This window comes from Carettochelys insculpta, chromosome 6 (assembly GCF_033958435.1).
Source record: "Carettochelys insculpta isolate YL-2023 chromosome 6, ASM3395843v1, whole genome shotgun sequence".
NCBI lineage: Eukaryota > Metazoa > Chordata > Testudines > Carettochelyidae > Carettochelys > Carettochelys insculpta.
Window position 1 is genome coordinate 125,383,915 of NC_134142.1, and position 137,681 is coordinate 125,521,595.

The window sequence follows — 137,681 nt, forward strand, 5'->3', positions numbered from 1 at the left end:
GTCGTGATTGGCTTAACAGCCGGCAGGAGGGATCCAGCCGTTAAACCAACTGCATTTAGTTCCGTTGGTGGCTGGGCAGGGACCGCAGAGAGCCCCTTGCATGCCCGTTACCCCTGTCCTCACACCCCACCGGTGGGTGTGGCTCAGCCCAGCTCACCCTGGGGGCAGAACACCTCTGTGCCAGCTCTCCTTCCACCAAGCACATGGGGCTGCTGGTGTAGGCTCCCCAGCCAGCACCACAGATGGGTTAGTCCCAGGGGCCCGTTTGGGGTTGAGGCAGGTTGATCCTGGAGATGGGGGAAACACAACTTCACCCCAACAGTAGTTCTAATCAGCTGCTTTCCCAGGCTGGACCAGCTCCTAGCCTGGGCTTGTTCCTTCCCCTGTTCGGTGTGAGACATTTGTAGCACACATTACACAGTATTTGGATGATACACACACATCTTCTAGAACTGGAAGGGACCTCAGGAGGTCATTTAGTCCAGTCCCCTGCCCTCTTAGCAGGACCAAGCACCACCCCTGACATCTACTTGCCCCAATCCCTAAATGGTCTCCTCAAAGATTGAACTTACAATGCTGGGTTTAGCAGGCCACTGCTCAAACCACTGAGCTATCCCTCCCCACATCCTGGATGGTAGGTTGGGGTGGCCTGACGTCTGGCAGCCACCACATCATTTGGGGTCCCACCTTTGTATAGGTTTTGCCCAAATTGGGAAACCTCTGAGTTCATCTGAAACCTCTTCTCACTTTCCACAGGAAAACAAAAAAGCAGTCAAGTAGCACTTTAAAGACTAATAAAATAATTTATTAGGTGATGAGCTTTTGTGGGACAGACCCACTTCTTCAGCCCAAAGCCAGCCCAGAACAGACTCAATATTTAAGGCACAGAGAACCAAAAACAGTAATCAAGGTTGACAAATCAGAAAAATATTATCAAGGTGAGCAAATCAGAGAGCAGAGGCGCGGGGGGGAGGGCGACGAGGAAGTCAAGAATTAGATTAAGCCAAGTATGCAAAAGAGCCCCTATGGTGTCCCAGAAAATGTGCATCCCGGTTCAAACCACATGTTAACGTGTCGAATTTGAATATGAAAGAGAGTTCAGCAGTCTCTCTTTCCAAAGCAGACTGAAAATTCTTCTTCAATAAGACGCAAACTCTTAAGTCATGAACAGAATTGTCCACTCCATTAAAATGTAGACTAACTGGTTTGTGGATCAGGAATGTTTTGTTGTCTGTTTTGTTCCCATTAACTCTTTGTCTGAGAGAGTTTGAAGTCTGTTCAGTTTTTTTGTTTTGATATTATATAGACTAGCACAGCTCCCTTTCCGTGGAAGAGTACAACATTCAAAATGGCTCCCAGCATCAGGTGACCTGAACACTGGTCTTGTGGGGGGCTTGCTGCCCCTCCTGCTGCATGGTTCATAGCAAACCCAAACCCATTTACACATCATTGCCCTGATCCGTGAGCCACTGAGTGTCTGAAGCCACCGAGTTTCTGAAACAGGTCTAGATTAGTAAAAGAAGTTAATACGTCATCTTTCAAACTTCAAATCCAGGAATGATACATGCACACAAATGCAAAAACCATGTTCAGTAGATTACTGCTTTTCAAATGACACCTTACATGAAATATTTTGCATAAAGCATTTCCAGTTATACATATTCATTAGTCTTTTTCCATAAAGAATATGGATGGCCCCATGACAGCCAGACCTAGAAAGAGGTTCTCTTACAGAAATGTGGCCCGGGAGTTCCTCCCAGACCCCCAAGGCAAATCCAGTGAGAATGCCTTGAAATCTTGTTCACAGTATAAAATGGGCTCCAGTCCCAGTCAGGCACATTCCCCCACAGGTTAAATACTATTTCTGATCTTACCGAAATACTTGCTTACTGCCAGTTCTTGTTAACTAACATTATTAAAAAAGAACTTAAAGTCCCTCTCCCTGCAGGGCTGAATAGCATGTGTAGGTCAGTTTCCTAGTCGAGGTGGAGGCTGTGAAAAGCCCAATGAGTTCATCAGGCGAAAGTCCAGATTCCAACATCTGGGCAATGGAGGATGACATGGAAGATATCGTTTTTACAACTCAGACTTCCCTGGGGAAGATCTGAGAAAATGGCTCCAGGCTCATAAGTTTCTCCTTAACGTTCCTGGGCTGCTTCCTGCAAGTGGGATCCATGGCTGAGCAACAGGCGAGATGTGTGGCGGTGAAGGAGAACTTCCTGTTCCCAGCCACGGCCGCAATTAGCTGCCCCGATTGGCATAAGGTAGTTACCCACCTTCAGCCATTTACAGGGCCTTTATTACACACACCAGTGAGAAATGAGAACGATGGTGTTACGCAGTCACAGCTGGTCTAAGTGGGTCAGAGAATTAGCAGTATGCAGCGACCATCTCTAATAATAGGTATGCAAAGGCACGAAGCAACCATTATCTACTAGTAGGTCTTTAATGGTTGACTCTAAGTCAGTTGCCTGGCTGGATTTACAGCCTCTGCCGTTCTGTGTCCTATCTCTGTCAGAGCCTCCCACGCCTGATAAAGAGCTAAGGCTCACCGAAACAAAAGTTAATGGTTACCCTGGGGTAGGTGAGGATGACCTGACCCATTCCCAGTTTGAATTCACCAGGAAATAATGCCAGAGGGGTCTGACGGGGGCAAGCGGGACGATGCTCGGAAAGTTATAAAAGATTATGGCTCTGAAGCGTAACAACTGCGGGTTGCCTGGGCAACCAAATGGCAGTCGCTCCAGCTTAATTAAAAGCCAGGGGCTTGATTAAGAACTTCCTAGAACTCAGTTGAGGCAGGTGGGTTAATTCAGACACCCGGAGTCTGGCCTGGGACCAGAGAGCTGGAGCATGTGCCCTTTTGTGTGGGGGAGGCCCGGGAGGCCTGGTGCACCTCGGGGGCCGAGGACGCAGCTGACTATCTCCAGCGGAAGGTGGAGATCCAGGCCCGGCTGGGAGTGAGGGTGGCAGCGGGAGCCCAGAGGTGCCAGGAGTGGAGACCCAGGCCCTGAGGTCCCAGACGCCCAGCCCCACCCACCTCGCCTGGAGGCAGCAGTGACTCAAGACCTGCAGCCAGAGGAGGCTGTGGTGGGCCGCCTGCAGCTCCATTTGCAGGACAGGGCCCCCTGGCTGCCCCCTCCCCATGCATCTCTCATGCTCTGGGGCAGGCCCCGCATGCCCTCGTTCCTCCCTCCCCCCAGCGCTGGAGCGCTGCTATTCACAGCTCCCGCTCCAGTCCCCTTCCCAGGCATGGCCACTCAGGCAAGTGACTTATGGCCAGCCAGGCCTGTACCCAGGGCAGGGTCAGCTCATCCCGCCTATGCCTGCTCCCTGGGGGCAGAGCAGTGCCCTCCCCCTGGGGGCCAGAGTCGTCCCCTCCAGCTCTTTCCCCAGGGCTGTGCAGCTCTCTGAGACAATGTTCCCTCTACCGCTTTCCATCCACGTGCAGAACGAAAGCTCAGCGCACAGAGGCCTGTGCAGGCGTGTACCCCCGTAGAAACACACCCCATCCACGCTGAGGAGCTCTGAGCCCAGCCAAGTTCCGGCCAGCCCCCTGCTTCGGCTCTGCCTGTCACTCTCTCCATCTGACTAGAGGTAAGAGCCTTCGCCCCTCCCAGCAGCCAGCTCCGATTCCCCCCCTCCGCCCTGTCATTTCCACGAGACAAAATCCTCCAGTTGCCAGGCCACCAGTGCGAGGAGCCTGTGTCATAAACAAGGGAGACTGGAACTCTGCCATCCCAGATTGCGAGGACTGGAAGGGACCATGACAGGGCAGCAAGTCCAGCCCCTGCCCTCATGGCAGGACCAGGTGTAACCCGCACACTTCTGGGGGTGGGTCACTGGCCCATGGAGCGGCACCTATGTGGCTTGCACAGAGAACGACAGAGTCGCCTCTGCAGGCTTAGCAGCTGGCTTTCAGCTCCCTCTGCAGAGGCTCCTGTGCTAAGTTCTGGAGATCCCAGGTTCAAGCCACTTGTGGGTGGTTATGACAACACCATCTAGTCCTTCCCTGACAAGTGTCTGTCTACAAAATCTCCCCAGGCAGTTCATCCCCGTGCTTTGCCTCCCTGACAAACAGCAAATCTTTCCTGTTCTCCAATGTAACCTCCCTCACTGCAATTTAAGCTCATTGCTCCTTGTCCTATCACCAGAGGTTAAGGAGAACCATTTTTCCTTGTAATGCTCTTTTAAGCATGGGAAGCTGTTATCGTGGTCCTGCTCAGTCTTCTTCTGAGTTCCTGAAGCCGGAAGGGACGCCGTAGTGACATTCAAATCACCCGAAGAAGGATGCCCTGGGCAAAGGGGGAAGGGGCACCGTCATGAAGGCCCTGCTTGATATTTGTGAAGGTACAGACTAACACGGCTGCTCCCTCTTGCCATGGGTGGAAGAAAATTATTTTGGATGTTTATGGAGCGAAGTCCTTTCAAATCAGAGGAGGGAGAAGATATGGCATTGGCTGGTGTCTGCCACCAACTCTCAAACCACTCTAGGGAGCAGGATGCTGGGATCCTTACAGACCAGCCTCCAACGTGTGGGGAAGACAGCGCTGTGGACATGGAAGATTTCAGCCTAGGTAACCTCTGCTATGGACTGCCTGTCACCGGGGCTAAAACACCCTTGGATGGTCTAAATACAAGAGAGGACAGTTTGCTAACTCATGAAGTGTTGTGGAGAGCGCAGGAAATTCTGGGTTAGACCTTGTACTGAGCGATAACGACAAGCCGATCACGGAACTAAAGGCTGATGCTCCATAGAGACGAGTGAGGATGAGCTCACCACATTCCAGAGCACGTTCAGCCAGTTTAACAACGCTCAACAGGAGGCAGAATTTAATCAGAAAAAAGTGACAGTTGGGAATCATTTAAGAACACCTTACAAGGTGCCTAAAAAGCCAGAGCAGAGGCAAAAGGCTGTTATCATCATCAACAGCTGTGGGCTCAGCACCCGTTGGTGTCTGACGCCTCCCTCGCTATTTCCTTCCAGCTTTCCCTGTCCAGTGCAGAATGGCTCAGTTTCTGCAGACTAGCTCCGCACCAATCTACTCTATCATCTACCCGCTCACCGTGGGGTCTGCCTCGCCTCTTTGAACCGTCCATTATGCCGAATACCAGGGTCTTGATTTTTCATTCATTGTTCATTCTGCAAATATTCCTGAATATCTGTAACATCTGTTGTATGACCTTCTGCAGTAGGCTTTCTTTCAGCTGTATCTGCCTGTATAATTCCTTGGTGGTGACCTTCTGCATCCATCCTGTTCTCAGGAGCTTTCTATGACAACTCCTCTTGAAGGCCAATGTTCTTCTCATTGAATCGCTCGTTATCACCCATCTCACATCCGTACAACATGCTGCGGAATACACACTTTTTTTTCCAATATGGAGATACAGCTCTCTCACAGAGCTGGAAGGGGCCTTCAGAAGTCATCAAGTCCAGTCTGCTGCTCTCACAGCAGGATTTATCACCATCCCTGACAGATTTGTTTTAAGATCCATTTGCCCCACACGGTCCTCTCAAGGATGGAGCTTACAACCCTGAGGTTTAGCAGGCCAATGCTCTAACCACTGAGCCAGCCCTCCCGCCGGTCCTAAGGCAGGGTGGGGCTTGAGTCCAGAATCACCCAGCTCCCACCCCATTGCTTTAACCCTAGGCTACACTCTCACCCTCCTCCTTGGGAGGGCTAACACCCAGGGGGGCAGGGCTTGAACCCAGGGCCACCTAACATCCCGCCCCTTGCTTTAGCCACTAGGAACCACACTCACCCTAATCACTCACTTTCATTCCTAAGCTAATGGCTTTGCTTTTCCAGAGCTTATCCATCCGCGTCAGGCTGTGCTGGCTAACAAACCAACCTGGTTTGGAAGAGAAGTACAGGCAGCTGCTGCACAACAAAGCTTATGAAACCAAAAATAACTCTATAGCACCAAGCGAAATCCTTACAACAAAGCTCCTGTTACAAAGCTTAATAGTTACACAGACCGTAATCACGCGTACCTCACGCTGGGCTGGCCAGAGGCTTTGCTTGACACATACCAAACTGTTCCGGCTGGTATTTAGCGGTGGTGCTTTAAGAAAGTTCCCAGCCCTGCAAAAGATCCTGGTGTGAGCTCAACAGCGAGTCGCTCTCACGGCCAGAAGCTGTGCCATAAGAGAAGCGTCCTCCCCAGCTTGTGTCTCTACCTTTTTGGGTGAGATTCCAAACCCGATATGAGAAACGCTGCTGGTGGCATATCTGTAAACTCCCGCCAGATGTGTCTCTTGGTACCAAACCACATTATGATTAAAACACTGGGGGTGTGGGACTCGGCAGCCCATGGGCTGCAGGGTTAGCCCCCGGCAGGGCCACCGGGGTTAACCCTGGCCAACCGTGTCCAGCCCGTGAGGGGCGTGCTGCCCGCCCTGCTCTAGAGTGATCCAAAATTCTCACGGCCCCGGACGCTGGACTGCAAATTGGGTAACTGTGGGGAGCCTGGCGAGGCTCTGTCCGGTGGGATCCCATGGGGAGCTGTTGTTGCCTGACACGATTTAACATTTGCAGCAATGACTGGGACAGAAGTGCAATATCACCCCTGGCTTGCTGAGGCCCAAAGAGCCAACTCCGGCCTGGGAGGCCTGAAAACCAGGGTCCAAAGTAGGAGACGAGACACTGGCTACCTTAATGCTCAGCCCTGGTGCGACCGCCATGGCCATGCGTGGGCAGTGCTGGCGTGTGCCCGTCAGAAGGGCCATGGGCGCAGAGGAAAGCTGGGGAGGGGGATTAGAAAACTGGCTGTATCGGGGTGAGTAAACAGTGTGCCCTTGTCGCCAAGAAGGCTAACGGCATACGAGGGTGCATTTGGAGGAGCATTTCGAGCAGATCTAGAGAAGTAGCTATTCCTCTTTATTCGGCACTGGTGAGGCCACAACTGGAATATTGTGTCCAGTTTTGGGCCCCCCGGTATAAAAAGGATGTGGATTTGCTGGAGCAGGTTCAGGGAAGGGCAACAAAATGATTAAGGGGGTGGAGCACAAGACCTATGAGGAGAGGCTGAGGGATTTGGGCTTGTTTAGTTTACAGAAGAGAAGACTGAGGGGTGATTTAATAGCAGCCTTCAACTTCCTGCAGGGGAGCTCTAAGGAGGAGGGCGAGAAACTGTCCTCAGTGGTGTCAGATGGCAGAACAAGGAGCAATGGTCTGAAGTTGCAGAAGGGGAGGTGCAGGTTGGATATTAGGAAAAACTCCTTCCCCAGGCGGGTGGTGAAGCACTGGAATGTGTTGCCTGGAGAGGTGGTGGATTCTCCATCCCTAGAGGTTTTTAAGTCCCAGCTGGACAAGGTCCTGGCTGGGATGACTTAGTGGGGGTTGATCCTGCTTGAAGCAGGGGGCTGGACTAGATGACCTCTTGAGGTCCCTTCCAGCCCTGGGGTTCTGTGATTCTGAGATAAGTCCAAGGAGCTCAGTCAACATAACTTAAGAAAGAGGTACAGGGCTGGTCTTACCACTATGCAGAATACGCCGCTGCATAGGGCACCCGAAAATTCAGGGCACCGCTGGGTCTTAGTGTCCCACCATCCGCCTCTTCCGGCCCCTGTGCTGGGGCTTCCCTTCCTCTGGGGAGGAGCTAGTTAACTTACTGGTGACAAAGCCGGCCGGAGCTGTTGGCAGAACCTGTGAAAGAGCCACTCAGGTGGTAACGAGGCCACGTAACAGGCATCGGCCCACCCCAGGGACATACTGTTGGCTCCCAAACTTCCTGTGTCAGTCGACAGGACCCGAGTGCAACATTCATTGGTGTGTTTCTGGAGACTGTAAAAATCACATCCCAACGAACTGATCCCCGCAGCCCCGTGGGGTGTGGGAACACCAGCTCAGCGGTGCAGCGTAGGGCCCCGGGGGTGCAAAGGACACCCCAAAGAGACGCTTTAGGGGTGATTTGATTACGGTCGAGAAATACCCAGGGGAACACACGTTGAACGCGCGGCTCTTCGGCCCGGCAGAAGGGCCACCTGCTCCAGCAGCTGGAGGCGGAAGCAAGACTGCTTCCGGATGGGAAGATGGTGTAAATGCTTCACACTGACAGGATTTGGCCCTTGTCGCAGGCCCCCAGGGGCTGGGGGGGAGGGTGGCGGTTCCCCATCCCTGACAGCTCCCAAAGCCAGGCGGGCTGGTTTCCCGACAGCGCTGCTCGAGGAGTGACTGGCGGCAGTTCTCTGCTCCATGTTACACCAGCCGGAGCGATGGCCACCAGCTGGGCCCCGGCGATCGACTGGTCAAACCTGGAGTCTTGGGCAGCCGATTGTGATCTCCAGCCGCCTGCCTGCCTGGGCCCCACGCGGCGCCTGGAAGCGCTGGCTGCTGCCCCGTCTCTGAGCCCCTGGGGGAGCGGGAGGTGGCTCCATGCCCTTACCTGGGCCCAGCACCGTCTGTCCCCCAGCTCCCCTGGGCCTGGACCTGGGGGTGGGGTCGGGCCAGGGCAGGCAGCCTACCTGACCCCTCTGCTGTCCCGTGACACCTTCTCCTGCACCCCAACCTCCTGCCCCGGCCTGGAGACCTGCACCCCAGCCCCTCTCAGAGTCTGCACCCCTCCCTCTCTCCTGCACCCCAACCTCCTGCCGCAGCCTGGAGACCTGCACCCCAACCCCACCCAGAGCTGGCACCCCTCCCTCTCTCCTGCACCCCAACTTCCTGCCCCGGCCTGGAGACCTGCACCCCAACCCCACCCAGAGCCTGCACCCCTCCCCCTCTCCTGCACCCCAACCTCCTGCCCCGGCCTGGAGACCTGCACCCCAACCCCACCCAGAGCCTGCACCCCTCCCTCTCTCCTGCACCCCAACTTCCTGCCCTGGCCTGGAGACCTGCACCCCAGCCCCACCCAGAGCCTGCACCCTTCCCTCTCTCCTGCACCCCAACCTCCTGCCGCAGCCTGGAGACCTGCACCCCAGCCCCACCCAGAGCCTGCACCCCTCCCTCTCTCCTGCACCCCAACCTCCTGCCGCAGCCTGGAGACCTGCACCCCAACCCCACCCAGAGCTGGCACCCCTCCCCCTCTCCTGCACCCCAACTTCCTGCCCCGGCCTGGAGATCTGCACCCCAACCCTTCCCAGAGCCTGCACACCTCCCTCTCTCCTGCACCCCAACCTCCTGCCCCAGCCTGGAGACCTGCACCCCAACCCTTCCCAGACCCTGCACACCTCCCTCTCTCCTGCACCCCAACCTCCTGCCGCAGCCTGGAGACCTGCACCCCAACCCCACCCAGAGCTGGCACCCCTCCCCGTCTCCTGCACCCCAACCTCCTGCCCCGGCCTGGAGACCTGCACCCCAACCCTTCCCAGAGTCTGCACCCCTCCCTCTCTCCTGCACCCCAACTTCCTGCCCTGGCCTGGAGACCTGCACCCCAACCCCACCCAGAGCCTGCACCCCTCCCTCTCTCCTGCACCGCAACCTCCTGCCGCAGCCTGGAGACCTGCACCCCAACCCCACCCAGAGCTGGCACCCCTCCCCGTCTCCTGCACCCCAACCTCCTGCCCCGGCCTGGAGACCTGCACCCCAACCCTTCCCAGAGTCTGCACCCCTCCCTCTCTCCTGCACCCCAACTTCCTGCCCTGGCCTGGAGACCTGCACCCCAACCCCACCCAGAGCCTGCACCCCTCCCTCTCTCCTGTACCCCAACCTCCTGCCCTGGCCTGGAGACCTGCACCCCAACCCCACCCAGAGCCTGCACCCCTCCCTCTCTCCTGCACCCCAGCTTCCTGCCCCGGCCTGGAGACCTGCACCTCAGCTCCCCTGTCTGGGCCAGAGCCCCCTCCTGCACCCCAGCCCCCTGCCTCATCCTAGTACCTCGTCCTCTACCCCAACCCCTCCCAGAGCCTGCACCCCTCCCCCTCTCTTGCACCCCGACGCCCTGGCCCCGACTCAGCCCATGCTCACTCCACAGCTGAGAACATCCCCCCGATGTGCGCCAGTCCCTGAAGGGTTAATCCAGAACCCACGAATGAAGCTCCAACTCATGAACTCTCTGAGGGGGTTTCATGACCATCTGACCTCCCTGCACCCGAACTCCCCCCCCCCCAGCTTGCACCTGCCCCCTGACCCCTGCTCCAGGCCCAGCCCAGAGACCACCCCCCCTGCACCTCAGCCCCTGCCGCAGCCTGGTGAATGTGAGTGAGGGTCGGGGAAGGAGTGGGCAGGGCATGACCATGAGAAGGGGCGTGGCCTCAGGAAGGGGCGTGGCCTTGAGGGGGCGGGGCCTTGGGCAAGGGGCGGCGTAGATGCTGGGTTGATCTTGAATTCAAAAAGGGATCTTGTTTGGAGCCCCCTGGATTCGCCGCCCCCCTTGTGCCTTCTCCCCTCAGACCCCCTGAGCCTCCGGAGACCCTCCCCCGCTGCGGCTGAGCTGGGCCGGGGCGCAGTCCTCGCCACGCTGCTTGTGACTTCCTTGCCTGCTGATGACACGTGGATGGGAAAACCCCGTCAGTGTTGGCCCTTTGCACTCTTGGGGCGATGCCAGGCCGAGCAGCGGGCGGAGGGCCCTGCCCTGCTCAGTGCTGAAGTAAGCACCTTTGTCTCCTGGTGCGCCTCATGGGGCGTGCTCCTGTCTGCTCCCTGCAGCCCCGGGGGGGCAGAGGCAGGAGCCATGCCTATAAAACCTGCCCCAGGGAGCTCGTTCCCCAGCTGCTCTGGGGTTGGAGCGAAGCAGGCCGGGGGTTTGGGTGACACAGCACCAGGAGAGGCAGCGTCATGGGATATCTCTGCGGCCCGCTGGCCGTAGCCCTGCTGGTGGTGAGCCTGGTGCAGGGTGAGTGCGGGGTGCTGGGAGGGGGGAGACTGGCCCCTTCTTGCCGTGGGGCGGGGAATGGGCTGGTGGGGAACCGGACCAGAAGATGACAGGAAGATCCAGGACCTTCACCTTCTGTAGAGATTCCTGCCCAACTAGCATGGACTTCTGGGTTCAGTCCTGAGCCACCTCATGCAGCTCAATGGGACTGTTAACTCTGGACCCTAGTGATGGTGAGCTGAAGGGCGACTCTGCTAAGATGTTTAACAGGTGCTATTGCAGGAGGGGAAGTGGCACCTGGAACCCTGACATCCCAATAACTTTCTCTTCTCTCTTCTCTCCCTAGGTACCCAGGGCCAGACTCAAACAGGTAAGACACCCCAGGCAAAATGCCAGAATGACCCACCTGGGCATGAGGCATGAGAATGAAGCTGGGAGACAGGACTCCTCAGTCCTAACCCAGCTGGGGGAGGGAAGTGGGGTCTAGTGGTTAGAGTAGGAGGAAACCGGTGGTGTCATCTGAGTGGGAGGCAGGGCAAAGGAATATTACTGTAAGGTGAAGCGTCTCATGAAGTCAGCTACAGCAGAAGGGTTCTCACGGGGCTGATGTGAAATGGGGAGCTTGCCTGCTTTCGCCCTGGGGCAGAGAGGCTGGGCTCAAGCTTTGCTGAGGCGGCCTGGGGTCCTTTCATTGGCCTGCACAAATACTTGGACGTTTAAGTCCCATGAATGGGATGGGAATTAGCCCTGTGATGTCAGGGGGGGCAGGTTTCTCTTCTTTTCATTTCTACTCCTCTTTGTTATCCCCCCATCCATCCCCCCAGTGATAGCCCCACAGCCATGAAACCTGGAACCCTGTGATAAGCCTAAACTGAGCCCAGATAACCATAACCCTATGCCCACATCAACCTCAGCTCCAGGATGACCCTATCCCTAACAACATGGTCTCAAGCTACAGAGGGCGGGGGTGGGAGTGTTTGGATATTAGGAAAAACTCCTTCCCCAGGAGGGTGGTGAAGCACTGGAATGTGTTGCCTAGAGAGGTGGTGGATTCCCCATCCCTGGAGGTTTTTAAGTCCCGGCTTGACAAGGTCCTGGCTGGGATGGCTCAGTTCGGTTTGGTCCTGCTTTGAGCAGGGGTCTGGACTTGATGACCTCCCGAAGACCCTTCCAGCCCTTGGATTCCATGATTGTATGGGGCCCTTCCCCAGGCTCAGAGGTGCTAGATGAGTGGTCCAGAGGGCTACCCATCACACAGGGGTGGGGGGCGTGTGAGTGGTGGGCCCTGGCTTTGTGGGCAGGAGAAGAGCTGGAAGGAGGAACCACTGGGTGAGAAACTCCCTGTGGGACGGGGCAGCCCCTTGCTACCAGCTACAGGCTGGAGAGGGCTTTAGTTTTCCTTCCCCCCAACTTCCTCTTTCGAAGCCCTGCTCCTCGCCCCTTTTTCGGGGTCTCTGTCTCAGCCGCTGCTAAATCCCTGCAGCCCACGCGACGTGCGGGTGCTCGGGAGAGGGTAGAGCTGAGCGCACAGCCGGGAGCAGGGTGCACTGTTTTGGTGGAGGCGGCGGATTGCTGTGCCGGAGACGAGGGCAGGGCCCTGGGGTGTAACGGAGTCGGGTGTGTAAGCCGCCAGCCTGCAGGGGGCGGAGCAGGGCTCGTGGAGCGCCAGGGCTGGCGGCAGCTGGCAGATGGGAGGATTCCCCCGGTGGGCACGGGCAGGGCTGCCTCCTGCTGGGAGCAGCAGGTAGTGGTGAGATCCAGACCCGCCAGTCACCCCAGAAAGCAGCGCGGTGCTGGTGGGAGTTGGAACAAGCCAGGCAAGGTGCCCAGATCAAAGCACCAGCACTACCTGCCCTAGACCTGTGGGCCCAGTGCACGGCTGGGAGCCAGGACTCAGCGTCTAGCCCTGGCCGAACGAGGGAAAGAGGAGCTCTCTTGGGGGGGTGCTTTGACTTTCTTACTTTCACCCCGGGAGCTGCCTGGCCCGGGGCTGACGCACGTTCCCTGGCTCCTTCCCAGGCTGTGGCAAGCAGAGCGTCTCAGGGCGCATCTTGAACGGACAGTCCGCCCAGGACGGGGCCTGGCCCTGGCACGTCAGTGTGCAGAAAGGGGGCTCTTCTTACTGCAGCGGTGTGCTCATCTCGGCCAGCTGGGTGCTGTCTGTGGCTCAGTGCTTTGCTCAGTGAGTACCCCAGGCTGGGACTCCAGCCGCTCTGAGGAGGTGCCCTTTTGCCTTGCCCCACCTCCCTGGGCAGTGCCACTGTATGAGGGTTCCCAAACTGCTCCACCCAGAGGTGGCTGGGTCTCAGGGCCATGCAGTGTTATGTGTGGCTGCCCCCCAGCTGCCCTGTGGTAGAGGTGGCTGCATCTCATTGCTGGGTGAGCCATCCCCATGCAGTATTATGTGTCCCTGCTCCCCAGCTGCCCTGTCATAGAGGTGGCTGTATCTCAGCACTGGCTGCGGCGTTCCTGTGTGGCATTACATATAGTTGTGTCCCATCTGCCCCACCCCAGAGGTGGCTGCATTTAAGAGCTGTACAAGCCACCCCCCAAGTAGCACCATGCGATTGTTCCCCAATCGGATTCTCTTGCGCTCAGGCCTGTAAACAGTTCAGAGTATCGGGTGGAGCTGGGGGAGAAACGGATTTTCGATCAGACCCGCAACCACACCTTCTCGGCGGTGAAGCAAGTCATCCCCCATCCTAGCTACAACAGTCAGACGGGACAGGCCGACATCGCGCTGGTGGAGCTGGAGAAGCCGGTTGCGTTCACGTCAGCCATCAGCCCCGTGTGCCTGCTCCAAGCCTCTGTCCGCGTGCCAGACGGGAAGTCCTGCTGGGTGACAGGCTGGGGGAACCTCCTCCCACAAAGTGAGTACGAAGCTGGGGTTATTTTTGCCTCTCAGTTTTTTCTCTTAGTAATTCTCTAGCTCTGAAGAAGTGGGTCTTTCTATAACATGGTCACCTAATAAATAATATCATTAGTCTGTAAGGTGCTACAGGACTGCTTGTTTTGTTCTGTGATGATACAGACTAACCCAGCAACCCCTCTGAGACTATTCAGCCTAGAAGGGAACATTGCGCAGCTTTAAACAAATATGTTCGCTAATAACTCAGCAGCCTAATAACAGAACCATGTTAACCAGGACAGCTTTAAGTCAGGAGTTACTGTGTAGGTACAGCAACGAAGGGTCCTGTGGCACCTTATAGACTAACAGAAGAGTTTTGAGCATGAGCTCTCGTGAGCACAGACTCACTTCATCAGATGCTGGGCTTGGAAATCTGCAGGGCCAGGTCCTGTTACAGACGCAGACTAACATGGCTACCTCTCCAGTACTTGACACCTTGTGTAGGTACAGTACATGGTTATACAGCTGCACAGATATAAAGCTCTGCTCTTATCGGCCTCGACAGTTCAATGTTTGTTGGTTACTGTTGGTAAGTGTTTAACTCACCGTACACACAGAACTGGGTGACAAATATTCCCTTCCCTCTCAATAATCTTAATTAACGGAGACTGAGATCAACAAGCTCAATGACCGAGATTTTCAAAAATCTTGAAGCCAGCATTGCTGTTAGCGATCGCAACGGCTTCGAAAACCCAGATCTCAAGTCTGCCCAGCCCGGTTACAGGCACTTGCACATGCGCCGGTGCCGTGAGACGGTTCAACTCACCGACTTCTGCAGCCATCTACGGTGTGAGGTTAAGATGCGATCTAGTTACCGCAGTACGGCAGGCCAGAGGGCTGTTTTTATTGTGCTGTAAAGCTGTGTCAGCCATTACCTACCTCCTTTCACAGCCAGTTCAACTTCCACTAAGAGTAGCTGCTCCCAGGTGAGTCTGCAGACATGGTTTAGCATCGGGCTGGTGTGCAGTCAAGCAACTTTGCCCTCTGTTGGCTACGGCTCACCCAGGGGAGCCAATTACTGGCACAACATAGATAGATAGAGGGTGTGTGTGGGGACAGATAGGTAGATGTGGGGTGTATCTGGATGGGTGGATAGAGGGGGTGTATCAGGATGGATAGACAGACAGACAGCCCTGGCCTTGCGCTGTGCAGAATCTGCTCTGAGCGTTAAACCTGAGGCTCTAACCAGAGCAGAGTGTGTGTAGACAAGGCTCAGAATTCTCAAGTGTGCTGGACCAGCCTGTATGTCACAGGGCTTTAGGCACGTAAGAGTGCAGAGGGGCTCCTGTCAGCTGTGCTCAAGTGCCCACCTCCTTTCCGGTTTCCCCGGGTGCCCAAATCCCTGTGACAGCCTGACCCCACCTGTCCATAACATCCAGCTCCTAAATCATTTGAGGGCTGCAAAGCTGAGCAGCTCTGGAGCTTTGCCTTTCGCATGCGTTCAACTGCCCCTTCCTCAACACCAAAGGTGGGGCTAGAACCCAGGAGTCCTGGATCCCATCCCCCCTCCTAGAGCCGAGGAGAGAACCCGGAAGTTCGGGCTCACAGTCCACTCACTCTAACCCACTGGCCTCCATGGCCCCCTCATGGAGCTGGGGGCTTCCTACAGCTCCCTCATGTGACAGTTTTTGATGCTCCAGCCACACGAGTCACCTGCCCTCGGGCCTCTCATTCCAGGCGGGACATCCCAACCGTCCACACTACAGCAGGCTGAGGTGCCCGTCGTAGACTCCACCGTCTGCAACAACCTCATCCGTGAAGGCTTAAAAGAGCCGGCAGGTTCCATCCACGTCAGGGACGACATGATGTGTGCCGGCCCCAAGGAAGGCTACAAAGGCGCTACCAGGGTGAGCTGCTCTGACAGATCCGGGGCCTCCCCTGTCCTGCCCCCCTTTGGCGTATTGCAGACCTCATTGCTCCCATCAACTTGGTGCTGTGTGTCGGGGACCCCACCCAACGGGGGCTGGAGTGCGTTCCCCAGTATTAAGGCAGACACTCTAGGCTTGAGGGTATATCCTGAGTGTATAAAGCCAGCACAGTCCCTCAGTCCATCCAGCCGGGTGCCCGTATGACCCAGCCCATGGCTGTACCCGGTTACCCACCACCGAGCCCCAAGATGTGTGTCTGGATAAAGCATCTCCCCGAAAGGCAGCCAGGGTGGGGGGACGTGAAGCCATCGAGAGATGGAAAATCCTCCGCGGCCCTTGTGGACGGTGGTGGCTGGACCCTCCCTTCAAATGCCATTTTCCCTGTTCTCTAGGGTGACTTTGGGGGACCCCTGGTGTGTGAAGAGGGCGGGACCTGGTACCTGGCTGGGATTTTTAGCTGGTTCCTGGTAACAACAAGTGGCGGTGTTCTCCCTGGTTACCCCGGTGTCTACAACCGCCCCAATGCCTACAACGACTGGATCCAGAAGTACGTGCCGGGGGCGACTTTCACAGCAGTGAGCTTCCCAACCGCTGCATCTCCGAGCAAGGCTGGTCTCTCCGCCACCCTCTCCGGGGCCCTTCTCCTCCCGGCACTGCTACGACTGCTCGTCTGAGCCCCCTCCGCTCCTGGACAGGCTCCCCCTCCCGCCCCAGCCCTCCCTCGCCCTTGGAGAAGACAGAGCCTCTCCCTGTTCACACCAGCCCCTGGTGCTCACACCCTGCACCTTAGGACAACAACTGCTGTGCAAAACATTCCTTGTGCCATTCAGAGACTCAGGGGGGTCGCTGGGCTGGGCCGCAGCTCCACAAGTAACAAGGTGTCCTGTAGCACCTGAAAAACTAACCATTTTATTTATTAGCTAATGAGCTTTCCTGGGTCAAACCCACTTTGGAGCTACAGGGTTCCTTGGGAAGTGTCCACCGAAAGCCAATAAGTTCCTGGTCCTTCCAATCTGTGGGTGAAGCAGGAACGCAAGGGAGTTATGGACATACGCGCAACCGTCATTAAAATATGCTCAAACCAGGTGTGTTGAGTGAGTTGTTAAACACACTGATGCTAAGCCACGGGCTGTGTGCCGGCCTCAGTTTCGACCCAAGCTGCACAGACCCACCAAACTAACAAGGGGCGGAGGCAAAGCTTGTATTGGCCAGGTGGGGAGAAGACAACCAGGTCTCTTCCGAGCGCTGTGATGTGGGTTTTACTTTTGCAAAGGCCCTGCTGAGGTTTGCTGGTCTGAACCTCCTGTGATAACCAACTCCGTGGGCTGACCGGCTTCCATATTGCTGTAGGGTAAGAGGGTCTGGAGCAAAGGCTCTCTCGAAAGCTAACCACCCCGTGGCTCTTACTGGCCTTGTGAAATGTCTGCGTGAACACATGGTGAGGAAATGTGGCTGCTTCAGGATTGTTACTCCCATGGGAATTCTGCAATTTTACCAGGACCTCAAATTCCCGAGCTGCAGAATTTCCCCACGACTGGCTACAGTTAAACACTTTCATATCCAGCAGCCCCAGGACAGGGAGGTTAACAGGAAGGCAAATATTCTGGATCACAGAAAGGTGTCCCTAGCAATGCCTAACACTAAAGGAAAATAAGGGTAGAGGGGTAGCTCAGTGGTTAGAGCACTGGCCTGGTAAACCTGAGATTGTGAGGTACATCCTTGAGGAGGCCATTTAAGAGTTGAGGCAGACCAATGCCAGGAATGGTGCTTGGCCCTGCCAAGAGGGCAGGGGTCTGGATTTGATGACCTCCCAAGGTCCCTTCCTGTTCTAGGAGATATGTATCTCCAATTATATTCTTATTAAGAAACAAACAAAAATGCACACAGGGTGCTCTAGGTACCAGCCAGTTGTATTGCACAGTGTAAATCCATCCTGCATTTATTTGGATTTGCTTTCACTAAACTGTACTTACGGGAAACGGAACTAAAATGGACTTGTGGTTAAGATGCCGGCGACTGGAGAGCTCTAGATGCTAGAATGCCGGGTAGAAGAGAGTTTACTGCATTACATGTTAGTTTGCAGTTGAAGAGGGAGACGTGGTTCCCTTCCAGATTTGGAAGGGGTGGGGGGAGCCCTATACCTGTCTGTATGTAAATGAAGCCTGGTTGGATCAAAACCCCTGGAGCCTGGTTACACCCAGAAACCTGTCCCGCCGCTGGAGGGGCTCCCGCTCTTTGGGCAGATTCAAAGGCAGGGCAGAGAGCCCAACAGGTTGCAGTTTTGGTAGGCAACCTGTGGCAAATATGGAGTCCCTGTGGGCTCCCTTGCCACCCCAGCCCGTGGGACTTAGTGACGGCGGGGGCCGTGCACCGACGACTCCAGACGATTCCAGCTCCTGTCCCAGGAGCCCAAGGCGACACTCAGCCAACCGCTCAGAAACGGCCAGAGGGTTTATTACCCAGGCAAGAGCAATGGGGTTATCTGATCGGCAGTGGAATCAGGCAGAGCAGGCCCAGGGGCAGTCATGGAGGGAGGGGTTTCACCCCCTCAGCACTGAACGTCTCGTGGGACTGCCATGGGTGAACCTGGGAGCTCAGTTGCTTTTCCTGGCTCCTGTCCAGGTCTGTGCAGCAGAAAAGAGAGAGGGCTTTTCCCTGTGTCTGCTCTATCTCCTCCCTCCAGCACCCAAGCGGTGGGACAGGCGTTCTCGGATCAGCGCCATCAGGGGCCACCGCTCAGCCATTCTATCCCGCTGTGCCGCTACGGCCCCTGGGGTTTGGGCAGTCATAGGGGATGGGAACGAAGCATCTCGGCCCCCTGTTAAACAGGCCCATCTAACCCTCCCCCCGACAAGCCCGGCTCCCCTGCATCTGGACACATCCAATACCCCCCACACCCAGGCCCCCCACCCCTCTGAGCCCCCAGCCCATCGAGCCCCATCTCCCCACAGCCCAACCAGAGTCCCGTTGCCCCTACACCCAGAACCCCCCAATGAGCCCCTGTGCATCTGGTTCTCTCACTGAACAGCCCACCCCACACCAGGATCCCTCCCCACTTGGCTCTCACTGGGCTGAGCCTGCCTGGAATGCCTGGCTCAGAGGGGCTGGGCCAGGCCCTTGCACTGTGTCGGGGGCAGCCTCACTGCTGGGTTCCTGCACTGGGGGGCATGCAGGGTGATCTCCCCACCTCAGTGCAGCCAGAGGCCTGTGCTCCCCGCTGCTAGAAGTGCAAAGATCTGGGATTTTTCAGCGGCCCTCATTCCAGCAGGACATGGACTCCTCTGGTAAGGCTGGTTCTCAAGGGGAGAATTTCCAGGGATTAAAAAACAACCAACCAGCCGATCAGGACCATAATTACCCAGATGCCTCAGCTTCTTCATTGTGCAAGTTTGCAAAGAGTTCGTTACAATCCCCAAACCCTCAAAAATGTCATTCATGGCTAACAGGGGAATTTCCATCAGGGACTTAATGGGATGAGTCCTCCCCCACTGGGTGATGCTGGAACCATTTGCAGGAAGAAGCAGGGGCAGTGAGAACCAGGCCCACTTTGCAAAGGGCTAGACCAGGGGTCAGCAACCCCCAGCACCCATGTGGCACATGGGATGAATTTCCCCAGCACACAGGGTGGGAGCTCAGCCCCACCCTTCCTCCCCCATGCAGCTGGAAGCTTGCATACAGCCAGGCTGCCTGTGGATTAAGAAAAGACCAGCTCTTGCTACCAACTCCCACCTACACAGTACAGCTCTGCCTCTTCATTGATTTATCAGCGAAGCTATTGCAAATAGGACCACTAGTGACTTTAACAGCACCACCGATACAGTGGTCAGATTTCAGCCTGCTGCCTCAGAGAGGTTGCTGACCTGAATTAACAGGAGTGTGGTAAGCAAAAAGTAATTCTTCTGCTCTGCTTGGTTACTTTGGAGAAGAAACAGCTGGGGTGGGGGGCACACGATGGTGGTTCTCTGGTAGCTAAGATGGTGTTACAAGATGGTGTTACAAGGAAGGGGAAAAATTGATCTCCTGGGCCTCTGATGACAGGACTTCAACTGCAGCCAGGGAGGTTTGGGTTGGACACTAGGAAACTTCAAGGGGGTCAAACCCTGGAGTAAACTTCACACAGTGCACAGTCAACCTGTGGAACTCCTTGCCCGAGGAGGCTGTGAAGGCCAGGACTGTATTAGGGCTTAAAAAAGAGCTTGATAAATTTTTGCAGGTTAGGTCCATAAACGGCTATTAGCCAGGGATAAAGTATGGTGCCCTGGCCTTTAGAACAAGGGCAGGAGATGGATGGCAGGAGATAAATCACTTGATCATTGTCTTCTGTTCTCCTTCTCTGGGGCACCTGGCATTGGCCACCGTCGGCAGATGGGATGCTGGGCTGGATGGACCTTTGGTCTGACCCAGTATGGCCGTTCTTATGTTCTTAAACTGCCTGGGGAGATGGTGGGTCTCCATCACTGGGGCTACTGAAGGGCAGGCTGGACAGACCATGGTGTGTGGTGCTGTTAGGAGGGCTGGGACCGAACTGAGATCTCCCACTGTCCCCTCCTAGGAGGCTGGGAGAAATGAGAAAGATGCCTGGGGAGGGTGGAAGGGGCCGGCGAGCTCCCGGGCTGAGGGAGGGGTCGGGGTAGGGGTAGGGACTGGGTGCCAAGCTCCAGCTCCCAGCCAAGGGCCAGGCTCTGCTGTGTCTCAGCCGCCCCGGAGCGCCGCTGTCCTGCCTCCTTCCAAAGCCTCCAGCCAAGGCCCGGGGCCCTCGCCGGGGGTAGCTCAGCCGGGCTACGTCTACACGTGCACCCAACTTCGAAATAGCTTATTTCGATGTTGCGACATCGAAATAGGCTATTTCGATGAATAACGTCTACACGTCCTCCAGGGCTGGCAACGTCGATGTTCAACTTCGACGTTGCTCAGCCCAACATCGAAATAGGCACAGCGAGGGAACGTCTACACGCCAAAGTAGCACACATCGAAATAAGGGAGCCAGGCACAGCTGCAGACAGGGTCACGGGGCGGACTCAACAGCAAGTCGCTCCCTTAAAGGGCCCCTCCCAGACACACTTTCATTAAACAGTGCAAGATACACAGAGCCAACAACTAGTTGCAGACCCTGTATATGCAGCACGGACCCCCAGCTGCAGCAGCAGCAGCCAGAAGCCCTGGGCTAAGGGCTGCTGCCCACGGTGACCACAGAGCCCCGCAAGGGCTGGAGAGAGAGTATCTCTCAACCCCCCAGCTGATGGCCGCCATGGAGGACCCCACTATTTCGATGTTGCGGGACGCGGATCGTCTACACGTCCCTACTTCGATGTTGAACGTCGAAGTAGGGCGCTATTCCCATCCGCTCATGGGGTTAGCGACTTCGACGTCTCGCCGCCTAACGTCGATTTCAACTTCGAAATAGCGCCCAACACGTGTAGACGTGTCGGGCGCTATTTCGAATTTACTGCCGCTACTTCGAAGTAGCGTGCATGTGTAGACGCAGCCGTGTAGACGTGACGGGCGCTATTTCGAAGTTACTGCCGCTACTTCGAAGTAGCGTGCATATGCAGACGCAGCTCCGGTCCCCCACTGGCCTGCTGACCCCAGGGCGCGAGCTCAGCCCTGGAGGGGGCAGTTGGGGGTCCGGGGCAAATCGATCGAACAGAAACATCTTGGGGAGGGGAGGGGAGGGGCGGGGCTCGATGACGTCCCCAGGTCCCCTCCAGCCCCACAGGCCGGAACCGCACCGCGGCACAGGTCCTGCACCCCGACTGCCGGGGCTGCTCCGTGGCCCGCTGCGAGCCGGGGGCCTGCGCTGCCCGGGGCGGGGCGGGGCGGGAGCTGCCGGGATCAGCTGCTGTTCATTCGGCGGGGGGAGGGGGGCGCAGGCGCGGACCGAGGGGGGAACCGCCCCGCCCCGGCCCTGGCTCCGGGAATCGGCCCCGCAGCTGAAACGAAAGTGGAACCTCGGGCGGCTCCGATTTCCGCCCGGCCCGTCAGTGATTGGCTGCCGGGCGGAAGGGGGCGGGGCCGGAGTGGGGGGATGGGGCGGGGGGAAGCCGCGGCCGGAGCCGGGCGCTGGGGGAGTCACGCGGGTCCCGGGAGGGGCGGGTCTCGCCCTGGGGCTCCGCTGGGTCCCACAACCGGCCCAGCCCGGCCCCGGCCCCCATCAGCGGACCCGGCCGCAGCGAGTCCCAGGCAGCCGCTCTGCGGCGCTCGGAGCTGCCGGCGGGAGCCGGGTGCGACTCGAACCCGAGTCACTGTCCCCAGACCGCCCCCCACCCCGCCCCGCCCCGCTTGTCCAGCCGCTGCCCCGCCGCGGGGTCGGGCTCGCTGCAGACTCGGGCGGGCGCTGCCGGTGGCGCTCAGGCCCTCTCCGGTCTCCGGCTCCCGGCTCCCGCCCCCCCGCAGGCGAGGCGAGGCGAGGCGAGGCGAGGCGGGGCGGGGCGGGGCAGGGGTCGCTGCCGGCCAGGGCACAGGGACAGCAGCAGAGCGCTGCAGAGCAGCAGGCAGGAGCCCGCGGGGGCTCTGGGGTCACCTGCTCCGGAGCTGCTGCTTTCTGCCTCGGTGGCTTGTTCCAGGGCGGCCGCGTGGCCCCGTAGCCACTCGCCGTAGGCCGCCGTCCGCACGTAGACGCCAGGGCGATTGGGCAGGCCACAGCCCTGCCCCCAGCTCACGACCCCCACCAGCAGCCAGGTCCCATTGTGGTCACAGACCAGTGGCCCCCCAGAATCCCCCTGGGGAAGCAGAGACATTGGGATTAGTGAGGGCCTTTGCCCCTGCCCCAAGCCCCAGTCCAGCCCCTGGGGGTGAAGTCACATGGGCCTGCCCACCCCCCCACCCACATATTTAGCCCACAGCCGCGGGAGAAGTGAAAGGAGCCTGCTGTGCTTTTGGTGTCAGCAGTGGGATCCCCAGTATGTTCCCAAGGGATCAGGTGGCCATGTTCTTCCTCTCCTGCCCTACACAGAGACCAGCGTGGGGCTCCCCAGAGCAGGGGGCTGGGAGTTGACACCCTCCCTGTTGAGGACTGGGGTCTTTGCCCATCTCACAATGACTGGCTCAGGCTCTTAGCAGTCTCAGGCAGGCTGCAGTTACCCTGTAGTCACATCATCCCTCCTTCATACCCAGCCGTAATCCTGGGCACTGGTGCCTAGGCTTTGACACCACATGGCTTGAGAGCTCAGGGCTGTTCCAGCCTCTTGAAGGGGCCCAGGTCCACAGTTCCAAAGCTGCAGCTGCCGTCATATGCCCTGCAGGCCCTACATGACAACAGGGACCCATGCTGGGAGTCACTCACATCCAGCCAGCCCAGAGCCCTCTCACACCTGGCAGGAGTCCCTCTGTCCTTGGGTGTAGCCGGCGCAGAGCATGTCGGGTTTGACAGGGTCCCTGCCTATGCTCGGGTTTGGGTCGATGTTGTAGAGGGCATTGCAGGCTGCGGGTTCAATCAGCTGGACCTCAACCTCCTGCAGCGTCTTGGGGGGCAGGAGAGAGACTGCGGGGGAGGGGGCAGATTTGGGGTATCGGATCCAACGGCTCCTGCAACCTACACCCCATGCCTGAGAATTCCCTTCCCCCATCCACCTCCCCAGCCGATTCCCCCGTCCCCATGAGCCAGCCCTCTGACTCCCTCTCTCCCCCCCCACTGCCCTTCCACCCCTGCACCCATTCCACCCCCACCCAGCTACCAGAGCCGCACTGACTCCCATAGGGCCCAGTCTGCGCAGCGCCGTCCCCAGAGGGGCTGCTCTCTGCTGGTGTGGACCGGAGACCATCCCCATCGACAGCACAGGGTTCCTGCGTAGGCCCTGCAAGCCGGCTGCCTCGTGGTAGCTGGGAGGGACGCAGCCTGGCGGGGTCCCCGCCTGGGAGGGGCGGTGCAGAGCTGGTCGGGGATTGGTTATAGAAGCTGCCGGGATCCCAGGGCTGCAGGGTGCGAGGCGTGGGTCGCAGGGCAGTCTTACCCCCCATGGCTGTCGTCCCCCAGCCGGTGACCCAGCAGGTGTGGTTGTCAGGGAAGGTGTCGGCCGGGCCTGGCAAGCAGACGGGGCGGATGTCGTCGGTGTATCGCACCGGCTCCTCCAGCTGCACCAGGGCAATGTCGGCCACGTGGGTTCCCTGGTTGTGGTCGGGGTGGAGGAGGATCTGACGCACAGGGGCCGTGACCTGGCTCGGGGAGGGGATGGAGAGCTGGTGCTGCCCCAGCACCACCTGAATGCCAAACTGAGGGAGGGAGCTGGGAAGCAGAGAAAGTCACAATCGGTGTTGCGGGGAGGGGGGGCTGTGGATTGCAAACATGGGCAGAAATGCACCGGGGTCTGGGCAACAAAGAGGGAACCACCTGACTGCGAGAGTCAGCCCCCTCTGGGCTGGGGCCACTGGGGGAAAACCACCCACAACACTGCACAGGGAATGCTTTCCCCAGGCTGAGATGCAGCCCCCTCTGGGGTGGGGCCGCTGGGGGAAAGCTGCCCACAACGCTGCACAGGGAACACTTTCCCAGGCTGAGGTGCAGTCACCTCTGGGGTAGGGACACTGGGAGAAAGCCTCTCACAATGTTTCGCAGGGAATGCTTTCCCCAAGCTGAGATGCAGCCCCCTCTGGGGTGGGGCCGCTGGGGGAAAACCACCCACAAAGTTGCAGAGGGAACACTCCCTCCCACAGGCTGAGATGCAGCCACCTCTGGGGTAGGGCTGCTGGCAGACAGCTGCAACGTGGTGCCACGTGGGCATAGGTGGCCTGGCACAGATCCAGGCAGGACGTCTCCCTCCCTCCAATCCCCCCTGCCCTTTTTACTCACAGTTCAAAGCAGTGAGCTGCTGACACGACCCACCTAGCTGAGACGAGGGACCCACCACAGAAGTGGTGTCCGTTGTACTGGATGCTGACCTGCCATGGCCACCGGCCCCTGGGGGCGTCCCCACCGCCCACGATCCGCCCGGAGCTCATGGGCTGGCCGCACCCTGCGGGGGATGCAGCATTGACATGGGATGAGTGCTGCCTTTCAGCCTAACCCTGCTCTAACCCATAGGCACCACTCCCCGCTCCTAACTGGGAAGAGAACCCAGGAGTCCTGGTTTCTCCCAATCTCCTCCTCATGGCCGGTGCCCAGGGCAGGTGGGGCTGCTGCTTTGCAGTGGGTGTCTCACCTGTCTGATTCCAACTCCCCAGAGCACCTAGAGAGCAAAGAGAGAGAAAGGAAAGAGATTAATGTGGGGGTGGGGATGCGGGGGTTAGTCACAGGCTGTGCTGGGACTTGAGACAGCGCGTGGCACAGAATGAGCCACAGTGGCTCTGCCCATAAAGCCCAGCTCCACCCAATGCCCCTGGACAGCCCTGCTCTCCTCAGTGCCGGCCACAATTCTTAGATGTGCTTCTATTTGATTTGCCATCAGTAGGTTCCAGAGTCAACAGCCCCCCATGGATCTGACTGAATGCACGTGTCCACTCTGGTGTGTTGTGATGGGCCAAAGGGTTCAATCCCCGTTATTCCCAAGCTCAGCTCCTTCCCCCACAACATGTACCCTGCTCCCCTTCCCCTAGGAGGCTGGGGCTGGGACCTATGTCACTCACCCTGCAGCAGGGCCATCGCTGGCAGCACGAGGGCCAGCGGGGAGCAGAGCTGCCCCATGGGGCAGCCTTCTGCTGACATGTCTCAGCCGAGCGTGGCTGCCTCCATCACTCTGACCAAAGCCCAACTGGGGGATGAACAGTCCCGGCTGGGTTTTATGGGCACCCAGGGCCCCTCCCCGGCTCAAGGGAGCCAGAGCAGGGACCGAGTTCCAGGTGGGCCAGGCCAGCAAACGCCAGCGGCTCATTCCAGCACGCTGAGCAGGCTGAGACCGCTTCCATTCTGCTCTGCCCAGCGCCAGCCTCGGGGCGTCCCAGTGCAAACAGGTGCTGGCCCAGGGCCCTGCGTGGAGAACTTCCCGGTGTGGATGCCAATGGAGGTGTTTCAAGACAGCACAGAGCCTGGCCCCAGGACGGGGTGTGGTTACCATCGGCTGACGGGTGCCATTGGACTGGGGGTGTCAGGGAGGTGAGTGTCTCCAGGGTTAGGGTGCAGGTCACCCCAGGCTGAGGGGCAGAGTCCTGCGCGTCGGGGCTGAGGTCACAGTGGGCTTTTGGTCTGAGTGAAATTTCCCAGCCTGTTTTGACCCCGTTGCTCTTCTCTTTCATCTCGTTTGGGGGATCTGCCACAGATCGCGCAGCAATCCCCAGGGCTCACGCGAGCTCGGTGTCATACAATGCTTGGCAACAGGGAGCCGGCATACAGCAACCGGCGGGGTTTGCTTCACCCAACGCACAGCCCCCCTGTGCAACTCCCCGCCAGAGGGTGTTGGGAGGGTCAAGACCTTAACAGGGTTCAAAGGAGATCTACCTAACTCCAGGCAGGACAGGTTCATCGGAGCTGCTAGCCAGGCTGGATGTCCCCTGCCTCTGCTTGTCAGACGTCTGGCTGGATCACCCCGTCTGTTTAGTCCCTCAGGGGTGCTGGGCATTTGGCCACTGTTGGGAGCCAGGACACTGGGCTGTGCGGACTCTGGCTATTCTTATGGGGAGCATCCATGAGGAATTCAACATGTCTTGACCAGACAGCACCAGGTCAGCACACCTGGGGACAACAGTCACTCATTAGACAGTTACACACATCTCCTAGAGTTGGAAGGGATCTCAGGATGTCAGCAAGTCCAGTCCCCTGCCCTCTTGGCAGGGCCAAGCACCCTCCCTTCTTATTTTTTCAGATCTATTTGCCCCAGACCCCCAAATAGCCCCCCAAGGATTGACCTCACAACCCCAGGGCTTGGCAGGCCAATGCTCAAACCACCGAGCTATCCCTCCCTTAATTCTTACTGAGTCCAGCAGCTGCACCTTGGAAAATGGATGCTGTGAGCCTATCCTCCCCAGGTCCTCTGCCAGCATGTTAAGGGAAAATCATTTATATGTCATTTTATATGCATGTTTAAAGAGTTTGTTTTCTTAGCTTAGCACTAGTAGCTAAAGTAGTTGAAGCCTTGGGCCCAGGTCAAGCTGACCTGAAAGGAATGCTGAAAACAACAGCTGCAAAACAGCTGAAAACTGCCCGATATCGTGCTAATTGGAAGTTTGCAAAATGGAGATAAAAGAAGGATGGAAGGAGCTGAGATAACTGCCTCCTGAAGAAGATCAAACACCCAGCAACAGACTGTCCTCTCAGCAACGGAACCACCCAATGGGGTAGAGTAAAAACCCCTACTCAGATTAGTAACAACAACGAAGGGTCCTGTGGCACCTTACAGACTAACAGAAAAGTTTTGAGCATGAGCTTTCGTGAGCACAGACTCACTTCATCAGATGCTGGTCTTGGAAATCCTGCAGATTTCCAAGACCAGCATCTGATGAAGTGAGTCTGTGCTCACGAAAGCTCATGCTCAAAACTCTTCTGTTAGCCTATAAGGTGCCACAGGACCCTTCGTTGCTGTTACAGATCCAGACTAACACGGCTACCCCTCCGATACTCAAATTAGGGGATTGGACTTTGGACAGGGGTATGGGCGGTGTTACAAACTGTAAAGGGTATAATTGCCAGCAATTTCTGGGGGGTGGGGTCCCTCTCCGGAGGCACCCAGCTCGAGCTGTAATTCTGTACCTCAATAAAGGATACTTGTGGATTGAACTCTGAACTTGAAATTCTGTGGGATCCTAGAGTCGAACCCAACACCACACCTGGGAGGGTGAGAGAGAGTTAAATCTTTCCTTAACACAGCAGGGCATGCAGAACCTCAGCCCTGGAGCTGCAAAGAAGCCAGGGGCTGGGAGCGGGGCGGGCGAGCTGGAGGGATGCCTGGCAGCAGCAGGAAACCTTGGGCAGAACAGAGGCAGGGGCGGGAAGGGTGCGACGGGGACGGGAGTGCTTTGATGGCCAGGAGGGGATTCCTGGACCAGCCCACGGCAGCGACAGCTGAGTGGGAAAACCTCTGTGCCTCGGGCGGAAACCCACAGGCCAGGTACGGAGGCCGTGAGCTCCCCAGTGGTGCCGCGCGTGAGCCGGGGCCGGCTGCTAGGCTCACAGCTGCGCATTGCGGGGGGCCGAAGAGCAGCAGCTTTGGGAAGAGCCATTTATCTGCTGAAATTCACAGTGTGGGGTCAACTAAAACCTCCGTTCCTCCCCCGGGCCCCACTTCCCTCCCTGCCCCATATCCTCCCCCTGCTTCCTTTCCCCACCTCCGCTTGGCCCCTGCATTGGCCCGGTCTGTGCGAAGCTGCCCCAGAGGGGTTTCCTCTGCAGGTATCAGAGCAGCGGCATTCAAAACCCAGCATCTGCCCTGGAGCTCGGGGGCCAGCCCTGCAGAGCAGCCTCGGAGGCCACTGTGAGGGACACGGTCCGACGGGGGCTCTCCAGCTGGCAGGGGCAGTGGTGAATGGGGTGGGGCCTATTCCCGGACACTGCAGCAATCCCAGGGCTCCAGGAGCACAGGGCTTGTGAAGTGGAAAGTCAGCGTCTCCCCTGGGACAGGCCATATCCTCGCCCTCCAGAGGCTGCTGTAGAGGGGATGGATGGAGACCGGGCTCACAGGGGTTGAGACCTAGCATGGGGCAGCAGCAGGAGCTTGTGTTCCCCCCAAGTTCACACAGCAGGAGGGAGAAGAGGAGGTCTGGGAATGGGGGCGAAAAGATGACCAAGTGGCTGCAAACCTGGCCAAAAATGCAGTTGGCTCTGCGGCCGGGGAGCATCCACACAGAGAGGGCTCATCTGGAAGGGATCACGGCAGTCCGGCCGCCTGTCCCTAGCCAGGCCAATTACCCACCACTGGAAGCAACAAGCTACTGCCTGCAGCCTCCAGGCTGAGACGAGGGACCTGCCACTGGTGGATGTTGCCCTGCCAGTGGTTAGGGCAGGGGTGTAATTACTGGGGGGCGAAGGGTGTCGTGAGGCTTGGGGCCGACACTGGCCGGGTTAGAGCATCGGGAGGTTACAGTGAAGGGTGTTGGGGTTGGGGTTAAGGTTCTCATGGGCGGAGGTTCGCATACTTGTCTGGTAGCAGCAGGGGTGAGGCTGGGGGACCCTGGATCAGCCTCGGTGAGGGGCAGGGGAGCCCTGCAAGCCAGGAAGGGTTCCAGGGAAAGGGAGCGGGAGGTGGGACTCAGGCCGGGGCTGATTCCCCAGGGACCCAGGAAGGTGCCCCACGCCTGTGGGATCCTGCCCTGGTACGCCACATCCCCTGTGCAGCTGCTCCGGGGAAAGGAGCCAAGAACCTGCGCCACACCCAGCAACCCAACCTGGAGACTGGCAGACAAAGCGGCTGGGGCCCGGCCGGCCCGGCCCCATGCAGAGATGTGCAGACAGTGGGCCTGCCAGAGAGGACCACAGAGGCAGACAGGGTTCAGCTGGGGCTGCACTCCCGGCCCTTCCCCAGCGTGAGCTCCAGGCTACGACCGCAGAGGGCGGCTGGGGATGGGGGGGAGGCTGCGAGCCGAGGGCTGAGCCAGCAGGGGGCTCTGGGCTGGGACTGAGGGGCACTGGCAGAGCTGGGGGCGCCCCCCCGGCTGGGATCAGGGCTGAGACCACCAGCGCAGCTACGGCCCAGGGCAGAGAGTCTCTCAGACCCAGGGCGTCCTGCAGTCGGCGGGAGGCAGAGCGGGGCTGGCTCTGCTGATGCTCTCCAGGGACCTTCCTTCCAGCCCCTCCCCTGCCTGCAGCCGGGGGTGCTGTTTGCTCTGGCCGGCTGTGTCCTGTCCAGGAGCCCCAGGGCCCTGGCAGTGTGTGGGTGGGGGGGGCAGGGTGCCCCAGGCAGCCCCCCTTTGGTAAGAACAGGAGCAGGGGCAGCTGGCGAGACTGAGGCCCCTCGGCTGGGGGGAGCACTGCACAGCTGAGGCCACATCCTGGGGGTGAGGTGTTTCCCATGGGCTGTGCTCAGGGGGCACGACTGGCTGTGTCATTCCCATCTGAGTCACGGTGCTCCTGGGCCAGGCACCCAAAGCCCCATGAGCAGCAGGTGCAGAGGGCGACACCTTCTCGTTGGCATTCGCTGGCCCGGCCAGAGAATGGGAGTGGGCAGCTCACAGCAGCTCAAAGGAAACTCTCCCAGCCCCATGGTGGGAAATTAGGGCTAGAACCCAGGAGTCCTGGCTCCCAGCCCCCCACTCTAACTGCCCTCCTGGAGCTGGAGAGAGAACCCAGGAGTCCTGATTCCCATCCTCCTGTTCTAACTGCCCTCCTGGAGCTGGGGATGAAACCCAGGCGTCCTGGCTAGAAGCCCCTCCCCGAGAACCTAAGTACATGTAGTTCTTACCCTAAACAGCTGTTCTTACATCAGGGGAAAGCTTTAAGTCGGGAAAGATCTTATCCAGACCTGGGTCTCCCGCACACAGTGGAGGACAGTTTCTCCTAAGGGTGTGCCAGGCAGTTTCGGAGGCAGGCTGAAGACAAAGGTGGAGGAACTTCAGGGCCCTGTGGAATGAATTCCCAGGTTCTCTTTGTGTAAGGGTACACCCTGGGATGGAGATTGTCGCATGAAGGAATCACCTCTCCCTGGCCTTCTAGGGCAATCAGCCACCGCCTAGTGCTGGTCTGAATGTAAACAGCAAAGTTCTTCAAATCTGGATCGGTCCCATCGAAGGCCCTTTGTTAGTCAGGCAGCACCGTTGGCTGACAAGCATCCGCACACAACCGGGCAGCCACACCTCGGGCTGAGGTTTTCGCAGAAGCAGACACTTGGCATTCAAATATGTAGGTGTGTGCAGGTACAACAATGATAACAGAGAGGTGGCCGAGTTCCTCTGTATTCCAACCAACCAAACCAGCCCGCATGGGGCATTTATAAATAACTTTTGTTGTTTTTTAAGTGCTGCGTGACTGACGGTTCGTTTGTTACAACGGTACCTGCACACACATAGGGTTTGCAGCTCCAGCGGAGCACACCTCTGCAAACAACAGGCTGCAGGAGTGAGTGTGTGCGTGTGTGTGTGTGTGTGTGCGTGTGTGTGTGTCCTATCGGCCATGGCTGCTGTGATGCCCTGGTTCTGTGCTTCTCACAATGTCTCGTTTTTCATCCCACCCCTGCAGTTCTTTTTCCTTCCTTCACTCACCCAGGTGCCTGGCATTTCTGGGTAGACCCCTCACTGCTTCCCTGGCTTTGCTCAGACTTCCCACCCAGCCAAGTATTTGTCAGTATCGGCCACCAGCCTGCTGGTGTCAGAGCTCTTGGTGCTTTCGTTCCTCTCCCATCCCTTCTCCTGCCCCCCGTTGGTTCCTTCCTCTTTCGTCCTGCCCTCTCCTACATCACTCGCCTCCTGCTCAGGGTGAGAACCCGGCCTGGAGATTCCATCAGCTTCTCCCAGGGTTCCAACCTGCAAGTTGGCCCAACCTCCAGCCTGGACGTCTCGCTCCCTCTCCCTCCTCGGGTGGCCTCCGTCCCACTGGTCCAACACCTTAGCCCCATGGCCTGAGGTGAATGTTCATCGTCAGCATCTTGTCTTGCTTTCGCTCTCCTCCTCCAGGGACAAGCAGAATCCCTTGGAAGACTACCTGAGCCTCCGTGTCTTTAAGTCTTTCCTAGCCTGGTGCAGTTTCTTTTCCTGTGTGGCAACCAGGATCTGGCGCCTTTTCCCTCCAGGGAGAGCTTGCTCTGCTCTGGCCCCAAGGTGGGTGGACTGGCCAGCCCACAGGTGGAGTCCCAGCTCTGTCCCTGCAGCAGGCGCCAGGGGCTATGGCAGAGCCAGGGCAGCCGGTGCAGCTGGTGCGTCTGGACAAGGCAGGGGACCTGACCCTGGACAAGGAGGCCCTGAGCCGCTGCCTGGAGCAGGGTGGGGTGGGGGACGCCCCCATCTGCCTGGTGTCCGTCATTGGGGAGCAGCGCATGGGCAAATCCTTCCTGCTGAACTACCTGTGTAGGTACAGCAACGAAGGGTCCTGTGGCACCTTATAGACTAAGAGAAGAGTTTTGAGCATGAGCTCTCGTGAGCACAGACTCACTTCATCAGATGCTGGGCTTGGAAATCTGCAGGGCCAGGTCCTGTTACAGACGCAGACTAACATGGCTACCTCTCCAGTACTGACACCTTGTGTAGGTACAGTACATGGTTATACAGCTGCACAGATATAAAGCTCTGCTCTTATCGGCCTCAACAGTTCAATGTTTGTTGGTTACTGTTGGTAAGTGTTTGACTCACCGTACACACAGAACTGGGTGACAAATATTCCCTTCCCTCTCAATAATCTTAATTAACGGAGACTGAGATCAACAAGCTCAATGACCGAGATTTTCAAAAATCTTGAAGCCAGCATTGCTGTTAGCGATCACAACGGCTTCGAAACCCGGATCTCAAGTCTGCCCAGCCCGGTTACAGGCACTTGCACATGCGCCGGTGCCGTGAGACGGTTCGACTCACCGACTTCTGCAGCCGTCTACGGTGTGAGGTTAAGATGTGATCTAGTTACCGCAGTACGGCAGGCCAGAGGGCTGTTTTTATTGTGCTGTAAAGCTGTGTCAGCCATTACCTACCTCCTTTCACAGCCAGTTCAACTTCCACTAAGAGTAGCTGCTCCCAGGTGAGTCTGCAGACATGGTTTAGCATCGGGCTGGTGTGCAGTCAAGCAACGTTGCCCTCTGTTGGCTACGGCTCACCCAGGGGAGCCAATTACTGGCACAACATAGATAGATAGAGGGTGTGTGTGGGGACAGATAGGTAGATGTGGGGTGTATCTGGATGGGTGGATAGAGGGGGTGTATCAGGATGGATAGACAGACAGACAGCCCTGGCCTTGCGCTGTGCAGAATCTGCTCTGAGCGTTAAACCTGAGGCTCTAACCAGAGCAGAGTGTGTGTAGACAAGGCTCAGAATTCTCAAGTGTGCTGGACCAGCCTGTACGTCACAGGGCTTTAGGCACGTAAGAGTGCAGAGGGGCTCCTGTCAGCTGTGCTCAAGTGCCCACCTCCTTTCCGGTTTCCCCGGGTGCCCAAATCCCTGTGACAGCCTGACCCCACCTGTCCATAACATCCAGCTCCTAAATCATTTGAGGGCTGCAAAGCTGAGCAGCTCTGGAGCTTTGCCTTTCGCATGCGTTCAACTGCCCCTTCCTCAACACCAAAGGTGGGGCTAGAACCCAGGAGTCCTGGATCCCATCCCCCCTCCTAGAGCTGAGGAGAGAACCCGGAAGTTCGGGCTCACAGTCCACTCACTCTAACCCACTGGCCTCCACGGCCCCCTCGTGGAGCTGGGGGCTTCCTACAGCTCCCTCATGTGACAGTTTTTGATGCTCCAGCCACATGACTCACCTGCCCTCGGGCCTCTCATTCCAGGCGGGACATCCCAACCGTCCACGCTACAGCAGGCTGAGGTGCCCGTCGTAGACTCCACCGTCTGCAACAACCTCATCCGTGAAGGCTTAAAAGAGCCGGCAGGTTCCATCCACGTCAGGGACGACATGATGTGTGCCGGCCCCAAGGAAGGCTACAAAGGCTACCAGGGTGAGCTGCTCTGACAGATCCGGGGCCTCCCCTGTCCTGCCCCACTTTGGCATATCGCAGATCTCATTGCTCCCATCAACCTGGTGCTGTGTGTCGGGGACCCCACCCAACGGGGGCTGGAGTGCGTTCCCCAGTATTCAGGCAGACCCTCTAGGCTTGAGGGTATGTCCTGAGAGTATAAAGCCAGCACAGTCCCTCAGTCCATCCAGCCGGGTGCCCGTATGACCCAGCCCATGGCCATACCCGGGTACCCACCACCGAGCCCCGAGATGTGTGTCTGGATAAAGCATCTCCCTGAAAGGCAGCCAGGGTGGGGGGACGTGAAGCCATCGAGAGATGGAAAATCCTCCGCGGCCCTTGTGGACGGTGGTGGCTGGACCCTCCCTTCAAATGCCATTTTCCCTGTTCTCTAGGGTGACGCTGGTGGACCCCTGGTGTGTGAAGAGGGCGGGACCTGGTACCTGGCTGGGATTTTTAGCTGGTTCCTGGTAACAACAAGTGGCGATGTTCCCCCTGGTTACCCCGGTGTCTACAACCGCCCCAATGCCTACAACGACTGGATCCAGAAGTACGTGCCGGGGGCGACTTTCACAGCAGTGAGCTTCCCAACCGCTGCATCTCCGAGCAAGGCTGGTCTCTCCGCCACCCTCTCCAGGGCCCTTCTCCTCCCGGCACTGCTACGACTGCTCGTCTGAGCCCCCTCCGCTCCTGGACAGGCTCCCCCTCCCGCCCCAGCCCTCCCTCGCCCTTGGAGAAGACAGAGCCTCTCCCCGTTCACACCAGCCCCTGGTGCTCACACCCTGCACCTTAGGACAACAACTGCTGTGCAAAACATTCCTTGTGCCATTCAGAGACTCGGGGGTCGCTGGGCTGGGCCGCAGCTCCACAAGTAACAAGGTGTCCTGTAGCACCTGAAAAACTAACCATTCTATTTATTAGCTAATGAGCTTTCCTGGGTCAAACCCACTTTGGAGCTACAGGGTTCCTTGGGAAGTGTCCACCGAAAGCCAATAAGTTCCTGGTCCTTCCAATCTGTGGGTGAGGCAGGAACGCAAGGGAGTTATGGACATACGCGCGACCGTCATTAAAATATGCTCAAACCAGGTGTGTTGAGTGAGTTGTTAAACACACTGATGCTAAGCCATGGGCTGTGTGCCGGCCTCAGTTTCAACCCAAGCCGCACAGACCCACCAAACTAACAAGGGGCGGAGGCAAAGCTTGTATTGGCCAGGTGGGGAGAAGACAACCAGGTCTCTTCCGAGCGCTGTGATGTGGGTTTTACTTTTGCAAAGGCCCTGCTGAGGTTTGCTGGTCTGAACCTCCTGTGATAACCAATTCCGTGGGCTGACCGGCTTCCATATTGCTGTAGGGTAAGAGGGTCTGGAGCAAAGGCTCTCTCGAAAGCTAACCACCCTGTGGCTCTTACTGGCCTTGTGAAATGTCTGCGTGAACACATGGTGAGGAAATGTGGCTGCTTCAGGATTGTTACTCCCATGGGAATTCTGCAATTTTACCAGGACCTCAAATTCCAGAGCTGCAGAATTTCCCCAGGACTGGCTACAGTTAAACACTTTCATATCCAGCAGCCCCAGGACAGGGAGGTTAACAGGAAGGCAAATATTCTGGATCACAGAAAGGTGTCCCTAGCAATGCCTAACACTAAAGGAAAATAAGGGTAGAGGGGTAGCTCAGTGGTTAGAGCACTGGCCTGGTAAACCTGAGATTGTGAGGTACATCCTTGAGGAGGCCATTTAAGAGTTGAGGCAGACCAATGCCAGGAATGGTGCTTGGCCCTGCCAAGAGGGCAGGGGTCTGGATTAGATGACCTCCCAAGGTCCCTTCCTGTTCTAGGAGATATGTATCTCCAATTATATTCTTATTAAGAAACAAACAAAAATGCACACAGGGTGCTCTAGGTACCAGCCAGTTGTATTGCACAGTGTAAATCCATCCTGCATTTATTTGGATTTGCTTTCACTAAACTGTACTTACGGGAAACGGAACTAAAATGGACTTGTGGTTAAGATGCCGGCGACTGGAGAGCTCCAGATGCCAGAGTGCCGGGTAGAAGAGAGTTTACTGCATTACATGTTAGTTTGCAGTTGAAGAGGGAGATGTGGTTCCCTTCCAGATTTGGAAGGGGTGGGGGGAGCCCTATACCTGTCTGTATGTAAATGAAGCCTGGTTGGATCAAAACCCCTGGAGCCTGGTTACACCCAGAAACCTGTCCCGCCGCTGGAGGGGCTCCCGCTCTTTGGGCAGATTCAAAGGCAGGGCAGAGAGCCCAACAGGTTGCAGGTTTGGTAGGCAACCTGTGGCAAATATGGAGTCCCTGTGGGCTCCCTTGCCACCCCAGCCCGTGGGACTTAGTGACGGCGGGGGCCGTGCACCGACGACTCCAGACGATTCCAGCTCCTGTCCCAGGAGCCCAAGGCGACACTCAGCCAACCGCTCAGAAACGGCCGGAGGGTTTATTACCCAGGCAAGAGCAATGGGGTTATCTGATCGGCAGTGGAATCAGGCAGAGCAGGCCCAGGGGCAGTCATGGGGGGAGGGGTTTCACCCCCTCAGCACTGAACGTCTCGTGGGACTGCCATGGGTGAACCTGGGAGCTCAGTTGCTTTTCCTGGCTCCTGTCCAGGTCTGTGCAGCAGAAAAGAGAGAGGGCTTTTCCCTGTGTCTGCTCTATCTCCTCCCTCCAGCACCCAAGCGGTGGGACAGGCGTTCTCGGATCAGCGCCATCAGGGGCCACCGCTCAGCCATTGTATCCCGCTGTGCCGCTACGGCCCCTGGGGTTTGGGCAGTCATAGGGGATGGGAGCGAAGCAGCTCGGCCCCCTGTTAAACAGGCCCATCTAACCCTCCCCGCGACAAGCCCGGCTCCCCTGCATCTGGACACATCCAATACCCCCCACACCCAGGCCCCCCACCCCTCTGAGCCCCCAGCCCATCGAGCCCCATCTCCCCACAGCCCAACCAGAGTCCCGTTGCCCCTACACCCAGAACCCCCTAATGAGCCCCTGTGCATCTGGTTCTCTCACTGAACAGCCCACCCCACACCGGGAACCCTCCCCACTTGGCTCTCACTGGGCTGAGCCTGCCTGGAATGCCTGGCTCAGAGGGGCTGGGCCAGGCCCTTGCACTGTGTCGGGGGCAGCCTCACTGCTGGGTTCCTGCACTGGGGGGCATGCAGGGTGATCTCCCCACCTCAGTGCAGCCAGAGGCCTGTGCTCCCCGCTGCTAGAAGTGCAAAGATCTGGGATTTTTCAGCGGCCCTCATTCCAGCAGGACATGGACTCCTCTGGTAAGGCTGGTTCTCAAGGGGAGAATTTCCAGGGATTAAAAAACAACCAACCAGCCGATCAGGACCATAATTACCCAGATGCCTCAGCTTCTTCATTGTGCAAGTTTGCAAAGAGTTCGTTACAATCCCCAAACCCTCAAAAATGTCATTCATGGCTAACAGGGGAATTTCCATCAGGGACTTGATGGGATGAGTCCTCCCCCACTGGGTGATGCTGGAACCATTTGCAGGAAGAAGCAGGGGCAGTGAGAGCCAGGCCCACTTTGCAAAGGGCTAGACCAGGGGTCAGCAACCCCCAGCACCCATGTGGCACATGAGATGAATTTCCCCAGCACACAGGGTGGGAGCTCAGCCCCACCCTTCCTCCCCCATGCAGCTGGAAGCTTGCATACAGCCAGGCTGCCTGTGGATTAAGAAAAGACCAGCTCTTGCTACCAACTCCCATCTACACGGTACAGCTCTGCCTCTTCATTGATTTATCAGCGAAGCTATTGCAAATAGGACCACTAGTGACTTTAACAGCACCACCAATACAGTGGTCAGATTTCAGCCTGCTGCCTCAGAGAGGTTGCTGACCTGAATTAACAGGAGTGTGGTAAGCAAAAAGTAACTCTTCCGCTCTGCTCTGCACTGATTGGATGGGTGTGGCCAGTTCTGGGGGGCCGAATCTCCGGAGAGATGTGCCATAATTGGGAAAACACCAGGGAAGAACAAATTGATGGAAAGCCTAATGGGGAGATGGAAAGAACTGGGCTTGGTTACTTTGGAGAAGAAACAGCTGGGGTGGGGGGCACACGATGGTGGTTCTCTGGTAGCTAAGATTGTGTTACAAGGAAGGGGAAAATTTGATCTCCTGGGCCTCTGATGACAGGACTTCAGTTGCAGCCCGGGAGGTTTGGGTTGGACACTAGGAAACTTCAAGGGGGTCAAACCCTGGAGTAAACTGCCTGGGGAGATGGTGGGTCTCCATCACTGAGGCGACTGAAGGGCAGGCTGGACAGACCATGGTGTGTGGTGCTGCTGGGAGGGCTGGGACCGGACTGAGATCTCCCACTGAGATCTCCCTTCCTAGGAGGCTGGGAGAAATGAGAAAGATGCCTGGGGAGGGTGGAAGGGGCTGGGGAGCTCCCGGGCTGAGGGAGGGGTCGGGGTAGGGACTGGGTGCCAAGCTCCAGCTCCCAGCCAAGGGCCAGGCTCTGCTGTGTCTGAGCCGCCCCGGAGCGCCGCTGTCCTGCCTCCTTCCAAAGCCTCCAGCCAAGGCCCGGGGCCCTCGCCGGGGGTAGCTCAGCGGGTCCCCCACTGGCCTGCTGACCCCAGGGCGCGAGCTCAGCCCTGGAGGGGGCAGTTGGGGGTCCGGGGCAAATCGATTGAACAGAAACATCTTGGGGAAGGGAGGGGCGGGGCTCGATGACGTCCCCAGGTCCCCTCCAGCCCCACGGGCCGGTACCGCACCGCGGCACAGGTCCTGCACCCCGACTGCCGGGGCTGCTCCGTGGCCCTCTGAGAGCCGGGGGCCTGCGCTGCCCGGGGCGGGGCGGGGCGGGAGCTGCCGGGATCAGCTGCTGTTCATTCGGCGGGGGGAGGGGGGCGCAGGCGCGGACCGAGGGGGGAACCGCCCCGCCCCGGCCCTGGCTCCGGGAATCGGCCCCGCAGCGGAAACGAAAGTGGAACCTCGGGCGGCTCCGATTTCCGCCCGGCCCGTCGGTGATTGGCTGCCGGGCGGAAGGGGGCGGGGCCGGAGTGGGGGGATGGGGCGAGGGGAAGCCGCGGCCGGAGCCGGGCGAGTCACGCGGGTCCCGGGAGGGGCGGGTCTCGCCCTGGGGCTCCGCTGGGTCCCACAACCGGCCCCCCCGGCCCCCATCAGCGGGCCCGGCCGCAGCCAGTCCCAAGCAGCCGCTCTGCGGCGCCCGGAGCTGCCGGCGGGAGCCGGGTGCGACTCGAACCCGAGTCACTGTCCCCAGACCGCCCCCCACCCCGCCCCGCTTGTCCAGCCGCTGCCCCGCCGCGGGGTCGGGCTCGCTGCAGACTCAGGCGGGCGGGCGCTGCCGGTGGCGCTCAGGCCCTCTCCGGTCTCCGGCTCCCGGCTCCCGCCCCCCCGCAGGCGAGGCGAGGCGGGGCGGGGCGGGGCGGGGCAGGGGTCGCTGCCGGCCAGGGCACAGGGACAGCAGCAGAGCGCTGCAGAGCAGCAGGCAGGAGCCCGCGGGGGCTCTGGGGTCACCTGCTCCGGAGCTGCTGCTCTCTGCCTCGGTGGCTTGTTCCAGGGCGGCCGCGTGGCCCCGTAGCCACTCGCCGTAGGCCGCCGTCCGCACGTAGACGCCAGGGCGATTGGGCAGGCCACAGCCCTGCCCCCAGCTCACGACCCCCACCAGCAGCCAGGTCCCATTGTGGTCACAGACCAGTGGCCCCCCAGAATCCCCCTGGGGAAGCAGAGACATTGGGATTAGTGAGGGCCTTTGCCCCTGCCCCAAGCCCCAGTCCAGCCCCTGGGGGTGAAGTCACATGGGCCTGCCCACCCCCCCACCCGCATATTTAGCCCACAGCCGCGGGAGAAGTGAAAGGAGCCTGCTGTGCTTTTGGTGTCAGCAGTGCGATCCCCAGTATGTTCCCAAGGGATCAGGTGGCCATGTTCTTCCTCTCCTGCCCGACACAGAGACCAGCGTGGGGCTCCCCAGAGGAGGGGGCTGGGAGTTGACACCCTCCCTGTTGAGGACTGGGGTCTTTGCCCATCTCACAATGACTGGCTCAGGCTCTTAGCAGACTCAGGCAGGCTGCAGTTACCCTGTAGTCACATCATCCCTCCTTCATACCCAGCCGTAATCCTGGGCACTGGTGCCTAGGCTTTGACACCACATGGCTTGGGAGCTCAGGGCTGTTCCAGCCTCTTGAAGGGGCCCAGGCCCACGGTTCCAAAGCTGCAGCTGCCGTCATATGCCCTGCAGGCCCTACATGACAACAGGGACCCATGCTGGGAGTCACTCACATCCAGCCAGCCCAGAGCCCTCTCACACCTGGCAGGAGTCCCTCTGTCCTTGGGTGTAGCCGGCACAGAGCATGTCGGGTTTGACAGGGTCCCTGCCTATGCTCGGGTTTGGGTCGATGTTGTAGAGGGCATTACAGGCTGCAGGTTCAATCAGCTGGACCTCAACCTCCTGCAGCATCCTGGGGGGCAGGAGAGAGACTGCGGGGGAGGGGGCAGATTTGGGGTATCGGATCCAACGGCTCCTGCAACCTGCACCCCATGCCTGACAATTCCCTGTCCCCATCCACCTCCCCAGCCGATTCCCCCGTCCCCATGAGCCAGCCCTCCGACTCCCTCTCCTGCCCACCTCCCACTGCCCGTCCACCCCTGCACGCATTCCACCCCCACCCAGCTACCAGAACCACACTGACTCCCATAGGGCCCCGTCTGCGCAGCGCCGTCCCCAGAGGGGCTGCTCTCTGCTGGTGTGGACCAGAGACCATCCCCATCGACAGCACAGGGCTCCTGCCTTGGCCCTGCAAGCCGGCTGCCTCGTGGTGGCTGGGAGGGACGCAGCCTGGCGGGGTCCCCGCCTGGGAGGGGCGGTGCAGAGCTGGTCGGGGATTGGTTATAGAAGCTGCCGGGATCCCAGGGCTGCAGGGTGCGAGGCGTGGGTCGCAGGGCAGTCTTACCCCCCATGGCTGTCGTCCCCCAGCCGGTGACCCAGCAGGTGTGGTTGTCAGGGAAGGTGTCGGCCGGGCCTGGCAAGCAGACGGGGCGGATGTCGTCGGTGTATCGCACCGGCTCCTCCAGCTGCACCAGGGCAATGTCGGCCACGTGGGTTCCCTGGTTGTGGTCGGGGTGGAGGAGGATCTGACGCACAGGGGCCGTGACCTGGCTCGGGGAGGGGATGGAGAGCTGGTGCTGCCCCAGCACCACCTGAATGCCAAACTGAGGGAGGGAGCTGGGAAGCAGAGAAAGTCACAATCGGTGTTGCGGGGAGGGGGGGCTGTGGATTGCAAACATGGGCAGAAATGCACCGGGGTCTGGGCAACAAAGAGGGAACCACCTGACTGCGAGAGTCAGCCCCCTCTGGGCTGGGGCCACTGGGGGAAAACCACCCACAACACTGCACAGGGAATGCTTTCCCCAGGCTGAGATGCAGCCCCCTCTGGGGTGGGGCCGCTGGGGGAAAACCACCCACAACACTGCACAGGGAATGCTTTCCCCAGGCTGAGATGCAGCCCCCTCTGGGGTGGGGCCACTGGGGGAAAGCTGCCCACAACGCTGCACAGGGAACACTTTCCCAGGCTGAGGTGCAGTCACCTCTGGGGTAGGGACACTGGGGGAAAGCCTCTCACAATGTTTCGCAGGGAATGCTTTCCCTAAGCTGAGATGCAGCCCCCTCTGGGGTGGGGCCGCTGGGGGAAAACCACCCACAAAGTTGCAGAGGGAACACTCCCTCCCACAGGCTGAGATGCAGCCACCTCTGGGGTAGGGCTGCTGGCAGACAGCTGCAACGTGGTGCCACGTGGGCATAGGTGGCCTGGCACAGATCCAGGCAGGACGTCTCCCTCCCTCCAATCCCCCCTGCCCTTTTTACTCACAGTTCAAAGCAGTGAGCTGCTGACACGACCCACCTAGCTGAGACGAGGGACCCACCGCAGAAGTGGTGTCCGTTGTACTGGATGCTGACCTGCCATGGCCACCGGCCCCTGGGGGCGTCCCCACCGCCCACGATCCGCCCGGAGCTCATGGGCTGGCCGCACCCTGCGGGGGATGCAGCATTGACATGGGATGAGTGCTGCCTTTCAGCCTAACCCTGCTCTAACCCATAGGCACCACTCCCCGCTCCTAACTGGGAAGAGAACCCAGGAGTCCTGGTTTCTCCCAACCTCCTCCTCATGGCCAGTGCCCAGGGCAGGTGGGGCTGCTGCTTTGCAGTGGGTGTCTCACCTGTCTGATTCCAACTCCCCAGAGCACCTAGAGAGCAAAGAGAGAGAAAGGAAAGAGATTAATGTGGGGGTGGGGATGTGGGGGTTAGTCACAGGCTGTGCTGGGACTTGAGACAGCGCGTGGCACAGAATGAGCCACAGTGGCTCTGCCCATAAAGCCCAGCTCCACCCAATGCCCCTGGACAGCCCTGCTCTCCTCAGTGCCGGCCACAATTCTTAGATGTGCTTCTATTTGATTTGCCATCAGTAGGTTCCAGAGTCAACAGCCCCCCATGGATCTGACTGAATGCACGTGTCCACTCTGGTGTGTTGTGATGGGCCAAAGGGTTCAATCCCCGTTATTCCCAAGCTCAGCTCCTTCCCCCACAACATGTACCCTGCTCCCCTTCCCCTAGGAGGCTGGGGCTGGGACCTATGTCACTCACCCTGCAGCAGGGCCATCGCTGGCAGCACGAGGGCCAGCGGGGAGCAGAGCTGCCCCATGGGGCAGCCTTCTGCTGACATGTCTCAGCCGAGCGTGGCTGCCTCCATCACTCTGACCAAAGCCCAACTGGGGGATGAACAGTCCGGGCTGGGTTTTATGGGCACCCAGGGCCCCTCCCCGGCTCAAGGGAGCCAGAGCAGGGACCGAGTTCCAGGTGGGCCAGGCCAGCAAACGCCAGCGGCTCATTCCAGCACGCTGAGGAGGCTGAGACCGCTTCCATTCTGCTCTGCCCAGCGCCAGCCTCGGGGCGTCCCAGTGCAAACAGGTGCTGGCCCAGGGCCCTGCGTGGAGAACTTCCCGGTGTGGATGCCAATGGAGGTGTTTCAAGACAGCACAGAGCCTGGCCCCAGGACGGGGTGTGGTTACCATCGGCTGATGGGTGCCATTGGACTGGGGGTGTCAGGGAGGTGAGTGTCTCCAGGGTTAGGGTGCAGGTCACCCCAGGCTGAGGGGCAGAGTCCTGCGCGTTGGGGCTGAGGTCACAGTGGGCTTTTGGTCTGAGTGAAATTTCCCAGCCTGTTTTGACCCCGTTGCTCTTCTCTTTCATCTCGTTTGGGGGATCTGCCACAGATCGCGCAGCAATCCCCAGGGCTCACGCGAGCTCGGTGTCATACAATGCTTGGCAACAGGGAGCCGGCATACAGCAACCGGGGGGGTTTGCTTCACCCAACGCACAGCCCCCCTGTGCAACTCCCCGCCAGAGGGTGTTGGGAGGGTCAAGACCTTAACAGGGTTCAAAGGACATCTACCTAACTCCAGGCAGGACAGGTTCATCGGAGCTGCTAGCCAGGCTGGATGTCCCCTGCCTCTGCTTGTCAGACGTCTGGCTGGATCACCCCGTCTGTTTAGTCCCTCAGGGGTGCTGGGCATTTGGCCACTGTTGGGAGCCAGGACACTGGGCTGTGCGGACTCTGGCTATTCTTATGGGGAGCATCCATGAGGAATTCAACATGTCTTGACCGGTCAGCACACCTGGGGACAACAGTCACTCATTAGACAGTTACACACATCTCCTAGAGTTGGAAGGGATCTCAGGATGTCAGCAAGTCCAGTCCCCTGCCCTCTTGGCAGGGCCAAGCACCCTCCCTTCTTATTTTTTCAGATCTATTTGCCCCAGACCCCCAAATAGCCCCCCAAGGATTGACCTCACAACCCCAGGGCTTGGCAGGCCAATGCTCAAACCACTGAGCTATCCCTCCCTTAATTCTTACTGAGTCCAGCAGACGCACCTTGGAAAATGGATGCTGAAAACAACAGCTGCAAAACAGCTGAAAACTGCCCGATATTGTGCTAATTGGAAGTTTGCAAAATGGAGATAAAAGAAGGATGGAAGGAGCTGAGATAACTGGCTCCTGAAGAAGATCAAACACCCAGCAACAGACTGTCCTCTCAGCAACGGAACCATCCAATGGGGTAGAGTAAAAACCCCTACTCTGATTAGTAACAACAACGAAGGGTCCTGTGGCACCTTACAGACTAACAGAAAAGTTTTGAGCATGAGCTTTCGTGAGCACAGACTCACTTCATCAGATGCTGGTCTTGGAAATCCTGCAAGGGGCCCTGCTCCGTCCCCATTTCTCAGCACTGAGGTGCAGCTGGGAATTTGGCTCAAGGCCCAACCCCAGCCCCTGTGTCACCAGCAGCATCGGCCCCTTCCCTGGGGCCTGCCCCCACCTCCCATCACAGACCCCCTCCCCCCTGGGATGTGGGCGGTACAGAAGGGAGCGGGAACAGCCCCTGGGCCTGAGTCTGCGCCCCTCTCTCACAGGGGAGGCAGCTGCCAGATACACCTCCAGGGGCAGGTGTGCGGCAGGTAGCAGCGGGGGGTGGGGGGAAATTGGGGGGTGATTTCCAGGTAGCCCCTTTGACAGCTCCAGGTGCCCCCTGCAGGGGGTGTGAAGAGGGGTGGCACCCCTGGGACAGGTGATCAGAGGTTTGCTGCCAAGTGCACCCCTGGGCTCTGGGGGGAGAACCCAGGCATCCGGGCTCCCAGCTCTCCCCTCTACACCCCACTGCCCCCCCCGAGCTGGGGAGAACCCAGGCGTCCGGGCTCCCAGCTCTCCCCTCTAACCACTGAACCCTACTGCCCCCCCCCGAGCTGGGGAGAGAACCCAGGCGTCCGGGCTCCCAGCTCTCCCCTCTACCACTGAACCCCACTGCCCCCCGCGAGCTGGGGGAAGAACCCAGGCGTCTGGGCTCCCAGCTCTCCCCTCTACCACTAAACCCCACTGCCTCTCCCGAGCTGGGGAGAACCCAGGCGTCCGGGCTCCCGCCCCGCCCCGCCCCGCCGTGCGCAGCCGATGGGCCGGAGGGAGCTGGACCCGCCCGAGCTTCCACTTTCATTTCTGCAGCAGGAAACTGCACAGAGCGAGTCACAGGGGGCGAGAAACAGCCGGGGGAGAGACAGGTAACAGCCGGGGGAGGGAGGCAGGGAACAGCCGGGGGAGAGACAGGGAACAGCCGGGGGAGGGAGGCAGGGAACAGCCGGGGGAGAGACAGGTAACAGCCGGGGGAGGGAGGCAGGGAACAGCCGGGGGAGAGACAGGGAACAGCCGGGGGAGGGAGGCAGGGAACAGCCGGGGGAGAGACAGGGAACAGCCGGGGGAGGGAGGCAGGGAACAGCCGGGGGAGAGACAGGGAACAGCCGGAGGGGGGGACAGGTGACCGACGTGTGGGGCAGGAGACAGACATGTGGGGCAGGTAACAGCTGGGGGGGGGCAGGTGACTGACGTGTGGGGCAGGTAACAGGCGGGTGTGGGGGCAGGTGACTGACGTGTGGGGCAGGTAACAGGTGGGTGTGGGGCAGGTGACTGACGTGTGAGTGGGGGGGGCAATAAACTGGGGGGGGGACATGTCCTAGTACCTCTGTGTGCCTCACTGTCCCCTCTGCGCTGCGGGTGTGTGAGGGTTAACCCTTTGCTGTCTCAGTTCTCCAGCAGAGCTTGGCCTTGGCTGGAGCCCAGGAGTTGGGGGCGTCGGCCATCTGGAGCCCCGCCTCCTGCCCAGTGCACTATGGGAAATGCAAATGAGAAAGAGTAAGTGCTCAGGTGCAACCTGCCCAGAGCTGGGACTGGGGCCCTCAGTCCTGCCTCGCAGCTCCCCACACCTCAACCCACTGGACCCGACTCCCCTCCGAGAGCTGGGAGAGAAGCCAGGAGTCCTGGCTCCCAGCCCCCTGCTCTACCCACTAGACACCACTCCCCCAGTCCCCTCCCAGAGCTGGGAGAGAACCCAGGAGTCCTGGCTCCCAGCCCCCTGCTCTACCCACTAGACACCACTCCCCCAGTCCCCTCCCGGAGCTGGGAGAGAACCCAGGAGTCCTGGCTCCCAGCCCCTCTGCTGTCTGTCTCCCAGGCCGACCCCTCCGCCTGGGGGGATAACGCAGAAGCTCCGGGAGGACGTCACCTGCTCCATCTGCCTGGATGTCCTGGAGGATCCCGTCTCCATCGACTGTGGCCACAACTTCTGCCGGAGCTGCCTCTCGGCCCACTGGAGCGGGGTCTCGGCCTGGGGGCTCCGGTGCCCCGAGTGCCGGGCTCCCTGCTCCAGGGACAGGATGACCCCGGACGTGCGCCTCAGGAGCCTGGCGGAGAAAATCAGAGACCTGCCGTGCAAAGAGACGCTGACAGCCCCCCAGACAGCCAGCACGCAGGTGGGGGCAGCATTGGCTGGGCCAGAGATGCAGCCACCTCTGGGGTGGGGCAGCACGGACCAGGCACACAGCACTCATGGCTACCCGGTGCCCCAGATTCCTGCGTCCCTGGAGGGGTCAGGTCCCCGGGAGCTGAGCACACACAGCTCAGAGCTGCTGGTCAGAAAGTGTCTCACAAACAGCCTGTGACGCCACCCAGGGCCCCACGGGGAGACTGGCTCAGGGCGCAGTGGGTGGTGGGGGGAGGAGACATAAGGCCTTTCTAGGGGCACCAACTTCCATCTGGCCCCAGGGCAGGAGTGGCTGCTCCAGGGGTGGGAATGGGGTGTGGGGCTCTGCTGTGGGGAGCTGGGGATGGGCTGGCTCAGGGGTGAGGTCCCAGCTCTGTCCCTGCAGCAGGCGCCAGGGGCTGTGGCAGAGCCAGGGCAGCCGGTGCAGCTGGTGCGTCTGGACGAGACAGGGGACCTGACCCTGGACGAGGAGGCCCTGAGCCGCTGCCTGGAGCAGGGTGGGGTGGGGGACGCCCCCGTCTGCCTGGTGTCCATCATTGGGGAGCAGCGCATGGGCAAATCCTTCCTGCTGAACTACCTGCTGCGCCGGCTCCAGAGCCTGGTGAGTGCATCCCTGAACCCTTCCTGGAGAGGGGAGAGAACCCAGGAGTCCTGGCTCCAGCCCCGCCCCAACGGCCCCTTGCCTGTGTCTCCCCTTTTCTGGCAGGATGTGAAGGGCGACGGGTCGTGGATGGGCCAGGAGGAGGAGCCCCTGGAGGGGTTCGAGTGGCGAGTTGGCACCTGCAGTGTCACCAAGGGGGTGTGGGCGTGGAGCCAGCCCTTCTGGGTCTGCGCCGAGGGGCGGCAGGTGAGTGGGAAGGGGGAGGGGGAAATGGCGGGTGCATGAGTGACCCCAGCAGGTGGGTGGGGGTGCAGAGCAGAGGCTGGGTGGAGGGCGCCATTAGCAGGTTCCTGGGAAGGGAGGCAGGGACCGGGGGTCACACGGGGTTCTGGGGCAGGGGGTGCTGGCCTGTGACCGGCCTGTGGCTCACCCCCAGGTGGCCGTGCTGCTGGTCGACACCGAGGGCTCCATGGACATCGCCAGAGACACAGAGACCAGCGTCAAACTCTCTGCTCTCTCCATGCTGCTGGGCTCCTACCAGGCAGGTGCTCGGGGGTGCTGTGCGGTGCTGCGGGGAGGGGGCAGGGCCCAGCAGCGGGGGCTCTCCCTGGAAGTCTGGGCGGGCCTCCAGGGCCCTGTGCTGCAGGGAGCAGGTGATGCTGGTTTCTGTCTCTAGCCCTGTCCTCTGTGAATATGTGCAGATCCTGAATGTTTCCAGACAGCTGAAGGACCCTGACCTCGAATATCTGGAGGTGACGGAGCAGGAAGGCTGGATATGCTGCTGTTCTCGCATGGGCCCAGTGGGGTAGTCTGCCCATTGTCCAACTGGGGAAACTGAGGCCCAAAGAGACTCACTCAGTAGCCTGAGGTGACTTGGGGAGCCTGTGGCACAGCCAGCGATAGAACCCAGGAGTCCTGGCTTCCAGTCCCACCCACCTCCTTTCTCTAACCACTAGACTCCATTCCCCTCCCAGAACTGGGACAGGACCCAGCTGTTCTGGGGCGATACCTGACTGGGGTGTGCTGCCCCCCTGGGGCAGATGGAGTCTGGAGTTCACCTCTGCCTCAGCCCCACGCGTACAGGAACTCGGGGGTCCCCAGAGTGCGTTGGCCCCTTGGTCGGTTCTGTTCCTGCTGGTGGGACATGGGGGGCAGACGGAGCCCCGGAAGGGGCCCTGGGAGAGGGGAGCCCCGGCTGGCAGTTCCCCTCTTTGGCCACCAGGTGTCTCTGCTCCCCTGACAAAGCCCTGGGACCCGGGTGAGCCCCCAGGCAGAGCTGGAGGTGGAGGGTGGGCGCATGGGGCTGGTCGGTGGGATTTCCAGCCCCCCCAGTGCACACGCTGCCTGCCCGCCCCAGCGAGCCAGCCCCACACTCAGCCCCCACTCGCTCTGCTCCGCAGATGTTCCTGCAGGTGGCCGAGGAGGTGGGAAAGGAATATGGACTGCAGCCCCTTCGGGTGAGAGCTTCTGCCCCGTCCCCTGCCCAGCCCCCTGCACCCCCTGCATCCCCTCCCCCTGCATGGGCTGCTCCTGCCCCAGGCACCCTGTGCCCCACTGCCAAGGGGTTCAGTCTTCCCCTCCTCCCCTCCCCTCCCCACCATCCCAGCCTGTGCCCCCCAGTGACCCCCCCACTCTGCTCCTCTCTCCCCTGCAGCACCTCGACCTGCTGGTGCGGGACTGGAGCAGCTCCCAGCTCCTCGGCGTCGATGGTGGGAAGGAACATCTGGCAGATGTCCGACAGGTGACAGTGGGGCCTTGGGGCCTTTCCCTCTGGGCGCCAGGTCCGACCCAGCCCCAGAGGGGAGCTGGCGGCTGGCGGTGGGTTGGGCGTGGGCCCCGGGGTGTTTCCCGGTGTTGGTGTCTCACTGTTGTGACCCCCCGGCTCTGGCAGATGTTGGAGGCGACGTCCCCCTGCAAACACCCCAAGGCCCTGGAAGTGCTGAGCAGAAGCAGCACCCGCTGTTACCTGCTGCCCTTCCCTGGCAAACGGATCATGACTGGCCGAGGGGGAGCCCTGAGAGGTAACGGCCCCAGGCTGGGCGGCGGCTCTGAGCCTGCAGTGGGGCGGCTCTGTCTCCGCTGGGGAACGGCTCGCGGGGCGGGAGGTGGGGGGACGCTCCGGCTCTGGGTTCATTGCCGTCCCCCTGCCCTTCGCAGACATGGACGAGGATTTCCGGCAGAGCCTGAGGGACTACGTCATCGCCGTGGTGGGCTTGGCTGGTGACCGTGCGTGGAGGAACCGGGATGGAGAGCTGGTCACAGGGACACAGCTCGTCGCCGGGATAAAGGTGGGCACAGGCCAGCTGGATGTGGGGGTCAATGGGGGTTCTCCCCACAGGCAGGCAGGGCTGCTCCAGTACCCCAGTGCAGCAGTAGGGGGTACTCTGTGATTGAGTGGGGGCGGGGCCCAGCAGGGGGCGCTGTGCTGCTGGAGGGGCCAGGCCCAGCAGCGGGCGCTGTGCTGCGGGGGGTCGGGGGGCAGGGCCCAGCAGCGGGCGCTGTGCTGGAGGTAGGGGGCAGGGCCCAGCAGGGGGCGCTGTGCTGCCGGGGGTCGGGCAGGGACAGAGGCTTTTCCCCTTTTGCTGAATTTTTCCTCGCTGCGACTCAGGGCTGTATTTATGTTGCAGCTAAATCCCAGCTTGGATGATTTTGTTCTAATTTCATAAATCGCCCAGTGAACTGCTCCATTTCCTCTGCCAAACTATTCACCTCGTTGTCTTAGGGCCCTTCCTTAGCTGCTCCTCCCCAGAGGTGGCTGCATCTCAGCCCCAGGTGTGCCATCCCTATGATCGCATGTCTCTAAGCCCTGCGTGATTTCTTGCTTTTTTTTTTTTTTTTTGTGTAGAAATTCTTGTATCTGATCAAGAAACATCGCTCTGGCTTCTCCTCTCCCTGTCAGGTACCTTCTCTCCCCATCTCTGCCCCAAAGCAGTCCAGAATTAACTTCCATTGTAGAACTGCGCCCTGCTTTTGTCTTATTGCTGGTGGGTCCCTTAAACGTGGCTGTGCTTCTGTGTCAAGCAAGTCGCCCCTCTGCGGTGTTGCCATGAGGCTATTCCTCAACTGCCCCACACCAGTAGTGGCTGCATGTCAGGGCTGAGTGAACCACCCCCATTCTGGTTGTGTGTGGCTGTTCTCAGAGGCCCTGCCCCAGAGGTGGCTGCATCTCAGAAGTGTGTTTCCAGTTGTTGGTAAATGTTTGGTTATTAATTTTTTCTGTAGACAAATTTGAGTTTTCTGCGAAATATGAAAAGCTGAAATAGTTGGATGGGGAAATGGCACAGTGGTATCTCATGGGAACTGTAGTTTGTCTTTGCACGTTACCTTTTTTCCCCAATGAGTCAGCCCCCTTGTTGGACTGCAACTCCCATAATGCACCACAGAGGTGGGAGGTGGTGCATCATGGGAGTCAATGGCTCTGGAGCATCATGGGGCTTTTCGTTTGGATGTGTGGGCTCCTGCTGAGCTGCAGCAGTGGCTGATGGGAGTTGTAGTTTTGTGCTGGCTCATGGTGATGGGTCCCAACATCCGTCTCACCCCAGTCTTGCCCTCCCTGCACAGATGGCCATCACCTTCCACAACGAGCGAGTCATTGACAGAGCCCGCGCGGACCACGCTCGCTTTCTGCGGGAGAAGGTGGGTCTGGGGGAGGGGCTGTGCCCCTAGCCGGGGTAACCCGCGGGAGCCAGCAGGAGATGAGGCCGGGTGGCTGCGGAGAAGGGAGGCTCAGACTCCTGCCCCGGGGTGGCGGAGGTTGCTGGAGGGGCTGGCTTTGAACTTGGGGTCAGGAGGGGCCCATTCACCCAGCAGGGACTGGGACGGGGCCCCATCCCAGTTCTGGTCTGTTCCACGCCCACTGTGAGAGCCCCGATGTTGGTCCCGTGCTGGGGACTTCACGCAGCGGTTGCCCTGGTAACGCTCTGGGCCGTCTCCTCTCCTGCCCACCTCAGGACCACAACTCCCAGAACATGTTCAAGTGCCTGGGGGTGCGGCCGGGGAAGATGGCGGAGCGGCTGGCGGAGCGGCGTGAGCAGCTGCTGGGGCGGTGCCGGACAGACATGCAGGGGTCGGCGGCTGACACAGAGGCCCTGCTGACGGAGCTGAAGGAGGAGCTGCGGCGGGAGGACGAGCAATTCCTGGAGACCTACGGGAAATGCTTCAAGAAATTCGCCATTTTGGCGGGCGTTGGCGCCGGGGGGCTGGTCCTGGCACCGCTGGGTGCAGCTGCTGGTGCCGGGATCGCTGCGGCAGTCATCGCGGCCGAAGCTGCCGTGGTGCTGGGCACGGCTGAGACGGTGGCCATAGGGGTCGGGGCCGGCGCTGTGGCTGGGTTGGCCGTGGGTGGGGGCGTGGGTGGGGGGATGGGGCAGAGCATTGCCCGGAAGGATACCGAGCAGGCCCAGGCTGCCGTTGCCCCAGCAGTGGAGGAGGACAGCATTGGCGATGTGCCTGACGACAGACCCCTGATCTAATGGGTGGCCCCAGGCTGGGGTGGCCACTGGGGTGACAGGTCTGCAGCATGACCCCAATGCATCACCCCCGGACCACCCCAGAGTGGGGGAAATCCCGGGGGAGGTACCTTTAGATTATCTCCGACCTGCCGCGCCAGCCGGGCTGGAGGACGCGCCCACTTCCCCGGTGCTGGGCCCATACCCCCGTTGGGCCAGACCCTCTCCTGGAGATCTTACCCGGGGAGCTGGGCCCCTCAGAAAGCGCCCCAGGGACGGTGCTGGAGGGAATCCCCGAGCTGGGGAGCTCCGAGGTTGGGGACTGGCGTCCAGGTGTCCTGTGGGAGGGGGAGATACCGCGGCAGCGAGTGGGACGGGGTTTGGCAACATCCCCAGCCCTGTGTTTGGGGAACTCCATGGGGAGGGACTGGCCACTGCGGGGCCATCTGAGGAAGGTTTCAATGGACTCCTCAGGCAGGAGGCAGAAGATCATTTCCCTTCACTCCTGCGCTCCCTCGACAGCTGAGCGGCTGGAGGCCCTGCCGGGTTGTACCTCGGGGCAGGACCTCCCTTGTGCAGGTCCCGTTCCCACACCGGCTCCGTACTTGCTGCTTTCGTGTGCTAGAAACACGGGCGGTGGGGGAGGGTCCCGGGGAAGGCGCCCAGCCCCCCCTCGCGTGAGGTAACCTAGTGCCGGTTTAACCGGACTTCAGGCTCCACGGTTTTTGGGATGGCCGAGCCAGGCTGCCTTGGCTGCACACTGACTTGTCCTGGCCCTGCAGGGGGCGGGGAACAGCCGATGGCCGTCCTTGTTATAACAGTCTGGGAGGTATCATACGACTGTGGTCGGGTCTCTCCTCAGCCTCCCCCAGGCTTGTCCAGGGTCCCTCTCGGTTTCCCATGCGCGGGGGGAATAAATTCTGTTGTGTGCCCTGAGGCCTGTGCGGATGTGCACTGCCAATAGACACACGCTATTGGCTGGGGGCGCTGCCAATCATCTGGGCAGTAGCTGAACCTCTCCAGCGTTTTCCCGGCCTCTCCCACACCTGTCTGTGGCTATTTGCTGCCACCAGGGCTGGACGGGAACGTTGCTGTTGCGAACGTGTTTCCTGGATCGTCCGTTCCAGCTGGGGCTGGATGAGTCGGGGGGGGGGCATGTTGCCTATTTACTGACAGTCCATAAAAATTAGCCGGAATTGGACATGTCCGTAAAGAGAATTCAGGTGTCCGTAAATTTCATAAAAATGCAATAAAATTCCAAATAACAGCAACTGTCCGGTGCCGGTAAATTTCTTCTGTGCTACTTCAGCCATTGTCCTGTGGAACAGCAGGAACTGGGTGTTTTACGTGTGTGTTTAGCTCAGTGTTTGAGGTAATGTAATGGAAATCACATGAGCCATGTGATGTTATTGTATTGGGGTTCAGGGGTCCCCCAGCACCGCCCCCGGCCGCAGGCAGGAGTGACTCTCACTCAGCAGGTAGAACAGGGGGTTTCTGAGGCGACAGACACAGCGCAGTGCAGAGGGGTCAGTCCAGCCGGCAGAGACAGTCCGTCCAGCCCATCCTGGGGAGGGGAGCTCAAGGGCAGCCCCATCTGTGGTCTGGCCTCCCCCCTCTCCAGCTGGCTGCCTTCCAACTCCCCCCAGCTTCCAACTGCCGCCTCGATTCAAACCCAGCTCAGCTCCTCCCTGCTCTGTGTTCAGGTCAGAGGTGTTACCTGCCAGCCTAGGGTACAGCCCAGGGGTCACCCTTAACCGCTGGGAGCTGCTCTGCCTGTCACACACACCCAGCCAGTCTCACACGCCCCCCCGCCCCCCCGACTCCATCAGCTCTCTCCCTCCTTCCAGACCCAACTGAGCGGGGTTATTTAGCCAGTGACAGGGGCAGTTCGGGGCCCTCCCTGCATGACAGGGGATCGGCTGTGGTGGTGGTGTTCTGCTTGACACGTACCACCTCCATGGCGTAGTCCTGCAGGAGCAGCTCCACCGCAGGAGCTTGGCGTTGGCCCCTTTCGTGTGCTGCCCTGGGCTCGCCCGATAGGTGATCTCCCTGGTTGCACAGCCAAGAATCGGTATCTCCAGGATTCTTTGTCTCTTTGGGATTCCCTGTCCCTCCAGGATTCCCTTTCAAACCTGGCCCGGCTGTTAGTGAACTCATCAGCCAGCTTCCCACACTGTGTGAGTCCTCTGGCTTCCCGTCCTTGAGCCACATCTGCAGGTCGGGTGGGCATGACCCATTGAACCGTTCCAGGACCATCAGCTTCGCTAGGGCCTCTCTTGCAGTACTATTGCATCAGGCGGGAGGCCAGGTCTCCATAGATCTCCTCCGGCCTCTTCTGCGCCTCTTGGAACTTCTTCCTGTGCGTCCCCAGGGTCAGCCCGAACTAATGCAGCAGGGCCTGTTTGACCCATTCGTAGTCCTCAGGCTCCACCTGAACACCCCTGCAGCCTTCTGATCCAGCCAGCGGGTGAGCTGCAGCCGTCTGGATGAGAGAATCTGGTGCAACTCACAGACTCGCTCAAAGGAGGTAAGAAACCAGCCAGGTCCCCCACATCCTTACACTGGGCCAGCACGTGTGTCTCAAAGTGACTGCCAGTCCCGGGCCTCATGGCCCTCTCCCCACTCACCACAGCCTGGGCCTCCTGGCATCTCATTTGTGCCATGGTCTGATCATGTTGCCCCTCTCTTGCTCTGTGCTCCCTCTGTCTCTCCTGGTACCGGTGTTCCTGCCTACGCTCTTCCAGTTCCTGTACTCACACCTGGATCTCCAGCCGGCGCAGCTCTGTCGTGGGGGACTCTGCCCAGGATGAACCTCAGCTAGCAGAGGGCAACCTGGTGGGCACCAAATCTGCCTGGCAGAGTCCAGCCCCAACTCCTGCCCGAGAATCCGAAATGCTCCCAAGAGGCGACCGGCTAAGGGCGCCATCCATCCCCCTGGCCAGGTTGTTAATAAAGATGTTGAACAATCCCAGCCCTAGAACCTACCTTGAGGCACTCCATGTGAAACCAACAACCAACAAGATATTGAGCGGTTGACCACTACCTGTTGGGCCCAACCACCGAGCCGGCTTTCTATCCACCTTACAGTCTGTGTGTCCAATCCATACACTTTCCCCTCTTCCAAGAACTTTAAAATGGATTCCCTGAGGATCTCCTCCAGGATTTTTTCAAGGACTGAGGTGAGGCTGACCGTCTGTGCTTCCCTGTATTGTCCTTCTTTCCATTTTTAAAGACGGGAGCTACGTTTGCCTCTTCCCAGTCTCCAGCGTTCCCCAGCCATATATCTAAACTCCTGCTCATTCATCTGTCCTACTTTCCACTCCTTATGCCCATCTCTTTTGAGTTTACGCTTGTCGAGGTAAGCCAAGGTGGTTGCCCACCCTATTTGCTTCTCTTACGGCGCATCGGGATGGTTTGTTCCTGTGCCTTCCATAACACTTCTTTAAAATACTGCCAGTTCTCCTGAACTCCTTTCCCCTTCATATTAGCTTCCCAGGGACCTTGCCCATCAGTTCTCTTAGGGAGTCGACGTCTGCTCTTCTGAAATCCAGGGCCTGTATATTACTGCTCACCTCCCTTCCTTCCTTCCCAGGTTCCGGTTCTTCAAACGTCACATGAACCGCTCCGCAACCTCTGTCCGAGTGTGCAGAGAGCTTCATGTATCGGCGGGGAGAGGGGTGCAGGACAGGCCCAGCCTGCTTCAGTGTAGTGCTAACTCTGATCCCTGCTACGGGCAGCCCACATCTCAGCTTCCCAGTGTCTTTGCTGTGGATCTGCGGCTCCGAGGCCAGAGGACAAGAATTGTGGTAAAAAGAGTTGCCCAGTTATCCGTGAAACCTGCCAGGTTTTATCTGTGCACATCTGGGTGTGACAGTCGGGGGTTTGGGGCCGATTTCTACCCATCTTTCTCTGTCTTCCCTCCCAACCTAGAGGTGATCCCAGCAACTACAGACCAGTAAACTTTACATCAGTACCTGGCAAACTAGTTGAAACCATAGGAAAGAATCAAATTGTCAGCCACATAGAAGAACATAATTTGTTGGGCAAAAGTCATCATGGTGTCTTTGAAGGGAAATCATGTCTTGCTAATCAATTAGAGTTCTTTGAAGGGGTCAACAAACGTGGACAAGTGGGATCCAGTAGATATAGTGTACTTGAACTTCCAGAAAGCCTTTGATAAGGTTCCTCGCCAAAGGCTCTTATCTATTTTGTCATGGGATAAGAGGGAAAATCCTTTCACAGACTGAGAACTGGTTAAGAGGCAGGGAGCAGAGGGTAGGAATACACAGTAAATTTTCAGAATGGAGTGGGGTAACTAGTGGCATTCCTTCCTAGGACCAATCCTATTCAACTCATTCATAAATGATCTGGGGAAATTGGTAGACTGAGAGGCAGCAAAGTTGGCAGATGACACAAAACAGCTCAGGATGCTTAAGACCAAAGCAGACTGTGAAGAATTTCAAAAAGATCTCACAAAACTGAGTGATCGGGCAATAAATTGGCAAATGAAATTGAATGTGGATAAATGTAAAGTAATGCACATTGGAAAAAATAACCCTAAGTATCCATTCAATATGACAGGGGCTAATTTAGCTACAACTCATCACGAAAGAGATCTTGGAGTCATTGTGGATAGGACTCTGAAAACATCTCCACAGTGCGCAGCAGCAGTCAGATAGGATGTTGGGAATCATTAAAAAAGGGTTAGAGAATAAAATGGAGAATGTCTTTTGGCCCTTGTACAAAACCATGGTCGAACCACATCTTGAATACAGCGTACGGATGTGGTCTCCTCATCTCAAAAAAGATATATGGGCATTAAAAAGGGCTCAGAAAAGGGCAACTCCAATGAATAGTGGTTTGGAAGGGGTCTCCTGTGAAGAGACATTAAAGAGACTAGGACTTTTCAGCTTTTGCTGAAAAAGAGGAGATGAAGGGGGATATGACAGAGCTCCATAGAATCATGAGTGGTGTGGAGAAAATCAACAAGGAAAAGTTATTTCCTTGTTCCCATAATCTCAGAACTAGAGGACACCAAATGAAATTAACAGGCAGCAGGTTTGAAACAAATCAAAGCAAGTTCTCCACACAGCGCACGGTCAACCTGTGGAACTCCTTGCCGGAGGAGGCTGTGAAGGCACGGACGATAGCAGGGTTTAAAAAAGAGCTCGATAAATCCATGGAGGTTAGGTCCATCCATGGCTACCAGCCAGGAGGGGTAGGAATGGTGGCCCTCGCCTCTGTGTGTCAGAACCTGGAGATGGCTGGCAGGACAGAGGTTGCTTGATGGTTACCTGTTCTGCTTAGTCGCCCTCGCGCTCCTGGCGTTGGCCCCTGTGGGCAGACAGGACACTGGGCTGATGGACCTTTGGTCTGACCCAGTGTGACTGTTCTTGTGTTAACCAGTCCTTCTGGATCTGGGGTGGCTCCCAGCACAGCTGAGAGGTGTTTGCTGTCGGTGAAAAAGCCCAAACCGGAGTATATGACCCGAGCCTGCCTGGCGAGTTAATGAGGAGGAATTCTACCAGCAATGAAAGGGTTACAGCAAGTCCACAGTGCTCTTGTTAGACCCTTGAGATTCCCTCACACGGGCCTCGGCCCACAACCCGCACTGCGGTTCCTGGGCTGGCCCCACGGCGCCTGTGTGGGAAAAGGGGAAGCTGGCGACCAGGCTGGAGCCGTCCCCTCTGCTCCTCTGGTCCCCTCTCACCTGGGACGTGTCTGTTCCCACCAAGCAAGGCCTTGGCACCTCGCACCCCTCCGGTCCCCAGTCCCATCATCCAGAGAGTGGGACGCCACTGGCTTCCCCAGGTGCTCCCAGCGGTTCCCACCACCCAGGAAGCTGTTTCACTCGGTTCCCAGAGTGCCGCGGTGACCTGCTTCCGTGGGGGGCTGGTGGGGCTCAGGCGCATGTCCTGTGACAGTGGAGATGGGGCGAGCCACTCGCAGGGCTTGAGGGAGGTGGCCTTCTTCACCCTGAGACGCGCTGTGGCAGGGGCTCCAGTCCCCGGGGGGCAGCCGGCCGCTGGTGGATCAGCTCCCGCAGCTCCGGAGTAGGGTCTGCCCCAGGGGCGTGGCGTGGGGTGGCTGCGGGACATGGGAGTCAGCCTGGAGCAAGTGTTCCACTGCCCAACACAGGAGCAGCAGGAGGTGGAGACCAGGCGGGGGCCAGCTCCGTCTCCGCGGCAGGGAGCGCTGGGGTGCCCTGGGACAGGGCAACCAGAGCGCGCGGAGTGAGTGCTCTGCCGTCCCTCAGCGAGCCAGGCAAGCCAGCTGGGAAACCTGAGGAGCGGCTGTCTGGGGGCTCCCTCTCAGCACCAGCCTCAACGAGCCTCAGGCAGCAGCCACGGGACGCAAATGCTGGCCTGAGGCCCGGCTAGCCCGGCTTCCGGGTGGCCTTAAATCTGGTTCAGCACCCGACCCGCGTGGCCGCTCCGTGGGAATCGCCGAGGGCCGTTTCGAACCGGATCCCACGTGTGGGCACGTTACTTCGGTGTCAGGCTGCAGCGTAGCTGAGCCCTTCCTGACCACTCCGTCCGGCACGGCCTGCAGAGGTCGCCCAATGTGCTCTGCTCTACAGGCTGACTCATTACACGTCCTTTGGCCCATCTCCGCGGAGAGAGGACCTGCTCCCACAGCCCTCTGGTATCTGCCCCTGGTCGAGTCCCGTCCCGTTCCCACGTTCACTCGGGACGGTCGCACCGTCTGGCGCCGTCCCCACAGTGAGCTCAAGGCTGTGATGGTTCCGCTTTTCACTGGGTTTCCTGTTATGCACGGTGGAAACTGAAAGCAATGGGGGAACTTCGCATTCTAAGCAGAGTTCATGGTGGCTGGAGAACCAGGGAGCGCTCGGGCACTTCGACTTGGCAACAGTAAAACCAAACGGAGGTTTGCGTGACAGAGCTGGGGTCAGAGATTCAGAGCAGGGAAGAGTTGAGGGGCTGGACACCGAGTTACTGGTCAAAGTCTCAGAAACAATAGAATCATAGAATTCTAGGGCTGGAAGGGACCTCAGAAGGTCATCGTGTCCAGGCACCTGCCTAAAGCAGGATCAACCCCAACTAAATCTTCCCAGCCAGGGCATTGTCAGGCCAGGACTTAAAAACCTCCACGGATGGATAATCCACCACCTCTCTAGGCAACACGTTCCAGTGCTTCACCGCCCTCCTGGGGAAGGAGTTTTTCCTAATATCCAATCTACACCTCCCCCTCTTCAGCTTCAGACCATTGCTCCTTGTTCTGCCACCTGACGCCACCGAGAACAGTTTCTCTCCATGCTCTTTAGAGCGCCCCTGCAGGAAGCTGAAGGCTGCTATTAAATCACCCCTCAGTCTTCTCTTCTGCAAACTAAACAAGCCCAGATCCCTCAGCCTCTCCTCATGGGTCATGTGCTGCAGCCCACTAATTGTTTTGGTTGCCATTTGCTGAACCCTCTCCAATGCATCAACATCCTTCCTGTACTGTGCAGCCCAGAACTGGACGCAATACTCCAGATGTGGTCTCACCAGTGCCGAATCGAGGGGAATAATAACTTCTCTAGATCTGCTGGAAATGGTTCTCCTAATGCACCCCAATATGCCGTTAGCCTTCTTGGCTACAAGGGCTCACTGTTTACTCACATCCAGCTTCTCATCCACTGGAATCCCCAGGTCCTTTTCTGCTGCACTGCTACTTAGCCAGCTGGCCCCAGACGGCAGCAGTGCCTGGGATTCTTCCATTCCCAAGTGCAGGACTCTGCACTTCTCCTTGTTGAACTGCATCAGATTTCTTTTGGCCCAATCCTCCAATTAGTTTAGGTCACTCCAGACCCTGTCCCTACCCATCAACTTATCTACCTCTCCCCCTAACTTAGTGTCATCTGCACATTTTCTGAGAGCGCAATCCATCCCCATTGATAAAGATGTTGAAAAATACCGGCCCAAGAACTGATCCTTGTGACACTCCACTTGAACCCGAACACCAATCAGAAACGGAACCGTTGATCACCACCTGTTGGGCCTGACCACCGAGCCAGCTTTTTATCCACCTTACAGTCCATTTATCCAATCCATACTGCCTTAACTTACAGGCAAGAATGTTGTGGGAGACAGTCCATCGTTTTCACTTACCTGTGGGCTTTGGTAGCCTGCCCCATTGAAACTAGTTTAAAGCCCTCCTTAGTGGGTTAGCCAGTTTGCATCCAAATACTTTGTCCCCCTTCTTTGGTAGGTGGACCCCATCTCTGCTTAGCCGTCCTTCCTGGAACAGCATTCCATGATTGAGAAAGCCAAAGCCCTGCTTGCAACACCAGCACTGCAGCCAGGCTCTCACCTCCAGGACACGCCTGCCCGGCGAGTTGAGCTTCTAGCCTTAGGAGGACAATGCTGAGGCAGCTTGAAATTATCCAGCCCATTGTTCTGTTTGCAGATATTGGCCCTTCCTTCCGTGCTCTCAAACAGGCTCCTGTGGGTAAGGCTTTAATTTGATCTTCCCCTGCACCTCCCTGGTGAAGAAAGTGGCTCTCCTGGCAGAAGTGCATTTTGGGAGATCACATGTGTCACTGCAGGACTGGAGAAACTCTCTGAACTCTGGTCCTGCTGAACTGAGAGGGTAAAAATTCATCTGAGCTTAATACCAGAGAAAACAGCTCTAGGAAGGGTGGGAATTCTGCCCCACTGCTAGCGCAAGGTGCCGCATGAGAGGTAAATGGGGTTTGTCACCAGTTCTCAGAGGGGAGTGGAACATAAGAACGGCCGGACAGGATCAGACCAAAGGTCCATCTGGCCCCATGTCCCGTCTGCTGGCAGTGGCCAGTGCCAGGTGCCCCAGAGGGAGTGAACTGAACAGGGGATCATCCAGTGATCCATTTCATTGTCCCTTCCCAGCTTCTGGCAGACAGAGGCTGGGGACACCTCCCTGTCCAGCCTGGCCAACAGCCATTGACGATCCGTCCTCCATGAACTTACCTAGTTCTTCTCTGGTCCCTGTAAAAGTCCCGTCTTCATCCCCATCCTGGTCAGGGGGTTGGGAATATACCCCTGCTGCTACAGTCAGATTAGCAAAGCGTGGAATTCCTGTGCCGCAGATGGAGCAGTGGGGTCTCGGATTAGAGCAGGGGCTGGGAGCCAGCACTGCTGGGTTTTACACCCACACTGGGTAGAAGAAAACCAGGAGCCTCTTCGTCTGAAGGGAGGCAAAGGGGCTGAGCTCTCTGACCCCAACATCCCTCTCCCCGCTCGGGTGGCTCCGGGGGGCCTGTGGTCTGTCCGGGGAACGGCAGCTTTGGCTTGACGGGGATTGTCAGCGGGGGGGATAACTGCGCTTATTCGGCCGGCCCAGGGTGTGCAGCCAGGTCTCAGCCTGCGTCAGCTGCACCAAAAGAGCCATCAGCGGTGCCAACCCTCGGCCTTCTCGCCTGCTGTGCTGCTCCTGGCTGGGCTCCTGCTGGCAGCCCTGTGAGCTGCCCCGAGGGGCTCCCAGCCATGCCAACCCCCCCCCGACACACAGATTCCCCACCAGCCAGCATGGCACCAGAACCCGCTGCTGTGCCCGAGCTGCAGAGTGCAGGGCGCCAGCCCCACCACCCAGCTGTCTGGAGAAGTCGCTGGCGTACGGCCGTGGCTAGGGGCAGCTGGCCGACGGGCGTGCGGGGCGCTAAGCGGATGCAGAAGGTGGAGGGTCACATCTAACCCTTCCTGCAGCTCTGCAGTGCCCCCGGGGGTGACCGGAAGCAGACAGGCAGGGGCCTTACAGCCGCTTCGATCCCCTGACGTACCCATCAGTAAATCAATCTGCTCTGCAAACTCTGTCTCCGCCTGACAGCCGCTGCCCCCTGCCCTGCAGCAGCCGATGGCCCAGTGCCACCTTCCGCAAGGGCCCGGTGGCCGCTGCCCACACCTCCCAGGGGCTCTGGGGCTCCGCCCGAGCTATGGGACGGCAGAGTGTCGGCACCACCCCTCGAGTTGGGCGCTGCACAGACCCCTCCTGACCAGGCTCTGGGTCCCAGGTGTGCCAGGCATGGCTCTGACTCCATTGACCAGGTGTGACAAACAGGGAATGCTTCATGCTATTTCTAGGGTCTGTAGGGGGTAGGGTGCCTCAGTTTCCCCCGCATGCCCCTGTGTGGGAAGGGCCTGTTTGCTCTCAGGGCAGGCTAGAGATCGGCTCTGCTCCGCACTGGGTATCACAGTGTCATTCAAGGATGTGAAAAACCGGCTCCCCTGGGATGACACCATGGCTCTGCCCCCAAGCTGGGGGTCACTGGTGATGGGTCAGTTGGCGAATTCTCCCCTCACCTACTCTCCTGCCTTCGGGGGAGGGTTTAACTGTCCTGACAGGGCCATGCCTCGGGCGGGGAGGCAGGGCCTGGAGCAACTCCCTACCCTGCCCCAGCTGCAGGGCTGGAGATGCCCCACTGGGTGTTGGAGGGTAGAGCAGGGGCTCTGGGAGCCCGGACTCCTGGGTTCTCTCCCAGCGCTGGGAGGGGGTGGGGGCTGTCATGGGAGGCTGGGAGCCCGGACTCCTGGGTTCTCTCCCAGCGCTGGGAGGGGGTGGGCCTCTCAGGGGGGCTGGGAGCCTGGCCTGCTGGGTTTTATAAGAACATAAGAAGAACGGCCATACTGGGTCAGACCAAAGGTCCATCCAGCCCAGCATCCCATCTGCTGACGGTGGCCAATGCCAGGTGCCCCAGAGAAGGAGAACAGAAGACAATGATCAAGTGATTTTATCTCCTGCCATCCATCTCCTGGCCTTGTTCTGAAGGCTAGGGCACCATACACATAAGAACGGCCTACGTGTGGAAGAGGAGGGGCAGGCAGGGGTCTGTGCGCTCCCACTGCTCTCTCTTTCAGAAAGCAGCGGTAAAAGGGAGCAGTTTGGGGGAGTTTCTTTCCCTCCGCGCACAACAGAATTCCTGCTCCTGGCTGGAAAACGTTCTCTGACACACCCCGCCCAGCCTGGCCCTGAGCTGTGCGGGGAGCGGGGCTCTCGGCCGCACTTTCCTGCCAGCAGGGAGAACCCTGGGCGTAGCGGTGCACAGACAGGCTGAGCAGAGAGCGCTGAGCTAGGCTCTGGCCTGAGCTGGACATCCCTGGGCATGCCAGGGGTGCACACACCTTTGCAGGATCTGGGCTCCCAAGGCAGTTACACAGGTCACGTGTGAAGCTCAGACTGCCAAGGGTTTAGGACTCTCGGGCCCCACTGCGTGGGGGGGTCTCACTCTCGAGGTGTCTGGCTCCCAACCGGCCCCCCAGGGGGTGTGGGGTCCCCGGCTGGGGAGAATTAAAGAACAGGTAGAACAATCTGCAGGGGCTCTTAGGGTGGGCCCCTGTGAGCCGATGCCCAGGTGCCAGTTAAAGGTCCGGTGGGGCAAAGGGTGCGATGATGCACCGGTAGCTACTCTAAGCAGCCAGGGCAGGCTGGGTTCTTTTGTTCGCGTTTAGTTCGGGTACAGCAGCAAGAGGAAAATACACTTTTTAGAGGCTTTAACAATTACTCCTTTAGTTACACAAAGATAGAAACAATTTAACTCACAGGTAATTAAAGGAAGTACACAGAAATCTGAGTTTGTTATAACTTTAGCAGCAGTAAATAGGAAAACCGCTGGCAGCGATTTTACAACAGAAGCGGCTGCTGCGAGTAAAACGGGGTTTTAAACTGACCGCCCAATTTTATGAATGAAACCAAGCTGGCCGCCCAGTTTGAGTGACAGGATAATGATTTTCTTGTGGTTGCTAGCGTCCAATGAAAGGTAATTGCTGCCCGCAGCTTGCCAAGTAAGGTAAGGACCTACTGTGGCTTGGCAGGCTGGATAATGATTTTCTGAGGCTTTATGCAAAAGGTAATGGCCATGGTAAGCGCCTTTTAAAGACAAGATAAGGGCTTCCCACGGTTTGATTGACAGGCTAATGGATTTTAGCAGTTTATAGCCAAAAACAGCAATGAAGGGTCCTGTGGCACCTTATAGACTAACAGAAAAGTTTTGAGCATGAGCTTTCGTGAGTTAACTCACTTCTTCAGATGCTGAAGAAGACCAGCATCTGAAGAAGTGAGTTAACTCACGAAAGCTCATGCTCGAAACTTTTCTGTTAGTCTATAAGGTGCCACAGGACCCTTCGTTGCTGCTACAGATCCAGACTAACACGGCTACCCCTCCGATACTAGCCAAAAACAGTTAGTACCTGCGGTTTTTAAAGGGGAAACAACACAACTTAACTTAAGAAAAGTTTTAGACAAACTAGCCAGCTTAAAGTAATACAATTAACGTGTACACAAGAAAGGCACATTGCAGGTGTGATTTTCACTCCTGCCTCTTACACCTGGTGGAACCAGAGTCTTTTCCCTCAATTCCTATAGGAAAGAAGTGTAATACAGGTGTAATTCTTACCCCGCCTCATAGATCTGTGTGATGGGGTTCAGGGGTCCCCCGGCACTGCACCCCGTCCCCTGGCAGGAGTGACTCTCACTCAGCAGGTACAACAGAAGGTTTATTAGGCAACAGAAGCCCAGTTTCTCACAGAAGCGACAGTACAGCAGCCAGAGACAGTTCTTCCAACCCGTCCTGGGGAGACGACCCCAAGGGGTGCCCCTCTGGGGTGTAGCTTTCCCCCTCCTCAGGCTGGCTGCCTTCCAGCTCTCCCTCTTCCTAGCCTCTAACTGCCGCCCCCGATTCAAAAACTCAGCTCAGCTCCTCCCTGCTCTTTGTTCAAGCAGAGGTGTCACCTGCCAGTTGTAGCCCCAGGGTCGTCCTTAGCCACTGGGAGCTGCTGCTTGCCTCAGACATCCAGCCTGACTCACACAGGAACTCCCCCCACTCCATCACAATCTGGTGTGACCAGAATCTTTCTCTCAATTCCTCGGGAAGAAGCAGATACGAACCAGGCGTCCCCAGTCTCGGGAGTCAATACCGGACCTGGCCAGCTGCTGTAGGTGATTGGAGCTCAAATGGGGTGGGCTGCCAAACCCCTCTTATACCCCTTTGGTCATGTAGGCTTCTTCCTGGTCTCAAGTGGCCAGTCGGGGAGGAGAGTGTTTGAACCCCAGGTTTCCCAGGGAAGGTGCAAGGCTCAATTCGCACCTGCGAACTGTGGACAATTGGGCACCTTTGGAGGTGCTGGGTGGAGGTTCCTCCTTTTCCTGGGGCGATGATCAGGCGTGTCAATCACCGAGATCAGCCAGAAGGGCGGCCATTAGCGAGCCCATCCACTGGCTGGTTTCTGTGTATGGTAGAGAGTCTGGTGAGACAGCACAGCTGCGTTCCCAGGGCATCAAAGGCCGCCTGTCTCCCTCTCTGTCTCTCTCTCTGCCTCTCCCAGTGCGGGGGGAAGCGAAGAGGGAAAGGCCAAATGGGGGTTCATGTCTGGCTACAGCCCCACAGTTTCAAGGGGCAGCTGACGACAAAGGGCTGAGAGCTTCCCATTGCGTAAGCAGGTTTTCTCCGAGGGCTGGAATCTTTTGTTTCACCTTCCCCCTTGCCATGGAGAAACTCGAGGTGACCCTAAGGAGCTCTGGGTCAGCAGGGCCCTGCGAGCCCCTCACTCTTCATTTCCCAGCCCTACCCACTGGGCCTTTGGTGGGGTCAGACACGCACAGGGTATAAAGATCACTCAAAGGGCCAGGCATTGTCACTGTCCTGGCCTGGAGCAACTTGGGCAGGGCCCTGGGAGAGATAAAGCTTCCTCAAGAACTTCTGCATATGACATCTTCTGCTGCATGTGATACCGAAACCGCTGCCTCTTCTCAGAAATGAGCCTTCCTAGAGCGGAGACAGGAACCCTCAGCAAAGATTCAGTCTTTCTAGAGCTGGGGAACAGTTGCCCAGCACCTGGGCCTATGATGCAGCCACCTGTGGGGTGGGGAAACTGGGGTACAGCCGCACATAACACTGCACAGGGAGGGAAAAATACTTCAAAATAAACCATAAGGGCAAACTTGATGGTGTGGAAAATTCCCCCCGGTCTCCACGGAATGACAGAATCCCAGGGCTGGAAGGGACCTCAGGAGGTCATCGAGTCCAGCCCCCTGCTTCAAGCAGGACCAATCCCAACTAAGTCATCCCAGCCAGGACCTCGTCCAGCCGGGACTTAAAAACCTCCAGGGATGGAGAATCCACCACCTCTCCAGGCAACGCATTCCAGGGCTTCCCCACCCTCCTGGGAAAGGAGTTTCTCCTAATGTCCAACCTACACCTCTCCCTCTGCAACTTCAGACCATGATAACTAGATGGGGCACTTCTGTCCTGACCCCTCGTTTGCTGTTCTGTGGCTGGCCACAGCCGTGAGCCTGGCAGGGATGACCGGGGCGAGGGGTGGTGAGCAGCCCCTCCGTGTGGAATCTGAAGTGGGGAGGGGGGTCCAGCTGCAGGAGGAATTTTTTGAGGAGTGGGTGTCAGCAACTCTCCCTTCCTCAGCTCTACCCAGTATATCCCTGGGGAGGTCTGAGGCCCCGGGAAAGAGTCCAGGGAATCAGTCCAGCATCCAGCACACGTGCCAGTGGCCAACCAATGAAACGTAGTGAGGTTTTTGGCTGGTCATCTCCCAAAAGAAAGGGGAAGGACAGAAGAGAAAGTAGGATCCTGAGACTGACAGTCACCAGGGCCAATGGGGAGAGGCCAATGCCCCAAGTTAGCCTGACTGACAGGGCAGGCAGAGCAATGAAAGAGCCAGGAGCCTTTGGGCGGATGGTTTTGTGAGCTGGAGCCATCTCAGGTTGAAGAGGGCAGAGTTAAGGGGGAAGCAGCAGCCTGAGCTGGGCTGGAGGCTGAGCCAGAGCCTTGCTGGTGGGGATCCAAGGCTGATCTTCAGCGATGGGCGAGTGCATTCTGCCTGCGCCCCAGGGGACACTATTGCAGGGCCTTATGAGTAGCTGGGGAGAGGAAGGAGGGGCCTGAGCAGAGGGCCCAGTGCCAGGAGGCCTCCAGGGAAGGTACCTTTGGCTAAAGGGTATTGGAATGAGGACTCAGAGCCCTTCATGGTCACTTCTACTGGGGCTGCCCAGAAGCAAATAGCTGCAGGGGGAAGAGCCAAGAGTCCCAGCCCGGGGGGCAGGACGGCCTGGAGCCTTTGGAACGGTGCACGAGGGACGTGCAGTCACGGACCTTTGTGCCAATACAGGTCTCAGTGAAGTTAGAAAGACTCTCGTTGCCCGTAGCGTCCAGGGCGCTTCAGGCTCACGTCACCCTCCCTCACTCCGCATGAGAGCCCGGAGTGCCGGGGTCGACGGCTGAGCCAAGACGGGTCAGTTTTGCCACCTCGTAACACACGTAGCAAAATGGAACTGCAGAAGATCGACCGCAGCGTGTTGCTCGTCCGTTAAGTATCGACAAGGTTTTAAAATGCCTGGGGCTTTCCCACTGCTCATGGGAAGAGTGTTACTGACCAGCAAGTTAACACATTGGAATTCATCTGTGTCCTCGTTGACGTACCTGTGCCCGGCTGCCCTTAACCGCGAATGGCACTGGTGGGGGACTCATGAAGTTTTTGCTTTAAGCTGGATGAGATGGGCCCTCCAGCTTGCCCTTGGCACTGGCTGCGTCCCAGTTGGGCGATGGTTTCTCTCAGAGATTTCTCTCCCACCCTACCCTCAGGAGACGAGGTTCTCCACCGTGTGTGATTTACTGTGAGCTGTAGGATTTAACCCAACGGTCCCTGGGTGGGCCAAACCCCTGTGCTGTTGTGCACACCCTGGGATTGCAGTGCAGCCAATCGCACTCAGCTACCAAGTCTAGGGTCTGAATTTCTGTAGGAATTACTGCTGGACAATCCAAAACAGAATCTGGAGTCCTCCTCCGCGAACCGGGATCTGACTTCATAGTGCCAAGGCTTAGATTTTCCCAAGGTGGCCATTAGGCTCTTCTGCCCAGGTCAGTATGTTTATCGTCAGCGATAGCAGAGCTTTGCCTCGTAAATACTCCTGGGCAAGGAGCAGAACTTTGTGTAAAACTCCACATCCCACCCTTAGAGCATCTCCACACTGACCCGGGACATTCCTCAACACTTGGTGCTGCTGCTTGCGCCACAGGGACACCTGGTGATCCCAGCACATAGCCAGGGGGTGAAGAAGGGGCGGACAATGCTCAGGGACATAGGCAATGCTGACGATGCCAAGAGAAACTCACTCGAAGGGACCGGATCTCTGGTCACTGTGGTGGTGTAACGTTCAATGGAGACACAGGACGGGCGTCGGTGGCTGTTGTCTCTCTGCTGTAACCTTGAAATTGCCACCTCCCAGGCACCAGTTACTTGTGTCACCTGTGACACAGGCTCCTCCAGTCCCTGCACAGCCACAGTGTCAATTGGGGAGGTCACCGCCAGCGGCAGGGCTGTCTCCTCCCCCTTCCCCTCACTCCTCTCTTCCTTTCCCCACCCGTTACCTCCTCTCACACAGCACTGGACTCCACCTCCCTCGCTCTGGGACGTCCTATCGCTTTCTGAAGACCACTGAGACTGGCTGCACCGACTTCCTTCTGCAGCTCTCCCCGCGGCTCCTGAGACCCACGCTCCAGCTTCGCTCCCACAGGTATTGCCTGAGCCTGAACTAACCCTCCCACCTTCCTCCTCGCAGGGACCCACCAGTTACTCCTCTTCTATCAGCATCACCTCATCAACAGCAACGGATTCTTCCCCCTCCTCTAACTCGGCCCCTGTCTCTCTCGCCGCCTGTGTCTCCTCTGCCCTGTGCGCTTGCTGGTCCTCCAAGCAGCTCTCTCGGGTGGGCACCGCGTCACTGCTGCACAGTGTACCTGTCCCCAGCTCACTGCAAACACTTTCCAGCCCCCGACTCTCTCCACCAGCTGACTGTGGTCTGATGTCCACCTGTCCAGCGAGCCCAGGCTGCCGGCCACTTGCTCCTGATAACAGCGCGTTTCCTCCGCTGCTCCCTGTGTCTGACAGAGGCTCCAATTTAACTTTTTCTCAAACTCCTGCCTCCGTTGGAGAAGGGCTGATCGCTCCTCTGAAGCTGCACCACAGTGATTTGCCGACACCCTGAGGCCTGTCTGTCCCTTCCAAAGCAGGCTGGGCTCTTCTGAGAAACTTCCTCTTACTCTTTCTCACGCTTCTTGCTCAACTTGCGACGTACAGCACTGCCAGCCGCCCACACCCTGCGGTGCTTTTAATCCTCACAGCCACAGCAATGAAGGGGAGATTTAATGAGCAGAAGAGGAGGTGGGGGGGAGGGGAAGGGCAGGGAGGCGCAGGACAGAGAGCAGGAAGGATGGGTGGGGCAGTGCGGGGGCAGTGGGAGGCTGGGGTGGAAGGGGGCTGGGAGGGCAGCCAGGAGCTTTTGCTTTTGCTTTTGCTTTCGCTTTCCCTTTCCTGTATCGGAGGGGTGGCCGTGTTAGTCTGGATCTGTAACAGCAACGAAGGGCCCTGTGGCACCTTATAGACTAACAGAAAAGTTTTGAGCATGAGCTTTCGTGAGCATCTGATGAAGTGAGTCTGTGCTCACGAGAGCTCATGCTCAAAACTTTTCTGTTAGTCTATAAGGTGCCACAGGACCTTTCGTTGCTGTTTCCCTTTTCTGTGACTCAGACTGCACAGGGCGGGCCGGGCTCAGAGCCGGAGAGCCAGGGGCTCGCTCAGCACCACCGCCCCGAGGGCGTCCTGCCAAGCCAGCCCCCCACACCCGTGGGGCGGCTCCTGCGGTCCGGGCGCTCGCTCCAGCGGCTGGGCTGAGGGCCTGGCTGAGAGGCGGCTGGGACTGATGGGCCAGGCAAACCAGGCCCGGGCAGGTCAGAGTCCCCACGAGCAGGCGTGGGCAGCGTGCTCGTTGCAGGGGCCGGCTCTGCAGCGTGACCGAGCCAGCCCCCGACGGGCGATGCCAGGGCCGGCACCGGCAGAGCGCTGGGTCCCTGGGTACAAGGCAGGAGGTTTGCAGTGTAACCGGGATGTCTCTGCAGCTGCCGGCCCGTCCCCGCCGCTCCTGGCGCCTGCGTGGAGATAAACCGACGGCGCTTGCTGGCCCCGCGCTGAAGCTCAGGACAAAGGGGGAGGGCTGAAGAGAACTCCGCCTCCTGAGATGAGTCCTCATGGCCAATGGGGCGATGCAGATACCTCTGAGTGACGGGGCAGGAGGCCAACGAGGGAGTTAGCAGCCCTGGGGCCTGTCCTCCGAGTGCGCTGGGGCCGAGCAGGGCAGCGCTAAGGGGAGAGGAGGTGCCTGTGCCGGGCAGAGGGCAATGCTGGGAGCTGGAGCGGGGGCAGCGCAGGGCAGCCGAGCCAGCTCGGGGTCAGGGCAGAGCTACAGCGGGAGCCCCGGCTCCAGGACTGGCCCTGCTACCCAGCTCTGGAGCCAGGAGCAGCGCGGCAGAGAGCGTCTCTCATCCGCAGGCTGCAGCTCCCCAGAGCAGGTCCTGGCTGGGAGAAAACGCCACACCTGCCCTGAAGCGATCTGTTCCATCAGCCTTAACTCGCCAACCGCAGGAGACCCCCACCTTCTTCCTCCTGCCTCGCCATCATAGCCCGCGCTCCCTCCCACTTCCAAGCCAGCGCCCAGGTCTCCATGTTCTCCACTTACCTGTGGGCTTTGCTCCCCTGTCCCCATTGAACCTAGTTTAAAGCTCTGCTCGCTCGGCTAGCCAGTCTCTGTCCAAACTGGGTCTTCCCTCTCCTCGAAAGGTGGGCGCCATCTGTGCCTAGCAGGCCTTCCTGGAGTAGCATCCCCTGCTCAAGCAATTCAAAGCCCTCCTGGCGACACCATTCACGCAGCCAGGCATTCACCTCCCGGGTGCACCTGTCTCTGCCTGGGCCCCTACCTGTGACAGGAAGGATTGAAGAAAATACCACCTGTGCCCCAAACTCCTTCACCCGCACTCCCAGAGCCCTGTAGTGACTCTTGAGCTGCTCAGCGTCACACCTCACAGGATCGTTGGTGCCCACGCGGATAAGTAGCAGGGGGCAGTCGTCAGAGGGCCGGATAATCCTCGACAACACCTCTGTAACGTCCGGGATAGGGGCCCCGGCAGGCAGCGTAGCTCCTGAGATGGAATGTCAGGCGACAGGTGGGCGCCTCTGTCCCCCTCAGCAGAGAATCCCCAACCACCACTCTATGTTTGCTCCTCGCAGTGGTGGCAGCCGACCTCCCCGCCTTGGGGGCACGAGGCTTCTCCTCTGCTGTACGGGGCGATTCCTTGTCTCCTGTATCGAGTGCAGCATAACGGTTTCCCAGTACCTCGGTGGCAGGGTTGGGAGCAGGGGTGGGGCACTGCCGCTGCCAGAAGTAACCAGCTGCCGGTGTCACCAACGTTCACAAGGGGCTTCACTTCTCCCTTCTGCCAATTCCCTCCCAGTGGAGCTATCCTGCCCGACACACACACGCACACACACACACACACGCGCGCGCGCACACTCACACACACACACACACACACTCTCTCTCTCTCTCTCTCTCTCTCTCTCTCTGCTAGAGCTTGTGAGAGAGGACTGGTCAATCAGCACTTACAGGCTGACCCCCTCGATGGCCCTGCACTCAGTGGCTGGTTACACAGTGGTGCCAAACTGGGCCTTTATGTGCCCTTGGACACCCTGGCTGGGTTAAACAGCGCTCCGAGCTCTCACCCTCATATGCCACCTTGTTCAGCACCCCCTCCCCCATCCCCACTCTCACAGCACGATCGCCTCCGAGTGACCCACTTGAGGGGCAAACCCCACAGGAGTTCTGAGCACCACACGGAGCTTTTAGCTTAGCTACCAGGAGCCACGTGGCAGAGTGAATGGGGAAGCCAAAGCAACGCCCCTGAGAACGAGTGAGCCAGAGAGGAAGAAAAAGAGAGAGAAGCAACCAGTTCAACAGTGCGAGTTATTTATTTCTGGGCAGTGAATATCTATTAACAGTTACAATTGTAAACAAACTGATTACAGATGTTTGGGCTAGAAAACCCTATAACTGATTCCTTAAAGCAGGGCCAGGAGGCTACGCAGAGAGAGAGAGAGATCCCACCACTCCCTGGAGTTTGCACTGATTGCGGGTCCCAGATGGTGATGGTGGCTGGCAGGGGTGTGCGTCCAGAGGGCAGGAGACAAGCAGAGCCCCCAGCTTGACCAGGCAGGAGATGATGAGGTCTCAATGGAAGTGATGTAGACTTTACATCCAGCATCAGAGCAGTTTCCAGAGCAAGGGTGGGCGTTTTTGTAGGGACAGGACAATGGGTGGAGAAGAACTCTGGGTTGGATGTTGGGTAAACAGAGGTGAGGTGCTGGATTCAGATCGTGCCTGGCTCTGGGCGATGTTCTCTGAAGGAGCTCACAGTGCAGCTAGGCAGGTTCGGTATTTTGGATCTCAATGGGATCCATTACTAGACTTGGTCCGATAATGACTAATTTGGGGGTGAACAGACCTGGCTGTATGAGCATCTGGAGCAGAGATTTCCCATCAGGCCGTGCTTCTCTGCTTTCGCTGTCCCAGAGCTCAGTGCGGTTCCTGCTTTGGCAGAGCTGTTCTCCATTGCGGATGCTAGAGGACGTCTCTCTGCTCTCTCTGCAATGCAGATCAGGCTGAGGGTGTCTCCTTAATCCAGTCCCCCTTGGCTGGAGGGGTTTGGGTGGCTCTTCCCCTGCCTTTCCATTGCTTTGTCCTTGAGTCAAGCAGACACCCGGCGGGGGGGCAGTGGATTGTTTCCATGTGTGTCGCTCCCTGGCTCCCCAGGAGCACAGGGCCGACAGCGGCCCTGCTCTGCTTCCCCAAGAGCACAAAGCTGGTAGGTAACAGTTCCCAGGCCCAGGACACCCAAAGCCCCATGAGCAGCAGGTGCAGAGGGCGACACCTTCTCGTTGGCACTCGCCGGCCCAGCCAGAGAATGGGAGTGGGCAGCTCACAGCAGCTCAACGGAAACTCACCCAGCCCAGTGTGGGGAACCTAGGGACAGAACCCAGGTGTCCCGGCTCCTTCCCCACTGCTCTAACTGCCCTCCTGGAGCTGGGGCTGGGGATGTTTTGGCGTCTTAGCCCTGACGTTCCCTTGTACTGTCTCCTGACTCAGTGGATCTCCCCAGGCCTGTGGGTCACAGGAATGGAGCGACTTTTGGAGGACGTCACCTGCTCCATCTGCCTGGAAAAGTTGAACGACCCCGTCTCCATCGAGTGCGGCCACAACTTCTGCCGGGGCTGCCTCTCGGCTCACTGGAGTGATGTCTCGGTCAGCAGGCCCCAGTGCCCTGAGTGCCGGGCTCCCTGCTCCAGGCACAGGATGATCCCAGACACGCGTGTCAGAAGCCTGGTGGAGAAAATCACTGAGCACCTGCAGCTAGAGCCACAGGGGGTGAGAATTGTCCTACTGGCTGGGGGAAAGGACCGTTCTGCTGTTGGGGTGCTGGGTCCAGTCCAGTCTCAGGGCAGGGACTGGCTGGCTCGGGGGGCACGAAACGGGACATGGGGCTTTCCCCTCTTGGGGGGACCAGCCCTGACCTGGGTACCAGATGAGACCGGCTGGCTCAAAGGGAGGCAAACAGGACACGGACTCAGAGATCTGAACGTAAAGCGACCAGGATGATGTTTTTCCAGCAGTGACACATGGGGGGCCAGAGGGGCCATGGGCCCCCCAGGTGGGAGGGGCCAGCTGGCAGGGCAACAGTGAGGCTGGGGGTCCAGCGCGGGCAGGAGGCGTCTGTGTCCCCGCACCCACCAGCTGCAGGGATGGGGAAGCACAGCAAGGCGGCCCCAGCCTGCTCTGCTCTCTGGCCGCGCAGCTCCACTACATGCCCGTGAGTGCAGGGGGGTCCCACCCTCTGCCCCAGGGCGGCTCAGTGCCGGTGAGTGTGGAAATTTCCCACCCTCTGCCCCAGGGCGGCTCAGTGCCGGTGAGTGTGGGGACGTCCCACCCTCTGCCCCAGGGCGGCTCAGTGCCGGTGAGTGCGGGGACGTCCCACCCTCTGCCCCAGGGCGGCTCAGTGCCGGTGAGTGCAGGGAACATCCCACCCTCTGCCCCAGGGCGGCTCAGTGCCGGTGAGTGCGGGGAACATCCCACCCTCTGCCCCAGGGCGGCTCAGTGCCGGTGAGTGCAGGGAACATCCCACCCTCTGCCCCAGGGCGGCTCAGTGCCGGTGAGTGCGGGGAACATCCCACCCTCTGCCCCAGGGCGGCTCAGTGCCGGTGAGTGCAGGGAACATCCCACCCTCTGCCCCAGGGCGGCTCAGTGCCGGTGAGTGCGGGGAACATCCCACCCTCTGCCCCAGGGCAGCTCAGTGCCGGTGAGTGTGGGGGTGTCACACCCTCTGCCCCAGGGCGGCGCAGTGCCGGTGGATGCCGGGGGGTCCCACCCACTGCCCCAGGGCAGCTCAGTGCTGGTGAGTGCGGGGAATCTACCACTGCCACCCTCTGCCCCATGAGTCCCCAGGCACTTCTGTCAGGGGAAGAGGCAGGGTGGGGGAGGAGGGGCAGAGCAAAGTTGGGGCAGCAGTGGGGCAGGGGTGCAGAGGGGTGAGACGGGGGCATGGAGGGTGTCGTACAGGAGGTTACACTGGGCACTGCTGAAAGGGCCAAACCAGGGCCAGTTGCATAAACCAGGCGACGTACAGCCCTAGCCTGGGGTCCTCCACTCCGCAGCACCAAACCCGTCCCACGGGGCACCTCTGCTGCCTCCGGCCAGCCAGGAGTCTCCCACACCGCTCCCTCGGGCACTCCAGCTTCTGCGGTGCCACAGCCAGGCCCCTCCTCGCACTGGTGGGAGGTTGTGTAAACCAGGCTCACCAGCCCCAGGCAGGTTCTTCCAGCCCCAAAGGAACAGCCGCGCTCCCCGGCACTGAGCCCCGGGAGATCACACCCAGCAGGTGGGCCAGGAAACAGGAAAGCAGAGTAGGGGAGAGTCGACGTTCTGGAACCAGTGGGAAGAAGGGGCTTTTGAACGCAGGGGCCCTTTCCAAAGCCCCCGGGCACACGGGCCGCGTGCGTTTCAAAAGTGGTGATTTCGAATTCGCACGAGGCTGCTATTATGCTAATGAGGTGCTGCATATTCATGTCAGCGCCTCATTAGCATCTCCCGAAACCCCTCACTAACATGCCCCTCCCAAAGGAGAGGCCTAGTGTAGACATGGCCAGGCGTATTTCGCTAGCGCACTTACCGGTTCGAAATGCACTGGCTAAATCCGTAGCGTCTTTCAGCTACTGCCGACAAGGGCTGTCCCAGGTTTTAACAGCAGCCGTACCCGCACCTGTTTGCGAAGCGGCGCTACTCCCGTGGGCTGCGTCCACACCCAGCCAACTTCCAAGCGGCGCTCTCCCGGCCGGTCGCTGGTGGAAGGAGCTCGGCCGCGTGCTCGACAGAGAGCGTCACACGGCCCTGGCCGCTCTTTCGGGAGAACAGAGCAGGAAACGCTGCGGATGGGTCGCACGGCTGCCAAGCCCTCCGGGACCCCCAGTCAGATGCTCCCTTAAAGGGCCCCTGCCCAACACCCTCGCCCTATGCACACTGAGGGCTTCCAGGCTATGTGCAGCACAGGGACGGGACACATAGCAGAGACCCCATGGATCCCCAGGAGGGTCCCTCAGGGAACCCGGGGAGGCCCTGGGAGAAGTGCCAGGCTCAGTGATCTGGATGGGAGGGCAATGACAAGTGTCTCATCCCTGGACCCGTTGTCCTTGGAGGTCGGCTCCAGCTCCGGCTCCTGCTCCTGCTTCTGGGGGTGTTTGGGCCGGAGGGTCCCGGCAAGTCTGGCTCTGGCTCGGGCCCCTCGGTGCCCAGCAGTGTCACTGAAGGGGCAGCTGCTTCTCTAGCCCCAAGGAGGCCGTTGAGCTCCTCGTAGTGGGGGCAGCTGGTGAGCGCTGCCCCCAAGCGGGCAGCTGCATCTCTGGCCCTTACGTCGTCCTGCCGCATCTCTGCTGCCTTTGACCAGACCGGGTCCGGGTGTACGGGTTTTCCCCAGGCAGTCAGGCCAGCAGACAGCTGGGCAAATGCTGCAGCATCCCAGTGGCAGCCAGTCACCTGCAGCAGGATCTCCCCATCCCCCCAGAGCCCGAGGAGCTTCCACAGCTCCAGCTCTGACCACTAAGGGGCCGGCTTCTTAGTGCCCCGGGTGGGCTCCTGCAAGCCCTCTGCCAGCTGGCTGGGGGACCCCTGGGGGGCACGGGGCTCCTCGCTGGTGCCGTAGGGTGGCTCGGATGGCTGCAGACAGGCTGGAGGGTGTGCTGCTGTGGCCTCCTGCCTGCGGTGCTGTTAGCAGGCTCAGGTTCCTGCCACGGGGTTTCTGGGTCCTTGTGGCTTTAAACGCAGCCAGACACAGGGAGCATAGAGCTCTGCTCGCGCTGGCCAGAGAGTCTCCATGCGTCAGCTGGCCGGTGCCATGGAGGACTGCTCTTTCGAAAGAAGGTGCTCTTCGTGATACGGGAGCGGACGAGCGCGTTCGAAAGGGGCGCCGCGTTCTTTCTGTTTCATTTCAGAAGAAGGCACTGGGTGTGTAGATGCTCTGTGGGAAGTTTCGAAAGATCCCCTGCTGTCCAAAACTATTTCCGAAGGAATTGCTCGTGTAGACGCAGCCCAGTAGTGGGGTTCACAGATTTTGACCTTATGCTCCCCGCCACTATTTCAATGTATTCTGGAAGAGCGTGTGCGCAGCGTAGAGACAGCAAAGCTGTTTGAAAATCTTTGCTGATGCTCTGGAATAACTTTGCTGTGCAGCCATAGCCCCAGAGACGACAATTTCAGCTAAAGCACAGAGTCAATACTTACAACTCCACACATAAAAATGATACAAACACGGACGCAACACAAACAGCTTCAGTGAATCACCAGGTCTCATTGGACACCTCCCTGGGCTCCCTCGGCAAAAGATTGGGTGCAGGCCTAGGACAGTGGTCGCCACAGAGGTTTACCTGCTCATTTAAAATCCAGTAACGTCCCAGAGGGGCAGAGCAGGGGCCTGGCCTGGGCAGAGGGGCTTTGTCCTGGCCCTTCCCTAGGCTGGGGGCAGCACGACCCCCTTCGGGTTCCCCTTTCAGCAGTCGCCTTTGCCTTCTGCACATTGCAGGACGCAGCACCTCCCTCGGCCGCTCCCACAATGAGCTGTGGGCCTCTGGCTGTGGTACCACCTTCCTCAGGTCATGATCTAAAGACTTGGAATTACAGAGATGACTTGTTCACTTCCAAGGCTACTTTCAAGACCGGCAGGGGAGAGAGGAGGAGGAGTTGCGCTCGGTGAGGGCAACTACACGCGTTGGGCGCTATTTCGAAGTTAACTTCGACGTTAGGCGGCGAGACGTCGAAGTCGCTAACCCCATGAGCGGATGGGAATAGCGCCCTACTTCGACGTTCAACATCGAAGTAGGGACGTGTAGACGATCCGCGTCCCGCAACATCGAAATAGCGGGGTCCTCCATGGCGGCCATCAGCTGGGGGGTTGAGAGATACTCTCTCTCCAGCCCTTGCGGGGCTCTGTGGTCACCGTGGGCAGCAGCCACTAGCCCAGGGCTTCTGGCTGCTGCTGCTGCAGCTGGGGGTCCGTGCTGCATATACAGGGTCTGCAACTAGTTGTTGGCTCTGTGTATCTTGCACTGTTTAATGAAAGTGTGTCTGGGAGGGGCCCTTTAAGGGAGCGACTTGCTGTTGAGTCCGCCCCGTGACCCTGTCTGCAGCTGTGCCTGGCTCCCTTATTTCGATGTGTGCTACTTTGGCGTGTAGACGTTCCCTCGCTGCGCCTATTTCGATGTTGGGCTAAGCAACGTCGAAGTTGAACATCGACGTTGCCGGCCCTGGAGGACGTGTAGACGTTATTCATCGAAATGGCCTATTTCGATGTCGCAACATCGAAATAAGCTATTTCGAAGTTGGGTGCACGTGTAGACGTAGCCCTAGTGCCCCCCACTGTAAACAAATGCCCCCTCCCCCACAGCCAGGCACCAACAGAGGCAGGTGTGTGGGTGTTGAGACCTAGTGATGCCTCAAATCATCAGGTGCCCTGCACAGCTGCACGTTCTGGGTATGGGTAATGACGGCTCTGCCTTTCCCTCCAGGGAGATGTGGCTCACATGTGGGTCCCAGCTGTGTCCCTGCAGCAGGCGCCGGGGGCTGTGGTAGAGCCAGGGCGGCCGGTGCAGCTGGTGCGTCTGGACGAGGAAGGGGACCTGACCCTGGACAAGGAGGCCCTGAGCCGCTGCCTGGAGCAGGGTGGGGTGGAGGACGCCCCCGTCTGCCTGGTGTCCGTCATCGGGGAGCAGCGCATGGGCAAATCCTTCCTGCTGAACTACCTGCTGCGCCGGCTCCGGAGTCTGGTGAGTGTGAATGGGGCTGGGGAATTGTGGGTGTGAGCGGCCCCGTCCTGCCCCTGCTGGAGGCTCAGAGCTGCACGTGTCTGTGAGCAATTTCTCCTCTCGCACCCCCGACGTGTCCAGTTTGCTGGGGCCAGGCCTGGAGGTCCCTGCACTGACCCCCTGCGTGTTCCCTCTGGGCAGGACGCACCTGGCGTGTCATGGATGGGCCGGGAGGACGAGCCCCTGAAGGGATTTGAGTGGCGTGCCGGCAGGCAGCGAGTAACCGAAGGGGTGTGGGCGTGGAGCCAGCCCTTCTGGGTCCCAGCTGAGCGGGGCCGGGTGAGCGGGGGCACTGCGGGTGCACACAAGGAGGGAGGGGGCCGGCACGGTGCGGGGGGAAGGGAGACAGGCTTACGGGCAGGAGGAAATGGGGAAAGGGGGTTGGGTGGGCAGAGGAGTGGGGCTGAAGTCCCAGGGGACCCAATGGAGAGACAATGGGGTGGGGGGAGAAGATTGAGGGGCTGGAGCTAACGCTGGGGTGGGCAAGAAGAAGATGCCAAATAACATGGGAGCAGAGCACCGTGTGTGTGTGTGAGTGAGACTGAGGCGGGGTGGGGGGAGGAGGTGTAGGTGGCTGGAAAGGGGACTGACTTAGGGCCACTCCTGTTGGCCCCCAGGTGGCCGTGCTGCTGGTCGACACCGAGGGCTCCATGGACATTAGGAGAAGCAAGGAGACCAGCATCAAACTCTCTGCCATGTCCCTGCTGCTCAGCTCCTACCAGGTTGGGGGGCCCAGCAGGGGGCGCTGTGCTGTGGGGGGTGGGGCAGGGCCCAGCAGGGGGCGCTGTGCTGCAGGGAGGGGCAGGGCACAGCAGGGGGCGCTGTGCTGTGGGGGGTGGGGCAGGGCCCAGCAGGGGGCGCTGTGCTGCAGGGAGGGGCAGGGCACAGCAGGGGGCGCTGTGCTGCAGGAAGAGGCAGGGCCCAGCAGGGGGCGCTCTCCACAGCAGTCAGGTCCAGGCCAATGCCCCATGCGGTATTGGGGGGCGCTGTGCTGCAGGAAGAGGCAGGGCCCAGCAGGGGGCGCTGTGCTCAGGGCGGGTGACACGTCTGGGAAGTGCCCTGGGTCGGCCGTCGCTGTTCGTTACTGCAGGTCTCTTCTGTCTCCCGACAATTGGCAGATACTGAACATCGGCCGGGGTGTGAATGATTCGGATCTCGAGTACCTGGAGGTGAGGCCGGGCAGCGCGACACAGAGCACGGCTGTGCCTCGGTCTCCTGTTACCCCGCAGGGTTATTATCCCGCCCATAGGTCCTGTGGGGAAACTGAGGCACACAGTGAGAAAACCGACTTTCCCGTGGCCCCGTGGGCCTCCTGAGTCAGCGCTGTCACCACACAGCCCAGCCTGGCTCCCGGCTGCCAGGTGTCCCGTGAGGGCCACTGGAACAAAGTTAGGACCCCTCCCCTCGTCCAGCCCAGCTCTGGGGGTGGTGGGAAGGCGGCTGGGCCAGGCCTGGGGCAGTCGTTCTGCCCCTGCTCTGCTGTGCTCTTCCCCCCGGCCCTTGCCCAGCCCCCACACCAGTGGAAGAGCCTCTGGCAGTCGCACCCTTGGCAGCGTCACTGCTGCCGGCAGCCTACAGGGAGTCCTGCCCCTGGGCTGTGCCTGGGGGACGGAGGGCGGGAATTCGCTGTGCGGGGAGGGGTTGGCTCTGGCAGCTTCTATCTGTCCTTGCTGGCCCATGTCCATGGCTGGGGAAAACCCAGTGACTGCCGAGCGATGGGGGCTGGGCCGAGCTCGGGAACGTGCTTTCTGGCTGAGATTGTTCACACTGGGATCACTCACCCACTCCCCCAACTCCACAGCACCAGCATAGGGGTCAGAGAACAGGGGACTCCTCCCAGCTCCTGCCCACGTCCCAGGGCTCCCCCCATCGGTTCCTTGCCACGTGCAGCCTGATTCTCTCCATCCATCTCCCGTTTGGCTTTGTGCTTGCCGGTTCTCGCGGTCTGCGAGGGGCAGAGGGACTCACGGCTCACATGGGGGGCGGGGGCCACCCAGTCCCCTTTCCATTTTGCAGGCAGCATTCACCTCCTGCCCCACGTAAATGCCCCCAGAACCCAGACTCACCCTCCCCACATTCTGTCCCATCTGCAGATGTTTATGCATGTGGCTGAAGCAGTGGGAGAGGAATATGGACTGGAGCCCATTCAGGTGAGTCAACTCCCCTACCCACAGCCTGCTCTGCCCTGCATATCCCCACTCTGCATCCCTGTCCCCGAAGCGTGGGTGCAGGGGGTGATGGGGAACTCCACTGATGTGCCCGCCAGTAGCTACTAACAGGGTTCTGTCCCATTCACTACCGTGAAAAACACGTCATGGAGCATAACATCTGTTCCCACCATACGAAATCGGGGCTTCTGAGCGCTTTTACCCCCTGCTGCAGTGTTTCTTCAACTGTGTCCTACGGAACACTGGTGTTCTGTGAGCAACTCGCAGGTGTGACACCAGCGTTTGGGGACGTACAAGAATGCTCCAGCTTTTCTGTTATTAAAACCAGATACACCGTTAGTTCTTCGTTGCCGCAATACCTGATTAAATTACTTCAGTTTGGTGTTGCTGTATATGTTGCTGTTTGGTTTTGCTCTTGCTGCTGCTGCTGCTGTTGTTTTTGTTCTGACAACAATTTTTTGGAAGAAAATATTCATACGTGATCCACATAAAGTATTATTGTTTGCTGTTCTGTGCTCTCAAAAAGTTTACAAAACTCTGCTCTACTATGTGGCTTCCATGGGGGAGACCAGCATTTCTCAGGTTGTGGTCCTCACCCTAAAGGAAGTTGCATGGGAATCACAAGTTTATTTTTAGGGGTGTTGCAAGATTGCCGCCCTTACTTCTGAGCTGCTGCCTTCAAGACTGTACAGCCAGAGAGCAGCTTCTGTTGGCTGGGTGCCCAGCTCTGGAAGCACAGCTTGCCAGCAGCAGTGCAGAGGTAAGGGTAGCAATCTCCTACCGGGCCACCCTTCCTTCTCAGCTGCTGCATTCAGGGTCGGGTGACCAGAGAGTGGTGGCTGCTGGCTCAGGACCCGGCTGTGCAGCCAGCAGCACAGAAGTAATGGTGTTGATACCATACCACGCTGCTCTTCAGCACTGCTGCTGGGGGAGGCTCTACCTTCAGAGCTGGGCTCCTGCCCAGCACCTCCTGCTTTCCTTGAGCCCAACTTGAAGGCAGCGCTGCCGCAACAGCAGCACAGAAGTAAGGGAATCCCCGTACCACAGTAGTAGGCATCCTTCGATCCCAAGGCATCATAGGTTTGCGCCCCAGTTGGACTGATTCGAGCAGCGTCTTCTGTGGCTGTGCAATCCAATGCGGGAGTGGCCGTCCTTTCCGCACTGCGAGCAGCAGTAGGCAGATGTCGCTCTGGTATCACGGGCACGGATCTTCCTGAGGGCTCTCCTGTCTTCCGCTTCCTTCACCAAGGTAGTTTCATGCATAACAAGAGCTTCCTTCACTCCCTGTTTCCAGGCGTGCCTGTCTGAGGTGAGCGAATGCCAGGTGTTCACACTGATAGAGAGAGCGCTGAGGTCACACTTGCACGTGTCCTTGTAGCGCAATTTAGGTCGCCCTTTCAGCCTCTTTCCAGACGCCAGTTGGCCGAAGAGGAGGTTCTTCGGTATTCAGCCATCCGTCGTGCGTGAGACATGGCCCAGCCAGCGCATACGCCTCTGTTTGAGAAGGGTGACCATGGAGGCGGTGCCTCCCCTCTCCAGCACTGCGCTATTGGGGACCTTGTCCTGCCATGAGATACCGAGTATGCGCCTAAGGCAGCGCATGTGGAATGTGTTGAGCCGCTGCTCTTGTTTGGAGCACAAAGTCCATGTTTCACTGGCGTACAGCAGTGTGCTCAAAACACAGGCTGTGTAGACCTGCACCTTGGTGTGCACAGTGAGCTTATTGTTAGCCCAGACTCTCTTCGTCAGCCTGGAGAACGTTGTGGCGGCTTTTCCAATGCGCTTGTTGATCTCGCTATCAAGTGACAAGTTGTCCGAGATCGTCGAGCCGAGGTACACGAACTCATGGACGACTTCCAGTTCGTAGTCTAGCACGTTGAGAGATGGCTCCTGACCCACGTTTTGGCCCATCACCCGTACCACAACCCCCGTACAATCACCTTGCAACCCCCCCACTCCTTTTCTTGGGCCAGGACCCCGACAGTTGTCACACTGTGAAATCTCAGATTTAAATAGCTGAAACCTTGACAGTTCTGGTTTTTAAAATCCCATGACTGTGAAATTGACCGGTACGTTTGGCAGGGCCCTACTGAGTAACCTGGCGTCACCCCCTGTTCACCGACAGGGGCCTCCCTCATGCAGCCGGCCAACGTCTGTGAGAACAGCTACCTGCCTGTGTGCGCAGGCCTCTTCACCCACCCAGCACCTCCCCTGCCTTCCACATGCCCTTTGGGGTCTTTCGTGCCCCTACGGAACATGGCAGGGACCTGCTGGGATAACGAACAGTCAGTGATTCCAGGTGCTAACCACTGTCTTGTCACCAACCTCACTACCTGACACAGCACCTGAACTGGTTTCTAACTGGACAGGGGAATTGTGTGGCCGATCACTTCAGATGGGGTTTCTCTAATGACCTGCAATTTGTGCAGTGAGTCCCTGAACCGTGCCCCTGACGTACGTCACGGGTGGGCTACTGCCTCTCCACTGGCCTGGGGTGATGCCAGGAAATGGCTGAGAACTTTGACACACACTGACGACTCCTCCCCAACTCCACAGTCTGATCTTTCCCCTTGGGCCCCTGCTCCATCCCCTGTAGGGGTTCAAATTCTCCCTCCAGGCGCTGTCCTTCTCCCTGTCCCAGCCCTTCTGCACCTCTACTAACCTGTACTCCCCTCCTGTATCCCCTGCAGCACCTAGACCTGCTGGTGAGGGACTGGAGCAGCTCCCAGCTCCTCGGAGCCCCAGGTGGGGAGCAGTATCTGAGAGAAGTCCGACAGGTAACTGGCGCTCAGAGGGAAGAGGAATGCCTCATGCGGCCTTTCCCCTGTAGGGAGATTGGTTATAGCCCCAGGGTAGAAGACTGGCTGGCTCAGGGGGTGGGGTTGGGAATGGGACAGGGGCCTTTCTCATCTGGGGGGCTGGTGGCACCACCTTTTATAGAAGTTGTCTGGTAAACCCCATTATAAGTCTCCTCTTTAGTGGCTTATAATTTTGCCAAACTTGACCTGCTTGGGATGAATTTTTTCCAGACCTTTCCGCTGCTTTGGGTGGAATTGTGTCTGTTTTAATCTGTAAGACTAGAAGACCAGCCATACTGGGTCAGACCACTGGTCCATCTAGCTCAGTGTCCTGTCTTCTGAGAGTGACCGGTGCCAGCTGCCCCAGAGGCAGTGAACAGGCTGGGAATCAGAGAATCCATCCGGCTGTTTCTGAGAATGTGGCTAACGAAACACATTGTTTGGCAATACTGCAAGAAAATTCCAAGGCTCCTTTTTTGAGCGTCGGTAGCGCCCCCGTCCATCAACTCAGGGACTTGGAAAGGGCAGAGGCGGCCTGTGTGTCAGCGATACGCCCTGGGCCAGGGGTCAGCAAACCAGAAGAGCAAGAAGCCATTTGTTAGAATTCAGTAAAAAATTCTATAATTAAGAACCACAAATGCATTTGAATGTGAGATGGTCCGTGATAAATAATGTCAAACCAGCCTTTTCATAAGCTCTCTTTTAAGAACAGCACACGCATATCCACAAAGCACGGCACAAATTAAAGGGGGAGATAGCCAAGGTTTTGGGATCACGTATCGTTTGCTATTTAGATACGTGTTGTTCATTGTTTGGCTGTTAGACGTTCACCAAAACATTGGAAATAACCAGGCGAGGGTTTGTCACTTTTCAGTTACAGTGTCGAGAGCCACACAGAAGTTGATAGAGCTGCATGCGGGTCTGGAACTGCAGGTTGCAGACGCCTGCCCTGGGCTGGTCCCAAGAAAATCCCCCCACATTTGACTCAGTAACGAGCCATTGGATAATCTCATTTGTAAATTCTCAAGGGAAACTTGCTGGAGCAGGGGTCTGCGGGATGGTGCAGGGTTCAGGGATGGTGTTATGGGATAACAAGCAGGACAGCTGCCACTGGTGGCCCTGCTAAGCTAATGTACGTATGCGACTAGGTGACTGGGCAACTAAATGGTAGATGAATTTTAATGTTGATAAATGCAAAGTAATGCCCATTGGAAACATCAACCCAACTCTATTGGCTGTTACCGCTCCAGAGACGTCCTGGAGCCATGGTAGACAGTCCTCTGAAAATGTCCCCTCAGTGTGGAGCATCAGGCCAAGAAGCAAACAGGATGTTAGGACTCATTGAGGACGGGATGGACAATAAGACAGGGAATATCTTATTGCCCCTGTATAAATGCCTGAAACACCACATCTTGAACATTTCATGCAGATGTGATCACCTCATCTCAGAAAAGATATGTTGGAACTGGGAAAAGTTCAGAAAAGGGCAACAAAATGATGAATAATTTGGGACGGGGGCCACATGAAGAAAGATTAAAAGGACCTGGGACTTTTCAGCTGAGAAAAAAGGGGGGATATGAGAGAGGTCTATAAAATCATGACTGGGGTGGAAGAAGTGACGAAGGAAGAGTTATTTGCTTGTTCCCATAACATAAGAACTAGGGCTCTCCCAATGAAACTAGTGGGTAACAGGTGTAACAGAGTTTTCCTTCACATGGTGCCCAGTCGGCCTGTGGAACTCCTCGCCAGAGGATGTTGTGAAGACCAGGACTTTAACAGGGTTCAAAAAGCGCTAGATAAACTCATGGAGATCATCTCTGTCGGTGGCTGTAGCCAGGCTGGGAGGGCAGGTGCCCTCACCTCTCTTTGTCAGAGGCTGGAAATGGGTGATGGGGGAGAGATCACTTGATGATTCCCTGTTCAGTTCACTCCCTCTGGGGCACCTGGTACTGGCCACGGCTGGCAGACGGGACTCTGGGTGAGATGGACCCTTGGTCTGACCCAGCAAGGCCGTTCCTGTGCCCCAGCCCCGAGTAGGCCAAGCTAAAGATGGGAGGCGGGAGGGCCACTGTTTCTCCAGGGGGCAGAGCTGTGTTCTCAGCCCACAGGGGCCAGCAGCACATGAAGGTTGAGAAAGGCCCCAGGGGAGTTTGGCTGTGAACTCTCCAGAGGATCCATTCACATCGAGCACCCGCCAGCCAGGCAGAGCTGGGCTTGCCCTGCGATGGCTGCTCTGGGCCAGGCCCCAGCACTGAGTGACGGACGCCCGTCAGTCCCCTGTGCTGCGGGTGCCCTGGCAGTGCGGGGAGGAAGCAGAGTGAGGGCACGTGGAGGGAGAAAAGCCAGGCGGGGGCGGGAAAGGAGCCGGTGGGGACAAGGCGTCTGGAGAGGCTGGGACCTGGCACGGGAAACTTGGCCTCACAGCCCCGGCTTTATCTACTCCCGCAACCCCGCCCCCGTTCAACACACCCCGTCCAGGGTCTCCCACAAACGAGACTGGAATCCCCCAGGGCCTCTCCCACGGCCCCGCAGGTCTGGCTGATCCCCCCTCCACCCAACCCGCAGGCTCTGGAGGCGACGTCCCCCTGCAAACACCCTAAGGCCCTGAAAGCCCTGAAAAAAACCAGCAGCCGCTGTTACCTGCTGCCCCACCCTGGCAAGTGGATCACGACTGGCAATGAGGGAGCCCTGAGAGGTAACGGTCCTGGACTGCGTGGTGGTTCTGAGCCTGCAATCTTGGCTGGGGAACGGCCCCTGCGGGAGAGACGCTCTGGCCCTGGGTTCATCTCTGTCTCCCTCTCCTGCACAGACATGGATGAGGATTTCCGGGAGAGCCTCAGGGACTACATCACCGCCCTGGTGGGCGCGGCCGGTCGACATGTCCGGAAGGACCGGTGTGGGGAGCCGCTCACCGGGACAGAGCTCGCTGCCAGCATAAAGGTGGGGGCCGTCCAGCTGTGGCGCTGGGATCGGGATGGGGGCTCTCTCCTCTGGCTGTCCCTGACCCCAATACCTGTGGAGAACCACTGTGCAGCTGTTCCCCCACTGCCCTGCCCCAGAGGTTCTCACAGCCTGTCGAGGCCCCAGGGAGACTGTGACGTGATGGTTTCTCTTCGTCCCTTTGCAGAAGTTATTGGCTGTGATGAAGACACATCGCTCCGGCTTCTCCTCCCCCTCTCAGGTACCGTCTCTGCCTCTGAGCTGATCATGGGGCAGGTCCCCCTCTCCTGTCCCTGCCAGGACTACAACCCCCCTGCTTTGCAGTGCAGACACGGCCTTCTGGAGTCTTGCTCTGGAAGGTGCTGAAAGTTTCCCACAATCCCCTGGGCCGACGTTCGTTCTCCTCTCCCGTGAATTTTGGTGGACAGGCCACTCTGCTCAGGCTGCATCGCTACCAGAGGGCCGGTGCCGCCCAGCCGGGGAGGGCGCTAGGCAGTCTGGGACACGGACGGTGGCAGTCAAGCTCACACAGTGCTGGAGCCCCAGGCTTGGATGCAGGGTTCAGCCCGTCCTAACCTTGGCTCACTGCTCAGCGTGGCGCCTCCAGGCACCTGCAGGGACATCGAACTCGTGTGTCACTAACCCTGGCCTTACATCGCTGTGTAGGCAGAACCACAGGGACGGAGCGTAAAGTGCTCTTGGGTGTCAGCCTCAGAACCCTCTTCTGCAGGGGACGGGGCTGGAGGGGAAGTGGTCTTCTCTGCATGGGGAAGGGACCAGCCGCGCTATTCGGGAACGGCTGCTCCCCTGTACCCCACCCAGAAAGAATAGCACCATGGCAGAGACTCTTCCGGGGTCACTGCTCCTCCACATGGAGATTTCACCCAGCTCCGAACAATTCCCTCCCCTGCCCTGAGCGAGAGCTGAGAGTCACACCCAAGGCACCTGCTCCTGGGGATGGATGAAAGTCCCAGGTACCGGGGCAGCTGGTGTCACGGACGCACTCTTGGGTGTCAGCCTCCAGCCAGGCCTGTCTGGGCAGGAGATTGCAGAGTCCTCAACCACAGGAAAATGCTGCCAGGGCAAAGTGACGGTAGGGGCAGGGAAGGCCACTGAGGCTGGGCTGCCCTGAATGTCAGATCGGAGACCAGGAGCACCAGAAGCCCCAGCTGGAGGCCACTTACATTCCTCCTGAACTGCAGAGCCACAGAGGGGAGAGACGCCCTCTGCCCCCCAGCCCCCCCAGACTTGGTACGGCCCCAGCCCAGCCCGGCACAGAACTGCTGCGGCTGAGAAGAGGCACCTCTCCCCTGCCCACCAGCCAGGTGGTACTGTGGGGGACAGAGCCCAGGGGAGTCCCAGGGCACCAGGCACCCCAACCCCCGACAACGCCAGCCTGGAGCACTTACTCTCTGGGGCACCCAGCCCTCTGCTCCAGCTCCGAGTGCCCTTCCACACCCGAACCCCTCGGCCCCCCGTGAACTGCTGTGTGCAGAGCACAGGCCGTCCTGCCCCGGGGGGAAAGGTTAGAGGGCACGCGGCTGCCACGTGACCTACAGCACTGCACTGTGGGGAGAGGCTGCTGCGGTGGAACTCACGGCCCCTGGGCGGAAACGGGACCCCGTAAACGGTGGCTCAGCCCTGCCTGTCCTCCCTGTGCAGATGGCCATCGCCTTTCGCAACCAGAGAGTCCTGGACAGAGCCCACGCAGACCACGCTGTGTTTATGATGGAGAAGGTGAGTTGGGGAGTGGGGAGGGCTGTTCCCCCAGCCAGGGAAGACCAGGGAATCATCCCAGCCGGTCCCACGGCCTGTGGGCTTTGGGGCAGGAGACAGGAGCGCATATCAGCGTGTAGGGGGCTGGAGGTGGGAATCCAACCCCAGCACAGCAGGGTCCCAGGCTTCCGTCAGGTGGGTCTGTGCAGTGCCTGGCAGAAGAGGACCCCAGGGTCAGCAGCGGGTGGTGTCTGTCAGTCATAGGAACACGAGAATAGTCACACGGGTCAGAGCGAAGGTCCGTCCAGCCCAGGTCCTGTCTGCTCACAGTGGCCAATGCCGGGTGCCCCAGAGGGGATGAACAGACCAGGGAATCATTGAGTGATCCATAGAATCATAGAACCCTAGGGCTGGAAGGGACCTCAGGAGATCATCGAGTCCAGTCCCCTGCCGAAAGCAGAATCAGCCCCAGCTAAGTCATCCCAGCCAGGACCTCGTCCAGCCGGGACTTAAAAGCCTCTAGGGATGGAGAATCCACCACCTCTCTAGGCAACGCATCCCAGTGCTTCACCACCCTCCTGGGGAAGGAGTTTTTCCTAATATACGACATACGCCTCCCCCTCTGCAACTTCAGACCATTCCTGAAGATGAGCCCTTGTATCTGCAGCTCCCCGGGTGGCTACGGAGAAGGAGGCTTGGACCCCTGCCCTGTGGGGTGGTGGTGGCGGTCGCTGGAGGGGATGGGTTTGCATTCGGGGGTGTCAGGGCTCCAAGCACCAGGTGCAGCGCAGACTGGAATGGGGGCCCCGTCTCAGGCCCAGTCTGTGTTGCTCCTCGTGCGAGGGGCCTTGTCCCAGTCCTGGTCTGCGCTGCGCCCAGCCCGAGGGTTCCCCGATGTTGGCGGGTGGCTCCACACAGCGGTTGCCCTGGTAACGCTCTGGGCCGTCTCCTCTCCTGCCCACCTCAGGTCGGCGACTCCCAGCAGACGCGCAAGTGCCTGGGGGTGCGGCCGGGGAAGATGGCGGAGCGGCTGGCGGAGCGGCGTGGGCAGCTGCTGTGGCGGTGCCGGACGGACATGCAGGGGCCGGCGGCTGACACAGAGGCCCTGCTGACGGAGCTGGAGGAGCAGATGCGGCGGGAGGACGATCAATTCCTGGAGACCTACAGGAAACACTTCAAGAAATGCGCCATTTTGGCGGGCGTCGGCGCGGGGGGGCTGGTCCTGTCCCTGGTGGGTGGAGGTGTCGGTGCCGGGATCGCTGCGGGAGCCATTGCAGCCGAAACTGCTGTTTTGGCAGCGGGCGCAGCCATAGGGGTCGGGGCCGGCGCTGTGGCTGGGGCGGGTGCGGGTGCGGGCGCGGGACTGGGAGTTGGGAGGCGCATTGTCCGGGAGGATACCGAGAAGGCCAGGGCTGCCGGTGGCGCAGGGCAGGAGGGGGACGACATTGGTGATGTGCCCGACGACAGACCCCTGATCTGACGGGCGCCCCCAGGTGTCGCAGCCCTGGGGAGGAATGGACCTTTTAGGGGAAACTTTGTGCTCCTGCGTATCTCTGAGTCACCCGCTGTCACCCTCTGTCTTTAACAGGCCACAGACTTTGGTGTTACTCGCCAGATTTGTTACTTTCTGTGCTTTGTACCTTTGTGTTATGCTTTCCATTGGTTGTTTTATAGTCACAGACACTTCGTACCGGACTCCGCATTGTACCGCAGACCCCACTGTGCGGGTGATGCTCTGCTGTCTTAGCCTGCAGACCTTGTGCTGTCTGTGTGTGAGGACGAGTGTGTGTGAGGTGCATCTGGAAGTGTGAATGTGGATGCTGAGAGTTACCCTCTGGAGCCGCCAGTCTGGACAGCAAAGACCTGGAGGCTGGAGAACAATGGGAGCTGGACTGTGCAGCGGTAACTCACCGGGAGAGGAGGATTAAGCCCCATCTGTTGGTGAGGAGTCACACACAAACCTGGGCTGTGGGAACGGATCAAACCCATCTGCCATTGACTGGTGACTGGCAGTGCTGGGGCAGAGGCAGGACTCAGGACTAAAGCGATAGAAGATGTGTGCTCCACTGCGGGGTTGGGTTCTTCTCGCCTGGTCAACATCGGAGCGTCGATCCGGATCAACAGAACCTGGCTGCACACTCACATCTCAGCCGTCTGGTCCATGGACAGGAGTGAGCAACTCTGGGTGACTGTGAGCACCCACAAGGTGTGCATGGGGGTGGGGGTGGGGGGGTGGGAGGGTAAAATGTTTGTTTCAGCTTTGTTCCAACACCTGTGTGTGAACTTAGTATATTATGTGCATAGACTGGACAGGGCTGTTTTCTCAATAAACGCGGTGTTTGTGCCTTAGCACTGTGGAAAGAGCCCGTGTGCTTCTTATAAACACAACACAGGCTGAGGTGGCCAATGGGGTGATGAGGCTGCAGTGTGACCCCAACCTGTCACCCACAAACCACCCCAGAGTGGGAGAAATCCTAGGGGTGTTATCATTAAATCATCTCCGACCTGCTGAGCCAGCCGGGCTGGAGGATGCGCCCACTTCCCCGGTGCTGGGCCCATACTCCCATTGGACCAAACCCTCTCCTGGAGAGGCAGCCAGGAGATCTTACCCGGGGAGCTGGGTCCCCCCCTCAGAAAGCGCCCCGTGGATGGTGCTGGAACGAATCCCCAAGCTGGGGAACTCCGAGGTGCGGGACTGGCATCCAGGCGTCATGTGGGAGGGGGACATACCACGGTAGCAAGTGGGACGGGGTTTGGCAATGTTTTGGGTCCATTCTTGCTGCTTTGTTTGTTAGAATCAGTTTCACACATACAGAATGGGGAGAGACTGTCTAGGAATGACTTCAGCAGAAAGGGATTTAGGGGTTATTGTGAACCAGAAGCTAAATGTGAGTCAACAGTGTGATGCTGTTGCAAAAAAAGCAGACGTGATTCTGGGATGCATGAACAGGTGTGTTGTGAACAAGACACGAGAAGTCATTCTCCCGCTCTACTCTCCGCTGGTTAGGCCTCAGCTGGAGTAGTGTGTCCAGTTCTGGGCACCGCAGTTCAGGAAGGATGTGGAGAAATTGGAGAGGGTCCAGAGGAGAGCAACAAGAATGATCAAAGGTCTAGAGAACATGACCTATGAAGAAAGGCTGAAAGAATTGGGCTTGTTTAGTTTGGAAAAGAGAAGATTGAGGGGAGACATGATTGTGGTTTTCAGGTATCTAAAAGGGAGTCATAAGGAGGAGGGAGAAAACTTGTTCTTTTTGGCCTCTGAGGATAGAAGAAGAGGCAATGGACTTAAACTGCAGCAAGGGAGGTTTAGGTTGGACATTAGGAAAAAGCTCCTAACTGTCAGGGTGGTCAAACAGTGGAATAAATTGCCAAGGGAGGTTGTGGAATCTCCATCGCTGGAGATATTTAAGAACAGGTTAGATAGACGTCTATCAGGGATGGTTTAGACAATACTTGGTCCTGCCATTGGGGCAGGGGGCTGGACTCGATGGCCTCTCGAGGTCCCTTCCAGTCCTAGTGTTCTATGATTCTACGTCCCTCCTCTTTGATGGCCTCCTGCCTGTTATTTCCCTGGTTCCAGTTCTTTCGATGTCGGGTGAACAGCTGCTCAACCTTTGTCGTATCGGCTGGGAGAGGGGTGCAAGATGGGCCCACTCTGCCTCAGTGTGGTGCTAACTCTGATCCTTGTGTGACAAAGTCCCGAGCAACCCCTCGTGGGTCCTGCACTTTGGGCCTCCAAGGCTCGCAGGGCCCCCTTTTGCTCTGCCTCCAGGGCAGGGCACAGCCTATTGAGCCGAACTCATCGTAGGCACAGCCGTAAATGGGGGAGGTTCCCACATGGACCATGAGGCTTCCCCTGCTCTTTACGAGGTGTCCTGGGGAGTGTGGGGCATTCTGGGGAGCCCAGTCGCCTCCCACTCGAGCTGGGTTCTGGACCAGGGACCCTGGGTGGCTGCTGCTGGAGGGGCTGTGTCCCTCAGCCCAAAGGGAACAGCCTCCTCCCTGGGCCACTTCCCCAGACTCTTTCCCCAGTACCTTTTCCCTGTAGCTACCACAACCCTTCCCTCTTGCAGGGCTCTCCTGCAAAGCCCTTTCCTCTTTGCTGGTCCACCCCCTTTCTCCTTCCCACTCCTTACCTGAGGGGAAGCCTCTGCAAGGGCTCCTCAGGCCTTGATTGGCTGCAGGTGCTGAATTAGCCCCAGGTGTTGGTTTGACCTGGTGCTGCAGACGGATCCTTGCTGGGCTTTAGTCCCCATGGAGCATAAAAGCACGGACCCAACTGCTCACATACGTGCCCTCCACTGGGCTACTATAACCTGCTGTGGGCTGTCACAGCTGCTACGGGCAGCCCACGTCTCAGCATCCCACTGTCCTTGCTGTGGATCTGCGGCTCTGAGGCCAGAGGACGAGAATCGTGGCACAAAGAGTTGCAGAGTCATCTGTGAAACCTGTCAGGTTTTATCTGTGCACGTCCGTGTGTGACAGTCAGGGGTTTGGGGCCTATTCCGGCCCCTCTCTCTGTCCTCCCTCCCAACAAGCCCTTCAGGGTCTGGGGTGGCTCCCAGCACAGCTCAGTGCTGTTCGCTGTCCATGACATAGGCCGGACCGGAGGAGGTGACCCAAGTCTGCCAGCGAGTTATTGAGAAGGAATTCTGCCAGCAGTGAAAGGGTTACAGCACGTCCATAGCGCCCACGTCAGATACGGCAACACGTGAGAAACTCGAGATGCCCTTTCACGTGTCTCTGTCTCCAACCTGCGTCGCAGCCCCTGGGCTGGCCCCATGGCGCCTGCGTGGGAAAAGCCCTTCAGTGTCGTGATTTAGTCCAAAGGGGAGGACAAGATCTGGTACAAGAAATAAATACGACTGCGCTGGTGGGAAATAACGACCATTTAATATTTAATAATTTAATATTTAAATTAAATTTTTTAAAAAATTAAAATTAAAATTAAAACTTAAAATTAAATTTTAAAATTAAAATTTAATATTCCTCTGCTGGGAAAAACACCCCAAGAGCCCCACACGGGGACATTTAATTTCAGAAATGAGGCGATTAGTTAAACAGAAATTAAAAGGTTCAGCACCAAAAGTAAAATCCCTGCAACTGTATGGAAACTTTTCAAATATACATCTAGAGGCCCAACTTCGAGGTAGACCCCAAGGTGAAAATTAAATCCCAGTAAGGAGAATAGAAAGTCGCATAAACTGGCAAATAAAGTGGAAAAGTCCCATTAGGAAGTCCGAAAAGGAGGTTGAAGAACAGCCGGCCGAAAACATGAAACGTGAGAGCAAAATTTCTTTTCAGTACCTCAGACGCAGGCAGCTTCAGAGCAACCAGTGGGGCCAAGATGTGTAAGGAGCACTCAAGGATGAGAAGGTCATTACGGATAAAACAAATGAATTCTTGGCCATGGTCTGCACAGCTGAGTATGTGAGGGAGATTCCCAAACCTGCACTGTGGGTTTTAGCCGCCAAATCTGAGGAATTGTCCCAGATTGCGGTGTCGTTAGAAGAGGTTTGGGAGGAAACTGATAAACTAAACAGTAAGACGTCACCAGGACCCGACGGCGTTCAGCCAAGGGATGAGACAGAACTGAAACGTGAAATTGCGGAACTAGTGCCTGTGGTTTGTGGCCGATGCTTTAAAGCCTCCTCTGAACCACTGGAGTCTTTCCTGAGTGGCTGCACAAGTACACAGCTTATGGGGCAGACTGACAGCCTCCGCCCCCGTGACCCGTCCTCCCCACCCCATGGCTCCCCTGTTCTTCCATCTCGACAGGAACAGCCCAGCAGGGACAAGCTCTCCCCATTGGCTGCCATGGGGCAATGGTGCAGGAGCCCGGCTGGGGGCCGGGCTGGGAACAGGCGCGTCTCGTCATGGAGTGTGGGGAGAGGTGAGGGCTCTGCCGTTTGGCTTTGGCTTTCCTGTAAAAGCAGAGCTGAGCAAAAACCAGACCAGGCTGGGCCCAGAGCTGGGACCACCGCACCCAGCTGGCGTCCGGCCAAAGACCCCCCCACAACCACTGGTGTCCTCAGCTGCGCTCCAGCTGGCAGGAAGCCAGGGCTGTCGGCTGCACTTGGTCCCCAGCGGCTGAGCGGGGTTGTCCCGACCCAGCACTTCTGTGGGGCAGATCACGTGGGGCTGTGCTCCCCACAGGCCATGCTGCTGCTGCCCCCGTCCCAGTGCACGTGTCAGGGGCTGCTGGCCCCTCTCTGGCGCTCAGAGGGAGTTTTTGGCTGGCCCGTCCCAGCACCCAATGAAGGGGAAGGGGCCGTGGGCAGCAGTCAGGGCCCTGGGACAGACGGGCCCAGGAGCATGTTCAGAGTAACGCCCAAGGTCGCAGCTCTCCGGGAGTGGAGGTGGCACTGGTGTCCGGTCCGGGACAGCTGGTGAGGCCAGCCAGGCGCCGGAAGGAGCCAGCTGGGGGGCCGGTGTGCTTGGGCTAGACAGAGTGGGGCCAAGCTACAGAGAGAGCCGGGCCCCAAGCTGAGCTGGGGAGCTGAGCTGAGCTGAGCTGAGCTGTGCCGGCCACCGAGAGCCAGGGACACAGCGCAGGGGGCGGAGCCTGGGACACAACAGGGGGGCGGGGCCTGGGACACAAGTGAAGGGGGTGGAGCCTGGGGCAGAAGAGACTGAATGCAGGAAGCCTGAGAGCTGCTCCGGAGGTGCTGGGTTGCATGTGCTTTGGAGGACGGAATTGTAATTCAAAGGGATCCAGAGACGCCGGGGAAGAGCCGGAGGTAAGAGGAGGCCGTTCAGTGCGGACACGTGCAAAGTGCTGCGCGTGGGGAGGCAGGATCGGTTTCACGCACACGCAGTGGGAGGCGAGCGCCCAGCCAGGAGCCCTGCAGGAAGGAGCTGGGGCCAGAGTGGACCACAAGCTAAATATGAGTCGCCAGTGAGACACTGGCAAGAGAACCAAACTCACCGTGACGCGCTAACCAGAGTGCTGTGACCGCGCCCGGAGACGTAATTCTGCCGCTCGGCTCTGCACTGATGGGAGCGGTGCGGCCAGTTCTGGGGTGCCGCAGCTCAGGAGAGAGGTGGTGAAGCTGGAGAAAGCCCAGGGAAGACTAACCCTGGAGGGTCTGACGGGGAGCTGGGCAGAACTGGGCTTGGCTAGTTTGGAGAAGAGACGGCTGGGAGGGAACACGATCGCAGCTTTCGAGTGCGGAAAAGGTTGTTACAAGGACAAGGGAGAATTCTGATAGCAGTAAAGAAGTACGCCAAGCTGGTTTGCTAGGAGAAAATAGTAACTGCTCCTTAACGTAGGCCTGCCACATGGGCCGCTGGCTTAATCCACAAACATGTATTACAAAAATAAATCCTTTATGTTTGTAGCAACCAGATTTCAACATTTCTGCTCTGCTCCAACAACACACTTCTTACCAAATTAACGACAATCACAATAACTTGCCTTCTTTAATGTTTTCCATCAGAGAACTTGTGGAACAACACTGCCCAGCTTTTCTAATTGAGCAGATTTTGTTGGGTAAAACACACCACCAGGATACTGCGTGTGATGCACTTTGAGACCAGCTGTTTGGGACATCCTACTCATATTTGAATTAGTCAGAGAGTTGACCTGGCTCTGGAGTGAATTAATAGGTCATCGGCTGTCACCACTGAGCTGATGAAATGCAAAGAAATGTACTCAGAAACCTCCGACTCAGTTTCAGCATATATCAAAAATAGATTTTTATTCTGAAGTCACGAATGGTGCCTGGCAACTCCATAGATGAAATTACCCATTTACTTGAATCTGTGCGTTTATTTTATAGTAAATGCTTCCCATAGGCTCTCCGCAGCCTGTTCTTTAGTTATTATTTTGCCTGTTTGCTGGGAGATTGGCTGGTGAAGCGCCATATTGGTCAGCAAACTGTCCACTGAAAAACAAATTTCCAGTCCTCAGAAGCAGTGATGCTGAGATCGGGCTGAGTGTGTCAGTCTGGATATTACTGATCTTGAAAATCTGTGTCTGAATTCTGAGGTTACTATTGCAAAACACATCAGAGGAACATAGAACACAGGAAAGTTTTCTGTTCCTGCTCTTCAGTATCAACCTAGCCCTGGAGAGCCATGTGCTGATGCAAAGTGTTCTTTGTCAGAGCCTCCTCCTGCTTGGCAGAGGACCTTACAGAATGGACACAGCTTCCGTCACTCAAACACTTGCTTGAGGGCTTCATCCTGGGGCTCCAGTAGCAGATGGGAGAGCTGGCTTTATTCTTCCAAACTTGCAGTTCAACCGGTATTTGTTGCTGAAGCTCAGAAAGGACGATTTCAATAAAAGTAGAAAACTGAGCTGGATCTGCTGTGTTTTCCAACTCTGTCCTCAGTAATTTGTCTTGAAAATGACAAAGTCTCACTGTGGCACTTTCCAAAAGTTGTTTGGAAAGGTTGAGATTCTCTTAACCCTTTCATCTTTGGCTTTCTCCAGAGCATCCTTGACCTTCTTCATCACTGGGGACAGAATGTCTTTCTCCAGATCTTCCAAACCCTAAGCATTTTGCTAGTAATCGATTTTTTTAAAATAGAAGAGAAAATTGCGCACTCACAATGTTACCTTGAATGGTAATGAAACATTTGCAGTTTAATTGCCAAGCTCACTGAATAGCCGAACATTAAAAATAATCGATTATCCGTCTCCATATTCAAGCTTTGAGAAAATTTTCATAGTTGATAACGTATGTCACATAGCTGTTGAAGTTCCCATCTTCTAACAGCTTCTTCGTCATGGTGAACAGGAAAAATATCCTGCTGGCACGTTTAATAGACTGTCTGCTGCTCAGAATGTAATTCACTATTTCCAGCCCAAGTCTTTTGCCAACATAATCCGTTAAGACAATTTGAGGCAATGATCACAGAAATAATTGGCTGTATTTTGTCAGGGCTGTTTTCCCAGGAACGGTCGTTAAAATATGGAGAAATATTCAGGTTTCAGCATCTTCAGCCATTGCTAATGGTCATCTTCATGCATCTTCTGAAATGTGTGAGCAGCTTCCCCCAAAACATGATGTTTCAAATCAACTTTGAAGCAAATTGAAGTCTGAAGTTTTTTTCACTTTCTGCTGTTGAAGTTCGTCATTGACCATGTGCAACAATTCTCTGCAAAATGTTTTATCCCTGCCTGCCACACATTAGTCCTTCTCTTCTATGTAACCGTCACATTTGGCCATCGATGCGTCTTTAATCTTCTGACTGACTGAACTGCAGCTGTTATCTGCATCTTTTCCCAACAGAACTCAATTTCTTCATGAATTTCACTCTTCTGTAAACAAATGGGGGATAATTCTGTGGGATGGCGTTCCACAAACTCTTTGTCCATTCAATAACCCGGGGAATGTCCCTGGCGGTTCTTTTAAGCTAACAGTTCCTTATGAATTCAACCCAGTAGCTCGCCAACTCACACACCTTTTCACTGTATCCCATGTTCACTGGAGACATATGAGGGACTCGGTGTCACAGTCCTGAGATATACCAGTTGTGCTCCTCCCCTCAGCTTGGCATGGAGCTGACTCAGAAAGTCTGTCACGCACTGCAGCGGGATGTCGGATGTATCAGCTATCCGTCTATCAGCTCAGCATGCTCATCTGCAGTGCCCGGGAGGTCAGTGAATTGCCTTCTGGGTTTTAAAATTTTGCATTCCTTAACCACTGAGCTTCAGCCTCCCAGCACTGCTCCAACTCATGCATGAAACATGCAGCACTTGAAGTGGAAAATATTAATTTATCTAGTCCTGCCAGGGGCTAATTGGTTTAGGAATGTCAGAGTTTCACTAGATTTCCCAGACTGGCAGTTGAAAATGAAGTAGTATTTAGTTGTGCATTCAGTCAAAGATGACAATAGAGAGCCCTCTCTTTCGGTGTGGTTTCAGCAGATATGAACACAGATGAGGAGACATCTCTTAAAAAGCTGAACCGAATGAAGCCAGTGAGATTCAATTCTCCACCTAGATTTGTGACTGCCGTTAAGTGCTGGGGAAAGATCCAAAGTCGTCTTCCACCACAGAAAAACCAGAAAATGTCCACAGGCCCACCAGTGATTTTGTTCAAGGGACGTTCCCAGGTGGCACATCCTGAGGAATGAAGAAATTGTGATTTTGGGAGGTGCTGAGAACCTCCTTGAGGCGTTTGGACTTGGAGAAGCTGCAGTTGCTCATCCACACAAAGGAAATTGTTGGCACTGATATAAGCACCAGGCTCTCTTCTCTAAACCCTCTGCTCTCCAGAGAGTGTGGCTTCCGCTTCCTGACAATGTCCCTTGTGACTCGCAGCATTGGGGTGCACCTGGGGCATCAGGGCTGGGCAGCAGCAGAGGTAGAGCAAACTGGCACATGAAGATTCTGGACAGGATCTCCTGCTGTCAGAAACTGTCTGAGCAAAGCTGAATGGCACAAAGAACATTGACTGGGTTCAAAGAGACGTATTATCAGTGTCACTAACAATGAAAATTTGCTCATCAACACCTTGTTCCTTCTCACTCACTTTACTTCCTTGATCATCAGGTTTCCCACCTGTAAGGCTTGTGCTTCTGGCCGTATTATATTCAAAGCCAGGGTGTCTTCCTCAGGAAATTTCATGATTAATCTCTTAATTTCTGAGGAGTCCAGTGTGTTAAACTCCGAGTTGAGTTCTAGGACGTCATTCAGCCTGAGCTTACTGCTTCCACACTTCTATCAGGTTAACTTGGAGAGAATGGCTCTGAATCCCTTTTTTCTCTCTGTAGAAAGTTCTTAAAATAGGAACATAAATTTCAGAGCTGAAAATATAAAGCTGGATTCTCTTATCTGCAAAGGCTGCTTGTGCTACCGAGGTGGTGGAAAATGATCCAACAGAACCTACAGAGAATTCCTCCTGAGCATGGGAGTTCTTCACTCATGGAAAATTGGCAGAACTAAGTGGATGTTTGAGTTCTGCGCTGTCGCTTGATTCCCTTTCACTGGGATGTGTAAAGCTCTGGGCTGTCAGCTCCATTCCTTGTCTTTGAGGATGAGTTGGGCTCTAGGCTGTTGGCTCTGTTCCCTTTCTTGGTGGATGTGTTGGGCTCTGGGCTCTAAGCGCCGTTTCCTCTGTTGGAAGATGTGTTTGGTTCTGAGCTCTCGGCTCGGTTCCCTTTCTCTGAGGACGTGCAGGGTTCTGAGATCTCAGGAAGATGCTTTTTTGCTGAAGATAAAACCATTCCTGGGTCTTCTGGTCCATTCCCTTTCACCGAGAACTCTGCAGCTTCTGAATTCTCAGTTCCATTACTGGGATCTAAAGATTCAAAAAAAAAATCAATATCAGATAAAATCCTATTGAGATTCCAGATATTCTCATGTTCTTGACACTAGATCTAATTTTCCTTCCTTCAAAAATGAAGCCAGAGTGCTTGGAGACTGCACACATCAGTAGTAACGCTACCTAGGGGCAAAGAAAAGATAGTACAGGACAATTTTCAGAAAGTTCTGAGAGTCAGAAGCTGCTGAGATAAGATCTGGTTTTATACCAGCTGAACATGTTGTTTTGATATAGATATATTCTGCAATTATCCGCTGGGGTTTTCTTTTAAATGAAGTAATTTAATGTATAGATGCTGGAATTATATCGAACTGGATTTATTCAAGTAGTTTTCCTTCTTTAAATATTGAAGCATCTGGACTCCTGGGATGAAATTCTGCCTGGGCTACAAGTGAAAATGAGTCTGGTAATTTGATCCCATCCTGCTCCAGTGTAAAAAGTCAGACAAAGGTACAGTAGGTGGACGGCTGGGTATGAAAGGCTGTTTGGACAATGACAATCTCTTTTACATTATGCAGGTTGTTTCAAAAAGCCGTTTGTTCTGCATGAAATGGTAGAATATTTTAATTTAAGAGCATAATTCTCAAGAGCTGATCTGAAATATTATTTGAACTTTAAAAAATCCATGAACAAGAAAATTTTACTTACCAGCTTCTAAATTGTCAGGTATTGGCTCTAAGCTTGGAAACGTGTGTTGCAGGTTTTCTGTACAATGTAGAAATTTGTCATTGGGTCAATTCTCCCTTTTCAGATACTGCTTCAATCACGGTCACTATTAGCGTCTGTGGATCATTCATCTGACTGATAGTGATTTACACGCTCTGTGTGATGAGGAGGTGGCCATGTAGGGCAGTCCAGATGCCTCTGGACCAGTTGGAAGAACATCTGTTAGTTTTCTTCTGGCTTTCAGGTAACCTCTGAGGGCTTCTCCTTGGCACCCGTCGCTTCCAAATCAAAAGAGCTGGAATCAAACAGCAATAACCACAACAGTTAATTACAGAAGGAGCATTCTGAGACAGGTCACATTCAGAAGTCAACCTTTACAGCTATAGAGGGGAGGAAATGGTCATTTTTAAATGAAAGCTGTTATTTCTGAAGAGTTTACAAACAGACCCTTCAGTATGAATGAGAGGGGTTTGTGCTACAGGACCCTGGTTCAATTCCCTCCAGCACCTGTAATGTCTGTACATGAGCATTATTTTACTTACCTACCAATGTAGGTCGTTTAGCCTATTCCTGGCCACATATGGTACCTCTGCTGCGGCCATCTCTGTGGTGTGGGTCCTTTGTCCACACAGGCTCTGTGCCAGAGACCTGATCTTTGTCCCAGGAGACACAGGCTTTACTCACAGCGTTCGCTGCTTTGCTGTGCTGTGTTGCCGCTCTCTGCATCTGTTCCTTTCCTTCAGGTCTTTCAGTTTTTTGTTTTGTTTCCTCTCATCACAGAGCAGCATCTGGTGGGCACGTAAATAAAACAGTTAAAAACAAAATCCTGATCCCACACTGAGGAGGACAGTTTCTCAGAGTTGGCAGCAGAACTTCACTGACTGTGTAGTTCAAACTGTATTATTTTTTCAGGGGCTGGTGGGATGGAATTCCCACACCCAAGGATGCCCGTGTGAAGGACAGGAGGCCTGTAGTCCACACATTCAAAGAGAAGAAGACAATAGATTAAAAGGGGTACAGATTAGCTAATACATCAACACTTCTGTTCATGTCTGAAGCACCACTAAAAGCGCAAAAGGGTTAATAATCCCCATAGTACTTTCCCACTAGAGAGAAATGCCCAAAGCAAAAGGCCTTCAGCCAATGATTTCCTCACACTCTCAATGGATGAAATTCAGCCCTGTGCAGACAGCCAGGGCAAGTTTTGCGCATCTCAGGGAGTTTCAGGGGAACTGCACTGGCCCAGCTGTTGTGAGACGTCGGTGGCGTTGGTTACATCCTATACTGAAAGAGGCAGCTGGGATCCTGGAGGTCGAGGCCATAACGGGCCCCTCCGAGGTGGAGCTAGTGCAGGATTTTGGAATGTTCCAGGAGAGGGAAGACAATTTTGGCCCAGCCACAGCTCAGAGCTGTCAGATACCTCAACTGGTGGTTCTCTGGAGCAGCTGTTCTAAAGGAGATGAATTTCTCAGGCCTTGGCCCATCTCTGACACCTCTTGTACCTTCCCATTGCCCAGCAACAGCTCCTGTCCCTTCTCTTGACCCCTGCCAACCCCAAATGCAGAGCCTTGCTCGCTACTGTCCTCCCAGGCCCTCTCCTTATACCGGCCTCACCAATCTTTCACCAGCTGATCCTTGGGCCTCTCTCAGCCCCTGCAGGAATCATGGCTCTTCAGGGCGAGGAGGGAAAGGGCTGTTCCTACCGTCATGCCGGGTGCAGTTGTTCATCCACGTCGTACCGAGAGCGGCACTTCTCGCTGTCACAGGAGGACGTCACTGCTCCCCCAGCCGGGTCGGCTGCATTGCTGTCAGCGACAGGACGGCCTCCCAGAGGCTGGGAGCCAGAGCGGGGAGGAAGCCCCTGCTCATTTGCCATTCAGAGACCTCACTGGAGAAGAGCCAGGAGGGGAGGGGAAAGTGAAGGGCAGGAAGTGAAGCTGCCTCTGTGGGGAGAGCAGGAGACCAGAACCCAGGCCAGTTCCCAGACCTACCCCCCCATTTCTGGGTGTTACCTTGGAGAGGTCACGTCATCCGCTTCATTCCCTGTCTGCAAAGTGGGTATAGAAGTTTTCTTCTCACCCCCCGGAAAGGACATTCCCATTGTCTGTGAAGGGCTTGGCCATTCCAGGCATGAATTGTGCCAGAGGGAGGGAAGGGACCCAGAGTTTGCTCCCTGGAGCCAGGGAAGGAGGATGGGATCTGAAGGTCAATGAAGGGGGATGGATCATGAACTGCTGCCCCAGATGAGGCTTCGGGGCCAGGGGCTCAGTACGTCCCATCAGAAATGGTTTCCTACTGAAAAGATTCAGCCCTCCAGTCATCGGTAGCCCACATACTCGCCAAAGTCCTTCTAGTGTTCTTGAGGTGCCCCTGCCAGTTCTTCTTGAATGCAACGGATTAATGGAGCTGGGTCAGCGAGCTCTGAAGTTCAGGGAGGCCATTGATAGAAGAGGGAGAACCAGGTGCAGAGCTGTAGTTACAAAACAAAGGTCTTTGGCATTGTCGTTTGCTACTTTGGAGTTGATGCGTCCTCTCAGCTGAAGGGCCACAGGGCGATGAAGCCGTCTTGATCAGGTGACCTGTGTTAGACACCTCCACGATGTGGCCATTTGATTCAGGAAGTTCTGCAATGAAATTCATGGCAGTGGTTGCTGCTGACCGGGCAGGGTCTCCAGAGATATGAGGTAAGAAGTTTGATGCATTGGTGCAAAGGCAGAAGTCTCAAGAGTCAACCTAAGTTTGAATTTCAGCTGACATCCGGCACCACCAAACGAAGCAGGAGGCGAGGCAGGAGGTGCCCTGCTAGGAAGCTGTCCTGGTTCCGATGTAGTAGCTTCTACCAGGGACCTTCTAGCAGAACATACAGTGTTCCTGTGATGATTCAATGAGAACCCACAAATTGTCAGGGATCCCCTCGCTTTGGGATGTGCTTTGGGTGTGCTTCCAGGAGTGGTTTGCAAAGGGGTCATATAAGATGATTTCTATTTCCATGGGCACTGCTCCAAGTGGAACGTGGCACTTCAGAAAAGCTGCAGCCGTGAAGGCAGTTCTGAGCTACGCAAGAGCCTGTTGGGCTTTGGGCAACCAAACGAATGTGGATCTCGTGTGGAGAAGAGCTACCATGGGAGTTCTTTGCTCTGAGAGCCCTGAGCTGAAGCTCCAGTGACACTGGTGAAGCCTGGGAAGCGTTGCTCTTCTTGATCACTTCGAACTTTCTTCCAATTGCGAATGGCTTCCAGCTTGTTTGGATCAATTTTAACACCTGCTGGAGAGAGGAAGTACCCTGAAAGCTCTGTGGAGAGTTGGCAGCAGGTACGTTCATCCACTCTGCAACAGAGCCCATGTTGCTGCAGCCTCTCCAGGTTCTCTTGTGGTTCACCAGAATGGAGCTGTGTCCTCTAAATAGATAACAATGTATGGAGGTGGAGTGTCCCCAGATACATCACTGAAGAAGTCTGGGTGAGGTCGGGGGACTGTTAGGAAGCCCAAATGGCAAACCAGACAGTTAAAATGTCCATGTGTTTTGAAATCTGTCTTCCATTTGTCACCCACCTAAGTGAGCGTCAGACTGTAAATCCTTGCAGGTGTAGTTTGATGAAAGTCTGTGCAGATTTCACATCAGCCAAACATGGTGGGATGAGGAGCAGGAGGTAATGGTTCCCAGCTGTCACTTTGTTCGGGGCTGGCCCTCTACACAGAGACATAGTAGAGTCACCCATTTCCTCTTCCCACAAAGAGCCTGGACACCTCTGGAAATGTTAGTAGAGAATCAGTGTCCATGACTGTATGCAGGTAGCGTCACTATTTCTGGTTCAGAGAACATGTACATACAACCCCACCAAGGCTGTAGGTCTAATGGTTGGAGAGTAGGTCAGGGCGAGGCGCAGGATTGTGCCGTGGGTAAGTGCGGTGCTAGAATCCAGGTCCATGCCAGGGTCAAAACCAAGATCAGAGTCCGTTGCCAAACCAGAATCCGAGCCAGAGAGACAGAGTCCAAGTGCAAGCCGATGATGATGCCGGGTAGTCAGAAGACAAACAGTAGCCAAATCGAATGAGAAGCCGTAGTCGAAATGCCAATGCCAAGTTGAAAACCAAAAGACAAAGTCCAAGGGATTGGGGAGGCAGGAGGTGGAGGAGGAGGAGGTGAGGCGGGAGTGGGTCGACGGTCGACCTCTCTTCCTAGGAATAAAAGAAGGACAGTGGGATGAGAACAAGGTCTCTGTCCCTGGGCTGGGGTCCAGGACAAGTGTAGCTCCCACCCACCCCATGTGCCAGGTCTCCATCGCCCTCCCTAGTTCCTGCCCGTTCAACACTCAGAGGCACCCTATCGGGAGGGGAGAATAAAGGACAGAGAGGGAAGATTCTCTGGCGGGAGGCACCAGCCAGGGAAGGGTTCAAATGCCACATGAGTGGATTGGGGCCCACGTGGCGGGTGAGTCAGACGTTCACTCCCTCATGGGTGACACGGGCCAGGGGAATGTCTGAGCAGTGACAATGAGGGAGGGGCTCCATGTCAGGCCACCACTGCCAGACTGCAGTGGTTATTGATGGTGAGCCCTGGTTCTCCGAATGTTCTCATGTAGCGTTGCCCTAGGCTGGGCCAGCCCCACGGCCCTGACAGTCAGAGGCCTCCAAGTCTGACCTCTGGGCATGGGGGCAGCGACAGCACCTGGCCTGGCCCTCGCTCCGGGGGTGGGCGCGGGGCGTGCTGGTGAGAGCCAAGTGCTGTTCTGCCTGTGTGTCCCCGAGGGCAGATTCTTCCTGTGCCTCCTTGGCGTGGGGCAGTGATGGGGGGTCCCTGCTACAGCAGCCCCAGGTTCGGCAGTTCTGCAGATGCAGCCCTTGGACTTTCCCTGTGACTCAGTTAAGACGTTCTTAGCAGCAGACGGGGTCTGGGGCCCTGGCCTGACATTCAGGCCCCCCGGCGCCAGGCCAGGCCAGGGGAGCCCAACCTGCGAGCCAGGACCACGGCACAGAAGACAAGGCCCAGAGAAGTGACTGTGGGGAGAACCTCCTGGCCCAGACCCAGGGGACTGGGAGCAAAAGGGAGGCCCCACCCCACTCAAAAGGGAGAGGGTTTCTCTCTCTGCTATGGGTTCTAGCTCCTCTCCCCTCCCCATTTCCTCCCCCCACGCAGCGTGAGACAGAGCAGTACCTGCAGCAGGGAGTGGGCGCTGCCAGGCACCTGAACGGGGGGCCCTTCACATGCGTCCCACGGCGCAGATCCCCTGCAGCTCCTTGGGCACCTGCCGCAGGCATCGGATGTAGAACAAGTGCGCCATCACCTTGGGTGCCGCGTCCTGCTGCAGAGGAACCAGGATCAGTCGCGGATGCCAACACCCACGGCAACAAAGGAATTCACGGTACCTGGAGGCAGCAAAAGTTCCACCCAACCCCTCCCCGCGTCTGAGGGACGGGTTTCCCCACCCAGCCCTGGACATGAATCCTGGTCTGCTCTCTGGGCCCTCCAAACCCATTCCCACCACTGCAGAGTGAGCCCTTTTCCTCTCCGTCCCCCACTGAGAGCTGTTCCACCTCCCAGCCCACCTGGAGCAGCAGCCCAGCACCCCAGAGTCCCCACAGCCCCCCACTTTCCCTGCACCTGAGGGCTGGGGAGGCTTTGGGCAGTCGTGCTGTGGGGTGAGAGGAGGTGGACACCTTTGCCCATGGGACCCGCTGTCCTTACGGTGACACCCTGGACACAGCTCTGGTGAATGGGGCACACGGGCAGACTCTGCTGAGTGAACCCTCCAGTTCCTCTAGAGCGGGTCCAGGCTGGGCAGCAGCAGGACCACCTCCCCGGCCCACATGCCTCAGCCCAGCCTGTTACGTCCACGAGGCCCCTTCACACCAGAGCCCTAGGACCCAGCATGAGGCCCCGAGGGGCAAGGAAGCCTGCGGGGATGGGCCGGGAGTGACTTTGAATGTCTGGGAGGTGAGAGGCCCTGGGGTCCCTCCCCAGTTAATCCTCCTCTAGTTACCTCATCCCCGATCAGCTGGCCGGCTTCCCCCAGGATGGCGTATGAGAGCACCAGCCCCGCCTGGCTGACTCGAATCTCTGGGTGGTGGATGGCCAGCAGTGACACCTGCAGGAAAGATCTTCTCTGGCCTGCAGAGAAGATCTCCCCAAAAACCTGAAACCAACAGCACCAGAGACCTTGGCAATCGTCCCGAACCAGGCTCCAAAGCCCTCCAGTCCCTTCCACCCCCCTAGTGCCTCCATGGAGGGTAAGATTCCTGCTGCTGCTGCTAAGTTCCCTTGAGGCCCGGTGGGGTCCCATGGCCCAGGTAAGCCCTGTCAGTAAGGGGCGGCCGGCACTGAAGCCTCTTGTAGCTCTTTCTCCAGCAGGGTGCCCCACAGGTGAGCAGACATGCTGGGAATGCGTACGGGGGCATGCTCAGGCATCCAGGTGGTTTCAAAGACCTGGGTGGGCCCTGCTGTCCAGGAGACCCAATGGGAAGGACAAACTTGACCACTGATATCACCCCCGTTGAACCTGGTACTGCACTGGACCACGAGTGAGAGAAGTTGATGGGAGAAACTCTCCTGTCGACCTCCCAGAGTGACGACGCAGCAGAAATTGGACCTAAGGTACGTCAGCTCCAGCTCCAGCATTCTCACAGCTGGAGTTGTGCCTCTTTGGTCGATTTTCTCCTGTAGTGCAGACTTGGCCTGAGCACCTTTCTTAAAGACATAGGAACGGCCATACTGGGTCAACCCACAGCACGTGTAGCTCAGTTGTCCTGTCTTCTGAGAGTGGCCAATGCCCCATGGCCCAGAGGAGTGAACAGAACAGGTAGTCATCAAGTGATCCCTCTTCTGCCATCCATTTCCAGCCTCTGACCAATAGAGGACAGGGACACCATTCCCACCCGTCCTGGCTAACAGCCATTGATGGACCTATTCTCCATCTATGTATGTAGTTCTTTGTCTAACCCTGTTGAAGTCCTGGCCTTCACTGCATCCTCTGGCGAGGAGTTCCATAGGTTGACTGCACTGCGTGAAGAAACACTCCCTTTCGTTTGTTTTAAACCTGCTAACCTGTAATTTCATTTCATTCTCATGTTATGAGACAAGTAAAAGACCTTTTTCTTCTTCCCTTTATCTGCGCTTGTCACGATTCTATCGACCCCTCTCACACTCCGCCTCACTCCCCTCTTTTTTAAGCTGAAAAGTCTCAGATTGTTAATGTATTTAGATGGCACCATTCCAAACCCATCATCATTGTGTTGCCCTTTTCTGAGCCTTTCCCAATGCCAAGGTAACTTTTTGGGTATTAGGCAACATGCAGTAATCAAGCTGTGGGCGTACCGTGCAATTATACAGGGGCAATATGATATTCTCTGCCTTACTCTGCATCCCTCTTTTTTAATGATTCCTACATGTTGCTTTTTGACGGCTGCTGCACATCGAGTGGATGTTTTTAGAGAACTCTCCACAGTGACTCCCAGCTCTCTCGCTCCTGAGTGTTTATGACTAAATTTCTCCATATTGTATTGTGGGAGCTGGAATCACTTTTCTCCAATGTACGTTAGTTTGCATTTATCAATATTAAAATAATTTTCCCATTTGTTGCCCAATCACCTAGTTTTGTGAGATCCTGTTGAAGCTCTTCACAGACTGCTTTGGTCTTAACTGTCCCTCCAGAGCACTTCCGTATCATCTGCAAATTTTGCCATCTCGCTCTTTACCGCTTTCTTCAGATCATTTATAATTACGTTGAATACGAAAGGTCCCAGTACAGACCTTTGGGGGACATCGCTAGTTACCTCTCTCCCTTCTGAAAAATGATCATATATCCCTACCCTTTGTTTCCTGTTTCTCAGTCAGTTATCAGTGCATGAGATGGCCTTCCCTCTTATCCCGCGACAACTTACCTGACTTAAAAGCCTTTCGTAAGGGACCCTGTCAAGGGCTTTCTGAAAATCTAGGTCCATTATATCCACAGGATCCCCTTTGTCCCCAGGTTTCTTGATTCCCCAGAGATTGGTAAGGCATGATTCCCCTCCGTCAGGTTGACTTCTACCCAACAAATTATGCTCATCTATGTTTCTGAGAATTCTCTTCTTTAAAATAGTTTCAGTTTATTTTCCCGGTACTGTCATTAGACTTACTGGTCTGTAATTTCCATGATCACCTCTGGAGCCCTTTAAAATACTGGCATCCATTCGCATCGTCCAGTTGTTTGGTACAGAAGATGATTCAAGGGATTAGTCACACCCCACAGTTAATGCTTCAGCAATTTCTCTCTTTCCTTTCAGAACTCTTGGGTGAATGCCGTTTGGAGCCGGTGACTTGTTATTGTTAAGTGTATCAGTTTGTTCCAAAACCTCCTCTAATGACACCTGAATCTGGCACAATTCCTCTAATTTACCACTTAAAAAGAATGGCTCAGGGTTGGGATCTCTCCGACATCCTCAGTTGTGAAGAGCAAAGCAAAGGATGGATTTAGTTTCACTGCAATGACCTCATCACTCTTTCAGCATCTGGATCGTCCAGTGGTTGTTTAGGAGGCTTCTCCCTACTGAGGGCAGGGGGCTGGACTCGATGACCTCTCAGGGTCCCTTCCAGTCCTAGTCTTCTATGATTCTATGATTCCAATTCGCTTGTACTTGATAACGTGGTAGAAAGTCAGCACAGTTGCAGTCGTAGTCTTCTGTGATATTTTTTTGAGGAGTTTATAAGTGAGGTGTAACTTGGTGGTAAGCAAAACAAATCTGACTCCTGAAAAGGGCACAGTAATCTGGGAAGGCTGAATGGTGCTTGTCTCGAGACCTCAGGTTACCATGGGACCAGGTTTCTCATCTGGTGGCGTGCGTACTCCTAGGGCACTTATCATTCTGTCTGGGGGTCCTTCTCATTGTTTGGGAAAAGGGGTGCTTTCGAAAACCTTGCACAGAAACACTGCTCGAGTTAAGTTGGTTTCTAATAGCGTTGTCTTCAGTTTTCAAACCTTAAACACCGATTTAGCTGGGCCAAAACAGAGCACTGCTCCATTTTCTACATTTTATCGCCTTTTTTGGATGTGTGAGAAGCTAAATCCTATTCCAGGTCCATCCTGTGTTTCTGGTGCATCTTATTTCAGCCTCCTTCACCATTCTCTCGCCTATGTCAATGGTGAGGACTGTACTTGCTGTGGTGATTCTGTCTCTTTGCTTCAGTGAGACTCAATCCCACCCCAGGCACACCCCCTTTTGCTGGCACAACCAACCCCTCGCGTAGCTCTACGTGGTGATAAGAGGAAGTGGTGTGCGGAATTCGGTGGTCCGAGCTCTTCCCCTTTCGGAGGAGTTCTTGATCACACCAATGCAGACACTCTCTAATGTAACTAGTACTAACGAGGTCACTGGGTTCTCCTGGTGGTTCCCATCTGCACACGCCTCAGTGCACATGACCACACGCACTGCTCACCCAGGTGAACAGGTCCGAGGGATTGTGCCCCCGGTGCAGCACAACACCTCCCAAACGCCATGCCGACCGCACTCACATGGCTGTCAGCCGTCCTGCACGCAGACATGGACCCATGTAACACACACAGACCATGGCTTTGGCCAGGCTCGAACCCGGGATCCCAGTTGCACTCAGTCAACTGGAAATAAGCAGCAGGATCTTGCCCTCTACCCAGGACCGCTCAGTGCAGGGGGGACAGTTCTACGCCTGAGCTGCTGCAGTGCACCGGTGGAGAGTCCTTACCTCCCCCACTCTGGCCATGTTCTGGTACCCCAGGAGCGTGGGATCCTGGAGCTCATCCCGCCACCAAAGCTCCCTGGAGTCCTGGATTCTGAGCCCTGGCAGAGAGAGACGGACACACGGGCGAGGGTTGGCATTCCCACTTCCAGGCCTGTTTCCTGCTGTGCCCATGGCTGGGGCACAATGTCTGGGGCCCTTGTGGTGGCCGAGGCCTTCTCCAAAAGCCGGGTCTCTGCCAGGTAGTGCCCGTTAACAATGGCATCGAACACTGAGGACTCCTCACAGGTGGGTTTGGACTCAGAGGAGGGGGCGTCTTTCTGTAGGGTCCCATTGCCCAGCAGAGTGAGCCTCAAAGGAGGGGCCTTGCTTCTCTTGGGGCCCCTCTGCCCCACTGCGCTTGGGCCTTAGGTCTCTGGGAGTCCCTGTGGCCAGCACGAGTTAGTGTCTGAGGGGTACAGGGTCCCCTTGCCCAGCTGGGTTTCTTACCCCTCTGCTGCAGCAGCAGGCTGTAGAGCCAGTAAATCCCTTCCTGGGCATGGCGGCTGATGTCGTCCGCTGGGTTGGAGATGTGCAGACCCAGCTGCGCCACAAGGGAGCCCGCCTTCGGGAAGCCAGACGAGATCTGAGGGAAGGAGGAGGAGAGGGGAATCCATCAACATTCTGCCTTCAGCTCCCCAGCTCCCCTGGGCCGGGGTCTCTCTGCTCCCACGCCGGCAGCAGGAGATGCTCAGGGGCAGCGGGGAGAGCTCAGGCCCTCGTTCTCTCTGTCCACAAGGGAGCATGGAGCAAAGTGGCCAAGGCAAGAACCATTCACGAGGACTTTCTCGTGAGCAGATCCAGAAGAACGAGGACCCCAGCACCAGGCGTGACCCTGCAGGTCAGTGGGCCATGGAACATGGGGCCGTACAGGCCCCAGGAGAACCACAGAGCCAGTCAAGCATAGCTGAGTCTCAGCTCTGACTCCACCTCCCCACAGGGGCCCTCGCCATTGACACCCCTGCGGCCGCTCATCCCACAGCCCGGCAGAGCCAGGCCGGCGAGGGACTAAGGTCACTTACGGTGAAATCTGGGAGGCGGCTGGCAGATCGCAGCAGGACTGCGCTGCTCCCCAGGGCCCTGGCTCTCTCCTGCGACTCCTTGGAGGTGGCCCAGAAAAGGACGTGCTGTGGGAAGCAGAGGAGGTGATCGGGCAGGTGCACTGGTTCTAACACGAACTCCTCCCCGCCCGCTGGGGCTGAGACATTGCACCCAGGGTGGAACAGCTGAACCCACCTGCAGCGCAGGAAAGTGCCGTTCTCGCACCACCCAGCGCTGCCCACCACCTGCGGGGCACCAGCTGCTGTGTGTTCCCAGGCGGGCCAGTGCCTGCTCTTGGGGCTGGTGCATTGGCTGTGAACCCCAGATCCATGCACAGCTCCTCAGGGACAAAGCCTGGGACCTGGCCCCGCCCCAGCTGCAAAGGCCTTGGCGGGACGGCTGGGGTGCTACGGGGACAGTCCCTCTGGGAAGGGCAGCCTGGTGCCCACTCCTAGTGCCCAACAGCTCCCTGCAGAGCTCTGACTGACAGCCCCAGCTCCTCCCTCTGCCCACCCTTTCCCCAGGGCAGCAGGGCCCCAACACTGCACAGCACCGGCAGCCCTGGGAGAGCGAGGCCGGCTGGGTTCAAGCTGGGAGGCCACAGTGGACGTCTGGCTCCTCCCAGTCCCTCCTTTGCAGCCCTCCCCGCAGGTGAAGCTGAAACCCTCCCCCTGAGCCTCTCCCACCCCGCTCACCTCCAGGAGGTGCTGCAGCTTCTCGGCCGTGGGCGTCAGGGCGAGGAGGCTCTCGAGCATGTCGTCCAGGCCCTTCATGTAGGAGTTGTGTAGAGCCTGCAAGAAGAAGGGCCCCTGTCAGCCATGGCTCTGGGGCTACACCCCTCGGGGTGGTTGGGGGGTTCACTGGGGGCCCTGGCACACCCCAGAGACACATCCTGGCCTCTCCCAGCGAGATCCCTCCAGGAACACTGAGCAAGAGTTCCTGGCCAGACGCCAGCTGGCTCTTCAGCCCTCGTCCTCAGCAGTTCTCTGCCCAGGGCCTGGCTCCCAGGGGGGTACGGGACAGCCAAACCGCCCGGGATGGGAGTGAGGCGCCCGGGAAGGTTCCCAGCAGCGGAGCACAGAATGGGAGGGAAGGGAGGGTGAACCCCAGAGGGGTCACACAATCCCCTAGGGAGGGAAGGGGCCTCCCTGGTGCTTTGTGAACCCCTGGGCGTGTTCCCAGCGCTCAGCAAACCTCCCCATGCTCAGGAGCTCCCCCGAGCAGGGCCCAGGGGCCTGGCCCAGAGGAGCCGGAAGGTGACCTACCTGGAAGAGGGCGGTGCCCTGCCCAGTGCACATAGAGAGGACACTGTGCAGGGCAGCGCGCAGGAGGCGGGATTCCAGCCCCAGCTCCAGCGGCGGCTGCAGTTTGCTGAGGAGAGAGGAGCCTGTCTGAGCTGGGGCAGCACCACAGCGGCCCTGGCGCTGCCGTGGCCATGAAACGTCTGGGGCTCTCGGCCCCGGCAGCTCACAGAGACAAGGGGCTGCCCAGGGGCGAGCGCCGGGACGGGCTGAAGTGGCAGCGCCAGGGTCAGGGCGGGAATAAGGCCCCTTCTCCTCCCCTCCCCACTGGACTCTGCTGCCCCCGTTATGTGACCCGCTCCCTCCCGTGAGCCCCTCCCTAAGGCCACCGCAACGCTGATGGGGTGAATCCCCCCAGCCAGCAAAGGGCGACTGTCCCACCTCCTCCACAGAGGGACGGGAACAGCCGCAGACCGAGGGGGCTGGAGACGGGGAGGAGCTGAGACTGCCGGCTCCAGGGCCCAGCAGCCCCCCCGGTTCGGGCAGCTGGGGGAGAGGCTCCTGGTACCTTAGGTGGCAAACTGCAGCCATGGAGTTGGAGATGATGGAGCTGGGCTCAGACTCCAGGGGCAGATACTCCATCAGCTCCTGGCAGAGCGGGAGGAGACAGAACCACGTCTGAGATTCGGGCTCCGCTGACCCACAGGCACCTCCCAAAGAAGGGGCCAAACTGCCCTGCAGGCACAGCCGGTATCTCCCTCCGACCACTGCCCCCCGTTCCTCCCACCGTCCAACCTAGCCCCCCACTGCACCCAATCTCCCTCCCCACCCCCAGCTGCCCCACTGCCCCCCATTCCTCCCACCGTCCAACCTAGCCCCCCGCTGCACCCAAACCTCCCTCCCCACCCCCAGCTGCCCCACTGCCCCCCGTTCCTTCCACCATCCAACCTAGCCCCCCACTGCACCCAAACTCCTTCCCCACCCCCACCGGCCCACTGCCCCCCATTCCTGCCACCGTCCAACCTAGCCCCCCGCTGCACCCAAACCTCCCTCCCCATCCCCAGCTGCCCCACTGCCCCCCATTCCTCCCACCGTCCAACCTAGCCCCCCGCTGCACCCAAACCTCCCTCCCCACCCCCAGCTGCCCCACTGCCCCCCATTCCTGCCACTGTCCAACCTAGCCCCCCGCTGCACCCAACCCTCCCTCCCCACCCCCAGCTGCCCCACTGCCCCCCATTCCTCCCACCTTCCAACCTAGCCCCCCACTGCACCCAAACCTCCCTCCCCACCCCCAGCTGCCCCACTGCCCCCCATTCCTGCCACTGTCCAACCTAGCCCCCCGCTGCACCCAACCCTCCCTCCCCACCCCCAGCTGCCCCACTGCCCCCCATTCCTCCCACCGTCCAACCTAGCCCCCCGCTGCACCCAAACTCCCTCCCCACCCCCAGCTGCCCCACCAGCCCCCCATTCCTCCCACCGTCCAACCTAGCCCCCCGCTGCACCCAACCCTCCCTCCCCACCCCCAGCTGCCCCACTGCCCCCCATTCCTCCCACCGTCCAACCTAGCCCCCCGCTGCACCCAAACCTCCCTCGCCACCCCCAGCTGCCCCACTGCCCCCCATTCCTCCCACCGTCCAACCTAGCCCCCCGCTGCACCCAAACCTCCCTCGCCACTCCCAGCTGCCCCACTGCCCCCCATTCCTCCCACCTTCCAACCTAGCCCCCCGCTGCACCCAACCATCCCTCCCCCACCCCCAGCTGCCCCACCGGCCCCCCATTCCTCCCACCGTCCAACCTAGCCCCCCGCTGCACCCAAACCTCCCTCCCCACCCCCAGCTGCCCCACTGCCCCCCATTCCTCCCACCGTCCAACCTAGCCCCCCGCTGCACCCAATCTCCCTCCCCACCCCCAGCTGCCCCACTGCCCCCCATTCCTCCCACCATCCAACCTAGCCCCCCGCTGCACCCAAACCTCCCTCCCCACCCCCAGCTGCCCCACTGCCCCCCATTCCTCCCACCGTCCAACCTAGCCCCCCGCTGCACCCAAACCTCCCTCGCCACCCCCAGCTGCCCCACTGCCCCCCATTCCTCCCACCTTCCAACCTAGCCCCCCGCTGCACCCAACCATCCCTCCCCCACCCCCAGCTGCCCCACCGGCCCCCCATTCCTCCCACCGTCCAACCTAGCCCCCCGCTGCACCCAAACTCCCTCCCCACCCCCAGCTGCCCCACCGGCCCACTGCCCATCCTTATCGGTGTCAGAGCTTCTCCCTTCCCTGTCCTCCAGCCCCAGGAATCTCCCTCCTCTGCTTCCCCCACTGGCCCAGGGGAGGGCTCTGTGCCCCCCAGGTCTGGCTCCCTCCCCCAGGGGCTGGGCACAGGGTCCCGCTCACCGCAATGCTCCGCACGAGGGCCGCTTTGGAGCAGTGCGGCTCCAGGCTGTCCTGCCCCTGCTCCAGCTGCGTGAGGCACAAGGTGGGTATTGCCTGCAGGAAGCGGAGCTGCTTGGCCCTGTCCTGCTCCCACTGCGAGTGGGGGTGCGGGAGAGAGACAGCCAGTTAGACAGCGACCTCCCCGCCCCACCTGCAGCAGCCCCAGGGCTGAGGCCCTCCTGGGTGGGACAGGAACCTGCCCCCTCCCGAAACCACAGTCTCCTCCTGCACCGGCAGGGTGTGTACCTGGCTCAGTGCTTGTGGGGAGAGGGGAACCGGCCGGTGTGGGGCAAACACCCCCTCTGGGGGCCCAGGGAGCACAGGAGAAGTGACCCCATGGGGGTGGTGCCGTCGCTGGGACAAGACCCCATGTGAGGGCGGGGATGGGCCACGGGCAGGTCAGACCCAGTACCAGCGCAGCTGGGAATTTCGTACCTTAGCTCTGCCGCGGAGATGCTGCCGGATGGCCTGGACAGCCGCCTTCTGGGAGGACACGTCCTCCACCTCCTCCTCCTCCTCCTCCTGCACCTCCTCCTCCTCCAGGGAGTCAGCAGGTGTCCCTGCACCGGGGGAGAAGGGGGGGGACGGCTGTTGGTGTGGAGCGAGTCGGTTTAATGCCCCCCTGTAAAGGACCCCAGGCAGAGGGGGCTTCTCCCAGAGACGCCCTCAGCCCCATCACGTCGGCCCCCTGGCGGTCAGGCCACCCCCCAGCAGCACCAGGGCCCGGCTGGGTGTAACTCCCGGACCCCACCCAGGATCCCTGCCGCAGGGCGTAGCTGTGCCGCTGCCCCGGGGTCCGTGGGGCTCGCGTGGCTCAGCCTGACGCCCTGGTGAATGGGCGGACACAGGGTGTCACTCGCCCCTCAGCGCCCCAGTCCTGTCTGGGGGGCTCCGTCCTCAGGGCTCTCACCCCCACGGGCGGTGCTGCTGCTGTGCCCGTGGCAGTCGGCAGAGCTCCTGGTGGCAGTGGAGCCAGGCTGGCCCGTCTCCTGCTCGGGGCAGGCTGGGGGCTGCTCAGCAGCAGGGCAGGTAGTTGGCTCCTGCTGGGCCCTGGGGACGGGCTCCTGGCTCCTCCGCTCCTGGGGGAAGAAGCACAGGAGCTGCCTTGCCCAGCTCCCGCCCTCTCCTGGGTCTCTCCTGCCGATGGTCATGCAGGGCCTCCTCCTTGTCGGCCCAGGTGGTGCCTCAGGGCCTCCTCGGGGGGCTGGGGGCTCCCTCCTCTTCCACGGGGCCAGAATGCTGCGGCTGGTCTGGGCGCTCGCCTCCTGCCCGCCCGCGGGCACAGAGGGGCCGCGCTGCTCCCGGGGAAGCCGGCTGCTGCCCCCGCCTGCTCCCGGGATCAGCTTCCCCACCTTCCGCCTGAGCCACTGCCGCAGCCTGTCCATGGGGGAACTGTGTGGGAACAGCCACGAGCCCGGGGTCAAGGCAGCTGCTCGTGAACGGCCCTGCCTGCTCCGCCCCATCTCCCCTCCCCACACAGCCCCCCACGGGCACCCAGACAGCTCACGGGACAAGCTGCGCCCAAAGGTCCCTCTCACCACTGGGCCCCTGGGGCACCGGGGAGTCTCGTCCTGTCCCAAGGGTGGGCTCCCAGCTAGTCTGGGCAAGCGGCTCCCTCCTCCCCACCCGGCTCCGCTCCCTCCCAGGCCGGAGAAGGAGCAGAACCCGGGACAGGGTCAGAGCTCGGCCTCAGAGCTAGTCCCCGGGTACAGCTCACGAGGTGCCGATGAGAGAAGGCCAGTGCCCCCCTCACACCCCACTGATGGGGCTTGTGGGAGTTCAGAAGCTGCCGATTGTGCTGGTCCCTGACTCCTGGTTCCTGGGGTGGTGGCTACGGAGACTTGTTTGCCAGGGTGTTTGCTACGGAGATGTCGTTTTGGGGGTGGTTGCTATGGAGATGTCATTGTGGGGTGGTTGCTACGGAGATGTCGTTTTGGAGGTGGTTGCTGTGGAGATGTCATTGTGGGGTGGTTGCTACGGAGATGTTGTTTTGGAGGTGGTTGCTGTGGAGATGTCATTGTGGGGTGGTTGCTACGGAGATGTCGTTTTGGAGGTGGTTGCTATGGAGATGTCGTTGTGGGGTGGTTGCTATGGAGATGTCGTTTTGGGGGTGGTTGCTATGGAGATGTCATTGTGGGGTGGTTGCTACGGAGATGTCGTTTTGGGGGTGGCTGCTATGGAGATGTCATTGTGGGGTGGTTGCTACGGAGATGTCGTTTTGGGGGTGGTTGCTATGGAGATGTCGTTGTGGGGTGGTTGCTATGGAGATGTCGTTTTGGGGGTGGTTGCTATGGAGATGTCATTGTGGGGTGGTTGCTACGGGGATGTCGTTTTGGGGGTGGTTGCTATGGAGATGTCATTGTGGGGTGGTTGCTACGGAGATGTCGTTTTGGGGGTGGTTGCTATGGAGATGTCGTTGTGGGGTGGTTGCTATGGAGATGTCGTTTTGGGGGTGGTTGCTATGGAGATGTCATTGTGGGATGGTTGCTACGGAGATGTCGTTTTGGGGGTGGCTGCTATGGAGATGTCATTGTGGGGTGGTTGCTGTGGTTGCTAGAAGGGAAGGGCCGGGACCCCCATTTCTGGGACATTCCCACCACACTGGAGATGGCTCTGGAGAACTGCCCGCCACAAACAAGCTGCCGAGGCCGAGTGAAGGGCTGCAGGGGGCTGTGCTAGGAAATGTGGCCTCAGTGGGATAAAACGGCCTCCCCCTCTTTCGACCCCGCTCCCAGCAGCAGAGGGACGTCCCTGAGGAAATGCTCACGTCTCACTCACTTGCTCTGGAGGGGTCGAGCTCGGGCGGCAGATGCTGGATGTGCTGCTGCTCTGGCCCTGGCCCTCGATCTCCCCAAGCACCGAGGCTGGGAAGGTGCTGCCAGGCCCTGCCCTGCCCTGGCAGCAGGGCGCGGTGGAAGCGCCGGGAGACCGGCAGCGGCTGTGAAGACAAGGTGAGGGTCTATTGCCAAGGGCTGGATAAACCGGAGCTCACAGCCAGGGGCCCAGGTGTTTTGCTGACAGTTTGTCAGTGAAGCTAAACACGTTTGCTGGCAGCGTTCTGCCGCTCGGGCACGAGGCTAAAGGCTGCTGTCGACAGAGTCTGTCAACAAAAAAGCTGCGTGGATGCCCTGGGGGCCTTTTCTCTCACCAGGCAGGGCATTCAGGAGAGTGGGCAGCCCTGTCTGCTGTGCTGCTGGGTGCCTGTTTTGTCGACAGAGCAGCTGGGCAGTCTGGCTGCTCCACGGACAGAGCAGAGCGCTCTTCCGATTGGCGTTTGTGTGTGTGGCTGCACCCTGTCAACAGAAGCTTGTCAGGAAATCTCTTCTGTCGACGGAGCACTGTAGTGTAACCACAGCCAGCAAGTTCTGGCATGGGAGAGTCAAATCTCCGGAATGATATTTTAAATAGTAATATCTAACGAGGATGTTATTTTGGGGAATAAGCAAACAAGTTGAGGAAAGAATGAGAAGTGAAATCTGCAGTGTCTGGAGGGAACTGAGCAGTTCAGCTTTGTGCAAATATTATAGAAAAGAAATCTTGGTTTCTTTGCATCCGCGCTAAGGGAGAAGTGAGCCCTTTTCCAAAGGAATGTCTGTAAATGAGCCAGGCAAAGAGATATAGAGATTTAAATCAGGATAATTTAATCAAATTTGCTAAAAAAATAAGGGGCTTCCATTGGAACATAACTGCTGAAAATGCATAAAAGGAAATATGAACTATGGGGTAAGATTAGTTGTAGTAGTGCAAGAAATGTTAAGGAAAGAAGAATGTATGTACGTATCTGTGTGTGTGTGTGTGTGTGTGTATACACACACACACATACAGTGCCTTTTTTGTAAAAATACAGGAGCTGGTACTCATCAGGCTTCCTGCCCTGCCCTCCCAGCCAATCCCACGGCCGGGAGGTGCCAGTACAAAAAAATCACTGTGTGTATAGGGTAAATATGTGAGGGTTTTGGGACCTACCACCACTAACGTTTTGTAGGAAAACAAAACAGCAGTCCTGTAGCACTTTAAAGACTAACATAATAATTTATTAGGTGATGAGCTTTCTTGGGACAGACCCACTTCTTCAGATCAGAGAAGTGGGTCTGTCCCAAAATGCTGATCACCTAATAAATTACTGTGTTTGTCTTTAAAGCGCTCCATGACTGCTGTTCTGTTTTGCTAGCATACAGACAAGCTCTGCTATCTCTCTGCCATTAATGATTTATAGATTTGTGATGGTGAACTCAGATTGTGAAAAAGGTGACGAGTGTTTCTTAAAACAAACCATGTTCTGCCCAATGCTGGTTTTTGTGTCTATGCTAATAAAAGCCCCTTGTTGTGTGAGTGAGAATGTATGTGTGCAAGACCTCCTCCAGGCGTTCGAGGAAGGGACCGGGACAGACCCTTACTGATGCCTGTCTTCATTAAAAGGTGACCCCCCCGTAATCTCAGCTCACTCTGAAGGAACCTGGTTCCCATCCAGCCTCATATTTTATTAGCTTGACCAACGAATTGAAAGCGAGTAACAGACTGGGAACTATAACACCAACTGTCAAGACAAAATGTTTGTGTGTGTGTGTGTGTGTGAGCATATGCTAACTACTGTTCTGCTGTATTCTCAATAAACCTGGCATATTGCCTTTTCCCCTAACAGAGATCCCATGTGCTTTTCATAAGCGTAACAAAAGCTGCGTCTACACTAGCCGGCTACTTCGAAATAGCTGGACCATACGTCTATACTTCTACATGTGCCAAGCGCTATTTCGACGTTGAAATCGAAGTAAGGTGGCGAGATGTCGAAATCACTATCCCCATCAGAAGATGGGAATAGCGCCCTACTTCGACGTTGAACGTCGAAGTAGGGCACGTGTAGAAGATCCGCATCCCGCAACATCGAAATAGCGGGGTCCTCCATGGCGGCCATCAGCTGAGGGGTTGAGAGACGCTCTGTCCAGCCCTTGAGCTCTATGGTCTCCGCGTGCAGCAGCCCCTTAAAGCTCCCCACCCCCTTATTTCCTGTGGCAGGAAGCTGAGAGCTCGTGCAGGCAGCAGCACAGACACGTGCACAGCCTGCACGCCCTCCAGAAAGCCCCAACCCACCACCCAGCACCCATGGCAGCCAGCCAGCCCCCCAAGCACCCACAGGGCACCCCCTCAAGGGGACCCAGGGCTCCCAGCCAGCCGGCCAGCGGGAGAAGAGGCAGCGGGGCCCCTCCTGGTCGGAGGCCGAGATCCGGGACCTGCTGGGGCTCCGGGGCGAGGAGGAGGTGCTCCAGGTAAGGGGGAGCAAATGGAGGAACACAGAAGCTTTCACCCAGCTGGCCGAGGGCCTGGCTGCCCAGGGTCACCCTGTCCACACTCCTGACCATGTCAGGAGTAAGGTAAAGGAGCTGCAGCAGGGTTACGCCCGGGCCCGGGACACGGCCAGACGACCTGGGGCCGCCCCCACTGCTTGCCCCTTTTACAGGGAGCTCAGGGAGATCCTGGGCCTCCGGTACACCACCTCCCCCCGGCCACCCTTGACACCTTGGCCGATGAGCCCCAGCAGGCCCCGGAGCCGGAGTCTGGCCTGGAGGCCAGCCCTGCACCCCAGGGTCCCCCACAGGAGCCCACCTCTGGGACAGCGGAGGAGAAGGAGGAGGCCTCCAGCGACGGGGGGCTGCTCATCGACCTCCCCTCCCACAGCCCCAGCAGGGTGTCCGCCCGATGGGTGTCCCCCGACCGTGGGAGTGGACCGTCAGGTATGTACCCCAGGTGAACGCCCCCAGGTTAAAGGGCAGGGACAAGGGACATGACCAGGGCCCTCCACACACCAAGCTCACCACGGCCCTGAGGACAGCAGTGGAATGTCCCTCAGAAAAGTCCATCAGCCCCTGCCCCCCAGGAGAGCGCCATGCCCCATCCCTGGGGATGGGGGGAGCAGAACCAGAGGGTCCCCCCTGGGGGAGATACCACACCCATCAGCAGCAGCAGTATGTCTGGGGGACAGGGGATGGGGAACCAGCAGCAGAGGGGTGAGGGGACATGGGCCACGGGTCATGACGGGCCCAGACTAACGGCTGTCTCCACTTGTCCCCCCCGTGTTCCACAGCTGCACCATCTGAGGGCCCCGAGAGCACAGGCTCTGCGTCCGTCGTGCTGGGCAGCCCACCGGGGCCATCGCAGCAGGCCAGCCCAGCAGCGGAGCAGGGACCGGCCCGAGGACAAGCCCGACCACGCCGGAGCCATCCCCGGGCGTCCGCTGACCCCCAGCTCCTCGCCACCCTCCGGCGTCAGGTGGAGGTCTCGGAGCGCTGCCTGCACATGGAGAAGCGGCTCCACCTGCCGGAGCGAGCACTGGCCTGGCGCCAGGAGGCCTGGGGGGCCTTCATGAGGAGCTTCGAGCGGATCGCGGAGCAGATGGCCCCCACCCACTGCTCTGCCCACCATCCCTGCGAGCTGCCCTCCACCAGCTGTCCTGGAGCCTGCCGCAGAGGGGGGCCGTGGGGCCCAGGAACCAGCCCGGCCATATTTGCTGGTTCTCCCGGCCCCTGCCCAGCCTCGACGGGGCCTCCAGCCCAGATGTGGGTTGTGCCCCCTCCCGGCCCACGCCAGGCGCTGGACAGTAGGGGTGAAGGAGGCCAAGGACTGAGCCCCCCAGGCCCCCCCTTTGTACATATTCCCCCCCCAATAACTGTAAATAGTTGACTTGTCCCACCCCCCTTAAGTAGCTGTCCCCCCCATGTACGTAGTTCCCCCATTAATGCAAGAGTTCATTGTTTGATTTCAACAAGGTTTTGGTGTATTTACAAAAAACAAACGGGTGGGTGTGTGCTCTCTGGTGCTCAGTGGTGTGGGCGTGGGGTCAGGTAGTGCTGTGGCGGATGTGGGGGGCGGTGGGTGGCTCACCAGCAGCTGGCCCTGCCAGCGTTCGCCCCGCCGGCTGCTCAAAATGGGCCCGCAGGGCCTCCCGCACCCGGATCCCGTCAGGGTCGACCTGGTGACTGGGGGCAGTGGGTGGCTGGACGTCGGCCCTGCCAGCCTCCACAGCCCAGCCCTGGAAGAAGGCCCCTCCCTTGCTCTCCACCAGGTTGTGGAGTGCGCAGCATGTGCCCACAGCCTGGGGGATGTTGGCGAGCCCTGCATCCAGGCGGGTGAGGAGACACCTCCTGCGCCCTTTGAGGCGGCCGAAAGTGCGCTCGACCACCTGGCGCACGTGGTTCAAGCGGGTGTTGAACCGCTCCTGGCTGGCACTGACGTGGCCTGTGTAAGGGTGCATGAGCCAGGGCCGGAGGGGGTACGCCGCATCCGCGATGAGGCAGAGGGGCATGGTGGTGTCCCCCACAGGGATCTCCCACTGGGGGATGTAGGTCCCCGCCTCCAGCCAGCGGCACAGGCCCGAGATCCTCAACACCCGGGCGCCGTGGGTGCTGCCAGGCCAGCCAACATAAATGTCCAAGAGGCGGCCCCGGCTGTCCACCAAGGCCTGGAGGACCACGGGATGGTAGCCCTTCCTGTTCAGGAAGCGTCCTCTGCTGTGCTCCGGGGCACGGATGGGGATATGGGTCCCATCCAGAGCCCCGAAGCAATTAGGGAAGCCCAGGCTGGCAAACCCCGTGATGGCAGCATCCAGGTCCCCAAGCCACACGAGCCTGTGGAGGAGCAGGGCATTGATTATGCGGACGACCTGCAGGGGAAGGACATGGGAGCACCCGTGAAGGGTGTGCAGGGTGTGTCTGGCCCTCTCCCTGGGCTCCCCCTCCCTCCAGGGTTCCCCCTCCCCCCGGACACCCCCTCCCCCTGGTGTCCCCTTACCTCCATGACGACAGCCCAGACGGTGGCCTTGCCCACACCACACTGCTGCCCTACGGATCGGTAGCTGTCTGGAGCGGCCAGCTTCCAGACAGCGATGCCGACCCGTTTCTCGACGGTGAGGGCACGTCGCATGGGGGTGACCTGGTGCCTCAGTGTGGGGGTGAGCCACTGGCAGAGCTCGAGGAACGTCTGCCGGCTCACTCGGAAATTCCAGAGCCAGCGGTCGTTGTCCCACTCGCCAAGCACCAGCAGCTCCCACCAGTCTGTGCTAGTGGGGTACCTCCATAGCCGGCGGCGTGTCCGGCGGGGGGAGGCTGGGAGGGCAGCATGGTCTGGGGCTGCTTCTTCATCCCCCGAGGACAGCTCATCTTCCTCGAATAGAAGACGCTGAGCTGCCTCCTCCCTGGCACTGAGCAGGGAGGACACTGCTCCAGGGGCGGGTGTGTGGGCCCCTGGCTGCTGCTGCTGCTGCTGCTGCTGGGGGTCCATGCTGCTTACACGGGGTGTGCACGTGCTTGTGGCTCTGCAGACCACGTGCTATGCAGGCCGAGTGTGTCTGGGAGGGGCCCTTTAAGGGAGCGGCTTGCTGTTGCCCTGGAAGTGCTACTCCGCCCTGTTACCCTCTCCGCAGCTTTTCCTGGCACCCTTATTTCGATTTGGGCCACTTTTGTGTGTAGACACTCCCCTGTGGCGCCTATTTCGATATAGTGCTGTCCTAAGGTGACATTGAACGTCGATGGCACCAGCCCTGGAGGATGTGTGGACGCTACTCGTCGAAGTAGCTTATTTCAATTTCGCTACATCAAAATAAGCTATTTCGATGTAATGTCCCAGTGTAGACGTAGCTAAGATCTTCTTTTCAGGGTTTCTTCCTCTATTACAAGAGGAAAAAAAGGTTTTGTGCTTTTTCAACTTGCAATCAGTTTCTTAAATCTAATGAAGCAGCTGCATGAATTGCAAGGATAAAAATATTTTTCTTCTCCTGTAGAAGAGGCTGTGTCTGTTAAAGTTGTTTTCAGAACTCTAACAAACTCTGGACCAGGTGCAACATAGTAGGTTTCTGGGTGCACAGCTCAGAGGGTCAAATCAAGGCAAATTGTTTAGAGGCAGGGCTACATCAGCCCCAGACTGCGGGTCCTCCTCTTTAAGTAACTCAAATCAGTCACAAAGAGTCCTTCTGTTCACCAGACTGGCTAGCCAGGAGTCAGACAAGCAATCCCCTTAGACACTCCAACTTCCTGCACCACCACCAGAACAACTCCTTACACAGATCAGAGGTTAGGAAGGTCAATGTCACCAAAGCCAGACATGTTCTTCCAACCCCAAAAGGACCAGCCACATTCCCACATGAATTTATGCCTCAGATGTTTCCCAAAAGTGGACATTGTGCCAATCCTTTAGAATTTGAAATCTAAGGGGTTAATAATAAAAATCATGGATGAGAGTTAAAAGAATTAACACAAAATAAATGAGCATTAGGCCTGACTGCACTCAGCCAGCAATGGCCAGCGCGTTCTCCCCATTAACTCAGCAGTGACCCCAAACTCAGCCAGTCGGTGTGGAGACCCTCAGAGCCTGGAGCCTCTCAACAAGTGGGCAACAGCACGAGTCACCTCAGGAGTCCAGTCCGAACGCTTTGTGAGAGCCTCCTACAAAGCCAAGTGGAGCCCAGCCCTCCCCGGGAAGAACAGCAGCAGAGAGAAATGGAAGGAGGAATAAGAGGCAGAAGGGAAGGAGGAAGAAGGATCAAAAAAGGGACAAACACCAAACACCCTCAGGGACCCACAGAATAATAAATTCCAAGCCCAGAGGGAGCCACTCTGGTTATCTGGGCTGAGTTTCTGTTAACATGGATCATAGAACTTCCCTCAAAATCATTCCTATGGGAATTAGAGCAGAGCTTTACAGACACCCCTTCCCACCCTCCCCCCACCCAGTTTTCAAATGTCAGTTGTGGAGGATCCATCTCAAACTTGGGTAAGTAACTCCAAACCCGACTGTTCAAAATGGTCCCTTATTTCCTGTGTGAACTGGTCTGGCTTCGACTCGCACTCATTGTCTGCTGTTATCTGCCGATGCAGGAAGGGAACTTGAGTAGATATTTGTTCCCTTGGGCTGATCTCTTAAACCTTCTCTTCGATGGAGCGCCTGCCAGCGCACGGTGTGTGTTTTACTCCTGTAATCATTCCTGCAGCTCTTCTCTGAACACTCTCTAGCTCATCCACTCGTGTCTCCACTTGTGGGCAACAGAAATGGACATAACAGTGCAGGAGGGGTTGCATCCGTGCTCAGTTCAAAGCTAGAGGAACCACTTTACTCCCCCCTGCGAATCTGCTATGCACAGCCAATTGGTTTTGTAATTAGTTGCTTATTTTGTGATACTATGACTATGTGATGTGCCCTGTGTCAATGTTTCTTAAACCTTTTGAGACCATCAGTGGAACACCTACGAATATTTTTGTTTAAAAGATTGTCAGCCCCAAAAAGAAAAAAATAAATGTGAAATATATACAGCAAAACATAACGAAGTAATTAAATCAGGTATCCTGGCAATGGAGATGTAACATTGTATCTAGCTTTGAGAACAGAAATTACAGACCATTAGTGTATTTTTCAAATGTTCGCAGCACACCTGCAAGTTGTTCACAGAACATCAGTGTTCCACAGAACATACTTAGAAGACACTGTTTGATATTTAATGTCTGTTCATTACAGTTAGTTTGCAGGATTAGAAAGTATAAGATAGTTCCTGTGGACACTGGGCCATGTACTAGGCATCCACAAGACAACCATGCAACATGCAAACACTTGTAGTTTGAACAAACTCTGCAAGATGGTAGCTCAGCTAATTGAGGCCTTAAAGACAGCGGTTAAGGGGCCAGAAAATAACCTGATGCTCTAAGACTGTGGGAAAAGAGGCACCAACTGATAATATTGTGTAAAATTATCCAGACTGTGAGTATGAATTATAAAAATACTCTGAGGGCCCGTCCTTCCCAGGCATGTGTCTTAGTCACAGGACACGGGTTGTGCATCAGTTCCAATGAGAATAAAGGTCACAGCTACAGAAAATCGGGAACCTTTACATTTCCTGGGGGCACAAACCAATAAGAGAAAAGCGGGGTGGGGGGGGGGTGGCACTTTTCTGTAACTGGACAAGACCAAGGGCCCAAGGGTACATTCGCCCTTTTGGTCACAGGTTCCCGTGGCCGGCCCACCGATGGGGGGCAACAAAGGGGGCAGGTGCCCAGGGGCCTGGCAGTTCCAAGGCCACTGCTGCTGCTCTGGCCAGGTCTGGAGTCCTGGGCACTGTCAGTTGCCCCTGGCGCTTGGCACCGCATTCTCTGTGTGTCTCAGAAGATTGGGGGGCGTAGGCGGTGCAGGGGGCTGGTTGCCCCGGCCTCACCCAACCCCTCCCAGGAGCAGCGCGCCAGCCCTCCCCACAGGCCTGCGGAGGCTGTCGGCTCCCCTGCCCTCCAGGAGTTCATGGTCATCTCACGACACTCCCTGACCCCACGTCTTCTCCAGGGTCACGAATTCCCAGGCTGGAGCCGCCCGCCTCGTACCTACGGCCGAGATTTTGTCTCACCTTCTACACAGATGTCGTCTGCTTCCTGAGAAATCCACAGAGAACAAAGAAACTCCCAAACAAACTCCTCCACACCGACACTCGCGAGGTCCTCGCTGAGAGACCACACGCTGGAGACGTCCTGCAGCCAGGCCACGGGGGTCTCCAAGGTTCCTCCCGCCAGGCCCCCAACTTATACCTGGCTGTTGTCATGGGAACTCTGTGAGGTCATAATCTACTCACCACCTCTGGCCAATGGGCTGAGCTCCTGCCAAAGGCCCATGGCAAGTCCCGGCCACTGCCCACTCGCCCTTGCAGGGCTGCTGGCTGCCCCTGGCCAGCTCAGGCGGGTGTTTGAGCTGCTGCCAGGCTCATCCCACTGGTTTATTATTCACTCTGGGGAGCAAGTGGGTGACCCAGAGAAACAGCAGAGCCGGTTCCTCACCCCACACTGCCTTGTTCAGAGAGGTGGAGATTGTTCAGCCTTTAGATCTTCTCTCTTCCACAGGCCGTGATAGTTCACACACCGACCCTCACATCAAACCCAATCGCTTGTAACTCACTAACACGCACCTCCTAGAAATACAGCCAGTGGTGATGTGAGGCCATCTGGAAACTGACAATTCGCCTCTTCCCTGGGTAATTTGTTGAGTTTCCCTGGATGACAAAAATTTGTGCTTTTCTTTGGATTTGTGTCTCTCTGGCGTTAGCTGACAGTTGTCCCTTCTGGTGCCTTTCATGGCCAGATAGAAGAGACTTTAACTCGTTATCTTCTCTCCATGAAGGTGCTTCTGCATTGTGATCAAGTCACCTCTCAATCTTCCGTAGCTCGGGCCCGACTGATTTCCAGCACTGAACCAGATGCCCCAGATTGTAAACTAGCCCTGTCCTACCACGTCTGATCTCCCCGTACAGCTGGGACCCTGCCGGCCAGGAGCCTCCCCCACATCAGGGGACTTCTAGCAGCTGGGATGGGGCCAGGACTGCTCCCGAGTGGGGAGATGAGACCCATCTCCAGAGGCAGCATGGGAATGAGTGTGGTACATCCTCAGCTCTGTGCTGGAGCAGCCCCCTTGCTGGACTCAGGGCTTTGGTCCCTGGCTGTTTCTGCCCAGTCTCAGGTATTTTGTCCTGCTTCTCCTGTCCTGCTCCAGCCCTGGCTCTGTGCACGGCAATGGTGGAGCAGTCTGGAGATCAGCGCAGGTCGCTGCTGGAGGAGATGAAGGAGCCGGGGAAGGAGGCCCTGCTGATGGCGCTAGAGGTAGAGCTGACACAGGAGGCCAACACCTTTCTGCAGACCTACAGCAGGCGCCATCAACGTCCCACCATCAACCAGAGAGCCCTGGGCAGAGCCACCCAGACCAGGCTGAGTTTCTGAAGAAGAAGGTGAGTGGGGGCTGGGGGCTGTGCCTGAGCCAGGGGAACCCCGGGGAAAGATCCCAGCCAGCATGGACCTTGGGCAGATGGCAGTCTCCCCCCACCCTCGGCTCTCCAGCCGGGCCTGTCCTCCACCCCCCTCCAGCCAGCCCCAGTGCCCCCCACCCCACCCACCGAAGAGCTCACCACCCCGCCCCCGCTAGGCCTCAGGAGCCCCCCACCCCCTGCTGCCAATTACCCCCACACACACTCAGCCCACGGACTCCCCACACTAGGCCCCGACATCACCCACACTGGGCTCGAACATAGTCCCCCACTCAGCCAAACAACCACCCCCCAGCTTGGCCTGAACGCCCCCCTGCTGAGACTGAACACCCCCCCCCCACCCCACTGCAAGCTCCCAACATCCCCTGCCCGACCCCCACCCCCGCTCAGCCCAGGTACCCCTCCCCAGCTGGTCCTGAAGCCCCACCCCCGCCTGCCCCGGCCGGGGGAGATCCCAGCCGCTCTGGGGCGTCCCTGGCCTTTGAAATGCAGAGAACACTCGTTCCTGGAGCCTCTGCCCTGCGTTTGCCCCGTTCCTTGTGCCGGGTGTGCCCGGCGGCGTCTCAGGAGCCGTGAAGCTGTTCGTGCTGCATTGGTGCTGTTTGTGTGCGGGGCGTGATGAGAGCGGCTCTGCCCTCCCCCTGCAAACACTAAAGTGCTGCGGTTCCCGGTGGGCGGCATGGCTGCCTCCCAGCCTGGGGAAGCTGGGCTCCACGTGGCAAGGGCTCAGCCCACTCCAGCCCACGTCTCAGCACCTCAGCTGAGCCCTGTTGTCTGGCTCGTTGCCAATGGCAGAACAGCCCCCGAGAGGACGGCCAGGTGAGCCAGTCGTGTGGCCGTCCACTGGGTACATGGCACAGGCAGGGATTTCCCTCCACCTGGGCAAAGGTATGAACTGGGCCTGGCAGTCGCCAGTTTGCCTTCAGCCGCCAGCTTGTCTGCAGTTTGCAGGACTCGGCTCTGAACGGAGCCTGACTGGCTCTGGGCCCCTCCTAACAAAGCAGCATCTCCAGAGACTATTAAGAGAGCCACCTGTCCCATCTGCTGCAGCCTGCATTAAGGGCTTTGTGACTCGTGGGTGTGGTGCGCCACTTCAGCAATTTCTCTCTCTGTCCCCCCGTTCTTTCCTCCTTTCTTAATAAACCTTTAGCTGTCAGATTCCACAGGCTCGGCCCAGCGCACTGCTTGGGATAAGATCTAAGTGTGTATTGACCTGGGGATGGGGCTGGTCCCGTTGGGGGCTGGGAAGTCCTGGGTGGGTTTGGTGAGAAGGGTTTTTGTACCTGCTCACCTGTGTATGGAGGGTTACTGATTGGTGCACCAGGGAAGCGAGCGAGCTGGAGGGATTTGCTGGTGTAAGCCCTTGCTGGCCAGGCAGGCGGCAGAGGTGCTTTTTGACTCTGAGTTTGCGACGGGCTTGGTTTGCCTCCTAGAGGAGGACCCCAGCCTGGGTTGTACGTGGCTGGGTTTTAAGCAATTTGCCCAGGTTTGGTTCTCTTAGCAGTGCCCAGGAACCTCCTGTATATTCATAGAATCATAGAATCCGGGGACCGGAAGGGACCTCAGGAGATGATCGAGTCCAGCCCCCTGTTCCAAGCAGGATCAACCCCAACTAACTCATCCCAGCCAGGACCTAGTCAAGCCGGGACTTAAAAACCTCTAGGGATGGAGAATCCACCACCTCTCTAGGCAACGCATTCCAGTGCTTCACCACCCTCCTGGGGAGGAAGTTTTTCCTAATATCCAACATACACCTCCCCCTCTTCAACTTCAGACCATTGCTCCTTGTTCTGCCATCCGACACCACTGGGAGCAGTTTCTCACCCTCCTCGTTAGAGCTCCCCTGCAGGAAGTTGAAGGCTGCTATTAAATCACCCCTCAGTCTTCTCTTCTGTAAACTAAACAAGCCCAAATCCCTCAGCCTCTCCTCATAGGTCTTGTGCTCCAGCCCCTGAAACATTTTTGTTGCCCTTCCCTGAACCTGCTCCAGCACATCCACATAAAGCGACTCTGGTTGGATTACACACCCAGGGGTTCTCAGTTGGGCCCTAGTTGACGGCAGTTTAAAACAAACACCAGGAAGTTTTTCTTCACACAGCGCATGGTCGGCCTGCAGAACTCCTGGCCAGAGGAGCTGTGAAGGCCAGGACCGTACCAGGGTTCAACACAGAACGAGATCCATCCATGGTGGTTAGGCCCATCAGTGGCTGTCAGCCAGGCTGGGCAGGAGTGGGGTCCCTGGGCTCTGTTTTTCAGAAGCTGAGAATGGACAACGGGAGGGATCATGAGGATTCCCTGTTCGGTTCACTCCCTCTGGGGCACCTGGCATTGGCCACAGGCGGGGACAGGACACTGGGCTCTATGAGCTATTGGTCTGACCCCGTGCGGCTTTTCTCACGTAATGTAGGCAATGTGGTCTCTGCACTGGCACCACGACCCCCAGACACACCCGCTGTGACGGTGCCGCTCATACAGGTGCAGTTAACTCAGTGCAGCAGCTCAGTTACATGGACAGCAGCAAAATTAAAGGGTCGAGACGTCCCCAGTCAGGTGGACATCACCAGCCTGGTGTCCCGGTAACTCTCAGAGCAGCGACTCCCCGGCACAGGCAAGCGGTGAACCATGGAACCGAACGGTGACACTGGACGCCCCCAAGGCCTGAACCCTACCAGAGACAGGGACCCCGGCAGCTGCTCTGATGGCGTCTCCTGGAGAGCCAGGTCGGGTAACAGCTCGTCCGCACTTCGTTCGCGTAGGAACCAGAAGTTCTTTGGCGTGTAAATGGACTGAGGCTCCTGCTTGGGGCTCGATTTTTGAAGTGACCCTTTTGGGAGCTCACCTGGGCCGTGCCGGGTGCGGGGTCCCCTGGTGTAGGGTGACCACATTCCCCCAGGGTAAATACGGGGCCCCATGGGGGCAGGGATTGTCCCAGCTAAAACAGGACAGACGGTCACCCTGTGTCAGGCACTGGCTGCGCCTTTCTTCCCACCCAGACCTCATCTCCAGCCTGGTCCTGAACTCCCCACCCCCTGCTGCACTTTACCTCCCACCCAAACCCCAGCCCCAGCCCGGCTAGGACTGGGGGTGGAGGGGGTTCCGGCAATGGCCCCAGCCCTACACTGCCACAGCCCGAGTTCCCCTGCTCCAGCCCCCACTTTCCCGCCCCCCAGCTCCTTTCCCAGCCCAGCCAGGCACCGGAGCCAGGCCGGGGCGGGCAGTGGTGTCCCAGTGGTGCAGCAGGCGGGAAGCTGCATTTTGAAATGGCGATGCCCAGACCGGCACAGGGAAAGGTCACTGGGCAGGAGGTCCAAACACGGGACAATTGGTCCCATTTAACAAATAAGTCGGGGCGCCTTTCTGGCTCCCTAAATCTGGGACCGTCCCGCCCACCCTGGGCAGATGCTCACCCTACCCTGATGGCGCTGACAGTTCCCGAAGCAGAGCGAGAGGCCCTGAGCAGAGCTGGAGGCCAGGAGAGAGCGGCTGCACTGCCCAGGCGGGAGCACCTCTGCGGGCGCGGGACAAGGGCGGGTACGTAAAGCCGCTGGTGTCTCAGGGCCCCAAGGAGCTGCGGCAAGTGCGGGAATTGCCGGGGACTGGCAGAGCTCACCCCAGGGCCAGATGTTCAGCCTGGGACAAGCCCAGGTTAGAGCCCAGCAGTGTTTCCGGGCCCCTGAGCAGCCACAGAGCAAAGCAGCAGCTGGATTCGTGCACAGCCCCGCAGCGGCAGGCGGGGAGCAGCGAGGGGCAGGGGCAGCTGTGTGTGCTGCCGGGGGTGGGGCGGGGCAGAGGCATTCACAGCTGCTCTCTCCCGGAGCTGAGCGAGTCCCCAGCCCCTCGCTGCCGGAACCCTCCTGCCAGGCAGGCGGTAGCTCCCCGCGCTGCCCACCAACCAGGGCCTGGATTGTCCTGGGCCCCTGGAGGCACAAACTGGGAGGGGAAGCTGGGGAGCCAGGAGCTGGCGGGCGGGGGGGCAGAACTCACCTCATTCAGGTCTCAGATGGGCCTGCAACACACCCACAGGTACACGGTGGAGGGAGGCGTTAAACTGCAGCTGCACATCCCCAGGGCAGCCCAGCCGTTCCCTTTTCTCTCCTGCCCGACCACGTCAGTTCTTCACACCTCTGCGCATCACCCCGGGTCAGGACTTGCTGGCCCAAGGCGCCCGGTGCGGTTACAGCTGAGACGAGTTGTCACCCCAGGGGTAGGCGGGAGCCTGGGCACTGCTTTGCTCCAGGACCACTCAGCTGGGCCGGGCCAGGCTGTCTCACAGGGCTCTGCCTCTCCAGGCCCGGCTGTTACCCCACAGGACGGCAGGTGGCACCGCACACCCCACGGAGCCACGCGAGTGTCTTACCGGAGCCGCTCAAGGACAGACAGACAGACGACAGCAGTCACTTTCCCAGCCTTGCCCCCAACTGGAGCATCAGTTAATAACGTCCGTCAGTGAACATAAAACAGAAAAGACGTTTATTGACGACAGGAAGCAGAGCTGAAGGGGTTATAAATGCTAGGAGGCAGCTCAAAGCAGATCGCCTTGCAAATAAACAAAGCTGCAAACTAAGCTTGGCAGTTCCACACCCTGGCTGGTGAGACCAGCGGCCTGTAGCTGCTCAAGGTGCTGGTGGGCAGCTGCTGGGCAGGGTGGGCTCCCTCTCCCTCCCTGTTCCAAGACCTTTGTCTTTCAGAGCTTCTTTGGGGTCTTGAGTTGTGGGGGAGTGAAGACAAATCCTGGAGTCGCGCCCCACTTTGTATCTCGTCTCTGTACGGTGGGAACCCTTTGTTCAAGGCAGGTTCCCAGCCAGTGTGTGGAAGATGAAGTTACCCAAATGGAGTGTGGTATCATGGGGCTTGGTCACATGCCCTGGCTGAGTGGCAGCTGCCATTACTTACAGGCTGGCTGGACCCATCACCGGACTGAAGAGATCTTCTGCCAGCCCTGTCTGGCATTTTTCACTCAGTGGTTAGAGCACTGGCCTTGCAACCCCCGGTTGTGAGTTCATTCTCTGATGGGGCCTTTCAAGGGTCTGGTGTAGGGTTAGGTTTAAAATAAATCTGTCAGGGATGGTGGTGGGTCCTGCTGTGAGTGCAGGGGCTGGACTTGACGACCTCACAAGGTCCCCTCCAGTCCTAGGACACATGTGGGGTTCGGCAGAGTCAGCACGTTTGCAATCTAGATCCCTAGTCACTATTTGTAACTCCAGATCCAAGTACAACACAAGCACCCAGAGCCGATACTCACACTCAGCAAATCGTAACTTTTCCGACCACACCTCCCATGACACACTGTGGACAAAACACATCACAGTTCTGCCATAATCATCTCCTAATCGTAGCACCAGGAGGAACAGGGGTGCAACGGCCCAACAGTTCCCAGGCAACTGGAGGGTGCGGCAGGGGCTAAAGCCCAAACACAAGAAATTGTAGCGCATCCCCTCACATGAGGACCTGGCCTTGTTGTGGCTGATGCCCTTGGCAGAAGGGTGGCCCAGGGACAGCAGAAGTGTGACGTGCTCCCTAAGGGCTCAACATATTAGACTAACGTGGGTTATCGCGCCTGAACCAAGCTCCTTGCACTGCAAACAGACACGCCTGGGTCCCCTCCTGCCGGACTGCTGCCCTTTGGTGCTGGCGGCAAAGGATGCAGGAGCGTTGTACGTTCTTCTGCCCCCCGAAGGTACGTTATCTCTCACGGGCAGGTCACAGCGCCCTCGCCAGGCTTTGCTCTCCACTGCGACGTGGGATGTGCAATTCTGTACACAGGCAGCAAGATCTCTGGGCCTGGGATGCCCGGTCATCAGGCAAATTCCTGGCCTGGTGGCCCTGCTCCAACAAAGTTAGGGCTGGATCTCTCCCCTGGCCCGGCTGCTGCCCCTGTGAGCTTCCCTGCGCAACCCCCGGCCCCAGCAGCTGCCCCCAGGCAAATTAAGAGCCTGGATTGTCCCTGCCACTGTTTGCACATGTCCCTCCTGCCCCCAGCGGGGAGGGGAGGGTGTCTCTGCGCACGGCTCCAGGAGCAGCACACGGATTTCTCTTCTCTCCCACCCGTCCTAGAGAGGAACGTGCCAGCAGCTCTTATGGCTTCCTGCTGCCTCCTGTCACCACCCACCTCCCCACCCAGACTGTAGCGCCCCCCCACCTACTCCCCGTCTCCCACTGCTATTTACTTTTGCCTCCATTTCTTTATCCATCTATTGTTATAGTCTGTTTTGTAGGTCTCCAGGAAGATCTCAGCCTCTCGAGTCAGCTCCTCCTCTAGCGGTGTCAGCAGGGCCTCCTCCGGCTCCATCATCTCCTTCCGGCAGTGCTCCAGCGGTGCCCAGCGCTGCTCCTTCAACTCCTGTCCCACTTTGTCTGGAGGCTCCATTCAAAATCTGGACCTGTGCTCTGTCACCTGTAACAACATGTTGGCCTATTTTATACACCTCGTTCTTGCAGCCGAAGCTGAGACGATGGGTTATTTGCTATTTCCTTCACCTTTCCCTGTTATTCCATTTTAGCAGTAACACAGGTGGCCTACAGGGCCACACTCTATAGCACGTGAGCTTGAGCTAGGTAGGTGTGGCCGTCGGGACAGTCCCAGCCAGATGAACACAAGGCGAGTGCATCTGTGTTACCAAACTTTACTTTAGTCAGTTCTCAGCATGTTGTGTCGTACGTGGTGCCAGGGTGTAACGGCCACGTCAGCTCAGAGAATCACAGAATCCTGGGGCTGGAAGAGAAGTCAGGAGCTCATTGAGTCCAGCCCCTGGCCCAAAGCAGCCCCTGCTCAGGGCAAGGGGAGGGCCGGGTTACCGAGGCTGGCAGGTGGCATCTTGTCCAAAATCTCTGTCTTTGGAGGTTGTTAACGAGGCTGCGATGTGATTTCGTGTGCATGTTCAAAGGGGAGGTTGTTGGTGCCGTCCCCCAGTCAGCTGTGCATACCCTCAAAATCTTGAGCTAAGCCAATCTAGGGCAACTTACAACCCCCCCCATACGAGGGGTTCAGCTCTCTCGCTCTCTGCAAGTTTAGTCTTTTTTCATCCGTTTCACTGTTACTGGTCTTTACAAGTTTCTCTCTGCTCTAACACTGCCTCATGTCCCACCACCTTCGGAGTGAGGCTGGTCCTTCAACTCCTGGGTTCCCCCAGGTGGGAATGTGAGTGGGGTGTTAGAGTAGGTACATTTGTACTGTATGCTGGCTTCATGTAAATAATCAAAGGGAATTAATCTGTAACTCTAGATATTTCACTGTACACTCCATTACTAAGGCCATGTTTATCTCAAAATTGTAACTCCGTGTCTAGGAAATGGGCCTTGAATTTCAGCATCCCTGTAACCTCATTGCAGCAGAAGAAAGGGATGCCTTGAAATAGCCCAGTATTTCGACATTTGGCAGCAACAAAGCCCGAAATAGCCCATTTTGAAAGAGACTCGAAGTCGGATAGGCAGTTTGCTTAGAGCAGATTGGGAGTCTCATTTTGAGGTCAAAGGAAGGACGAGTGTAAACGAGGGAGACGCGTAAGCAGAGCCGACTATCACATCGTTTGCAGAGTTCATACTATTCCTACAGGTCCTGAGACCTTTCTCTAGATAACAGCTCTTACAGCTCCTCACAGCTGTGATCTGGGATGAAGGTGAAGGGAAGGACTTTTAGGTCAGACTGGCAAGCTGTTAACCACAACTATAACTCTACATAAATTCCTGTCGTCTGCTCAACAGCAGGGACAGGACGTCCTGCGTTGAGAGGGAGAGGAGGGGGCAGGGCTGTTAGAAGGGTTGTGTGACACTGTCTCACCCAGGGACCCTCCCCACAACTTCCCCTGACTCCTGTGAGTGAGATCAGGAGCCCGGTTGTGCCTGGGCTGGAGCCCTCCATCCCCACAGCCTCCCTGGGAGCCGCAGCTATGAACTCCCCTCTGCTCCCCACAGCCCATAGCGCAGGGCAGGGCTGCGACAGAATTGCTGGGCCTCTGGGCAAAATGGGGGTGACTTTGGCCCCCACAAGGGGTGGGGTCTCAGGAAGAAGAGGGTTACTCTCCCCAGGCCAGCCCCTCGGCCGTCCTAGGCCAACATCATCCGACAGCGAGTTAAAGGGCTCAGGGCTCTGGCTGCTGCTCCAGCCGGGATCCCCAGCCCTTTCCCACCACTGGGACAGCCGCCCATGGCCCCCTCCACACAGGGCTGGCTGGGAAGTTTATCTGATGTTCCACTGGACGAAGCCACAGCTCCCACCTCACCTTCTCCTTCAGAAACGCAGCGTGGTCTGTGCGGGCTCTGTCCAGGGCGCTCTGGTTGTTGTGACGCTGATGGCGCTCGCTGTAGGTCTCCAGGAACGTCTCAGCCACTCGACTCAGCTCCAGCTCTAGCGCCGTCAGCAGGGCCTCCTCCAGCTCCTCCATCTCCTCCCAGCACCGCCTCAGCACTGACCTGCGCTGCTGCACACACTGCTGGGCCATTGCTTCTGGTGTCACCCTGAGGCAGTCGGCCATGCGCTGGGACAGGGCGCCCTGCGTTGAGAGGGAGAGGAGGGGGCAGGGCTGTTAGAAGGGTTGTGTGACCCTGTCTCACCCAGGGACCCTCCCCACAACTTCCCCTGACTCCTGTGAGTGAGATCAGGAGCCCGGTTGTGCCTGGGCTGGAGCCCTCCATCCCCACAGCCTCCCTGGGAGCTGGAGCCATGAACTCCCGTCTGCTCCCCACAGCCTATGGGGAGCCAGGGCAGGGCTGTGACAGAATTGCTGGGCCCTGAGCACGGCAGGGGAACGACTTTGAGCCCCACTAGGAGCGCGGTCTGAGACGGGGCTGTGACAAACCTCCCAAAGCCAGACCTTTGGTGCTGCCTGACTCACAGCAGCTGACAGTGAATTAATGGGGCCGGGGCTCTGGCTACTGCTCCAGTCAGGTTCCCCTGCCCTTCCCCAGGCACTGCTAAGAGAACCAAACCTGGGCAGTTGCTTACAGCCAGGCCATTTACTGCTGAGTCTGGGGATTCCTCCTCTAAGGAGAATGAAACCAGTCACCAAACGCACCTCTGCTGCCTTCCTAGCCAGCAAGGGTCACACCAGCAAATCCTGCAGATCCTCCAGCAGCTCTTACGCCCAAGCCAGCAGCCGTCTCACTCAGGCAAGAGGTTATGAGAACCAATCTCACCAAATCCACACGGGTTCTTCCAGCCCCCAAAGGGACCGGCAACACTCCCAGGTCAATGAATACCTACTTCTTACCCAAAAGAGCACGCTGGGCCCAACTTTAGCATTTAAATACCAACGTTTATTAATAAAGAAAGAAATAAAGTGAGACAGAAACCGGGTAGGTCAAGGGTGGATAGAAACTGGGCCTCTCCCAACCCAGCCGATCAGTTCATCAAACTTGGACAGTCAGTTCAATTTTCTGAAATCACTACAAAATCAGATGCTGCCATTGGGCTCAGGCACCAGGATGACAGGGCTGGACATTGGCTGTGAGATTCTTCAGTTTTGTGCAGCTCCAACGTCTTCCTCACTTCCTTTCATATCTCCTCCTGTTTTGCCTCTGGGATCTGTAGGGCCTCACATTGACCTGTACTCCTGGGTCTGTGATGAGGTGATGTTCAGCGTCAGTGGTCTTGGCCTGTTTGGTCAAGAACACATCTGAGTGTTGCTCCACCAAGTTAAGAACTTCCACCCACTGGTTGGGGGTTAATTCCAGGGAGAACCCCACTTGCTTCTGTGGGCGTCCTTCCAGTGTCGTCATCTCCAGCGCCGCCAGCTGTGCAGCCCAGTCCTGCCAGGATTTCAAAGCGTTTGGCAGCCTGGTTGTTGTGCCTTATAGTCCACCTCTCTTGGGACTTCATCCACTTCATAGGGACCCTGCCAAGTGGCAAGAACCTTCGACTCCGCTGGAAGGACCAACACTGTCACCCAATCTACCACCTAGAATCTCCGGACAGCGGCCCATGGTCGTACAAGGTCTGCTGGGCCTTTTCCAGGTGCTGCTTTATGATGGAGGTAACACAGTGATCTGGTCCTTCGTTTGGAGGGCCTGCTCAAGGGTATTGCACCTCTGGTTTGGCAGCTCCTTCCAGGCCTCTTTGGCGACATCCAAGATGCCCTGGGGGGTTCTGCCTGTACGATAGTTGGAATGACGAAAACCCAGCGGACGCCTGAGGAACATCTTGGACAACAAACGTGAGGTATGGGAGCAGGGTGTCCCAGTCTCTCCCGTCCCAGCTCAACACCTTCCGGATCACGGTCTTGAGGGCACAGCTGAATCTCTCAACAAGGCCATCTGCCTGTGGGTGGCAGACTGACCTACTTAGGGCCTCTGTGTGGAGCAGGGCGCACAGCTGTCCCCAGCTTAGAGACAAAGGGAGTCCCTTGATATACTAAACTCTCCTTGGGTATCACCCCCCCTCCCGCCCCCAAATAATCTGTATTAACTCCCGTGGATCGTCCTCGAGTGGCCATTCCGCAGGGGCACCGCCTCCGGGTACCGGGTGGCTTAATCCAGGACTACAAATATGCTCTGATGGCCCCAAACTGATTTCTCCAGTGGGCCCACCAGGTCCATGGTGATCCGTTCAAAAGGAACCTCAGTGACAGGAAAGGGCACCAGCCTCTGTCACGTGTGGTCTGGGCTCCGCAGCTGGCACTCAGGGCAGGAGGCACAATATCGTCTTACTTCCACGTACTCCCCTGTCATGATCATGAGGGTTAGCCAGCAGCCTGGGAGAAAAAGGGTTAACCTCCTTAGCCAGGTGGGGTTGGCCTATAGGAATGTAGGTAAGAATTGAATTTTGGCTCCTTCCTTCTTCTGTTCTCCGTCTTTGCTGCTTCTTTCCAGCCGTCAGGGAGACAGACACAGAATATCTCCCTCCAAGAACAGGCCCCCCCCAATCTTCTGTAAGTCGGGTAAAGTTTAGATAGATCCGTTGGGCTTTGTTGTTTAATGGTTTGGGAAGTGGGATCCGAAATGTTCCTTTACTCTCCTCGTAACTAAGTTCTAGGCCCATGGTGGAGACTCCCCATGTGTTTTACTTTGTGACTCTTCCACCTGGTCATGAGGTTTGCGACACGAATATTGGTGTAATAATCAAAGTTCTCTTTTTCTTTTTATTAATCTGGTGTTGGTTAATGTTTGTGTCCTGGTTTTCACTTTCGGGCTGAGATTTCCCAAGCCGTCTCTCCCTGGTTTCCTTACTATTACTTGGGTGGTGGCAGCGAATTTTATCCCCAAAATCGAAGGTTTTTAGGATTTTTGGGGGAAGTTTATACCAAAACCTGGTAGATGAGGTTTTTGAGGTACTTTTGCTGGCCCCCACTTCTGCATTTATCTTGCTAGAGTGGGGAAGGAGCCATGACATGGTGGCAGTGGTGTTGAGAACCCACGATTCTTAAGAGGACACAGGTTTTTCTTTTGTGCTGCAAGCTTTGCAATTTTTTTTTCTCTTCTTTTTTCTCCTTTGTTTTTGTTCTTTTGTTTTAGTGCTGCCTCAGGGAGGGGCAGACAGAAGGATAGGGTTTTCTGTGCTGCCTCAGGGAGGGGCAGACAGAAGGATAGGGTTTTCTGTGCTGCCTCAGGGAGGGGCAGACAGAAGGACAGGGTTTTCTGTGCTGCCTCAGGGTGGGGCAGACAGAAGGATAGGGTTTTCTGTGCTGCCTCAGGGTGGGGCAGACAGAAGCTTAACTTTTAGCCAGACACAGACCATTCCAAACAGTTTGGTTTTTTTCCTAGCTTTCGGGACAACTGGATGGTTTAGCTAGAATAGGGCAGGGAAGGAGCCCAGTACCTGCTTTTGTGATCGGGCAAAGTCGCCCTAGAGAAACCAACCCTTCCTAAACAACACCCTGAGGCAGAAGCAGCCTCAGAGCAAGGCAAGATGTCCACGTCCAGGGGAGATTCACACCCTGGAGAGGGGAAACAGGAGCGTGTTCTGATGAGTCCAGGGGGAAGTGACCTTGAGGAGGCAGGAGGGGTTGGCAGCCGCCCTACTTCCCCCTCCCCAGCGCTCTCTATGTGGGATTATGCCTCAAAGGCAGGCCGGACTCTAACTGACAAACAGACGGAGCTCCTCATGCAGGTGGAGGACAGACGTGCACAAGTAAACCTGGCCGAGATAGCGGCAGAGATGAGGAGAGCGGAACTAGAGGCCCAGGTTGCACTGGAAAAAGCTAGGCGGGCGGATGTTTCAGGTACTCCACCCAACAACCCCATCACCATTCAGCCCCCCAGGAGACTCCCCGTGTACTAAGTAGGAGATGATGTCGAGGACTTTCTCCTCAACTTTGAGAGGGCCCTGCCATGGGTACAACATTCCTCCTGGTCAGTACATGATGGAGTTAAGATCACGAATCACT

General features: G+C 57.7%; 5 protein-coding genes and 2 pseudogenes across 5 annotated transcripts; 3 read left to right on the forward strand and 4 right to left on the reverse strand.

The window, feature by feature from the left end:
• The first annotated feature begins 10,718 nt into the window (after positions 1–10,718).
• Positions 10,719–16,205, forward strand: LOC142015209 (serine protease 27-like). Its single transcript, XM_074998626.1, has 6 exons — positions 10,719–10,776; positions 11,102–11,125; positions 12,775–12,937; positions 13,354–13,625; positions 15,341–15,510; positions 15,924–16,205. The coding sequence occupies exons 1-6, from the start codon at positions 10,719–10,721 to the stop codon at positions 16,203–16,205; spliced, it is 969 nt and encodes a 322-aa protein (XP_074854727.1).
• Positions 16,206–21,682: 5,477 nt separating this feature from the next.
• LOC142015210 (serine protease 33-like) lies at positions 21,683–25,147 on the reverse strand. Its single transcript, XM_074998627.1, has 7 exons — positions 25,090–25,147; positions 24,666–24,692; positions 24,317–24,479; positions 23,481–23,752; positions 22,842–23,011; positions 22,052–22,250; positions 21,683–21,735 (listed from the first exon to the last, which is right to left on the reverse strand). Exons 1-7 carry the CDS (start codon positions 25,145–25,147, stop codon positions 21,683–21,685), a joined length of 942 nt encoding a protein of 313 aa, XP_074854728.1.
• Positions 25,148–35,651: 10,504 nt separating this feature from the next.
• LOC142015211 (serine protease 33-like) lies at positions 35,652–41,666 on the reverse strand. Its single transcript, XM_074998628.1, has 8 exons — positions 41,609–41,666; positions 41,185–41,211; positions 40,836–40,998; positions 39,921–40,192; positions 39,278–39,447; positions 38,488–38,686; positions 37,717–38,295; positions 35,652–35,755 (listed from the first exon to the last, which is right to left on the reverse strand). Exons 1-8 carry the CDS (start codon positions 41,664–41,666, stop codon positions 35,652–35,654), a joined length of 1,572 nt encoding a protein of 523 aa, XP_074854729.1.
• A 2,922-nt stretch (positions 41,667–44,588) lies between these two features.
• On the forward strand, positions 44,589–51,592 carry LOC142014984 (RING finger protein 112-like). Its single transcript, XM_074998320.1, has 13 exons — positions 44,589–44,702; positions 45,022–45,319; positions 45,716–45,931; positions 46,037–46,177; positions 46,368–46,472; positions 46,633–46,683; positions 47,332–47,388; positions 47,586–47,672; positions 47,823–47,952; positions 48,089–48,219; positions 48,777–48,830; positions 49,493–49,567; positions 49,882–51,592. Exons 1-13 carry the CDS (start codon positions 44,680–44,682, stop codon positions 50,401–50,403), a joined length of 1,890 nt encoding a protein of 629 aa, XP_074854421.1. The 5' UTR covers positions 44,589–44,679; the 3' UTR covers positions 50,404–51,592.
• Positions 51,593–71,361: 19,769 nt separating this feature from the next.
• Positions 71,362–88,401, forward strand: LOC142014990 (RING finger protein 112-like). The gene is made up of 12 exons (XM_074998328.1): positions 71,362–71,610; positions 76,335–76,550; positions 76,731–76,868; positions 77,207–77,311; positions 77,708–77,758; positions 78,683–78,739; positions 81,448–81,534; positions 84,121–84,250; positions 84,365–84,495; positions 84,683–84,736; positions 86,158–86,232; positions 87,179–88,401. The coding sequence occupies exons 1-12, from the start codon at positions 71,362–71,364 to the stop codon at positions 87,689–87,691; spliced, it is 1,806 nt and encodes a 601-aa protein (XP_074854429.1). The 3' UTR covers positions 87,692–88,401.
• A 5,580-nt stretch (positions 88,402–93,981) lies between these two features.
• Positions 93,982–95,536, reverse strand: LOC142015212 (uncharacterized; annotated as a pseudogene).
• Positions 95,537–95,937: 401 nt separating this feature from the next.
• Positions 95,938–99,881, reverse strand: LOC142015213 (up-regulator of cell proliferation-like; annotated as a pseudogene).
• Positions 99,882–137,681: the final 37,800 nt, after the last annotated feature.

Excerpts from the sequence above, each read along its gene's own strand:
- LOC142015209 (XM_074998626.1), top strand. The coding sequence starts at position 10,719 with ATGGGATATCTCTGCGGCCCGCTGGCCGTAGCCCTGCTGGTGGTGAGC. Across the intron at positions 10,777-11,101 it reads GGTGGTGAGCCTGGTGCAGG|GTACCCAGGGCCAGACTCAA; the intron begins GTGAGTGCGGGG and ends TTCTCTCCCTAG. Across the intron at positions 11,126-12,774 it reads CCAGGGCCAGACTCAAACAG|GCTGTGGCAAGCAGAGCGTC; the intron begins GTAAGACACCCC and ends GCTCCTTCCCAG.
- LOC142015210 (XM_074998627.1), bottom strand. The coding sequence starts at position 25,147 with ATGGGGCAGCTCTGCTCCCCGCTGGCCCTCGTGCTGCCAGCGATGGCC. Across the intron at positions 23,753-24,316 it reads GCAGCTCACTGCTTTGAACT|CTCCCTCCCTCAGTTTGGCA; the intron begins GTGAGTAAAAAG and ends TCTGCTTCCCAG. Across the intron at positions 22,251-22,841 it reads GACAGAGGGACTCCTGCCAG|GGGGATTCTGGGGGGCCACT; the intron begins GTGTGAGAGGGC and ends CTGCTTCCCCAG.
- LOC142015211 (XM_074998628.1), bottom strand. The coding sequence starts at position 41,666 with ATGGGGCAGCTCTGCTCCCCGCTGGCCCTCGTGCTGCCAGCGATGGCC. Across the intron at positions 41,212-41,608 it reads AGCGATGGCCCTGCTGCAGG|GTGCTCTGGGGAGTTGGAAT; the intron begins GTGAGTGACATA and ends TTTGCTCTCTAG. Across the intron at positions 40,999-41,184 it reads GGGGAGTTGGAATCAGACAG|GGTGCGGCCAGCCCATGAGC; the intron begins GTGAGACACCCA and ends CATCCCCCGCAG.
- LOC142014984 (XM_074998320.1), top strand. The coding sequence starts at position 44,680 with ATGGGAAATGCAAATGAGAAAGA. Across the intron at positions 44,703-45,021 it reads GGAAATGCAAATGAGAAAGA|GCCGACCCCTCCGCCTGGGG; the intron begins GTAAGTGCTCAG and ends TCTGTCTCCCAG. Across the intron at positions 48,220-48,776 it reads AGCTCGTCGCCGGGATAAAG|AAATTCTTGTATCTGATCAA; the intron begins GTGGGCACAGGC and ends TTTTTTGTGTAG.
- LOC142014990 (XM_074998328.1), top strand. The coding sequence starts at position 71,362 with ATGGAGCGACTTTTGGAGGACGTCACCTGCTCCATCTGCCTGGAAAAG. Across the intron at positions 71,611-76,334 it reads TGCAGCTAGAGCCACAGGGG|CAGGCGCCGGGGGCTGTGGT; the intron begins GTGAGAATTGTC and ends GTGTCCCTGCAG. Across the intron at positions 78,740-81,447 it reads ATGGACTGGAGCCCATTCAG|CACCTAGACCTGCTGGTGAG; the intron begins GTGAGTCAACTC and ends TATCCCCTGCAG.